This window comes from Diabrotica virgifera, chromosome 5, assembly GCF_917563875.1.
Source record: "Diabrotica virgifera virgifera chromosome 5, PGI_DIABVI_V3a".
NCBI classification, from domain to species: domain Eukaryota; kingdom Metazoa; phylum Arthropoda; class Insecta; order Coleoptera; family Chrysomelidae; genus Diabrotica; species Diabrotica virgifera.
In genome coordinates this window covers 161,168,588-161,312,766 of record NC_065447.1, presented here as the reverse complement: position 1 = coordinate 161,312,766, position 144,179 = coordinate 161,168,588, and the positions used below count along the sequence as shown (strand labels likewise).

At 33.1% G+C, this 144,179-nt stretch overlaps 1 protein-coding gene across 1 annotated transcript; it reads right to left on the bottom strand.

The window, feature by feature from the left end:
* Nucleotides 1–47,176: 47,176 nt before the first annotated feature.
* On the bottom strand, nt 47,177–113,380 carry LOC126885191 (uncharacterized). The gene is made up of 2 exons (XM_050651627.1): nt 113,187–113,380; nt 47,177–47,775 (listed from the first exon to the last, which is right to left on the bottom strand). Exon 2 carries the CDS (start codon nt 47,762–47,764, stop codon nt 47,276–47,278), a length of 489 nt encoding a protein of 162 aa, XP_050507584.1. The 5' UTR covers nt 47,765–47,775; nt 113,187–113,380; the 3' UTR covers nt 47,177–47,275.
* Nucleotides 113,381–144,179: the final 30,799 nt, after the last annotated feature.

The window sequence follows — 144,179 nt, the reverse complement described above, 5'->3', positions numbered from 1 at the left end:
CAGTGTTGAATTTAAATGTTTTTTACACCTATACAAACATTATACACATAGTAAAAACAACTGGATTGAAAAAGTTTTGAGACAAAAAACCAACTGTAGCTACAAAAAGATCCATCATTTGCAACACAAGATTCAAAAGTTAAACTAGTCTGCTTTTTGATGGGGATGGTGACTTCCGTAAATATCATTGGCTGTAGAACAGTTCCAAATACTGATATCTAGTAGTTTGTATATATCTGAAGACTATAATATGTACTGGGCCTGAAGATAAAGCATAAAATGTAAGCTTCGAAACCGGTTGCCCCATGATTGTAACAACTAATAAATAACATACAAACTATAAGATTGCGAGTATTGACTCATTTCCTTATCCAGTGGTAAAATATTTTTGCTTGATCTCCTTGTTGGAATCTTAGATTAATATATTTCATTATTTTCTCATAAAAATTGTCATGGCCAATTTCTTCTTTATATCCAGCAGTTGTTTAGGTGCTTTAGCATTAACTATTTTAAGCTCTTCCTACCTCAATCTAATTCGAGATTTGCCTGTCGTAGAAAACCCATATCTATGTTTTTAATTATATTTGTAGATTTTATGTACTTTTTTTATGCCAACGCAACGGTTAATTTTTGAATGTAAATTTTATAGAATGTACAGCAGAGTGCATTTATGGCAAAGCAACAAACGGTTTCCTTAATATTATTCAACGAGCTTTTAATGATGCAATTATGGCGGATACGAAACGAGTCGCGTAGCGACGGGTTTTGAATAGAATACGAGCTTTATAATGAAATTAAATGCAAGTTGTCTACATGATTCTTTCTATGATCATTCACAACAAAACATAATATTCAGTAGTAATTACACGAGAGCTCTAAAATTATCGATTTGTATCCCGAGTGACACTTGGAGACAGTTTTAATTTCACAACCCAAAGGGGAGTGAAATTGTGGCAAAGTGTCATGACGGCAAATCAAATCGATAATGTAAGAGCTCGAGAGTAATTTGGTAAGATTATTTCATGAATAAAACTGTCTTTTTAAACCATTTTAACTAAAATTTTATTGATATCTTCACCTGGATATTGGCTAAAGCTGTTTCTTGGTGTTCACTGTGACAAGTTGTAAAACATTAATTGTCATTAATGTTATTGAATGTTCATTTTTGAGTAGTAACGAAAGGCATCTGACGTAATGCTTGACGACGGAAAATTATCAAAAATTATCGGATATAATATCACAAGAGAGTGAGAATAAATTGACAATAATGCGACAGTTTTTCAAAAATTTGTTGTCTGGCAATAGACACGAGAGCCCGCAGGGCTCGAGTGGCTATTGCCCAATGACAATAAATTTGAGAAAAATGAAGCATTATTTTCTTATTTATTCTTACTGTCGTGTGATATTCGTGAGATTATTAATACTTACATATAAAATTAAAGTCTTTATATAAAAACAGTCAGTGGCATTGATCCCAATTAATGCGACACACATTTTTCCACTTGTCAAAGTAAAAAGCACAGTTTAGGAAATATTAAATGAAGATATTAATAAAATATTAGTTAATTTATTTATAAATACAGTTTTATTCATGAAATAATCTTACCGAAGTAAATCGAGCGCTTAAATTTGCTTATTTGTGTTCTTCTCGTGACAATTTGACATTAGATACAGAACTAAAAGTATATTATGGATATTTTCTTAAATTTGACAGGTGTCAAAACTAGGAAACTGGTTGCAATTAAACAGAAACAATCTACTTAAAAAAATTATCACTGTACTTTTCTACAGTAGAAAATTACCGATGAAATAATAATCTAAATGGACAGAATTAAACACGTGATCAAAAATCTTACTATATCAGTGTTTCCCAAACTTATCTAAAGCGCGACCCCTTTTTGTTAAAAAAATTGTTCACGACCCCCTACTCATCACCCAAACCAAAATAGCGACAAAAATAGCGTGCCTAATTTACAACTGATGGTTTCTCAAATTTTATTTTACTTTACTGTTTAAATTCAAACTAAATACATTTAAAAAATTCAACAATTATTTTAATAATTGCGATCTGTCCCACTAGTACACTAGTAGTACTTCTGCCAGACTAGCATTTACAATAAAAATAAATAATAAAAAGTCGACTGCACATTGTACACCGCGACATCTTTGTGTCTACATCGCAATACTTTTCCATGATATTCGCGAAGGCTCTACTCCTTACTTCGCTACTAGATGGCACTCTGGAACGTTCTCGTAGCCTCGTTTTGGCTTTATATAAGCGGCGATGTGCAGTGAGACCTCAGTTCGAAACAGCACGTTGTGGCGGATGCAGCGGTATTAAGTAATGAGTAAATATTTTGCGACTTACGTATTCCCGTTTACGTATTTACGTCTACGATAAATTACAAATTATGGATGTTTTTAAAAAGAAGTGCAGAACCATCTACGTCTGAAAGTGGCAGTAATAAAAATAAAAACAGACTTTACAGTGATGAATATCTTAAATATGGTTTTACCATTATTTCCAATAAACCACAATGTGTTATTTGTGGAGAAGTGTTCTCAAACGAAAGCATGAAGCCATCAAAGTTACTTCGACATTTAAATAGCAAACATCCAGATAAAAAAGACAAACCCGTAGAATTCTTTGAAAGAAAGCTGAACGTCCTTCACAAACAGCAAGATACTTTTCAATTGGCAACCACTACTAACGAAAAAGCATTATTAGCAAGTTATAAAGTTGCTTATCGCGTTGCCAAAACTAGTAATCCGCACACAATTGCTGAAAATCTGATTTTGCCAGTAGCTGTTGAAATGGTACATATAATGATTGGTGAAAAAGAGTCTGCAAAGTTAAAAACAATACCTCTGTCAAATAATACTATCCAAAGAAGAATTAGTGATATGGCAGAAGATATTCAAGCGCAAGTTGTGGAAAATCTTAATAAATGCACGTACTTCTCTCTTCTAATGGACGAATCCACGGATATATCTAACTGTGCCCAATTTATTACGTTTGTAAGATATGATACAAATAATGGCATTCAAGAAGATATTTTATTTTGTTCCCCATTGGAGACCAATACCACTGGAAAATGTTTATTCGACAGTTTTGTGAAACGCACAAGTAAATATGTTATTGACTGGGGAAAATGTATTGCTATATGCACAGATGGCGCTAAAGCTATGACAGGACATCAATCTGGTCTTGTCGTCAGATTACAAGAAATAATGCCTAATGCCACATGGAGACATTGTTTTTTACATCGAGAAGCTCTGGCGTCAAAAGCTTTACCTCCTCAAATGGACTGTGTTATGAAATCCATCATTAAAGTTGTAAATTCCATTAAAGGAAAAGCTTTACAGACCCGTATTTTTCGAAAAATCTGCGAAGACATGGGTGCTATATTTCAAAATCTTCTTTATCACACCGAAGTAAGGTGGCTTTCAAGGGGCAACGTCTTAAAAAGAGTGTTTGACTTAAGAGCAGAGCTTTTAATGTATTTGAAAGATGAGAAGTCCCCATATGAAAATCAATTTTCCGATCATATTTGGCTTTTGAAACTAGGTTTCCTTGCTGATATATTCGAACAATTAAATATTTTGAACAGTAATTTCAAGGTCGCGACATTAATATAATTACAGCCACAGATAAAATTAAGGGGTTTATAAGAAAAATCGATTTATGGTCAACTTCACTTGGCAAAAAGCAGCTCGATTCATTCCAGTGCGTTCAGGAAAATATAGAAAATGTATGTTACAGTGCTACAAATTTTAAACAAGTTTATGCAGGCATGCAAGTTACTTTGCTTAATTTAAAATAACAGCTCTGTGATTATTTCCCCGAAGAAATTCAAAACAGTTACGACAGTTGCAGATGGATACTGAATCCGTTTTTAGCCGATTCCTTTCAACATGCTGAAATACCAATAAACATGAAAGAACAACTTATTGAAATATCAAGTGATGGAATGTTGAAGCTCCAATTTTTTTCCCAGAACCCGGACGAATTTTGGACCAAAAAGATGCAGGAATACCCTCAGTTGGCGAATGAAGCTGTAAAATGTTTGGTTGCATTTGTAACATCATATTTATGTGAGTTAAGTTTCTCGTCTATGACTGCCATTAAAACAAAAGTGAGAAACCGTCTCGTACTTGAAAACGATATAATTGTGTGTGTCTCAAATACAAAGCCTAGATTTGAAAGACTAGTTTCAAAAAAACAGGCGCATGGGTCTCATTAACATTGTAATATTTGACTTTATTTTTTTCTTTTACTTTTAAGGACTTTTAATATTTAGTTTTATGTTTCGTCTGATAATTAATTGTTAATTTTTATTTACGGCTTTATTAAAATAAAAATACATGATTTAACAAAGTAGCGTTTTTGTCTTATTTTGGAAATTTCCAGGGGGTTGCGACCCACACTTTGGGAAACACTGTGCTATACGATTGAAAGTAAAAATCATTAAAAAATAATCAGAAGTACTTATTCAGTACAGTTTTAATTTCGCGACCAGAAGGGGAGTGAAATTATGTCAAAGTTTCACGAGGGCAACAAGTCGATAATAATTTTAGAGATCAAGTGCAAGATCGCTGAGATTATTTCATGAATAAAACTGTTTTTTAAATTATTTTAACTAATATTTTTTGATATCTTCACCTGAATATTTGCTAAACCTGTTTCTTGGTGTTCTCTGTGACAAGTTGTAAAACATTAATTGTCATTAATGTCACTGATTGCAAAGGCGGACCCAGGGAGGGGGCCATGGGGGCCATGGCCCCCTCCGAGCATTTAAAAAAGTATAAATTTAAATATTTGCAGTTCAAATGTTTTTAGTTTCATACACAAATATATGTGCAAAACAGGGGATAAATATGTTTTCTGGACTAGAATTGAACAAAAGCAGTAACGAGAATGACATAGGATGTTTTATAAATCAAAATGTTGATAGTTTTCTTCTTCTTCTTCATGTGCCGTGCTCGATTATCGAACGTTGGCTATCAAATTGGCTATAGTAATTTTGTTAACGGCAGCTCGGAAAAGGGATGCAGAGGATCTGTTATACCATTCTCTCAGGTTTTTAAGCCATGACGTTCTTCTTCGACCTGGCCCTCTTCTTCCGTCTACCTTGCCTTGTATTATTAAATGGAGTATATTATATCTCTCTGGGTGTCGCATAACATGGCCAAAATATTCAAGTTTTCGATTTTTACCTGTTCTGACGACTTCTGTGACTTTTCCCATCCGGTGCAAAACAACTTCGTTACGAACTCTATCCACCCAACTTATTCGTAGGATTCTTCGGTATACCCAAATTTCAAAGGCTTCCAATTTCTTGGGAAGAGTATCTGTTAAAGTCCAACCTTCGACACCGTACAAAAGAGTAGAGAACACATAACATCTCACTAATCTAATTTTAAGATTCAAAGTAATGTTGTTTCCACATAAAAGTTTCTTTATCTTAAAGAATGCAGCTCTGGGCTTCTCTATACGTATTCTAATTTCTTTGCTCATGTCCCATTTCTCATTTAGATTACAACCAAGGTAGGTGATACTGTTAGTTCTTTCTAATTGTTCACCATAAGCTGTTACTACTTCCGGTTGTATTGGCGTCTTACTGACAACCATCACCTTGGTCTTTGCGGTGTTTAGCTTGAGTCCATATTCATCATACGTTGTGGTAATCATATTAATCAGATGTTGAAGTTCTTCATAATTGCTCGCAATTAACACCGTGTCATCCGCATCTCTCAAATTATTAATATTGACGCCATTCATTTTGATACCACATTGAGCATTATCCACTGCTTTATTGAAAACAAACTCAGAATAGATGTTAAATATTAGTGGGGACAAAATGCAGCCCTGCCTTACTCCTCTTCGTATTTAAAGTTCTTCAGACGTGTAACAGCCAATCCTGATGTTTGCACGTTGATGCCAGTAAAGATTTTTGATAATGCGTAGGTCTTTATCATCAATAGTTTTACAAAGTTCCAATTGTTAGAACAACCTTGGCACTGTCAGCCATTAAAGTCGTATCAATTTCCATATTTTGTACGCACAAAGAATAAAAAAGTAATGAAGCGTTACTTGGGTCACCAGCACTTAGAACAAAGGAGTTGGTTGGTATTTTCTCACAGTCAAAAGGGATTGTTATGAGCCATTCCACGAACATACGCCTGTTTTGGATTACTTCGACAACGAATATTTTACTGTGCAACATAAGAAGTACGAAAGTAAATGGCGCTAATAATTATTCCAATAAACAACAATGTAATATGCAATTTCCTTTCGTTCTTCTCATTTTGCAGAGTAAAATATTCGTTGTCGAAGTAATCCAAAGCAGGCGTATGTTCGTGGAATAGGGTATTGCGTTTTATTTTTCTAATGAAAAATATGGAAACAATAAAGGGATGACAGCGCAAAGCCTTACCACGAAACCTTTAACATCTTTCGCCTAACTCATGGGCGCAAAAGCGGAGCCACACAAACCTATGAAAAAACATTATACCACAAGAAGTGCGTTCAGGTTGAGCTGGATTTTCTACAAAGTTATCGCAACCCACAAAAATCAGTCATTAACCAGATAGACTCTCAAAGGTCTAAGCAAAGACAAGAAAATAAAGAAAGACTACGACCAATACTAGAGTATAGTGTTCTTAGGTCGGCAAAATATTCCTCTAAGAGGCCACCATGATAATGGCCTTCTGCTTCTGGACGAAGATACTGGACCTAGCAATGAGAGGAATTGTTAAGGTTTAAAATCACATCAGGACAGGAGATAAGTAAGACTCAAAGTACTAGTACACTTTAGAAGACCGAAAATAATAATATTTTTCAAGAATTTTTTTCTCAGAACCTTTATTAAAAATTAACATAAAACTTTTTACTATATATATTAATATCTAACTTTTAGAGAGTACAAAAAATATATCTTTTTTCATTTATGCACGTACACTAATATTGTAGAGGGCGCAAAAGTCTGAGCCTCGAAAAATGATGGCGGACAGTTAATCTCAGGATTGGGATATCTGAAACAAAAAAATCGTATTGCACTTGAAAAAGAAAGGTTTCTTACGTGACAATTTACCACAATTTGACCAAAAAATAAAACATAGATATTTTTTATCCACGAAAAACTGAAGAAAAACCGGCGATTTTTTCACAAAAATTTTTCAAATTTCCGTAAAATCTTTTTTTGCGGAATTTTTCATTAACTGTGGTAAACTGTCACGTAAGAAACCTTCCTTTTTCAAATGCCGTGCGATTCTTTTGTTTCAGATATCCCAATCCCGAGACTAACTGTCCGCCATCGGAACTACTTTGTTCGAGGCCTCGATTTTGGCGCCCTCTACAATATTATTGTACGTGCATAAAAAAAACGATATATTTTTTGTATTCTCTAAGAGTTACATATTATTATGTAAAGCGTTTTTTGTTCATTTTTAATAAAGTTCTGAAAAAAAATCTTGAAGAAATGCTTATTTTTGGCCTTCTAAAGTGTACTACAACACCTATCCACAGCATCAACCTAAGCAACACACATTCGTAGTACCAGCAAAAATCAATTAATAATATGTTGTGGTGAAGAAATAATTGAACAAATAATGGATCAGGTTCAAAGTGCCAATTATTATTCTGTCATATTTGACGAAACGACCGATGTATAGCACGTGGAACAGCTTTCTCTAAATTTGAGATACATATACAATAACAAAATTCGTGAAGATTTTGTTCAAGTTCATTGACGTTTATGAGAACATAAAAATAGTTAGTGAAAATCAAGAAAGAGGGGAAGAACCAGGCCTGACAGGAGAAGCATTGGGAAAATAATTATTGCTTACTTGTTGAAAGAACTGCACTTGGATCCGAAGAAATGTGTAGGAATCGGTACTGACTTTAATAATATCTACCTTAATAACGATAGGTTTTGAATGTCTTTATGACACTCAAAAGTGTGTGAAAAGTGCCTTAAAACTGACTATTGTAACTCTTATTTTTAAAAATTACCCCCTGACCCTCCGGTACACCTTCCCAAAAAATTTTCATATCCCCCCCGAAAATCGGCCCTGGATCCGCCCTTGACTGATTGTTCATATTTGCGTAGTAACGAAGGGCATCTGACCTAATGCTTGACGACAGGATATTATCAAAAATTATAGCTGCAATTTTTATTTCTGTAGCTTTCTATTGGTCAGAATCTCCTATGAATGAAATAATCGCTGTAATTTTTATTTCTGTAGCTTTCTACGGGTCAGAATCGCTATGAATGAAATAATCAAATTTAGGGGAGTGCATATAGATTTTCACTTCGGAAAAAATTAAACAAGATAGATCTTTTTGTAATTTCATTAAGAACTGTTTAATAAACAACATATCAAAAAGTTCTACTCGAGAAGTGGGTGCTTCATTTTTTATTAAACAAATGAGCTGCGAAAATAGATGTTTTTATAAATAACTCCGAAAATATAAATTTTTGAAAAAAACTGATTTGGTCATTAAAAAACTCAGAAAATTTTACAAAAAAACCTTATATGTATAAATATTTTTCTAAAATTAAATCTGTAGCTTCTATAATTTTTTATTTACAACGCAAAAGTCACCCTTCTCACAAATATTGGCGCACTGTAAACTAGCGTACGGCGAAGCGCACGGTTGAGTTATTTTAATGTAATTCTTTAACTGATCGATCAAAGGAAATTTTACAAATTGAACAGGAAAAAAGAATAATTAAGCTATCTTAGAGTTTTAATAAAAAGAAACAAAATGTATGGGCATAAGTACGGTGTGGGCTGAAAATAATACTTAATGTGTAACTAATACAATTTTTTTTATAAAACTCTCAATTTTGCACAACTTACCTTTCAATCATATTACTAAACGATGTTTCGTTCAAAAAACAGCTCAAAAATTTAATTCAAATGATACGACGTCTCAAAAAATGTAATTTTTGAAAACTTCATAGTTTTACAGAATTAACAACACTTTAAGACGGTATTAATAAATTTTCAACAGATCTATTACAGTTTTAAAGGTGTTTTTTTGTAAAGCTCAGGATGGAGTATTTAAAATGCACTAAATTATTTTACTTTAGAAATGAAATAAAATATTTCTTTTTGAGAAAATTAAGAAAGATAACAAAAATGTAATACAAAAACCGTAAATTACCAGCTAAAAAAATGTTTATACAAAGTGATCAAAACTTTTTTCTGTAAAACTTATCTAAAATACATTTAACAATAAGCTTCAACAATAATAAATATTCAACAAAAAAATTTTTTTAGCTCTTATACAGTATGTATGCGTAATTTGGAACCTATTGATAACTTTTTTATTATCAGTCTTACGAAAAAAAGTTATTCTTTATAAAACACTCTGCATCGTATATAATCTAAGATGCAACCATTAAATATAACATTTTATTAATTTTATACGAGGTATGTCAAAAAATATGAATTTCACTCGAGAGTAAAGTACCTTTATATTTCACAATATCGAAAATTGTTATACAGGAAAGTTGTTTGTAATTTAAAAATATGTTTCAGTGTTCAACGACATCCTTCCAATTAAAATATTGTGAATAATAAAGGCACTTGACTCTTAAGAAAAATTCATATTTTTTACATACCTCGTATAAAACGGAAAAAGTTTGATATCTGATGAATATATTAGAGATTTTAGACCAGGTAGAGCATTTTATAAAGAATAAGTATTTTTCGTAAAATTGATAATAAAATAGTTACAATAATTGTAATAAAATGATGATGGGTACCTATCTGCAATTTGAGAAAAAATTTAAAAACTTGTTTTCGATTAGAATAATGTAATTGTATATTAAAACATAGTTTTTAATTTCAAACAACTTTTCATAATAGCATTTCTTGATATTTTGGAATAAAAAGGTACTTTACTCTTTAAAGAAATTAATATTTTTGACATAACTCGTATAAAATTGATAAAATTTGATATCTGGTGGTTGAGTTTTAGATTTTTGAATATCCAGAGTATTTTATGAAGAATAACTTTTTTTTCGTAAAATTGATAATAAAAAAAGTTTTCCATGTGGTTCCTAGCTACGCAAACATACATATACTATATGTATAAGAACTTCTGTATAAGAATTTTCAAATTGTAATGCCATATTCGGATTCAGCAAAACCAAAAACAAAATAGAAACATATTTGATCAAAGTAAAATGATGAGTTTAACGATATTTTTAAAATTATTTATACAAAACAATTGTTATAGTTTAAACAATTAATAAACAATTAGCGGCCAAATCTGCGAGTAGAATTTTTACTTTATCATGTATTGTTGTAGAATTGTTTTTTGGAAAAATTCAGAAAATAAAGTTATATCAAAGATCACGAGATCATAGATTTTCTTTACCCTGTATATAACAAAAAATTGTAAAGAGTCTAATTTAGTTAATAAACAGTGCTTTTTCGGGGAAGGTGAAATCGTTAATGTAGTTTTCGTTAATAGGTTTTTTGAAAAGGATTTACAGACTTTGAGTCGAAAATATTGGAAAGTGCATCAATAAGATTTTTGTAAATAATTCTTAGAAGATTTAAACGGTAAACAGATTTTATTGAGTTTAGAATGTAAGGCCTTTTGTTTAGTTCTGTGAAAAAACGATAGTAATTTGATGCCTCTTAAAATTTTAACAAAATGGAAAGTTGGATACAAATTAAGTTGGTTTCTTAGGAAAGGAAGGTATGAATGATTTGGGTAGAAAAAGATTGATGGAAGGGATGAGCACTGTGTGATTAATATCGGAAGTGGGCAGTCCAGTTTTTGAAAAGTGAGAAGTCAGTGTAAAGTGGTGAAATCGGCCTTTGCGAGCAGAATCAAGTTGAAACGAAATTGTTGACCGGTTGAGAAATAAAATTTTCCTGTGTCCGAGGAAGATTCCTTTGTTCTGTCTAGAACGGCTAGCTGATTGGTATCTATTTGCACAAGATATCGAGCAAGGAGAAACTGAGGAGAATTCAAACGAGTCCTGGGTTTGTTTGTTTTTGAAGCAGTTTGGACCAGAGGGACTTTGTCGCAACATCCCAAGAGTACGTGAAGAAGAATCAAGGACGACGCAATCTGGGAGAAGAAGGAGTGAAGGTACAGAAAGGTTAGTCAGATCATTTGTTGAAACTGAGAGAGTTTGTTTTTATCCACACCATATATGCTAATTTTTTTTTGTATTGAACAGTTCTATAACTCAGTTAGTCATTCCAACTTTAAGTAATCAATTCAAAAGAAAAAAAGTAAATGTTATTAAATTTAGTATGAATAAATGAATTTTATTTAAATAATTCTTTTCTGTTAAAACAAGGAGACATCAGACTTAAAACTTAATTAAAGTTAAATCTTATCTATACGGCATATTGGATAAATAAATAATAGATTACATTTATATGATATTGAATGTGTTTAATTTCCCTGTCTTATCCTGGAAGGAGTAAGCAACTAGAGATACTGGAAGCCACGAAGTTAAGGTATTGCATCGAATACAAAATTATCCCTGAGAATAAAGTTTATTTGAAAATTTAATTTGAATTTGGTTTTGTTTACATACACAGCAATTAAATTAATTGAGTGATTAATTAAATTAAGAATTTGCTAGTCAATCTAATAAAAGAGATAAAGTAGAGCATAACAGTATGTAAACTAACAAAAAAAGTTTTAGAAAACTATAAGCTTGTTTGAATTATTCCGAAACAATGCATGTTTTCGTTTTAATTGCACTCCCCTAATTAATTAGTTTTGTAACGCAAACAAATTAAGTAGTTATACGGTTAAATTGTTAATTTTTGATGCATTTATATTTTCAATATTACAATTATTTAAACGAATTTGAGGATAAATTTTTATCCGTGTCTTCTTCAGACATTTTCTTAAAAAGATTTAATTTTTAAATTAGTCAGTCTGTTTACATATTGAGAACTGTTTGGTTTCAACAAGGTGGAACCCTTCCCCACTGTTATCGACGTGTTATACATTTTTTTAATTTTCCGAATTTTCCAAATCGATGGATTGGATGTAGAGGATCCATATAGTGGCCTGCTCATTCTCCGAGTCAGATATTTAAGACTATCTCAAATCACAGGTTTACATTCGGCGATTAACGTGTTTGAAATGTTTAAAACAAAAGAATTATTGATGAATGTAAACTAATACGTCTTGAAAAAAAGAGTCTTGAAAAGAGTAACTCTAGAATTTAATACTAGGTTTGCCCATTCTCAGGTGGTCAACGGCGAGCATTTTGAACGTTTGAAGTAATATTTTTAAATTACTATTCTCAATGGTATTGGTAAATAAATGTACCCACGTTAATATAGACAAAATGACTTCACTTCCAGAATTCAAATTTTCTCTTTTTTTACGTTCTATATGATTAAAAAATAAGACTCACCGCAATCTTGTGCCGCTATAATCTTTATTTTCAAAGATGTATCAACGATATACACACACCCAAACTTATAAGGAATCACCATGTATTTCAAAGTAATATTTATTTCTTTTGAAAAAACTTGTTATAGTTGCGAAGAATAAAGGTTTTTATTGAAAATAAACAAATATATAAGACAATCGGATAGTACAGCTCGGTACGGTATAGGTTATTTGTTTGAGTTGCCAATTGAACGAAAATAAATAAACTAACTTTTGCGTCCAAAAACGAAAATATGCCTAATGTGGGGTTATAGAACTTACAACGAGAAAAGATTATTGGTCTTGTGGAGAAAGTAATGTTCTCAGAAGGACATAGCTGTAGAGCTAGGCGTAATACAGGGCGTTCTGTCCAAAACCAATGCTAGATAACAGGAACTAGGAAAGATCAAAAATAAAGCAAGGGAAAGTCGGCAAAAGTAATAACGGCTCTCCATGATCGTTTAAGTGTCCCATCAGCTGGAAGATGCCCAACCATTTCTCACCTGCAGCTCCAAAGGCAGCTTTTGGAAGCTACAGGTGTAACTGTTTCAGTTGAAACGATAAGAAGAAGAGTTCGTACCAAGAAGTATACAGCAGGAGACAGTTATGGGTTCCCGAGTTATCCAGGCAGCACAAGATTATTCGCCTAAATTGGTGTCTTCACCACCAAAACTGGAACATTGGGAATTTACAAAATGTGCTATTTTCAAAAAAAGTCAGGATTTGTGTAAAATCAGATGACCCATGAAATCGTGTACTTAGAGGTCGAGGAAGACAAGCAAGAACGAAAACTGTCAGATCTGTTCACAAATATACAAGGGGTAGTTTAATGTTCTGGAGAAGGATCCGTAAAAAAACTGCTTTAATTTTCATCCAATCAACTTTAACTACTCACAGGTATGTTAAAAACCTGTAGTCAGGCTCTGGAGAGGTGCAACAGGAGAAAATTTAATTTTATTGTATGATAATGGACCTCTACATACCATTAGAGTGACTACAGACATCATTGAAGCAGAAGGTATCCCTTGTTTGGAGTGGCCTGCTTGCTCACCCGAGCTTGAGCCTATAGAGTATTTGTGAGATATGCTTAAAAGAAAAATTAGCTGCTCTTAAAGGATGGAGCAACCTACCACAACAAAATGTTGATAATTTGATTAGGAGCGTGCCCACGCAAACTGAAGCTTGCATAAGGACTAGAGGTGATAACACTGACTACCACAAAATACAAGAAAAAATAAAACAATTTAAACATTATTCGTTTTACATTGAAATTTTTTAAATGCTATTGTCTTTAAAACAACTACTTTCAATTTGTTTGTTAAATAATTTATTGTTTTATTTAATTGTTATGTATTTGTTATTAAATTGCTTTAAAATAAATAGTGTTTGACTTCGTGTGTTTATTTTTTTTAAATTCGCACGAAATAGTAAGAAATATCAGATGTTTCCATATAAGTTTGGGTGTGTGTATTCTGTTTAATGGATATACGACAATGTTACGAATTCCGGAATACAATGTATCTTCGGCATGTAACAAAAAATTGTTACGAGACAATGTTACCATACTGAGTGTTGCATGTCTCTACCCACCTTTACCCAATGTGAATAAAGAGCAATATTGTAATAAGTTTAGACATATGTTCGCAACTACATATGTTTTTTCTACAGTGTAGGTGACTTGAGTAGTTGAAGCTTCTACCAATTTGTATTTAAGATTTATTTATTTTACAAAGTTGTAATTTATCTTTAAGTGTCCTTTTAAAACTTTGCCAATTGTCTAAAATCTAAAAAGAAACAGTTTATTATTTGAGTCATAAGAATTGAAAGGCAAGGAACGATTTCTCAGGAGACAATAAAACAAAATATGCAGTTATTGTCACGTTTGGTCGTAATTTATCTCCAGCTAAATTAATTTTTTTATACACACAATGCCACGAAATTACCTTTAATAATATTTATGACAGTAACGGCTTAAAAGTGCAAAAAATGTTGAACATTCCGAAGGATTTCTAATTGCCAATACTTTACAACTTACTCTTATCAAATACCTTATGATTAAGTCATCAATAAAATAGGCAGGCGTGAGTAAATCAAATATTTTGAACAAAAATTTTGTTTTCGTTTATAAATTCGCAGTCTGTTAGTTTGGTCGTGTGTCGCCGCTCCTGCAATACTTGGAGCAGATCTACCAATGGAGCTCAAATCTGAAAACGGCATTTCTATATCTCAAACCATCTTCGAGATAACCGACACCGACCTCAAAATCAACTTGCATCTCGGGACAGCAATTTAGGATTTTTTAGCCATTTTAGATAGCAAAATAATTATACAATGGAAACACTGCTACAAACTCATTAAACCTAATGTACGTAAAAATGCAAACGAAAATTTCATATTATTTCAAAACAGCGCTTGACTTCGACTGACATCGGATATAAACGCTTGTGACCAGGACCCTAAATTGCTGTTCCGAGATTCAAGTCTTTGTTTAATTTGACACATAAACCTCAAATGAATTGAAATGTTAAATAAATAAATTTTTTCTACAACCACTATTTAAAGTGCCATTTTCTGCACAGTTTTATGTTAACAAAGTTGGTATTTCCTCAAAATATAAGATTTATGACATTAGTGTGCAGAAAAGTGACGTTTCTGTGCCGGAAAGTGACGTTTCTGTACCGGAGAGTTCTTTCCTGCACCATTTCAGACATTACATTTCACAATAAAATCATAAATATTATAAAATTATAACATATTTAGATGAAATGGTTTTAATGTTGTTCTGAAGCTATTTTCTTGTGGCATTTTTATAATAAATTACTTTTTTTTATTAAGTAAACCGCGTCAACCATGAAAGGTTATTGGCGGGGAAGAGTTGTACATAAAATCAGATGTTTGCCTATAACAACTAATTACAATTGAGAACTTAAGCTTATTTTTATATTAGATTGTACAATTTAGTTAGTTTTAGAAACTTAGTCACTTTATCACATTTACTATAGTTCAGAGCACTTTTCAGATCACTTGGTAAATCACTTTGAAGTCGTTCCAGGTGATAGAGTGGGCAACTAACAATAATGTGTTCGATTGTCAGAGGAATATCACAAACATAGCACAGTTTTTGTTGTTCTTTCTTCATTAGGTACTCGTGGGTTAACCTGGTATGTCCTATTCTCAAGCGGTGTTGTATGACTTGATCTCGTCGTTTTTGTGGCATTATCCCTTTTGGTGACAAATTTGGGTTGATGCGTTGTAGTTTGTTGTCGTCAAGTTTTTTCCATCTTTCGAGCCATATTCTCATTGAAAATTATTTGATGGTGTTTTGAATGTCGGAATGCGGAATTTCTAGGAGCTCTTTATCTGGTCTATTCGTATAGCAGGCTTCTTTAGCTTCCCGATCAGCTTTTTCATTACCTATTATGTCTACATGAGATGGAATCCAAACAAATTCTACCCGTTTATTCTTACTGTAAAGTTCTTCTAGATCAATTTTAATTTGGCATAGTATTGGGTGGTTTGGGTAAACCCTTAATATTCCTTGTACTGCGCTTAAAGAATCTGTGAAAATGACTGCTTCCAATTTGGACTGGTTTGATATATGTTGTAGGGCTTTAGATATGGCATACAATTCGGCGGAATATATGGAGTACTCTTTAGGTAGCTGGAACTGATGTTTAATTGTTTCGTCAACGAAAGCTGCGCCTACCGTTTCCATTTTAGAAGTTTTTGACGCATCTGTATATATTTGGTAATACCTTTTGTACTTGTCTTTAATCTCTTGAAACCGTTGTAGAATTATATGTGATGAAGTATCAGATTTAGGATACAGTAGAAGATTTGTATTACATTTGGAGAATTTTATGGTCCAAGGAGGAGGGTAGTTTATTTCATTGGAAATAGCTTTCGGAAAATTGAAACCTGTGATTCTTTTACTAAATGATGCAGAAAGGAAAGGTTTTTGTTCAAAAATTAAATGAAAATTGTCAGAAAATGTGTAGGAGTAAGCAGGGTTATTAGAGTTTGCTCCAATTTTAGCTGCATATTGTAGGCTTAGTCTGTGTCTTCTAATTGAAAGAGGTGGTTCATCAGCTTCTACATATTCAGACTCTCTACTGGACTGGTCCTGTAGGCTCCAAGTGCAAGCCTTAATGCGGTATTTTGTATGATGTCCAATTGCTTTAATAAACTATCTTTAGCTGAACTGTAGACTATTGATCCATAATCTAGCTTGCTACGAATCTGTGTTTTATATATATTTAGTAATTGTGTGGTATCAGCTCCCCAATTATGATTGGCTAATACTTTGAGAATGTTCATATTTTGTATGCAAGATTTTTTAAGTTGTTGAATGTGGTTTTTGCAAGTGAGTTTTGTATCTAATATCATTCCCAAAAATCTATGTTCTTCTACATACTGCAAATTTTGATTATATAGTGTTAATTTTGGCCAACTTGTTTGTTTGTTTTGTTTGTAGAAAAACGAAGACCTGTTCTCTCTGACCACTTTTCTAAAGATTTGATGGACTCTTGCAGAATAGTTGCAGCTATCCGGCTATTTTTATTGCTTACATAAAGAACAAGGTCATCTGCATATAAACCAATTTGGACAGGAGTATTAATGTTATCAACAACTTCATTCATTGCAATCAAGAAAAGTGTTACACTAAGTGTTGATCCTTGGGGAGTTCCGTTATCTTGAGTATACGAACTTAAAAAATTTTTAGTAAGTTTAACACTAAAATTTCTATCATAAACAAAATTTTTGACATAAGCTAGAAGATTTCCGTCCACGCCCCATTGTTTTAATCTTTTTAGGACATCATACTTCCACACAGTAACGTACTATATCAAAGAAGACGGCCAGTACTTGACGATTACTTGCAAATGCCTCGTGTATGACCGATTCTAGTTTAATCAAGTTGTCCGTTGTACATCTGTTTTTCCTAAATCCGCTTTGTTGTTTGCATATTAAATTATTGGATTCCAGGAAGTATTGTAGACGTTTGTTAAGTATTTTTTCTATTAGTTTGCACAAGGTGGATGTTAAAGATATAGGTCGATACGAATTTGGATCCGTTTTTATTTTATTAGGTTTTAAAATAGGAATTACAGTTGCTGATTTCCAAGATTTTGGGAATTGTTTCGTATAGAATAAGAGATTATAGATATCCAGAAGGTATTGTTTAGTTTAGCATTTGCTGGAAGATTTTTAAGGAATGCATTAGATATTTCGTCAGGTCCTCGGCTAGAATTTTTACCGTCCTGAAGTGCTTCATTTAGTTCATTTATACTTAGTAATGAGTTCAGTGGATGACTGTTATTGGTAATGATTATTTCTTGTTCTGAGTTTCTTTTATGTTCAATAAATATAGGGTCATACATAGAGTCATTGCTGTATGTTTGAAACGAAACTGCTAAGGCATTTGTTATTTGTGCTTCATCAGTTATTTGATTTCCGTTCACATTAAGAGAGTTTATCTTGTAAGAATATGGAATACCTTTAATTCTGCGTATCTTGTTCCACACTTCAGATGTGGGGGTATCATCGGTAATTGAGGATACATATTGTTTCCATGACTCACGCTTGTTCTTTTTGATTATATATCTCGCCTTAGCTCTAGTTTTTTAAAATTAACCAAGTTCTCTTCTGTATGGTGTTTTTTTAATACGTTGAAGGCATGTTTACTAAGTTTCAGTGCATCTTGACATTCAGCATTCCACCATGTCCGTCTGTTTACGTTTTGGCCTCCTCGTTTTACCTATAGTTTCTTCTGCAGCTTTTATAATCATTGTAGTGAATTTTTCAACGAAGAAATCAATATCAGTTTCCAATGGTCCTAAGTGGGGTATAGAGTTTTCGATAAAATTTTGATAACTTTCCCAATCTGCATTATTGATTTTCCACTTTTCTGGAAAGGATATTTCAGTATTTTTGTCTGATGCGTAGTTTGTTATTAATATAGGCCAGTGATCGCTATCATAAGTATGATGTAGTACTTCCCAGTTTAAATTTGGAGCTAGCGAGCTTTCGCATACAGAGAGATCGATAGCGGAATGCTTACCAGTAATTGAGTTAAAGCGAGTTTTTTCACCTGAGTTAAGCAAGACAAAGTCGGTTAAGCTTAAAAATCTTTCTATAGTATCACCTCTTTTATCTGTAGATAGACATCCCCATGTTGTACTATGTGCCTTAAAGTCTCCTACTATTATTCTGGGTTTTGGAAGTTGTTCAATTAACATTTCAAGTTGTTTGGCAGTGATTTCGGTATCTGATGGAATATATACATTGCATATAGGATATTGTGTTGAAGATTTTATTTTAACTGCTACAACCTCTAATTCTGATTGTATAGGGATTTCCTTTGATTCCAAATGTGAATTAACATAAATGGATACGCCACCACTAGCTTTACCAGCGTTTGTTCTAATTTTATAGTAGGCCTCATATTGTTTTAATGAGTATTTTTTATTTGTTGTGAAATTTGTCTCTTGTAAGCAGATAACTTGTGGATGTGTTTCTTTAATTAAAAGCTGTAGCATTTCTATATGTGTGAATACGGATTGAATGTTCCACTGAATAATAGGTCATCTTCAGAGGTGTCATCCTGAATACTAAATTCTTGGTTTATTTTACTAAGTAGTTTTTTCTTGATTCTTGTAATTCTAGATTTAATAGCTCTTTCGTTCAACATGGGATATATTCCAGTTAGTATATGTACCAACCCGAGTATATCCTGTGTGTATTCTAGGGCCAGTTCTACTGGGGTGGAAGAACCGTGAACGTCTTCTAAGAATGCTAGTAATTGGGTGTAATTTAGTACATATGGTGGTGATGCATCCTCGATAAATTGTTGGACTGGTTGTAATAATGACTCAATATTAGTAGTTTCTGAAATGGATTTGTCTAATTTGGTAATTTTCTTCTTCTTTTTAATTTGCACTGGATTTGGTTTCGTGAATTCTGTTGGTATTGTTTCTGTAGGAGTGGAGCAAGTTGGGGATGACACTTCCGAGTGAGATCGTTTATTTTTATTATCGGTATCAGTGCTGACTTGAGCATCCATTTCTTCTTGAGATTCGTCATTTACATGTGTAATTTGATTTTGTTCGGGACTAGTAGATGGTATTTGTGGAAGAAAATTTTCCTCCGTTTGGGGGTTTTGAGTATTTTGTGGATAAGAGGGATTTGAGGTACAGTCCAAGGAAACGTGACCAGTCCGTGGTTTGGTGGCATTTGTAACAAGTTAGTTTATCGGAAAGAATAATTCGGTACGAAATATTTTCAAAATCAATTAGGACGGAGTCGGGTACAGTAAAATTGTCTGTAGGTGCAAAGTAAACTTGTCTTCGAAAACTAAGTACATGGCTGTATTGCGGGTCTTGTATTCCAGCTCTAAGGAACGAAATCGGAGACATTAATTTAAAACCAAGATTGATTAAAGACTGTTCGATTATGTTATGGGGTATAGATGGACATACTTGGGATAGAACTAATCTATTAGTGGGTGTAATTAGTTTACGTGCTTTAATTGTATGTTCTCCAATCTTAATTTCACCATGTTGACTTAGAAAATCATCTACGACTTGTATGATTGAAAGGTAGATGCATATTCTTCCGTTTGACATTTTGGATGAGAACAGTACATTTTTTGGATGGACTATAGTCAATGGTGTACTCTTCTGTTCTTATTCGGTCTACTGCCGGTAAAATTAGGGCCTGACTTTTTGTTGGGAATTTTGTTAATGGTTGTTGCTTAGTTATGGTAGAATAAGTAATTTTATGCTGATCGGGATTAATTGATGGACCCCTGTAGTCAGAAGTACCACCTGCTATTTTATCAAATTTGATCTTCTATCTTTTTTAAATTTAAATTGAACTTTCATTTCAATAATTTTAATTTGGGTAGGTCCGACTCTGTTTATTGAAAAGTAAATAGTCGATCTAGCAATTAGCAAGATAATGCCAACAGTTGAAACTAGTTTTTAAATAATTAATAAATACGAAATATAAATAATGTTATTCGTATGTATATAAAAACAATGCTTGTAATCAAACTACTGCAAATTTGGAAACTGTACTTATAGCTATTAACAAATCACTGTATACTGGCTTCTATATATTTCGGTTTATTATTTAAATTTACAATGTTTCTTCTCAAAACTATAAAAGTTGTGGGGCTCAAAGTATTTCGACTTTTCTACCTATAAATTACTTTTAATGAGAAATAAGCCACAATTTTACCAAAAAAATGATTTTATTAACGTTTCGAAGCCCAAATCGGGTTTCGTTGTCAAAATACAAAATACTAATGAAATAAACAAAAATGTAGTTGTTAAGTAAAAAAATTCTTCTAATAATTTATTTAATCTGACTCATTTATATTGGCAATTCAGACGTATACCTATTATACATTTTAAAGTAGAAGACTTTAAAATGATATCGCCAATATTTATGAGTTGCGTTCCTGGGATGATTTATGGTTTTATTTAAAATATTAGATTTGATAGTGCTCATGCCCGAGAAATATGCAAAATTCGCTACTTTAACACATTATTTTTGAACTTTACATTTGGTATTTTGCAAATGACTACCTCATTCTGAGTAACGTTATAGGTATAATATTCTGTTTACATCTGTGGTTAAAATGTAGAAAATGTGGTTGTAGAAAAGGTATAGTGTGTAGCACGCGCAGAAAGGTAATTTCTCACTCGTTTGAATTGCGGCACTCGCTTGCGCTCGTACCGCAACTTTTCAAACTCGTGAGAAATTAGTATCTGTCTTCACTTGTTGCACAATATACTATAATTTGTTAATGTTAAGGGGAAAGGCGCAAAATGTCGCCTGTCAAAATTTTCAATTTATTTTCATATCTAATATTTAGATGTATGTTTCTAAAACCATATTATAATTATTTTTTTTGCAAAAAAATTTTTTAATAAAAAATCCGCAAAAACGTAAAATCTATAGTTTTTTTTTAAATATCTGCAAAACAAAACATGCTAGGTACATACAACCTTGTACCAAAAGAAAGGTTGTAATATTTACTAAAAAAGGCAAAACTAATATACAGGGTGTCCCATTTAAGAAAAATGAGAAAATTTTGTATTAGCAAATAGTGATCACACTCTATATTTTATTGCTATTTGTCAAAAATGTTAATTTATTTAAAATAACAGTATACTAAAAAACGTTGACATGTCATTCAAATTTTTATTACCTTGAAAGCCTAATTCACAGCCCTTTGAATATTACCATTTTTCTTAATAAGTGTAAATATTTCGAAAATTGTTAACTTAAGGCCTATAATACCTTATATAAATTCTTAATATTTTTAAAATATATATTCAAAAATTATTTAATGTATAAGGTGTTCCATTAAAAAAAACACAACTTTGGTTCGTACCGTCGTTCTGACTCACCCTGTATCATCATCATCAGGGCTTATTCACTCCTGGCGGAGTGTTTGCCGCCCTTTTGGGCTCTCTGATTCATTTGTTGCGGATAATCAGTTCGCTGTTGTCTTTTATTATTATAGCAGCGTGTGTGACTTGGCTTTGTCTACAATTTCCTCCATTCTTTCCGGTCCTTACAACGCTCCTTCCAATTGTAGATTCTCAGCTTCTTTATGTCTCCTAAGACTTGATCTCTCCATCTTGTTTTGGGTCTTCCCTTTGGTCTCTTTGTTGTTGGTCTCCAGCCAGTTATTCACTTTAGCGTAGAGTCTGGGTTAGCTCTTTCTGTGTGTCCCAGCCACCTGAGCCTCTGCGCCTTCACGAACTTGATTATGTCTTCACCCTGTATAACTTCTTTAATTTCTTCATTAGTTAATCTTCTAAATTCCCCTACACTTATCCTCACCGGTCCCATTCTTCGTCGAATTATCTTTCGCTCTAAGATTTCTAATCTCATTTCATCTTTTTATGTTAGGCACATCGTCTCTGCACCATAGGTGATCACTGGCCTGATTACAGTCTTGTAAATTTTTAATTTGGTTGTCTTACTAATGTGTTTTCCTTTTAAGAATTTTTGGTAGTTCCAATAGGTTTTATTACCCAGTAGGATGCGTTCATTTATTTCATCCGTTCTATCATTTCTGCCATTCACCATTTCCTATCATTTCTCCCAAATATTTGAAACGGTGTACTCTTTCAAATGTATATGCTCCAATCTTAATTTCTTTCTCGATGTTCGTATTCTCTCTTGAGCACTTGAGGTATTTCGTTTTGCTTTTGTTTATTACTAGCCCTCTCTTCGTTGCTTCTTTATCTAGTATTAATATTATATTCTGCATGGTTTTTAAATCTCTAGTAACCAGTGCAATATCGTCTGCATACGCTATCAGTTGGGCTGAAGATTCGATAATTTTTCCCCTAATTTTGGCTGCTCTTACTGCACCCTCTATGGCAATGTTAAATAATGTTGTTGATAGGGAGTCTCTCTGTCTGACACCTACCTCCATTTGTACTTCATCTGACGGGCCTTCCCTTGTTAAGATTCGTGCTTTGGATTCCTTCATCGTCATTTTCGTGAGACTTACTAGTTTTTCTTGAATGACTAGTTGCTTCATATCATTAATTAGCTCCTCCCTTATTATACTGTCAAAGGCTTGCTTGTAGTCAATAAACAGTATATGTAGATCTATTCCATGCTCGTAACTTTTTTCGACGATTTGCGTTACAATGTGTATTGCATCTATTGTTGACTTACCTTCTCTGAATCCATGTTGGTATTCACCTATTTTTGTTCTCGTTTCTTTTTCTATTCTTTGTCTGATCAAATTAGTTAATATTTTGTACCTTGTATTTAATAGCGTGATTCCCCTGTAGTTAGTGCATTTCGTCTTGTCACCTTTTTTAGGGATTGGTGTTACCAGACCGCAATTCCAGTCGTTAGGCATGCGTTCTTCTTCCCATATTCGTTCTATCAGCTTGTGGATTGTGTGGGCTACTTCCTCTCCTCCTTTCTTGAAGAACTCATTTATGATGTCGTCTGGTCTTGCTGCTTTCCTTGTCTTTAATCTGTTTATGGTCGCCAATGCTTCGTTGTATGAGGGAGGCTCTGATTGTTCTTCATTACTATTTTCTGTTTGTTCTTCATTTTCTGCATTTTCAGCATCGCCTTTCTTTTTGAACAATTCTCTATAGTGTGTTCCCATTCCTTTTTTCCAATATTTGCCGGTATCTTTTTCTTATTCTGTGCTTTTATGTGTTTATATAGTCTTGCATTATCGTTACTATTAGCTTCGAGTTCCAGCAGTAAGTCTTCAATCCATTTTTTCTTTTTAGTTCTGCAACATTTGTCTGACTCTTTCTTTTTCTCTTTATAGTGTAGGAGATCTTCTTGTTTCCCTCTGGTTAACCACCTGTGTCTTGCTTGGTCCTTGCCTTTACTAGCTTACACGCATTCTTCATCGTACCAATTTTTTCTTTTATTGTCTTTTATTAGTCCTATCGTCTCCTCTGCTGCTGTTAAAATACTATCTTTTATGTCTTCTCATGTTTCATCTATGTCCGATGGTTTTAGGACTAGTAGTTTTTCTTCCAACTTAGTGCAGAATTTTTTGTTATTATCTGTGTTTAGTTTTGACCTATTCCACCCCTTTCTTTTCTTTCTGTCGTTTTTGTCTTTAAGTATCTTCAATTTCATGTGGCCTATCACCAAAATGTGATCCGAATCAGCATTGGCTCCCCTGTAGGACCTCACATTCTGTACAATTGTTCTCCATTTTTTTGTAATTAGGATGTGGTCTATTTGGTTTCCGTCTGTCGTTCCAGGTATTAGCCACGTTACTTTGTGCTCTTTTTTGTGCTTGAATTGGGTGCTAATAATAAAAGTATTGGTTGCTGCTGCTAGATTATATATTCTCCTGCCATTGTTGTTCGTATTTTGATGGATCATTTCTTTTCCTGCTATTTCTCTGTTCGTGTCTTCTTTCCCTATATTTTCGTTAAAGTCTCCTAACAGGATTAGTATGTCGTTCTTTGGTATTTCTTCGTACAATTCTTCAAGTTTCTCATATAATTAATTCTTTTCTTCTTGGGGAGCATTCTCTGTAGGTGCATATATTTTAACAAATGTTAAATTTGCTTGTTTATTTTTCATTCTTATATATAATATTCTTCCATCAACTGCTTTAAAGTTAATAATCTTGTCTCTTACGCTATTACTAACTAGAAAGGCGGTTCCATTGCGACCCTGTTTGCTTTCTCCTGCGTAGTACATTGTGTGGTTTCTTCTATCGATCATCCCTTCTCCTGCCCACCTTATTTCTTGTAGCGCTAGTATTCCCATCCTGTATTTTGTCATTTCTTTTGCCAACTCTTCCATTTTGCCTGGTCTTAGAAGTGTTTTGATGTTCCACGTTCCTATTCTTATTTTCCTGTTTTTGTCTTTTATTTTATTTTTTTTTGTTTTGTTTTTGCGTCTTTTTTTACAAAATATTTTCATGTCCGTATTCATTGCCAACTCCGTTATACTGTCGGCGTCTTTTGTTATATGTTCTGTTAGTTTTTTGACGTAATTTTTATCAATTTTCCGCGTGGATCTATATCATCAGATAGGGGGGATCTGTCCTTTATTGTCCTAGCGTTACTCTTCTTCTCTTCAGGTTTCTTCCAGTAATTTACATCCATGCCTTCTAGTTGCTCCAGTGAGAACAGTTCACCATTTATCCATAATTTGTTGTATTTTAGTCGGCTGTGTGCCCTCCCTGGCGTACCATTTTCATGTGCTGGAGAAGATGCTTCCTTTCTTGTAGTATTTTTTTCGGGAAGTCCTCATTAATATATATTTTAGTTCCTCTTAGGTTTTTAGCAGCCTTCAGAATTTCTATTCTCGTAGCTTCCTTTTTCATTTCTAATAAGATGGGTCTGGGTATATTTTGGAGATCACCTTGTCTACCTATTCTTCTCATCTCTACCAGTTCTTCATCTAAGTTTGTTTGTACGTCGATTTTTTCCATTATCCCCTTTATCTTATTTATCATCTCTTGTTCGCTTTCTGTTTGGTTTTCTTCGACCCCCTGTATTATTATGTTTTTTCTTCTGCCTTGTCTTTCCAGTAATTCGATTCTAACTTCTTGTTCCGTGATTTTAGTTCTCATTGCTTGGTTATCTGCTTTCAACTGCTCGTTTTCTTTATTTAATTTATCCAGGTCTACTTGCATTTTATCTATTTTGCTTTCGATTCTTACATTTCTTTCATCCATTCTCTCTATTTTTTCTAATATCTGCTCCATTGTACCGCGGTAAGGGGGTCAGCTCAATCGACTTGGCGGAGCGTCAACCCTTCTCAGCACTTTGGAGTTTTACTCAGATATAGATTTTCTTATTAATAATTCGGCTTTATTGCAGAAATTTTTCAATAGCCGGCAACGTCGCTTTTATCTCACCCTGTATAATCGAAAATATTATTAAATTATAGACGGAATTATATGCATTAATTTTGTTAAAAACATTTTTTTTTGTATATCCCATAATTTAGCCGTAATCAAAGAAAACCAGAGGTTTGGTGCACCATGTATATAACTCCTAGTTAACATATTAGCTCAGAGAAAGCAATAGAGCAACAATATTTATCCAAAAACCGACGACGACGTCACTATAGGTACCACGTTATGGTACCATTTCGTCATTCGATTAACGATTTTGTGTCCTGTTGTTTATTTCCACGTTCAGTGTCTAGATGTCCATATCAACTATTTCCATACCGCTACATAAATTAAACATGTGGTTTTAGGTTGATCACATGCCAGTTAAAAGTACCGCAGAATTAATTAAAAATAATAATCAATAAATAATAAGATTATGTACTTTATTCAATTTTAAAAATATTATTTTTAAATATACAAATATCATAGTATGAAGATTCGCACCAGTCTAGAGTATCGCATGCTACCGACTTCTGTACTACTTTTTTTAATTACCAGGTATATGTAACTCCTAGTTAACATATTAGCTCAGAGAAAGCAATAGAGCAATATTTATTCAGATACCGACATCACTATAGGTACCACGTTATGGTACCATTTCATCATACGATTAGCGGTTTTGTGCCCTGTTGTTTATTTCCGCGTTAGTTGGCGGAGTGTCACATGAAATAACGTTATTTAATAGCGATAACGATAGATAGAATGTATCTGCAAATAAAATACACTTTACGGAATGCGTAATTATCAGAGTCAAAGTACACGACACAGGCGTCGCACAACCAATTATATAAGGTAATCTTCACTACGAGAAGCTTCTTCTTTAGGTGCCGTGTCTGTATTTAGATGTTGGCTGTCATCATGTTTCATCATCATCATAATTCAGTCCTTTGCGTCCACTGCTGGACATAGGCCTCCCTCATTTTTGTCCATTGTGCTCCATTTTGAGCAATTTGCATCCAATTTCTTGACATTTTCTTGAGATCGTCAATCCAACGAGTAGGGGGTCTTCCTCTACTTCTTTTATCTAATCTCGGTCTCCACTCAAGTAATCTCTTCGTCCACCTCCCATCATTGATTTAGGAGACGTGTCCGACCCAGTTTCATTTCAGGGTGGCAATTCGGGAAATTACACCGGTAACTCCTGTTCTTCGTCTTAAGTCTTCATTTCTAACTCGGTCACGAAGCGATATACTCAGCTTTGACCTTTCCATTTTCGTCTGGGCTATTTGCAGCATTTTAGAAGTTGTAGCTGTCAATGTCAAAGTTTCGGCACAATAAGTCATCACAGGCAGCACACATTGGTCAAATGTTTTACATTTTAAAGAAATTGGTATATCGCTTTTAAAGAGGTCTTTGAGTTTTGCATAGGCTGCCCATGCTAGGTTTATTCTTCTTCGTAGTTCGCATATTTGGTTGTCTCTTATGATCTTTATTTCGTGTCCAATGTATTTTTCCACTAGCTCTACTTCGTTGTCTCCAACATTGATATTTCCGCTAGGTACTAGGTTTGTCATGAATTTTGTTTTGGAGATGTTTATTTTAAGACCTACACTGGCGCACACTAACTGAAGTTCATATAGCATTGTACATAATATGTATCTGCTTGAGGTTCTCAGAGAACAAGACTATGTCGTCTAAGAATTTCAAATCATAACTTCAAATGTCGTCATCATGATTACGATCTCCTAAAACCTTTGTCTATCGGCTGCTGCGCGAAATAATTCTTCTACTGTGGAGGCACACGATTGTCTAATATTACGCAGCCATGAAAGTTTCTTTCGACCACTCCATCTCTTTCCCTCCACTTATGTATCCACGTATTATAAGGCGAACCAGATGTTATTTGGGTCCTCGAATTATATGGTTGATGTATTCTGTTTTTCTCCTCTTTATAATGCTTATGAGCAGATGTTCTGAATTCATCATTTGAAGAACATTTTCATTGGAAGTGTGCGAAACTCACGATACCTTTAGGATTCGTCGATAGCACCACAATTCGAATGCTTCTAATTTGTTTGCCATTGTGGTTTTTAACGTCCAGGTCCCATAAACATACAAAAGAATAGACCACACATAATATTTCAGAACCTACTTGCGAATATTCATCGACAAGTTTATGTTGCATAAAACTGGTTTCCAGGTCATGAAAGCGTTACGTAATATTTTGATCCTGGTTATTATCGTTTCCTTAGAGTCAAAATTTACATTTAACGAGCTGTCATGACATTTGAAATGATTTAACCGTTCTATCTCCTCTCCATTAAGAGAAAGCAGACCTTGATCTATATTAATCTTTCTAACTGCCGTCCACTTTGTCTTTGAAATGTTGATTCTAGGTCATCTCCGATAACTTGCTTCATTGACAAGATTTAGTAGTGTCTGAAGATCTTGTAGATTTTGTGCAAGAATGCTGTATCGTCAGCGTATCTAATATAGTGTTGCCCAAAATCGGTCTTGGTCTTGCAGTCTTGGTCTTGTTCTTGCGTTTTCGCAAGACCAATACCAAGACCGCCTAATTTTAGCAAGACCAAGACCAATACTTTCCGTGCAAGACTTGAGCAAGAACAAGACTAAGTCTGCGAGACTCTTGCGTCTTGCAGTTAGAACTGAGGGTCGTTTTAGAGAGTATATAAGTTCGGCTATTGTCTTAGATACTCTATAAGAAACAAAAAAAAATTGTAACAACAATTTTGAAAATTGGACTTTACGAACAATACCATAAACATACATAGCGAATTAAAATAACTATTAAAAGAACACTCGACACATTTGACATTTGTACTCAGAGGTCATTTTTATAATGTAAAAATAAAATTTTTTAGTACTTTCTTTCTCAGCAGCCGACTTCTTTGCTCTGAAATTAATTGTCCTGGTTTTGAGAATAGTCGTCTTCCTAATCATATTCATATAACACAACATTCCTGCATTGCGACGCCTACTAGGTCTGGAACCCGCGTATGAAAAAAAGTTGATTAATAGCAAGCTGAAAATTTGTTAATAGCTTAAGGGTGTCTAGTCGGACAAACTTTGATATATAGAAACACTGAAACAGGGGAAGTTTTAATTGTGGAACAGGTTAAAAATTTGGAACGGTCAGACCACGAAAACGTCACATGCATTTTGTCCGACAGAACTTCCAACTGATTTGTTACCCTTTCATTAAACTCTCATGCAAAAATCAGGCTGCTATTTATCACCAAATGGGAATTATAATAAGTGGAACACGTAGAATACGTCAAATGACAGGACTTATGACAGGTGATAAATAGCAGTCTCATTTTTGCATGAGAGTTTAATGAAAGGGTAACAAATCAATTTGAAGTTCTGTCGGACAAAATACATGTGACGTTTTCGTGGTCTGACCGTTCCAAATTTTTAACCTATTCCACAATTAAAATTTCCCCTGTTCCAGTGTTCCCATATATCAAAGTTTGTCCGACTAGACACCCTTAAGCTATTAACAAATTTTCAGCTTGCTATTAATAAACTTTTTTTCGTACGCGGGATCCAGACCTATGTAGTAATATCGAATATCGTATCCAAACTTTTTAAAAATATGTCACCTTAGCACTTATTTAAATTTACATAAATAAATTTTTTCATTATTAGTTTTCCAGGAATCTTACCAGAAATCTTATCAGTATACATTATTATAGTATAACACTATTATGTATTGTTTCTGCTGCAGAGTCAGCAGAAAAAATACATAATAGTCTTACTATAATAATGTACACTGATGTGTCCTGTGTTATGAGGTCACTCGGCTAAACAAAATTTGTCGAAACAGCGCGTCTATTATTTGTAAGTATCATAACCAGACAAAAGTATAGAGATAATGCCGGATATCGTGCAAACATAATACCGAAATATTATTTTAACGATATACACTTCTCCAAGAAATTAACGCACCACCTTCAAAAACGTGTCATTTTTAATGTCTCAAATTTCCTAAACCTGTGGTCCAATTTAAGAGATTTTTTTAAATATTTTGTCTTATTCTTTATAAATATGGCAGTAATAATACCTAGATATTGTTGCTAGATAGGTCAATTTTATTATTGTCAGTGTATACCGGGTGTACCAATCAAACTGTGTTTTTTGTCACTCTGAGGAATATTGTAGCATTATGCTAACTTATTATTCTAGCATGCAATAACATACTGAAATTAAAGCACCAATATAGCCTCATGTTTTCTTAACATTATGTTTTTTTTATTCATTCACTTATATTGGATAATAAAAAAGTTAGGTAACTTTTTTAACTAGCCATGTTTTTCATCAATACAGAATGTTTTTAAATAAGTATGGCACATTTTAATGGGTAATTCTGCACAAAAAAGTAATGACAGTTTGCTTCATAAACGTTTACTTTATAAATGCTTTGTTTACCAAAGAGGGGGGTTGAAATTTTTCTTACAAACTGACGATTTATTTATTGCTCTAAAACCGGTTGAGATAAGCAAATGAAATTTTGTGGGTTTTAAGACGTAACTTTAGTTAGTTAGAACATAGGCAGGGATCACTTAGATCAGGGGTGGGCAAAAGGCGGCCCGCGGGCCGGATGCGGCCCTTTTGCTTACTTTATCCGGCCCGTTGAAAAATCCCGCAAACTTTTTTTAAGAGGATAGACGCAATGATTGTTAAATGCATTCATTTTTTTCGAAGCCTGAGAAAATTATACTGCCGAGGGCCGAAAGTCCCTGAAAACTTCTACAATGCTTATTTTAGTAAGTCGCAGGGGTAAAAAAAAAGAAAAAATTAGTGTGATTTTTAATTTTAAATATCTCATTCAAAAGAAACATTTTGTTTACTCTAAGGGACTTTTGGCTCTCGGTAATAATTTAATCTTTCATTCTGCGTTTAAATTTTTCAAAAATATTTATTATTTTTCTCAGTATTCGAAAAAAAGAATTCATTTAAAAAGCATTGGTCCGAAATTTTGCGCCTACGCTCTTAATATCTGTTATGCGATTTTGTTGAAATTAACAGTATTAGATTAGTGTTTGTAGGGTTCATATAAATAATTAATCTCTTTCTTCTGCTTTTCTTAAAAACGTCTATGTGTTTAACCCGGTTCAGGCGCGAATATTTTTCGGCCAGGGTATTTGTCGTCTACCAGGACCCTTTTCCTTCATTTTTACCCTTCATAATCAGCTGATTCAACAACATACAACATCGTACTTATCATTTATTAGTATGTGCCCTTTCTCCTTGCTGTCTCTCTCTCTTTAACGATGGTCAAAGTTCTCTGTTCCTTTTCCATTATGTGCAACACCATTTTGTTCGTAATATGATCGGTCGATGGTATTTTCAAAATTCTCCTAAAAAGCCACATGTCAAAAGCTTCCAGCTTTCTCACTAAGTCAGCATTGACAATCCAATAAAGAAGAATAGAGTGGACATAACGTTTTTATTATTATCCTGGGTTTTTGTAGGGTTTCCGCCTTCCGGTTCCCAGTTTCCAGCTTCGTCCGTCGTTGCATTCGCCATTCGCCTTCGTCCGACATTGTCTTCTGAATGTCACCTAGCCCGGATTGTTTCGGCTTTCCTCTCTTCCTTCTTTTTTTGGCGTTCATTTTAAAGTTTATTTTGGCCTGTCATCGTCCAATCTTTCTACATGACCATACTGGATCAGTTGACACCTTTAAATTATTACTATGATAGTTGACTTGACATAACATTTTACCATCCGATATCAGATTTGCAGATTGAATCTTTGATTGCTCAGAAATTTCCTTATCTTCAAAAAGGCTGCTCTTGAATTTATGAATGTCAATTTTTATCTGGATCCCTGTTATGGCTTAATATAATGGACCATTTTAAAAATTTCGAAATTTTACTGAGAACAAATTGTTCGCATGTACACACAAGTAAGACAATTTATTATTACTATTATTTATTATTAGCAGTCAAATGTATTTGTCGAAATACTTTAAAATGATACTTATAGTATTTATGTCAAAAAACTTTCTTGGACAGAGAAAAATCTCCACCAAAAACATTGTACGCAGCGTACATACTGGATATAATATGTCTCCGGCCCGGGAGACATTTTGAAAATTTCATTTTGGCCCGCGCTTAAAAGTATTTGCCCACCCCTGACTTAGATCGTGGGTTCAAACCCCACCCGGTGTCAGTTGTTTCGATATATATATTAATTTGGCTAGTCTTTACTATGGCTATGATATTCAAGCTTAAAATGTACCTTTCTGTTACGTTGTTCTAAGATATGCAATAGGCTATTGGGCAACTACGAGACTTGCAAGACTCCTGCTGCAAGACCAAGACCAAGACCAAGACCGGGAGCGCAATACCAAGAACAAGACCAAGACCAGGTGTACTGGCGCAAGACCAAGATCAAGACTGTTTAAGTCTCGTCTTGGTCTTGCATTTGGGCAACACTAATCTAATATTGTTGATTACCCAGATTACCTGATTACGAGAAGCTACCTTAATCAAAAGAGCAAATAAACATTTTAATTTATATTATTAACTTCATCCGATTCTGTCTTTGGTCCTGTTGAAAGTAAAGCCATACTTAAGAGGCAACAACAGAGCGCAGAAGAGGCGTTCCAAGATAGCCGCTTTAATTTTGAAAATTTTGTCGAGATATTTGGCACACATATTCGTATTATAGTAAAGAATGGCGGTACTGAGTACAATTTGAAAAATATGTTAGTTGTGGAAATTACTCTATAATTAAATAATATATTGAAAAAACAACTCTGTACCGCCATTACGAAGAACAAAAAGTACACTTTCTTCAAATAAACTTTTTTATCCCATGCCTAGATTTTGTGTCACATTGGAATTACTAAAAATCGATTATCTATAACAAGAAATCGAACTTAACTGACTTGGCAACATTTAGCGCGCCTATGAGTATATTATTGTTATCACAATGTTATGTCTCTCTTTTTGATAGTATGGTATCATTGTCACACTGCCGACGCATTGTTGCCGCACTTTTGAAAGTTCGCAAAACTTAAAAAAAATATTGATGACGCGCTGATGTAGCCTCTTATATAAGCAATAATATAAGCGCTGATAAGCAATATAAATCAGATCAGTCTATCTCAATGTCTCAGGTTGTGAGTACGTCTTGTCTTAATAAAAAATATGAACGATGAAGGTGTAGATTGGAAGCAAATAAAACAATAATTTACCTAATCATATTTATTTTTCATTAAAAATATAAAGAAAATGACGCATTATCAAATCAAGGATATACACTCACCGGCACAAAATTCCGCCACCCAAAATTTTTGATTAACTTTGACAGTTTCCAACTTTATTATATTTGTGCTCCGATTTTCAAGATTCTTGCACCAGTTTGTAGATACATGTATTGATATCGTTTGGTATTACTCCGGTCACAAAAAAAATTTGATTGCATGACATTATACAGGGGTGAATGGAAGCGTTGTATTTTCTCCTAACTTTAAAAAATTCTGTGGAAAAATTGAATATCTGATTTTGTTCCATAGTCCTGTCATATTATCCCAGAGGCATTACTAAAATTTTGTTTTTTGAATTATCCGAATATAACTTTTCTTGTAAGAGCTTACCATTTTTTGTAAATAAAAACACTGATTGACTCATAAAATAGAGGTTGGATTGAAAAAATTAGAATGGCCCGCATTCAGCCCAGATCTTAATCCTATTGAGCATTTATGGGCTGAATTAAAAAAAGTATTCGCCGTCATCCTAGGCCTCCAGAAAATTTGGTACAGTTATGGCCCTCGTAGAGGAAGATCGGGCTATTCCATGGCTATAATGCCAGTTTCCCCTAAAGACGTCTGTCTGCAAATGTTTCGTTTCCGAGATAAGGGGTGTAGAAATTTTTCCTACAAGCTGATTTATTTATTGCTCTAAAACCGGTTGAGAGTAGCTATTGTGCATTTTTTGACATACTCCGTTTTTTCTTACGACGCGCCATTTTTATGCAGAAATTAAGACGTCTTAACGCTTACAAAGTATTCGAAATAAGTTTCTATATGAATGAATAGAAACTTATTTCGAATACTTTATAAACATTAAGATGTTTTATTTTTTGCATGAGAACGGTGCGGAGATGTCAATTGATTTTTTTTTTGTTAGAAATTGAACAATGAATTAAAAAATTATTTTTTATTTAAAATATCTCAGCGGCGTAATATTTTTTTTCTTTAAAAAATTTCAAACTATTGTCTGTATGCGCGCCAATGATGAAATTTTTAATTGTATTTTAAAAAATGCACCAGAACTATCTCTTAAAACCCACCAAATTGTATTTTCATATCTCAACTTACAGACCTCTAAGCCTGCTGCCTATGCTTTTTAAAATATTTTAGTGACTACGGCAAAGTACAATAAATAGTAAACCCTCGATTAATAATTTAATACCAAATCATCAATTTGGCTTTAGAAGCAAACACACAACAACTCAGCAATTTAATCAGAGGCGGTTTAGAAAACAGGAACATTTGCACTGCAGCATTTCTAGTTTCTAGATATTCAACAAGCCTTTGATGACGTTTGGCATCAATGGTTGTTATATAAACTAAAAAGAAACATGCCGAGCTAGATTTACTTACTTCTAAAATCATACCTTTCCAATAGACACTTCGATGTAAAAATTAACAAAGATAACAGAAGGTACCAACTCATAAAAGCAGGAGTACTCTAAAGCAGTGTCTTGGGGCCATTTTTGTACTTATTATATACTGCTGATATACCAACTACGAACGTAACAACTATCGCCCCGTTTGTCTATGATACAGCAATAATTGCGCTTGAACAAGATCCAGTAGTGGCTTTAAACAAGTTACAAACACATTTAGATCAATTAAAAAACTGGCTCCAAAAATGGAAAATTAAAGTAAACCACGAAAAATCGGCTCACATTACATTTACGAACAGACATGTAAATTGTCCACATGTTACAATAAACCACCAAGTTATCCAATGCAGACCGAAGTTAAATATTTAGGTATTTATCTTGATCAGAAACTAACAAGGAAAGCGCACATTAAAGCTACAAAATAACAACAATTAAAAACCAGACAAATAAATTATTGGATTCTTGGTAGTAGATCACAAGTATACATAGGAAAGAAACTGGCAATATGTTAAATAATACTAAAGCCTATATGGACCTACGGGATTGTATTATGGGGATGTAGGAAACCATTAAACACCAAAATTGAGCAGACATACCAATCAAAAACTCTAGAAATCATTGCAAATGCACCCTGGTGTATTTGAAACCAAACATTACGTGAGGACTTCAAATTACCATTCATAAACGACATAATAGGCCTGAATGCGACCAAACATAGAAAAAGAAGCATTAATCAATATAACAACGAGCTAATTTCCGCGCTTACCAATCGTTCATTAGCAGTTCGAAGACTCAAGAGACAGGGTCAGAAGACTTGTGTGAGTGACACCTGTGTGAGTGAAGACAGTGGTGAATAAAGTGAACCGACACTGGCCTGCAGCATCTATAAAGACATTTTCATCAGTTTTACTTAAGGGGCTATCCTAGTGTAAACTAACGCAATTCATATACTTTTTTGGGAATTTCTAAAATAAAAAGTGCAGTACCAATTGTTTTGGAAATTTTGCAAGACCATTTATTATGAAAAGAAGTATACGTAAAACAATTTTCATAAAAAATATTTAAAATTAAACGATTTATGCGCCATCTACTGGCACCGTGAAAATAAAAACATAGCTCCACTGCTGCAGTGATTGGGACTACTAGAGATCCTGAAACATACATAAAATTTCAAAGTTAGAACCCCGATAAGTCGGCCCCCGATAACTCGGAAGTCCGGCTAACCCGGACCGATTTTCATCAGATAAACATTTTAATTTTCAGTACATATTTTGTATTTTGACAATGACACCCGTTCTGGGCGTCGAAATGTTAATAAAATTATTTTTTCAATTTAATTGTGGCTTATTTCCCATCAAAATAGTTAATTATCAGATAAACATTTCAAGAATAAAAATGTATGTATGTATGTAATATAAAAATTGAGAGATAATGTGTATTTGTGTAATTTGAACTATACGATAGTAAAAATGACTCATGGCACAAGCCGGCAGAAACAACAGGCACCTGTCTGTAGTATTCCTTTATTTTTTATTTCAAACTGTGTTAGAATTATTTAAGAAAGACTATTTAAAAAATTATTTTTTAATCAATGGTCTTAGTTTTCACTGTTCTTAATACATAATAACAAAACATCGTTCCGATTGTGACTGTATGAATACAGTATTGTATTGTTCGCTTCCGTTTGTAGCGGAATAAAAGTAGGGGAGCAAAGTATGCTAAATGTGCAGTCACTCGAGCGTGATGGAGACATATTGGGTTGTGAAGAGTAGGTCCTAAAACCAAAAAATGTTAAGTAAAGTTTTCCATTTTAGTGGGCGCTTGCCATTTTTTAATTTGATTTTCCATTTCCAACAATGGTTTTTTCCAACTATAACGCCATCTATCCATAATTCGAAAAAACGTTTTGAATAAAAGTTATTTATTTTTACTTAAGGAATTCAAATCTGCAATAAAAAAATGGGGCCCTCTATTTAAGATTTTAAAGTAACCCCACCTCCGTGAGGGGTCGTGTTTGGTATCATTCGATAGATTTTAAAAAAATATTAAGCACATATTTTTTAGTTTTTCGATCTGTCATTCATTTCGCGAAATATTCGCCTTTTGCTTGTGAAACTTTGGGACTCACCTATTTCCTTACGCCGGGCCCAAATCGTCAGATTTTTGAAATATACGCTCTCTTTCATGTACTTAACTTACCTTATCTTAATCTGGCAATTTCGAGTTTTTTTAAGGATATATTTCTTTTTCGGGCCCCCCTTAACGAACCTCCCTTTGTTAAGAGCCAATATATGGTAGAGGTACATCTGCAGGGTACCAGGTTTCTAACCATATGATAATCTGACGCGCTCGAGTAACTGCAAAAATCCCCGCTTGGGCTTCCCTACCATTATATTTCAACAATCACTATGAAATTTTATGTTTCAGGATCTCTATTAGTCACAATCACTGCAGCAGTGGAGCTATGTTTTTATTTTCACGGTGCCAGTTGATGGCGCATAAATCGTTTAATTTTTAAAAAATTTTATGAAAATTGTTTTACATAAATATACTTCTTTTTAATTAAACGCTCATGCAAGTTTTCGAAACAATAATTGGTACAGTACTTTTTATGTTAGAAATCCCCAAAAAAGTATATGAATTTCGTACTTTTACACTAGGATAGCCCCTTAATACTCCTTTGTACAGAGTAGATTGTAAATTTGTAAATTTCAAATAAAAAAATATCTCAATCTGATTTAGAGCAATAAATAGCAGATATAGAGCAAACTGCCATTATTTTTTCATAGAGAATTAGTCGTTAAAGTTTGTCACACTTTTTTAGAAACACACTGTATAATGGTTGTTTTTAAGGTAATAGATTAATTAAAATGATTTATTTTTAATTGACTTGATCCAGATAACTAGATTTATTAAAAAAATTAATAAAACATTGAAGATATAACACGGTGTACCTGTACCTCTAAGTTTCCACTTCAATCTGCGCCTCTGTTATTCTGTTATTCGCCTACTTGTTCAACAACTGACAGCTATTGCTACCTACTATATCTATATCTATCTGTTAGTGTTTTGTTATAGAAACCGTTGGATTGTTATCTGCATAAAGTGTATTCGATTTTACAGTTTGTCGAGAGTGTGATTAAACTGGGAAGCCGAACTGGATTCGTACACTGATAAATGTATTTTGAGTTAAAATAATAGACAGGAATCTTTAGGGATAAAAATATAAAATGTTTCAGAATAACTTCAGAAAGTTTATAAAAATTTACAGTTTCTGGTTTGGGTTTTAAAAAAATACATTATATCAATATCCTCTTTATTATTTTTCTTTCAAAAGTATTAATAAGGTTTATTGTCTCTTCTGTCATGATCCATGTTTCTACGCCATGTGTTGCTACTGGTTGTATGACGGTTTTATATATTTTATTTTACTACTTCAATGTTAGCGTCGTCTTTTGTCGAATTCTGCAAGTTTCGTTGTTTCCTTGCTTGTATTAGGGCTTTAGTTTCATCTACGTTTACGGCTAGTCCTATTTCCTTCGCATTTTCTTCATGCTCCACATAAAGTTCTGTGCCGTCTCTTGAGGTTCTTTCCATCAAATTTACATCATCTGCGTATCTTACAATCTGCTTAGACTTATTAAGCAATAATTTTTTTGGGTTTACAGACATTTTTCTTATAACATATTCCATACATCTATTAAATAGGGTCAGTGCCAGCTCATCTCCCTTTTTTAGCCCTTCAGTTCTTCAATATTTATATCAATGATCTATTCAGACTGAATATCACATGTAAGATAATAAGTTTTGCAGATGACACAGCTATTTTCTATGATGCAAATACATGGAATAATTTAAAACAAAAAGCTGAAACAGATTTTGCTACAATTCAGAAATGGTTTCAGGTTAATAAACTTACCTTAAATATAGAAAAAACAAAATATATACCATTTACATCATATGTTAATAACCTCCCAAATCTTGGCTCATTAAAAATTGATGCAAAAAATGAAATTCCACATACATACGGGATTAAATATCTAGGTATAATAATTGATAAACATTTACGATGGAACACCCAAGCAAATAATATAGTAAATAAATTAAGAGCACTCTTATCGGATTTAAATTTTTAAAACAATTTTTAGGAGTAACTCATTTGCGAATTCTTTATTATGCACTTATACAATCTCAACTTACATATGGCCTTTTAGGATGGGGTAGAATACGCAATAATTACTTACATTCTATAAATATTATTCAGAAATAGCTAATTAGAATTATATACGGGAAAAATTTAAGATATTCTAGTGAGCTGTTATATAACGAAAGTAAATTTTTAAATGTACGTACATTATTCTGTTATAAAGCCGTTATACTTATATATGAAGAAAAGATAATATTAAATTTTAACAGTCATGCCCACCAAACTAGGTATATAAAACATAATACAAGTCTACCAAAATGTAATAAATCCATCCTCCAAAGATATGTTGGTTACATAGGGCCCAAATTGTACAATTGGCTACCGGATAATTTAAAAAAATTTAAAAATTATAAAAAACATAGGTATAAATATGAAATTAAACAATGGATTGGGAACAAATCAACAAAATTCTGCGAAGAACTTATTAATGGACAATTGTAATAAATAAACTTAAATAAGAAATAAAAAAAAGTATCGAAAATAAAAATTGTATCTAAATAGATTTTTATTATCAACTGCAACATTTCTTGAATTATTGATGGCCACATTTATATCACAAATTATATTAAAATTAGTATATTTTTATTTTTTCTTGATTAATGTTTTTAGTATTTTTATAAATTTCCATATAACTGTATACATTTATACATTTGTTAAATATTTTTTGTGTTTGTTTATATTTGTAGATTAGTATATTATATTTTTAAGTCTCACGCACAAGGGGTGCTACTTTTGTATGTATATTAGTAATATATATATACAAGGTAGCTCAACTTCAGTGAGTTATTTATGTTTATTTAGGTAGTACTCATTATGCTTTTTATTTTTTTGTAAATCTTTATTGTTATTCCTAAATAAACATTATTATTATTAGTTATCTGGAAGTGATCTGGCAATTGATTTTGAACTCATAGTTGCACTCCTGTGTGGGTCATTGTGGCTTGAACTAAATATACCAATTTCTATGGTATACCAAATTCTCGCATAATTAAACGTAATTTATCTCTATTTATGTTATATCATAAATTTGTCTAAAATCTACAAATATTTGTGGACTAGAGCTTAGTAGGTTTGAGCTAATATTTGTTTTCCGTTGAATAGCTGGCCAATGGTAGACCGTCCTGGTCTAAAGCCTGGTATTCTCCTTTGTTTTGCTTGCGAAAGATATCTTCCATTATATTTACAGTATCATTTTTGTCTTAAAATATACATACATACGACATATAAAACAGTATACCTAGTTATTAATAATTAATTCTTACCTCAGATAGTTTCTAGCATTAATCAAATTGAACAAACCCATGATGATTTTAGAGTCTTCGCTTTCTCAAAACTTCTCAGCAACAAGCACGTTTTATCGATATTTGCGAATCTGTTCTGCATTTAGTCCATTGAAATGTTACATTTTTAGGCCATACCTTCCATTTGTTAGAGGAGTCAATTTTATTTTTTTAATGTGTAGGGGGATTAGTAGAAGCTTAAGTTTAAGTTTTTGGGGTCGCCACCCTTGTCCCCCGGCCGCCATCTTGGAAAAGGGGTGCAAAGGGGTTTCGCGCTATATCTCGTAATCTACCAACCCTACGGAAAAACTAATAAACATCAAATGTAGCAACTTAAATTTCCTACAATTTTGTTACTATTTCTTTTTATCGTCAAGTGACCAACAAAATAGATATAAACAAAAATAAGTAAAAATTTTTTAACAAGTTTTCTTTTGGAGGTTACAACTTTTTTTCAGTTCAATTTACAATAAAATAACATAATAGCAGTTTTGTGTAGGGTTTTTCAGCGAACAATTTTCACTACAAAGGTGTTTTATTCTATTTATTTACCTACGTTCTACAGCGTTCCAAACTTGACCAGATTCTCGAATGCTCATATGTATACAATAAAAACAAAACATTAGGCTTACTTTTCTATTTTAATATTTTTTTATTCATACAATTTATTATGATTTTAACATTCCTATGCTAAATTAGTATATTCCCAAGAATATATGTATATAGAAAACGCCCAAGAAGTTGTTCGAGGACAAATTCGCCGGTCCAGGAGAAGAATGATGCAACCGCAAAATGCAAAATTCTTCAGAAGAGCAAGAAAGCGATTTTTAAATATTTAAAATAGGGATAACTAACCTATTTGGCCACGTGCAGTCGTATTAAAAATTGTGAAATGTATTTCGAGTTTTATAAATAATACTATTGAGAGTATTGTGGGCAAAATTTATATTTTTGTGATTAGATTAGCATTTTGTGTTTTTTGCGTGAAGTGATCATGAGTGGTGGTTATTTTATTTGTAAAAAACTTCTAGGGAAAATTATTTGTCAGTGGGAAAGTCGAGCCATCTTTACTCACTGTTGTCGGCGAACGTTTTTCGTCTCTTTATATGGCGGAAATAAAGACGATTCTCTGGAAACACTGAGATACAAACGATTCGCTAACACAGTGACAAAAAATGCATTAAATCTCTTCTCATTTCCTCCAACACAAGATGCAGCCCGTTTCCACAGATTCAGTTATGGCTCGGTAAACATTGTGATCCAGAAAATTGGGTCTGGAAAAAGCATTGCAAATTTTGAATACCAATCCAGACTTCCAAGCCTCCAGTACGCCCGAGCTTATGAAATTCATCTTTAGCAGATGCAATGGAAACTGGAAGTGCATGTGGTTGCCGAAAAGCAGACCTCAAATGTTCAGCAGTGTGTCTCTATTGTGTGGTGCAAGTTGCAGCAACATCGTGGACATATCAACATTAATTATTGAAGAAAATGAATTGGTAGATGAATTACCGACAATGACGCCAAATCTAACTCTTATTATACCACAAAAATTTACCTCGGATACTGATTCAGATCTTGTCTCGCAGCCTGGACCATCGAAAAAAAAAATGAAAAAAATGATAACTAGAACAGATCTTTTTTAACATAATAAATAATATTATTTTGTCTAGAAAGCCTATTGGGGATACCACACAAAGAACGCGCCTACAGACTCTACCTCATAGGTGGCCGGGAAAAGGGTCAAAAATAGCTGAATAATAGCATAGGAATGTTATAATCATAATAAATAAATATATAGATAGAAAAGTAACTCCAAGGTTTTGTTTTTATTGTATTCCTATGAGAATTCGAGAATCTGGTCAAGTTTGGAGCGCTGCAAAACCTAGATAAATAAATAAAATTAAAGAACTTTATTTATAGTGAAAATGGTTCGTTGAACAATCGTCTATAAAATCGCTATAATGATATTTTATTGTAAAATGAACGGAAAAAAGTTATAACCTCCAAAAGGAAACTTCTTACAAAATTTTCTCTTATTTTTGTTTATAACTTTTTTGTTGGTCACTTGACTATAAAAGGTGATAGAAATAAAATTGTAGAAAATTTAATTTACTACATTTTATGTCTAATAAAATTTTCTGTATGGTTGCTAGTTTAGGAGATACAGCGCGAAAGCCTTTGCACCCTTTTTTTCCAAGATGGCGGCCGGGGCACAAGGGCGGCGACCCCAAAAACTTGAACTTAAGCTTCTACTGAAGCCCCCTATATATTAAAAAAATAAAATTGACTCGTCTAAGAAATGGAACCCTAAATGTAACATTTCAATGGACTAATTACAAAATAGAACATGTATGCTCCTTATAAAATGTGTTTTTTTTTCTGATAACAAGTTAGGAATTTCAGCACTTGCACCAATGTTTTCCAACAGGTTTATTTTTTATGATTTTCTTTTAAGCGTACCAATTTTTTATTCAGTAAATAAGTAACTACTTCATTTTATTTTAATTAACATGAATTATAACGAGACTTATAATTTAATTAACAGTTTTTTCTCTTACGTATGTCAGCTATAAATCACCCTTCTTTCAAACCAGACAAAAGTGTTAAGATAAATTCGTACATAATTGCACCTTAAAGTTCCAAATCTTAAAATATTTCGTTACGGAATGGTGCTTGCAATTTCATGTTAATTTAATTCTCAAAAGAGTTGTGACCGCTGCTGAATGCGCATCCTATTTGCCACTACGAGCCAAAGAAAAAAATCAAAATTACACAGAGATGGATTTGCGAAATCACGAGTTTGTAAATATTTAAATAAATTTGTATATGTATTTATTTTTAATTCTATCACTTTTAATCTAATTTTGATTCTTGCATGTCTTTTCGCTATATATTTCCTTTTTTGGAACTGATCAATACATATGTACTTCATAATATGATTTCGAGCCGAGCCTGTACTTAAACCAGCAAACTTTCTGTGCTTCGCTGTTATCTTTATAATCCGTAAAGATATCGATAAAACATATAGGTCTGGATCCCGCGTATGAAAAAAAAAGTTGATTAATAGCAAGCTGAAAATTTGTTAATAGCTTAAGGGTGTCTAGTCGGATAAACTTTGATATATGGGAACACTGGAACAGGGGCAGTTTTAATTGTGGAACAGGTTAAAAATTTGGAACGGTCAGACCACGAAAATGGCACATTTATTTTGTCCGACAGAATAGACTTAAACTCTCCGAACAGAGATTAAACTCTCATGCAAAAATCAGAGTGCTATTTATCACCTGTCATAATTCCTGTCATTTGACATATTCTACATGTTCCACTCATTAAAAAGCCCATTTGGTGATAAATAGCAGTCTGATTTTTGCATGAGAGTTTAATCTCTGTTCGGAGAGTTTAAGTCTGTTCTGTCGGACAAAATAAATGTGCCGTTTTCGTGGTCTGACCGTTCCAAATTTTTAACCTGTTCCACAATTAAAACTGCCCCTGTTCCAGTGTTCCCATATATCAAAGTTTGTTCGACTAGACACCCTTAAACTATTAACAAATTTTCAGCTTGCTATTAATCAACTTTTTTTTTGATACGCGGGATCCAGACCGAATAGTAAATAATTATTACTGTAATTATAAACTTAGACAATCTGACGTACATATTAAAATATTTATTTACATTTTGTGGTGCAAATAATAACTAGTGCACTTCGAATAATAACTTCGAATAAACCAGCGAAATCTAGTCCTCCCACCAGTGGCGTGAGCACATCTAAATGGATTTGTGGTTAAAAACTAATTGCTGCAATGTAAGCACGTTGCCTGAATGAAACAATATGGAGAAATAAAAATATCGGAAAAGAAAGTACATAATAAAATATAATATACCTAAGATATAATGCTATACGCGGTAGAAACATGACCTGACACAGAGAGAACAAAATAATGTTAGAAATAGCAGAGATAGAACTCTTCGAAAAATCAAGGGTAAGACACTATGGGACAGAGCTAGAAGTATACATATACGATGGAGATGCGAGGTGAAGAACATTGATAACTATGTAAGAAACAGGAGAGTAGAATGACATGATCATATAAGCCGAAAGACAACAAATAAAGTAGTACGGACGTCGAGAGACGGTTCTCCAATAGGCTGATCAGTGGGAAGACCACGCAAACGAAGGAATCACAACTTACTAGAGGCGCATTGAGTTGCCATAGCAACCAAGCTAAGCGATGGCATATATTCTGCTGACTCGTTGAAACGGCCGTTTCCATAGCAACCAAACTAAGAGACGTCATATATATTCTGCTGCTGACTCCTCGCCCGTCGCGTTTGCTTTACTTGTGTGTTCTTCGTTGGAAAGCTGCTTGTCTATTCTCAATCTTCTTCTTAAAGTGCCCTCTTCTCAAAAGAGGTTGGCTACTACAATTGCAGACTCTTCTCTGTCTTCAACTTTTCTTATTAGCTGTTCAAAATTTAGCCCCATTCATTGTCGAACGTTTTTTAGCCACGATAGTCTTTTCCTTCCTAGTCCGCTCTTTATCTCGATCTTTCCTTTAACTATAAGTTGAGCATATTGGTACTTATTATTTATCACTAGGGAGCGGATTTATATGCGATCAATTTTGATGAAATATGCGCATATATATGCGGTAAAAAATTACGAAATATGCACAAGATATGCAAAAAAATTCAAAAAATGCGCATTTCGAGAAACCACAAATTTTCTGTTCTGTTCTATTCTAGGGGGTTCTTTTATAGGGGGGGTGGCAATCTTATTTATTATCTTTCAAATAAAATCATTTTTTTATATATGCAATTTATTCACAGTTTTTACAAAAACTGCTACCAATAGTTACCTATTTAAAATAAAACAACAATATCACTATAAATTATCTTCGATTATAATTCACTACAATGTATTTTTCCAAATTCTTTACAAGGAAACATATTCTTTGATCAGATAAAATATTTTTATAACTTGAAAAACTCCTTTCAACATCAATAGAAGTAATTGGGACGTATTTAAAATAACTTGTTAATTTCCGTTAGAAAATCGTAAAACTATGATTAAAGGTGTAAATTCTCTTAACAATAGAGGATTTAAAAAATTACCAGAATTATAGGTACCTACTAAATATAATAAAAGTAAATAAAATTCGGATTTCCGGGTAAAACATTCTTCATCACTACAACCTACAATCATTTTATAACGGCGTATTATAAGCACTAGTAAGTACTTTGTGTAAAGATCGGGTATTTTCTAAGAAAAAATGAAAGGCAGTGAATGAGCCGTCTCTCTTCAAGTTATTTTTTGAATTAATATATATGAAGGGCTTAATGTGAAACAATGACAAGCCTCAAAAAGGTAAAAGTGAGATATTTGACTTTGAATGTTAAAAATAATATTAAAAAATCCAGTAACAACTTTTATTGTTTTAGTTTAGATATCTCGATGCATCATGCCCTATGAGATCATAGTTGACAACAATATTAATAAAATTACTTGAAACTCGAGAAAAAACAGCATTTATTAAAAAAATGTGGCATGTTACATTATTCCACTAATAATAAATACCCAAATTTTAGATATATGTAGATTCAGAATTTTCTATTATTGACTGAGTTCGTGGTGGTTTCAACCCTATACGTGTTAAACAGTGTTTATTTCTTTGTCTCCATCAACTTGTTGGAATTTTTGACGGGTGTGTTTGGTTTTGTCCTTTTTATTGACGAACCTTGCTCATTATCCTACAACCAAATGCAATAATATAACAAGCCACGTCATAAGCCACTACATTAATCTTGAATGGTAATAATTTGACAAGCCACATTTAGGAAAAAATTATATATCGCTGTATTTTCATTACTTGAGTCACTTCTAGATTGTACATAGTCAGGGTTACGGTCACTGTCATCGAATGTCAAGTCAACTTTTCTATTTTTCTTGCTAGAATCATCAGAACTCAATAATCATCCGAATTGCTTCCGCCCATGTTCGCCATTTTGATGTGGCTTGTCATTATGTCGAGTAGATACTAGAGACAAACTAGACCTATGCAATAGTGTGACCATAGATTTATCGGGCCATCTATTAACGAAGGACTGAGATAATTTGTTAGTGGCTTGTTATACTATTACTTTAACCAAGAATAACACTAACTTGTTTTGAAATCAGGTGTGGCTTGTCATTGTTTCACATTAAGCCCTTCATATATACATACGACAGCCTGTGCGGGAAAATATTTTGTGTTGAATTAAAAAATTTAAAATTTTTTTTGGACTTAAATGTTTTTAAATGGGCACAAAATATGCATGTTTCTTTAAAAATATGCAAAACTTAGTAAAGTTCTCAAATATGCGAAATATGCATGCAATATGCATTTAGCATAAAATCCGCTCCCTATTTATCACTATGTGTGGCCGAGGTATAATGTTTTTCTAACTCTCACTGTGTTGAAAAGTTCTCTTTCCTTGGCCGCATCCACATTTTAATAGCCTCTAATTTATTTACGGTTGATGTTTTAAGTCTCACCTGCACATATAAGAGTCGATCAGACGTACTATTTTAATAAACGTAGTCGAATATCGAGTTGATTCCAGAATTACAAAGCAGTTTTCTGATTTTTTCGAAAGATTTTCTGGCTTGTCCTACTCTCATTTTACTGCTAGATCAGGATTTAAACTGCTGTCGATCCAACCTCCCAGGTACTTAAATCTATTGACCTGTTCTAAAATGTGCCCATTTATTTTGCAAGTACGTTTTGGAATTTTCGGATTTACATCACTTTGGTCTTTTAATGTTTTACACCAAATTGCTCACAGGTCAAGTTGATCTTGACCTGTTGTTGTAGACCCAAGTCAGAATCCGCAATCAACACCGTATCATTGGAGTATCTGATGCTGTTGATAGTTACGCCGTTCACCTTGACTCAATCCTTGGAATCCCACAGTGCCTCTTTAAATAGAAACTCGGAGTAAAGTTTAAACAGCAGCGGCGACAGAACATATCCATGTATAACTCCCCTTCTAATTTCTACACTCTGCGGATGTGGAACCTTCTCAATAGATGCTTTTAAAATTGTAGATAAGTAGAAATTAAACTAAGGTACCCTAAAAAGGGTTCACTAAAAATAAAACTAGGTATAAAGGAAAACATTTAACATACTACTTGGCAAATATTCATAGGCAAAGTAAATATTTTAATTGGTGTCTCAAAATTTAAACAAATCGGTAATAATTATATATTTGTAAAGTATTGAATGACAATCATATTAGGATGAAAATAAAGACCATTTGTTTTCATTGTATTGTAATCTAGAGATTTAATCAATAATCATAAATTTCTTCGGTTGTGTTATCCCATATATCCGACATGGTATCCCATATATCAGTTGTGGTATCCTGTACATCAGGTGTGGTATCCTGTCTAACTAGTGTGGTGGTCTGTATAATGGGTGTGGTATCCCGTACAACAGGTGTGGTAGTCAGTATAACAGGTGTCGTATTCCGTACAATAGGTGTGGTATCAAGTATAACAGGTGTGATATAACGGTGTTTCCCGATGTAACGGGTAACCGGTGTAACGGGTTTAATTTCTGCTTCATACAGAGCATGTACACCGCAATCAAGTCCATTCCTAGCGTTCCAGCACAAACCGGTGTACTCGTTATATCTCATTTCTGTGCAGCTTTCCGTGTTTCCTATATTGTCTGGTTGGTAGGGTATCCAGTTATAGTATTCGATCGGGCGCCCAGTACTCGTCGATACCCATCTATTGTTCAGTTGGGTTCCTGAAGTCCAAAACCAATATTCCATGAAATCACCATCTGAAATTGAAAAAAAAAAATAATACAAATACAGGCAGTTCGGGCAGTGAATAATTCATGTAGCTCATGGTAGTCAATCACATTTTCAACGCTATCCAAGTTTATTTACCAACTACCTCAAATCAAGAACAAATTCGAAGAATTGTAGGAAATAGGGAGTCTTAATAATCTACAAATCAACCTGTTCGTAATATACAGTATGGTGCAAATGTCTGGAATAAATTCGATATTTCGTAAACCGGCGACTTTACGGAAAAATCCCGAAAGAGGTCGATTTTTATTTTTAAATTACGATATTTTGGCATATATTTCATACGAGTGACGTCATCCTTATGGACGTGATGACGTAATCGCTGATTTTTTAAATGAGATTAGGGGTCGTGTGATAGCTCATTTGAAAGGGTATTCAATTCTGTATTCAGTAATATAAATATTAACATAATTGTTTATACACAGTGTCCAAATTTTTTTAAATTAAATTAATAGGCAATAAAAGAAGAATGTATGTAATTTATTTAATTTAAAGTACATTTTACTATTGTCAGAAGACAGAAAAAAATGTTTATTGATAAAGAAACATTCTTTTTCGTTTAAATTCAATGTTCAAACCAGCTCCCGCCAACCAGCTGCTTCTTGGAAGTTTGAACATAATTTAAGTGAAAAGCAATGCTTATTTGTCAAATAAACATTTTTTTTCTGTTTCCTGACAGCAGTAAAATGTATTTTGAATTAAATAAATTACATACATTCTTCTTTTTTTGTCTTTTTTTTTGGACACTGTAGATAAACAATTATATTAATATTTAAATTACTGAATACAGAATTGAATACACTTTCAAATGAGTTATCACACGACCTCTAGTCTCATTTAAAAAAATCATCGATTACGTTATCACGTCCATATGAGTGACGTCACTCGTATGAAATATATGCAAAAATATCGTAATTTAAATATAAAAATTGACCTGTTCTGAGATTTTTCCTTAAAGTCGCGGGTTTACGAAATATCGAATTTATTCCAGACATTTGCACCATACTGTACAGTGACTATAATGCAAAAGTCTGCAACACCATACATATTGATTGCTTAAAGTTGATGGTTTGGCATAGTTTAACCTTCCGATGACCAACCTTTTTTTGTTACACGGATGACCAAGGGGGGGAAAATTCAGCCAGTCACAACATGAGTATTAGTGTCATGTGTAGTGCGTATGTTGAGTAAGTGTCTGGTTACTTTCCAAAGTCGACGTCATTAGCGTAAAACTACTTGGAATTACACATAATAGACGGTATTTTACTAAACATCAACTTCAGAATATATTTTTTATTCGTAAAATATATGGAATTTTTTTTATTTCAAAATATGAGGATATCTAGAATGATATTAACGTCAAATAAAAAAAATAATGAGTTAAAAATTGAAAATACTTTTGAATTTATTAAAGAAAAACTTACGCAGGGGTCACAATTTCCCCCGCTTGGTCATCCGAAGGTTAAAGGAATGAAAGGGGAGACCGCTTGATTGAGTGTCCTATTGCCAAATAGACTCTATCGTTAACACTAGATTTAATCACCATTCACCATATTTGCAGACTCTTCTTCAAATTTTCAGAAATCAGGGCTACTTTAAATTTAATAATCAAATATACACAAACAAAAGCGAAGGAAATATAGGCGAGCGGCACACCCCTAATTTGAGGCTTAGAAACCAAAAAAGCGACCATGATAGGTGAATGGCAAATTTTGGTCATTCTTTATGTTCTCGAGGTCGCTGAATCCGAATATGAAGTGTACTTTTATCTATAATTGTTGGAACATGTTCAAAAATTAAATTTTAAGCAATAATACGAAAAATCAATTATGATGATTTGTCAACTTTGACTCACTGTATCTTTGGTCGCTGTAAATATTTCCTTGTGAAAATTTTACTGTGTCATCTTTGAAGTAATTAGATAACAATGAAATTTGTCGGAAAGATTTAAAACATTTAAAAGAAGAGTTGTTAATTTTTAAACATTTTGTAGTCCGATTTCATCAGAATTTTAACCAACACTATTAAAACATAGGTCATATAGAAGTTTTCTGGAAATAAGATCAATGTCGTGAACTGGAAGAATCGGTTTACAGATGTTTCCTGTGCTCCTATTGATGTTCTACTCATAATATTAATATCATCGACATAAGCGGCCAGTTGAACCGGTCGGTTGGTCAATACGTTTCCTCATCCAGTTTGCATTTGCCTAACCGCATACTCCAGTGCCAATTTAAGCAAAGTTGGGGCCAGCCCATCTCCCTGCTTTAGTCCCTGCAAAATTTTGAAAGTCTGTGCGGTGGTTTTGTATTCGTACATATGCCTGAGTTTCATCCATTGTGGCTTTAATTAGCGTGTGTGGTATTGCCAATTCAGCCAATATATTGTAGAGTTTGTTCCTTTTGACTGAGTCGTATCGTATGATTAAGAAAAATCCCCGAAGAGGTTACCTAGATTGACAGAAATTCCCATGTCAAAAAATAACTTCGAGGTAGAATTGAATATCATTATACAAATAGCAGTAAACAATGGGTACAACGAACAAACAATTAACAAAATTTTAAACCAAAAACTGCATAATAAAGCCCTGCAATTAGTCTTCCCGCTACTACAACATACAAGCATACTTCATATACAGGGTGGTGAAATGGAAAACGGGCCATAGGAAACTCAATGTAAAATTCTAAACTGTTGAATTCCTGCTTCCCTAATTATTCTACATCAAAAGACATGAGAAACTATATGTAGAGGATTGAAATCTTTATTGAAAACAATTGTTAAAATTGTTCTACTAATTAAACACATTCCAAAATTTTGTAAAATATAATAAATGTTATCCTATGTTTCCTATGGCCCGTTTTCCAATTCAACACCCGGTATACAGACAATATATAAACAAAAATAGTCAAATACATAAAAAATAAAGGAATAACACTAGCATTCAGAACTAAGAACAACTTTAATATAATTTATATCTCATTGGTTCTTTGGATACATTTGTACATATCGTTTTATATGTTAATGTTGTGAGCTAATATTGTTTTGCTGTCTTGTTAAATGTGTATAATGTCGTCAGTAGATCATTTTAGCTACTGGCTAATAATTCAACATCGTCCGCTAAGACTTATGTGATGTGAATACATATATCTTTTTCCCACTTTGAAGCCAGTCACTCTCTATTACTTTTCCCAATATTAAGTTAAAAAAAGTGAACTTCAGCTGCCTCTGTCATTCACGTGTTTATTGGTAATCCCTGACCATCTTATTTTATTTTATTTAAGCAGTTAGAATTAAGTTCTTCTATGTATAATTCTCCTCTTGGTAGATACATTTTTTTTTATTCAAGACTGTTTGCTGCGTCGGTTAGTCCTATCTAATCAAATGCTTTGGTTTGGCTTACGAAATAAATAAACTTGGAGCTACTCTATTCTATGCTTTCTCAACTATCTGGCAAAATTATGAAGATAACGTCTGGTGTAGATCTTCCGAAACTCTTGTTGCTGATCGCTTCTAGTGATTATTTAATACATAGTTGAAATTTAATAGTTCGGCTATTATTTTCGAAAGAATTTTCTATATTGTTTCCAATAGTGATACTCTTATATACTTAGAAGCATAGGTTACTAATTCGTTGTGTTTATAGACGAGAAATAAACAAAGTATATAGAGGTACAATTATCTTACACAACACAACTCTTAAGCTGCTAACAAGAATATTTGTTATAAAGATTCATGAAAAATACATAATACATCAAGAGCATCAGGGGTTTCCACAACATATATCAACTCTACATTGTAGCAAACCCGTGTTTTGTGAATCTGACTAAAGCATTTGGCACTGTTAGGTTAGTAGATGTGTTACAATTACTACAATTACTACCAGAAAAAGACCAGTTAAACAGAAGGATAAACGTAATAAAAGACACTAACACTAACAACAAAACTAAATTAAACTATCATTGGAAGTAGTAGATACCTATCAACTCAAGATAAAATTTAATTTTTTTTCTGAGGAAATATTGTAGTTTAGTTACCTTATCATATTCACAAACATAGATCAACAAGAATAGATTTAAAATTCTTACCAAGCATTTTAAACATATTTTAAACTCCGTTTCTGTTCCTCTCGAACAAATATCCAAAACTTGTTTAACTTTCCTTATGATGTGTGTAACTATGTGTCCCAAGCGTTATTAAATTACTAAGGAAGTCTGTTTCGTATTCAGACTAATTTCTCAAGTTTATGATACAGTAATAGTAGATACATAAGCTGTGGAGACAGAGATAATTTCGTTAGAAGGTAACTACTCCCCCACAATCGTTATTTATTGCCCGAGACTTGGGAAATTTCTTGCCTTTATGTTGCCATTTTTCCGCCATACTACGAGTTTTCGAATAAAGCTGGTGGATCTCAAGTTGGGGACTCAAATTCATTATGTTGTATGTCTTAAGAGAAAATTGCCACATCGTATAATTTTCCAGAATGTTTTTGCCTCCGCGCAAAACTTTGGAATAGATTTTAAATTTTAAACATAAGATAATTAGAACAACAAAAAACAAAGTTTATAATTGGTATATTAATATGCTTTTAATACCATGTTTTCTTTAAGTTTTATTTGATAATAAATAAATCACATTTTACATTATTTTGACGGTTTGATTTCCAATCTGGTATCTCCCCAAATTTTTTTATCCATTTTAAACAGAGTTCTAGGCTACCTAGACACCTGAAATTTTTAGAATAGCTCAGAACTTGCTAACAATGCAATATTTAACTTTTTATATATTCGATTGACCCTTCGGTTGCCATTACAAAGTCTATAGGGTCGCCTGTGTATGCTCTGCGTGGGCAGTCCTGAACAATGTGACTGATCGTCTGTCTTGCAGCGCCGCAGTCACAAGAAGGCGAGGGGAGTTTACCCCATCTGTGGAGGGAGTCGGCGCATCTTCCACAGTTTGTTCGAATTCGATTAAGGGCTGCCCAAATCTTACGGGGACGTTCAAATTCGCCAGGTTTCCCTATGATGTCCGGTAGACTATGGTAATGCGGATCTGTCCTACTTTCCCAATCTTCTCTCCATCGGGTATTTAAGTCAAAGTTGGATTGCTGCAGCGCTTGAGCAGATTGTAGAGGGGGTAACCTGGATCGGAGACGGTTTCCAAGAATATCGGGGATGTCGTTGTGGACTAGAAGCTGGCGACTGTCCATTATTTTGTTATATTCTTTAACCAATGCATGTTCGCGGCGTAGGTTGGGTGGTGCTATATTACTAAGGGTAGGTAGCCACATTGTAGGGGTGGGCTTAATTGTGCCTGTTATCATACGCATAGTACGGTTTAGTTGGGTGTCGACCAGGTGGGTATGCCTGCTATTTAGCCACACTGGAGCACAGTATTCTGCCACCGGATATATCAGGCCAAGAGCAGAGGATCTTAATGTTGATGCTGTGGACCCCCATGTAGTGCCGCAGAGTTTCTGTATTATATTGTTGCGTGTTTTCAATTTTGCTGCTGTTTTCGTCAGCTGTTCTCTGAATGTGAGCGTTCTGTCTAGAGTAACCCCAAGGTATTTCGGGTATTTATTGTGTTTTAACAGCTTGTTATTAAAATACACTCGTAATTCTCTGTTTGCCAACTTGTTGTTTAGATGAAAAGCTGATACTTCAGTTTTTGTAGTACTTGGCTGTAGTCTCCATTTCTTAAGGTATTCGCTGAGGATGGATAAGTCATTCGTGAGAGTGATTTCTGTAGTTTCTAAAGATTGGTGGCTTGTTGCAAGGGTCCAGTCGTCAGCATATCCAAACTTCCGAGATTCGGTTTCAGGCATGTCAGCAATATAGAGGCTGAAAAGTAAAGGGGCAAGGACAGAACCCTGTGGAAGACCATTGTTAAGTTTCATCTGTCTACTCGTCTCCTTTCCCATTATAACCTGGAAGGCTCTGTTGGTCAGCATGTTGTCAATGAGGTTAATTATCTTTCTGCAGGGGATAATGCGGGCCAGTTTATATATTAATCCCTGTCTCCAAACAGTATCATATGCTGCTGTTAGATTTATAAATACTGTTGCTGTCTTTTGTTTCTTTTGAAAACTAGCTTCTATAAAAGTTGTTAATGACAGCACTTGGTCCGTACAGCTTCGATGAGGGCGGAAGCCAGCTTGTTCAATGGGGACAGTTTCTAGTATCCTGTGACTAATTCTGTTGAGGAGAAGCTTTTCTAATAGTTTATATACCATGCTGAGTAGAGCTATGGGGCGGTAGTTTTCTGGCTTATCGTTTGATTTGCCCGGTTTCGGAATTGCAATTATCTTTGTTCGCTTAAGTGAGAAAGGAATGTTACCTGACTGAAGTATATCATTAAAGAACATTGCAAACCACTGTTTCGTGTATGCACCACTGTGTATCAAGAACTCTGGATGAATACCATCAAAGCCAGGTGCTTTACCTGATTTCATTTCTTTCAGCGCATGTGTGATTTCAGAAATAAATATTCTTGCTGAATATTCGGAGTTCGTTCTGTTCATTTGTTTTAATGCCCTTAAGTCTCTTTTCACGTTGGTAGTATGTGTTCGATCTCGTGGAGCTCTGGATAGAGATACTATATGGGAGGCAACCTTATTAGGAGACATTTTAGACTCTCTGGATTCCAGCTGGTTAGCTCCTCCAATTTTCCGCAACAAGGACCATGCCTGCCGGCTTGATTTTTTGAAGTCAAGGTTTTCGACAGTCTTTATCCATTTTTGGCGTCTAGCTGTATCGATGTTGTGTAAAAGCTCATCGGCTATTTCTCGGTCACCACTTTCGAGAAACTTCGTGTATAAGTCTTCACATGTTTCAGTCCATCCAGGCACATATTCTTTGCGATACCCCCTAGGGATGGTTTTCTTGGCAGTGCTTATTACTGCGCCCACAAACCTCTCATAATGTTTGCTGGTTGGAGGGACCCAGCTCAAGGTCCGGTCTAGTTGTTCAGAGAACTTCTTCCAGTTTGCTTTTCTAAGATTCCAACTGGGTCGAGGATATGATCTAATTATTGGAATTGATATTCCGATGGTGATAAGCACCGGACGATGTTGAGTATGTGGGAAGTCTGCAAGGACACTTCTCGCAGTTGTTAGTGGTCTGTCAATTTAACTGCTATTATATGGATACACCTTCTTCTTCTTCTTCTTCTTCTTCTTCTTCTTCTTCTTCTTCGTGCGACTAGGATTACTCCTGTTTGTCTGTCTCTTATTCTGTTTCAGTTGTTGTTGACTGTACATTGTCTTTCCAGCTTTTCGGCGGAATTCTAACGGGTCGTCTACTATACGGCTTGTTGTTTTTACAGATGTTCGCTAATCTATCTGGTTCCATTCGGTTTACATGTTCGTTTCAAGTTTGTCATTATGGATAAATCGGTTTTTTTAATATCAAACTATTTTAAAATTGTGACTAGTGCAATGACATTTAGATTCCATTTTAAAGTACGTCAACAAATCGATAATTACAAATTGATGGTGGCTCAGTGGTAGACCGTTAGACTGCAGTTCGAGAGGTCCCGAGTTCGAAACCCGGCTGTTGCGTATCTTTTTTTAATTTTTTAAATAAATAATTAAAAATATATTTACTTAAAGTTCATATTTTATAGGTTAATTATTACATATATAATTATTATATATACCATTTTAAATATTTTCTTTGGTTTATGAGATTAAATCCGCTAGAGAAAATATGCCTCTAAAATAGTCGATTATAAAAATTTTTATGACAGGAATTGAAACAACAAAAAAGGTTATAATTCTATATTGGGTCCTATAGATAATGAAAACGTTTTATTATAAAATGTTCTTTTTTATAAAAGTGTTTTTATTTACTTTTAAAAACCAATTTGATAGTTGATTTACTTGGCCTCGAGCTGGTGGGCCAATAGCGATATTTTCGCTCGAGAGATGTTGTTGTACCCTATTAAGGGTACAATAGGTTATGGTTAGGTTTATGATAGGATCGATATCAAATCCTGATCATTCTGTACTTATGTAGTTAACTATAGATTATAATATGTCTCTTACATTTTATTAACTCTTTATTGTTGATATATTTTTATCGCTGACTTCTTCTGTTTATTGGTAACCAAACCCTGCTACATCCTCTTAAGGAGTTTGATACACATATTTCTTCATTTAAGAAGATGAGTGCTGCTTCTTTGATTTTCATCTTTTTGCTGTCTGATTCTCATTCATGACTATTGATGCATCTGTACTTCGTGCTCAGTTTTTAATTTATGATTCGTGCTCATTTATCTTCTTCTCCGCGGTGCCTACCGTTGTGGTCTTCACCAGTATCCTTGGGTAGGGTCCGTGAGCCGCGTTAATGGATATGTATGATTCCATGCCCTAAGGTTTTCTTCATTCTTCTTCTTTAGCCCATTTCTATCCAACTTTGGACATAAGCCTTCCCCAAATCTTTCCATTTCATGAATTTCTTTCCATGAATTACATTTTTTTTTAATTTTTCAAACCTTATAGTAACCAAAAATCCGAAAATTAACAAGTCGAAAATCACGAAAACCTTATTCTTCTATATTTCTGAAAGTGTAGTCACTGAATGTTTTCACCCACGATTTCTTTGAACCTTCATCGATTTTCATGAAAATTGTTGATTGGTTAGAGAATACCTCAAAAAACAAAAGTGATATGGCACCAAGTTGCGCTTTCTGCATTTTAGGGGTGAAATCCACCTTTTTTTTTTTAATGATAAAAATGCAGATTTCAGCATTCTGGCTCAAGCAATCTCGTTTAATTAAGTAAAATAAATATTTTTTTACATTTATGTGCATGATTTATAATTTTTATTAATTTTTCAAACTTTATAGCAACCAAAAATCAGAAAATTAGCAAATCGACAATCACGAAAAAATTATTTTTTTATATTTCCAAAAAGGCAGTCACTGAAGGTTTTCACCCCTGATTTCGTTGAACCTCCATCAATTTTCATGAAAATTGGTAAGTAGTTAGAGGATACCTCAAGAAACAAAAATGATGTGGTACCAACTTGCGCTTTTATCCTGGGGGTGGATGTTACCCCTTCTCATGGGTGAACACTATTTTATTAAAAATAACCCCATAATTAGAAAGAGGAGTAAATTCTAAGCAAACTTTCTTTTATCAAGTTTATAAATTTTTTATTTAAATAATATTTCATAATTTAATAAAATATTATTGGTACAGTAAAACCTGCCAATAACGGCCACTAAAAATAGAAAAAAATTGGCCGTTATAGAAATGTGGCCGCTAATGCTAGGTTTCCTTTTCCACAAATACATAAAATATAATTGAAAATTTATTTATTTTAGTAATTAAAGCAAATCTAATTAAATATAATTCTACAAACAAACGGAACATACTAAAACTAAATTCAATTTACTACAATATAAAACAATCTCTATACGAAAAAACAACTACAAGAAAAACAGAATTTTTGTTTGTTTTAAATTTTTTTAGATAAACGAAACATACTAAAACTAATTTAATATAGGTAATACATAATATAAAACAACATACTATAGCTACTACGAAAAATACGCTTATCACTAAAGTATCGTCGTGCTTTCATGCTATATTTCACAAAACCAACTTGGTACGGCCTTTAATTAGATATCGCAAATCACTTTGGCTGATTTTGTCTGCATATATATTCTGTTTGAAGAATCCCTTTTTTTGTGAGACTGGATACAGGACATTTCTCAAGTATGAATTCACATTCATGGTATATCGTTGCTATACAGGGATAATAATCTGTGCAATGTTATGGTACAGGCTACGTTAAATATGAAGTAAATGTGGAAGATATACACTGGTTATTCATTTCAATTTAATTTGATTGTTTTTTTAATCGTTTACAACATTTAAAATAATTAGAGACATAAAGTTAGGGATTTCAAAAATAAATTCAGTTCTCACTTGCAGGGTGGGAAATAATAAAGTGCCATACAATAGCATTTCATTATAATACTCATTACAGGCATTACAGGCTGCTCCGTTTGAGAAAACTCATACTCTCAAACTTTGAGAAAACACTCATTCAGTTTCGACCAACCCTGTATTAGCTAAAATTAAACGTTTTGCTAGATTAATAATTTTGAACAATAATAGACTATATTAAAAATCACTTAAACATAAATTGATTTTCTGATGTCAAATCACTACAATTATACAGGGGGTGAATATTGCTATGAAATTTGAAAAAAAAAACGTAATTATCTTTTAAACTACTTCGTATAACATCACAAAACTTGATATTTTAAGATATAAAACATAGAGGAGAATCCAAAAATGTAAAAATATACAGGGTGTTCCATTAAACAAAAGATAATTTTGTTTCACCCTGTCAATATGGGTGGCCCTGTATATTTGGAAATGTATTTAAATTCTGATACAGTCGAACCCGCTTATTGGAATAGCCTTCGTGCCAAGCAAAAGTATTCCTATAACGGGGTTATTCTAATAACCGAACATTGGTGCCTGGTAGAAACGTTTCGGGACCTAAAATTTCTATTCCTTAAAGCGGGATATTCCTTTAACAGGTATTCCAATAAGCGGGTTCGACTGTATTATCTATGCCCCAATCTCACCTAAATAAACTTTTTTCGTATCTCCTACGACAAACGACTAATAGTTCAGAGAAATAAGGAAAAAAAATATCGTGTTGGTGACACATCCCCCTCCAGGCTGAAACCAAATTTTTCGAGTAATATGGTTATCTATAATGATAACCTATATGTTTCCTGCAGCCGATTTTGATGATATACATAGTTATAAACAAATGAAAATAAAAAAACGGTAAATTTTCGCTTTTTTCGTCTATTACTAAAAAATTGGGCCCTTTAGACAAATTTGGGAGTAATAAACTCATAAACCGTATAAAAAACTTCAATATGGCGTTCGCTGAATATGTCTATCCTTATTGGTTACTTAGAAAATTGCCAAATAAATCATAAATTTTGAGTTTTTATAAATATTCATAACTTATGTAAAAATTAACTTAGAACCTTCTTATTACACGGAAAGCTGAGACTTATGGTGCTTAAATTATATCCTAAATTTCAAAGCAATTGGTCAAATAGTATAAAAGTTATTTAATTTGTTTATTCAAAATTAATTTTTTTTGCAACACTGTAAGTCAGAAAATGATGAAGTTACAGTAATATTTTGGATAGTTTATAAAAGAAGAAAATTTACAGTATTAATTTAATTTAAAAAAATGACAAAAAATAATTATAAATATTGCAAAATAATTTTGCAAAAACATGTGAATTAAAAAAATGGGGGGGCTAACTTTGTCCCTAAATCTCCTAGAACAGTTGTTTTTCTTTCTAAATGTGTATAAAAATTCAGTCTTTCTAAATATGAAAAAATAATTTTTCTACGGGTAACGGTTAAAAAGTTATTCTAATTGTTTATAAGTAAGCAAAAAATCGACATGTTTTTGCAAAATAATTTTACACTGTTTAAAATTATTTTTTGTCATTTATTTTTAATTAAGGTAATAGTATAAATGTTCTTCTTTCATAAACTGTCCGAAGTATTATTGTAACCTCATAATTTTCTGACTTATAGTGTTGCAAAAAAAATTAATTTGGGAAAAACAAATTAAATAACTTTTAAACTATTTGACCAATTGCTTTGAAATTTAAAATATAATTTAAGTATAAGAAGTCTCGGCATTCCGTGTAATAAGAAGATTCTAAGTTAATTTTTACCTAAGTTATGAATATTTATAAAAACTCAATATTTATGATTTATTTTGCAATTTTCTAAGCAACCAATAAGGATGGACATATTCAGCGAATGCCATATTGAAGTTTTTTATACGATTTATGAGTTTCTTACTCTCAAATTTGTTTAAAGTGCTTAACTTTTTGGTAATAGACGAAAAAAGCGATAATTTACCGTTTTTCGATCTTCATTTGTTTATAACTATGTATATCATCAAAATCGGCTGCAGGAAACATATAGGTTAATAATATAGATGTCCATACTACTCAAAAAATTTGGTTTCGGCCTGGAGGGGGAAGTGTCACGAGAAAAACCTTATTTCTCTGGACTATAATTGGACTTCCCACAACCTGTATACATACAAAATCTCCGCTATAAAAATTTTTCAAAGAAAATGTTATTGGTTTTTTAAAAATTACTCAGTTAATTTTTGAAATATGAGATTTATCCAAAAACCATTATAGAGCTAAGTAAAAGGTCTATAACACTGTATTAAACATAATTTTCTAAATCCTTTATTTTTTTTTAAATACAAGGTGAAAAGGCCCCGGTTACATGGTTCTCGCAGTAAAATTTAGGTTTTAAATGTTTCTATCTCGGTTATTTTTTGTCGTAAAAAAATATTAAAAAAATAAAAAGCTTAAATAAAGTTAAAACTAAGTTTGTTCTGTACCATTTTTAAGTATATCCAGTATTTTTGGAGTTATTATCAAAAGAAAATGAAATTCACGAAAATTTGAAAAATTCTATTTTTTTAATCGTATTTTTTTTCAAAAATATGCATTCTAAACCGGTCAAAATTGTTGAAGTTATTACTCATGTTAAAATAAATAAAGTTCTAAATGGGTTACTATAAATTTTAATTTTTGTGGAAATGTATGTTTCATTTTTCATTCTTCCCTAAAAAATCTGAAAGTGTCCTCTTATTTTCATCATAACTTGCTTAATTTTGATGCTATCGACTTCTTATACAGGGTGTCCCGAAAAGATTGGTCATAAATTATACCACACATTCCGGGGTCAAAAATAGTTCGATTGAACCTAACTTACCTTAGTACAAATGTGCTTATAAAAAAAGTTACAGCCCTTTGAAGTTACAAAATGAAAATCGATTTTTTTCAATATATCGAAAACTATTAAAGATTTTTTATTGAAAATGGACATGTATCATTCATATAGCAGGAAAATCTTAAAACAAAATTATAGTGAAGTTTGTCCACCCCATAAAAATTTTATGGGGGTTTTGTTCCCTTAAACCCCCCCAAACTTTTGTGTACGTTACAATTAATTCATTATTGTAGTACCATTAGTTAAACACAACGTTTTAAAACTTTTTTCCTCTTAGTATTTTTTCGATAAGCCAGTTTTTATCGAGATGCGGCTTTTTTTAAATATATTTACATAAAATTTTTATGGGGGTTTTGTTCCTTTAAACCCCCCAAATGTTTTTGTACGTTCCAATTAAACTATTATTGTGGTACCATTAGTTAAACACAGTGTTTTTAAAACTTTTTTGCCTCTTAGTCTTTTTTTGACAAGTCACCTTTTATCGAGATGTGGCTTCTTTTTCAAAATATACCTAAAAATGTAAATTATAAATAAATTTTCAGATTATTAACAGGTCTCTATAATCGTACTTAACCATATACAAACATGTGATGGATTCCAAAAATATTCAAAATATGTCGATAAACACTGGCTTATCGAAAAAGTACTAAGAGGCAAAAAAGTTTTAAAAACATTGTGTTTAACTAATGGTGCCACAATGATAACTTAATTGTAACGTACACAAAAGTTTGGGGGGTTTAAAAGAACAAAACCCCCATAAAATTTTTATGGGGTGCACAAATTTCACTTTAATTTTTTTTTAAGATATTGCTGCCATAAAAATGCCACATGTCCATTTTGAATAAAAAATCTCTAAGAGTCTTCGATATATGAAAAAAAATCGATTTTCATTTTGTAACTTCAAAAGGCTGTAACTTTTTTTGTGTGCACTATTGTATATAGGTAAGTGAGGTTCAATCAACCTATTTTTGACCCCAGAATCTGTGGTATAATTTATGACCAATCTTTTTGGGACACCCTGTATAGCTTTGCTTTTTGATAGTTACCTTTAAGTACTTTATTAAAATGTTTAGTATCTATATTTAACAAAGTGCATCGTTTTCCTGTTATTTAAACTTGAATACTAAGATTTGAGTACTCGCGGAAAAAATATACATTCAATTGCATATAACTCACTTTGTATATTATGTAATAAAGGATTTTTCGAATAAGGAGCTTATTTAGTTTTATATTGTCTTCGATTTTGGTAATAACAACTTTTTTAAAGAAACTTATGGTTTTTGAGTTATTTATGAAAAACTGCTTTAAAACATGGATTTTTTTCAGGAAAAATCAAAACTTTTGATCTTTAATAACTCATCAACAACTATTGATTTATTGGAATAACTTTATATAACAAATTTTACCTATAATTTGTCCCTCTATCGATTAGTGGTATTATTTTTAATAAAATAATTTCCACCCCCGAGAAGGGGTGGCATCCCCCCCCAGGGTAAAAGCGCAAGTTGGCACCATGTCACCTTTGATTCTTGAGGTATCCTCTACATACTTACCAATTTTCATGAAAATCGATGGAGGTTCAACGAAATCGGAGGTGAAAACCTTCATTGACTCCACTAACATCCTGAAATCGTAATTGGTTGTATTTTTTCATGGTGAACTTGGTTGATTCTTCTGCCATTAAAATATTTTCCAGTACTTCTGGTCGATGAGGTTAAAATGGAGAACAACGATATTATACACATACCTCCACCATCATCAGATACATCAAAAGAGGCAGAACTTGAAAAAAATATTTGACCGACCATGTACAGCTTTTACTGGAAAATGAGGGCATCTAATATGCACCATAAATCGTTAATTAGAGGTATAGAAATAAATATGACCATTTTATTCTATAGAATTACAGTAAAAATACTTTAAACGTATGTTTCTCAAAATCACATTTTTCAAAACTGTGAAAAGTTTTTCTCAAAATTTACACCAATCTCAGTAGACCAAATTTTTATGAATACATTACGTATACGACTACTAAATAAACATCTAAAAGTTAAAAAATACACACCACCTTTTTAGTACAGGGTTCAGTTCACCTCCAAAAGAGGCGTATTTTCGAACTTTTTATAAAATCAAGTATCAATTCCATAAAAATATAAAAACATTAACTTTTTAATTTTTTATTCATTAGTTTTAAGTCTCACGTAAATGTATATGCCATTAAAATAAAAAAAAGTTTCACGTATGGAATCTCATTGGAATGAAAAAACAATTAATACAGGAAGACAGAAAAGACAATTAAAATGCATATTATGGAAGACGACCTTTGTAGTAATGAAAAACAACTAAAAGTGCCAAAAAAATTTTTTTTGTATACATTAAAAGCAATGCAAAAGGAGGGAGAGGTCCAGTACCAGATGGAGTACACTCTGAATTTCTTAAACTTCTTGATAATGTATATTTAAGAATACTATGTAAAATCTTCAATAGTATCTATGCATTTTTTACGCTACCAAAGAAAGAGGGAGCGAAAAAGTGCGGAGAATATAGGCTAATAAATCTAATGAATCATGCATTAAAACTTTTTCTTAAAATGATACATATCAGAATATACAAGCTATGCGAAGAAAGAATACAAGGCACACAGTTTGGATTCATGAATGGCGTAGGTAGAAGAAATGCACTGTTTAGTCTACAGGTATTAGTCCAAAGATGCTGCTTTGTGAACTATCAAAATGCATTTGATACAGCTGAACACCGAAAAATGATGGATGTTCTAACAAAAGTCCAAATGGATGATAAAACCGGCGTATAATACAAAATTTATACTGGAACCAATCAGCCACAATAAGAACAAATCTTGGAGATGAACCGACGGAAGCGATCCAGATTCTGCTAGGCGTTAGACAAGGATGTATACTTTCAGCTATATTATTTAACCTATATTCATAGGAAATATTTAGTGAAGCCTTAAAAAATTACGAACATAGAATACTCCTAAATGGAGAACGCCTAAATAACATTCATTATGCAGACGACACCGCAGACTGTTTTTTGCAGACAGTTTGAACAGTTTACAGCAACTAATAAACAAAGTAAATGAAGTAAGTGAAATATTCGGACTACAAGTAAACATACCAAAAACTAAATTTATGGTCATCAGCAAAAATAAAATTGGAGATGTCCAACTGCGACGTCCAAGAGACGACTTATCAAGAATATACCAGTGGACCGAGTAAAGTGGACCGAGTAAAACAGTATACCTATCTTGGAACAATAGTAAATGATCAAGGGGATCACTCACAAGAAGTAAAATGTAGAATAGAGAAGGCTGGGAGTGCATTAATCAACATGGCCAAACTCTTTAAAAGCCACAATCTTAATTGGAGATAAAAGTAAGGCTGCTACGATGTTATATCTTCTCAATATTATACTACCGAGTTGAATTCTGGACACTCACTGAAGCAATGGAGAAAAAACTTAAAGCCTTCGAGATGTGGCCATACAGGCCAATCCTAACGATATCATGGACGTACAAGATAACTAACGAGACCATACTACGAAGAATGGGAAAAGAAAGAGAGGTGATGCACACGATTAAAAGGAGTTAGAATATCTCGGACACATAACGAGAAACGGCACTAAATACAGATTACTGAAGGTAATCCTTCAAGGTAAAGTATTGGGAAAGCGAGGAATTGGGAGAAGAATACCATGGTTAAAGAACCTGAGAAAATGGTTCTCCACAACAACTAATCTATTTAAAGCATCAGTTAATCAAATAATTATAACCAGAATGATCGCCAATATTCGAAGCGAATAGGCACCACAAGAAGAAGAAAATCAGTGTTTAAAAATCATCACAATCATCAACCCGTACTCGTCCACTACTGGACATAGGTCTCCCTCAGCTCTTTCCATCTTACTCTGTTTTGTGTGGCTTGCATCCAGTTGCCGACAATACGCTTCAGATCGTCAGCTCATCTGATTGGTGGTCGTCCTCTGCTCCGTAGTGCTTCTTCTCGTGGTCTCCACTCGACAATACGTTTTGTCCATCGGTATAAATGTCCATAATCATAAATATAATAATATTTTTGTAAAAAATATTTAAAAATTGTTTTTTTTTCCAATTTAGAAAGTGAAAGTCGCCTTAAGTGATTCTACATCTAATCACGATTCAACATAAAATTGTGTGCGAAAATTGTGATGAGAACAATGTAAAATTTCTTGTAAAATTCCAAAAAGGTCGTCTCAAAGTAGGCTGGACCAAAAATTAAAATTTCAACTGTTTTCGTGCGAAATTTTCCTTTGGTGTTGTATAAAATTCAGCAAAGTTGGCGAGCAGTCATCGCAGAAAAAACAAAGAGCAAGACGCAAAAGAGCAGGCATCACTACGTGAACATATTTCCTGAAGAAAAGGAAAGATATATCGGTTGATGGCGGTGGAACGCTAGCGTGGTGCGGCGGCGGTGCTCAAAGCTGTGAACGTGCGTCCTACTCAAACTCAAAGCGACAAAGTTTTCGCTACAGAAAAGCTTTCGGGAATTGTTACGGGACAAAATACAAAAATCTTTATATTAATTTTTATATGTTTAGAGAAATTTTATAAGAGCAAATCCTTGTGGGATGAAAATCGAAAAGAGAAAGGAGAGCTCGATGTCAGAACAGCAAAAGAGAAAATTGCCTAACAAATTAGGCACTTAAAGAACCCTGCTGAATTCAAAATAAGTTTTTAAAGGCAAACTCCGAATATACAGGGTGTTTCATTAATAATTGTCCATATAGCAACTGCAGAAACCTTTGCACAAAATACGAAGATTTAGCCTAAAACACTTAAATAAAATGTGGTTCCTTACTTAGTTACAGGATGTTTTATCTAAAAATTTAAAAACTATTTTTGCTCAGCATTTTAAAACTATACGACGTATTCTTTTCATACTTGGCATAAAGTGCGACTGCTACACACCCTACTAAATTATAGAATAGAATAGAAATATGCTTTATTGTCATGAAAAACTGTACAATTTTATCGACAAAGCTTATAAAAAGTCAAGAAAATAAAACAATAACACTCCAATTTACTAAAACTACATAAATCGTCAATATATTTACAATAATAATAATAATAATGAAGTTAAACAGAAATAATCAATTGCAAAATTTAAATAAATTGCAAATGCATAGTCTTCCTAGTAATTAATAAGTTTAGAAGTTAAGCTGCTGCATATGGCACCCAAATATAGACAAAAAATAATAATAAAATACTACTTGTGCAAAGGGTAATGTAATTTCTTAGTTATAGATTAAGAAAATCTTCTACTGAATAATATGGTCTTTCAGATAGGTAGATTTTGTCAGTTTACGGAATTTGGGGAAAGATGCTGCAGATTTAAGTTGTAGAGGGAGATGGTTGTAAAGTTTTTTTGCGGAATATAATATAGATTTCTTTACTAACTCAGAGGACGGGGTCGGCAAATAGACGTCAAACGTAGAATTTCTCGTGAAGTAGTCAAGATTAGGTCTTCGTGGAAAGACATGTAGATGTTTACGAATTAAGCAAACAGTTTCTAAAATATACAAAGATGGAAGGGTTAAAATTCCGTGATCTTTGAAGTAACTTCTGCAATGAGTTGTTCTTCTGAGGCCAAACAGATATCTTATTGCTCTTTTTTGTAATTTGAAAATAACATCGAATTGGGCAGTTGCACCAGAACCCCAAAAAGGAAGACCATAACGAAGATGTGACTCGAACAAAGAAAAATATGTTATTTTGGAAGATGCTAAATTGAGTTCATTCGAAACAGATCTTATAGCATAGCAAGCTGAGGATAGTTTCTTCCTTAACAAATCGATATGGTGAGACCATTTAAGGTTGCTGTCTAAAAAAAACCAAGAAATTTTACAGATTCAACGGTACTGATCTGGCTGTTATTAAGAGGTAAGGGTTGAAGAGCTCCTTTATAAGACAATGCTCCTGTTTTATCTACGTTAAACGAGAGTAGATTAGAGTCAGACCAGGTTTTTATTGTAAGTAGATCAGAAGTAGATCAGAAACAAACGTTTCTAGTTACTATCAGAGGCGTACAACAGGGGATAGTGAATGGTTGACCCTTCTCAAATTCTACGCCACTGGAGAAATTACTATAGTAGTGCTATTTTTAGATTCTCCACTACTTTCTACTTAAATAATATACTCTTCATTGGTAACCATAAAGTCATTACTGTCATGCAATTCTACGCCACTGGAGAAATTACTATAGTAGTGCTATTTTTAGATTCTCCACTACTTTCTACTTAAATAATATACTCTTCATTGGTAACCATAAAGTCATTACTGTCATTAGTTTTCGAGATATTTGAAGTTAAATATGAAACGGCACAGTGATTTTGGTTAACTTATGATATGATTCATATTTATGTTTAAATTTAAAAATTATTTGTACCCAGTACCTTAAAACTATGTGGCGTATACTTATCATACTTGGCAGAAAGTGTAGCTACTGTACACCCTACTAAATTAAGATAAATTAACGTTTCTAGCTAATACCAGAGGCGTACGACTGGGGATAGTGGCTGGTTGCCCTTCCCAAATTCTACGCCACTGACGAAATTGCTATTTTAGTGTAATTTTTTGATTTTCCAATACTTTTTATTTAAATAATATACTCTTCATTCGTAACGATAAAATGATTAGTTTTTAAGATATTTGAAATTAAAAATGAAGCGACACAATACATTAAACAATACAACCGTGCCGTTTCATTTTTAACTTCAGAGATCTCGAAAACTAATAACTTTATCGTTACGAATGAAGAGTATATTATTTTCATAGAAAGTACTGGAGATTCCAAAAATTGAACTAAAATAGCAATTCCGCCAGTGGCGTAGAATTTGGAAAGGGCCAAACGTTCACTTTCCCCCTTCTTACGCCTCTGGTAATAGACAGAAACATTTGTTTACCATAATGTAGTAGTTTGTACAGTATTTATACTTCCTACCAAGTATGAAAAGGATATGTCGAGCAGTTTTAAAATGCTGAGCAAAAATAGTTTTTAAATTTTTAGGTAAAACACCCTGTAACTCAGTAAGGAACCACATTTTATTTAAGTGTTTTAGGTTAAATCCTCGTATTTTGTGCTAAAGTTTCTCCAGTTACTATATGGACAATTATTAATGAAACACCCTGTATAAAACAGTAATTAGACCCACAGTATCATACGCTTGCGAGGCATGGGCATTAAATAAGAAGGAAGAAGATACTTTAAAAAGATGGGAAAGGAACATATGGAAGACACGTACTCGGAGGGAGGAAGACATAAGAAGGGTGGGAGAGAAGAAACAACAACGAATTAAGGCCATGGGTACATAATTCGCAAATATTTTACGGATATCCCTACTTTTTCTCTCTTTACACGGCAAATTACGTGTAGTAAAATTCACACTGGTATGGATATGTAAACATTACTAGAATGTCATTCTACTTGAAAATGTCATCATTAACTTAAAGAGATGGCTTTTGAATGTTCTTGGATAACTGTTATTTGTATAATTGCAAATTATTAATTCAGTTAATAAATGTGATAATTTTTTTACTCACAATCGGTTAGTAATTTATGGATTTCTAACCTTTGAAGTAATCAGGAAGCGACTTATTACTTACTTTACTTTCCCAGCTAGCCGGGAAAGTACTTTCCCGGCTAGCATCTGACACTTTTCTACCTGCAAATGTCAATGTCATTTTTGATTAAAAGATGGTTTAGAAAAAATAGAATCCACTCAACATTTATTTAATTAAGAAACAACCACAACAATAACAAAAAGAAAACTATTTGGAATTATAAATATTAATAGTTACATTGGAATTATGATTACTATTAACGGTTAAAGTAAGACCGTGTTACTTAGCAACGATCTCACAGGTTACTTAAAATAATTCATCTTATCACATAATGAAAATGGATACAGATATTTGAAACGAAATTATTGTTGGTAGATTGTGAGTATTAGAAATCCATAAACTACTAACCGATTGTGAGTAAAATAGTATACAAACCTCGCGGGAACTCATTTTAGCCTCGCGTTTGTAGTTTACCTCGGTGCTTCGCCTACCTTGCCGCTCGGCTGAAATAGAGTACTTTCCCGCTAGGTATGTAATATACTATTACTAACTATGTACTCAGTGATTGTAATAATTTATATGTACAACAAAAACTAATACACAATAGAAAAAAGAGGAAAAGTGTTAAAAGTGATTTTTTAATAATATAATATTGTTACTATGGAACGCTTACCATTTTGAACATCTTTAACAACAAAATACTTGGATCACAGAATACTGATGTATTCTCTGCTTGGATCCTCCACAAATTATACACAATACATAACTTTTTATTGTTCACGTCTTAAATCAATTATTTATCAAATACACTATACAGGGTGTCCCGAAAAGATTGGTCATAAATTATACCACAGATTCTGGGGTCAAAACTAGGTTGATTGAACCTCACTTACCTATATACAATAGTGCACACAAAAAAAGTTACAGCCCTTTGAAGTTACAAAATGAAAATCGATTTTTTTCATATATCGAAAACTCTTAGAGATTTTTTATTGAAAATGGACATGAGGCACTCTTATGGTAGCAACATCTTAAAAAAAAATTAAAGTTAAATTTGTGCACCCCATAAAAATTTTATGGGGGTTTTGTTCCCTTTAGCCCCCCCAAACTTTTGAGTACGTTCCAATTAAATTATTATTGTGGCACCATTAGTTAAACACAATATTTTTAAAACTTTTTTGCCTCTCAGTACTTTTTCGATAAGCCAGTGTTTATCGAGATATTTTGAATATTTTTCGAATCCACCACATATTTGTATGTATATGGTTAAGTACGATTGTAGCGACCTGTTAATAATCTGAAAATTTATTTATAATTTACATTTTTAGGTATATTTTGAAATAGAAGCCACATCTCTATAAAAGGTGACTTATCAAAAAAAGACTAAGAGGCAAAAAAGTTTTAAAAATACTGTATTTAACTAATGGTACCACAATAATAGTTTATTTAGAACGTACACAAATATTTGGGGCTTTAAAGGAACAAAACTCCCTTAAAATTTTTATGTAAACATATTAAAAAAGTAGCCGCATCTCGATAAAAACTGGCTTATCGACAAAATACTAAGAGGCAAAAAAGTTTTAAAAACGTTGTGTTTAGCTAATGGTATGAATTAATTGGAACGTACACCAAAGTTTGGGGGGTTTAATTGAACAAAACCCCTTAAAATTTTTATGGCGTGGAAAAATTTCACTATAATTTTGTTTTAAGATGTTCCTGCCATAATAATGATACTTGTTCATTTTCAACAAAAAATCTCTAATAGTTTTCGATATATTGAAAAAAATCGATTTTCATTTTGTAACTTCAAAGGGCTGTAACTTTTTTTATGAGCACATTTGTACCAAGGTAAGTTAGGCTCAATCGAACTATTTTTGACCCCAGAATGTGTGGTATAATTTAAGACCAATCTTTTCGGGACACTCTGTATATCAATATTATTTAATCAACAACTCAAAATATTCCCGATGACATGTCAAATATTTAAAATTGTCACTGATTGTCACTGTTTGACTGACAATATGCTGACAATATTCTATATTCGAGAAGTTGTAAGTGCGTTGTAAGAAAAATATAGATTTCGAAAATATTACCACGGACATTGTGTTCATTTTTTTCGAATCCTGAAAAAACCAATAAATATTTTTGAAAAATTTAAACGCAGAATGAAAGACTAAATTATTACCGAGGCCAAAAAGTCCCTTAGAATAAATAAAAAGTTTATTTTAAATGAGATATTTGCAATTAAAAATCACACTAAATTTTCTCTTAGTTTTTCACCCCTGTAACTTATTAAAATAAACATTATAGAAGTTCTCAGGGACTTTCGGCCTTCGCTATCATCTGCGTTTAAATTTTTCAAAAATATTTATTAGTTTTCTCAGGATTCGAAAAAATGGATCCCCATTTGAATAGAATTGCAGCCGAAAATACGTACCCATCCCCTTAATGGTTTCGTACAAAGAGCCTACCATCACTAGGTTTGTCAAGCCGCAAAGGATGAGATGGTTGGGACATACAGAAAAAATGGCAGCGAATAGAATTAATAGAACTAGTTTTGACCAGAAAACTAATTGGTTCCAAAAGAAGAAGCAAAAAAGAGGTACCTAAACCCAGAACGAGGGGAATTAGTAAAGTGGAGGAAGACCTTATACACGTGAATATACGGGACTGAAAAGGAAAAGCACTAAACACAAACGAGTGGAGGTATATTTTTCATCAGGTTCTTTAGAGTAGTTAAGAATTTTGAATAAACTTAAGTTCGAGTTGTGTTTAAAATAATTATAATTAGTTACTGTTACGATTGTGGTTTATTAAATTGCCCTTCGTATTAACGGCCTGTTGTCATCATTCTCTTATCCCTATGCTGGGGCGGCTTCTTTAATTGCATTTCTCCACACAATTCTATCTTGGGTCATATCAATATTAATCCCCTTTACCAACATGTCCTGCCTAATCGTCTCCCCCCGGTCTTGTTTGGCCTTCCTCTCCTACTCCTTCCAGGAATCTGCTCTTCAGCAATTCTTCGTATTGGGGATTAACGTCTCGATGTTGAACATGACCAAACCATCTCATCCTATGCTCTCTGATTTTGGCATCAATTGGTGCCGCACCTAGACTTCCCCTAACATACTCATTTTTAATTTTATCCTTTTTTGTCAATCCACTCATCCATCTAGGCGTTTTCATTTCCGCCACATGCATTCGTTGTTTCCTTTCTTTTTCCTCGTTGTTCCTCGGAGATCGAGAGGTCCCGGGTTCAAATCCCGGAGTCCCGGGTTCAAATCCCGGACGATTCTATTAATTTTTTTTTATTTTAATTTTTGGTATCGTTTTAATAAAATTTTTTTAAAAGTAGGTATATTTATTTCTTTGAAATTATATAATAGAAGTATAACTTCTTACGTGCGTACAAAGTACACACACATTCTTTTTTTAATCTCGAGTTGGTTTAGAATGGAAACGTTTATCCTATGAGCTGTCCAAGGTATGAGCAGCATTCTTCTCCAGCACCACATCTCAAAGACATCAATTTTTTGGCGCTCGCGTGCGCGAAGATTCCAAGTGTCTGCTCCGTATAAAACTATTGAGAATACAAGGGCATTTACCAGTTTCATCTTGATATTTTAAGAGATCTTATTGATCTGCCCTGCATAAAGCCAAATTAATTATCGGATATTTCGGTTTCTTCACGTATCCGTCTATCAGTTATATTACTCCCTCCCATTTTATTAACAGCCTGTTGTGCATGTACATAAATAAAAATAAATCATTCAGATGACGAAGGTTACAAAAAATAACAAGTGAATAGTTATTACCGGTTATAACAATATTTCGCCGTGAAAGAAGGCGAAATAACAAACAAAACAATTAAACAAGTATTTATAGGAAAGAATATCAAGAGGAAGATCGAAACTGAAATACATAGAACCAATAGAAAAAATTAAATAGAAAAAAATAAAAAAATATAAATAAAAAATATAAATAAAAAATAAAAAAATTTGCGAAAATACATGAAACAGATCAGAATGGAGAAAAAAAAATGATGATGAACATATAGCTTACGAAATTTACTTCAAAGTAGTAAAATAGCATTTTTAGTCTAGGCGCCAGAGGGGTCACCGTGTCCTTTTCAATTCTGATGGACAAACTACAAATACAAATTTCGAGGTGGATTTCGATCTGAGTGGTCAAAAATTTGTTATAAACAATATAATTGTTTATAAATTTTTTATAAGTCTCTGGCTCATAAAATAAAAGAGATAAAAAAGAATGTTTCAAATAAAATTTGTTCGTTAATAAAAAACGAAGAAAAAAACGTTTACTAAACTTAAATCCAACAATTATAACTCAAGATATTGTAAAAGTAGTGCACAATGCAAATTGCAATTTGCAAAATAAGTATTTTTCGAAGCTTTATTGATCGTAACTCGGCTTCTACACAGTAAAAAAGCCTCAGAGGGTCTCATTTTAAATCTTCATTAATAGGCTTCCAAACAAAGGTTGTTAAATTATTTTATCTTCATTTGTTTTAAAGTTATACCCATTTGAAGTTATAATTTTCTTAAGAAAATTGTACATTAATTTGTTTATAAGGGTTTCAAGTAAATTTAAGCTGTAAACATTTATACTTTAATTAACAATAATAATAGAAGAACTCAAAAGGAATAATTTGAGCTTAAGAAAATGTTCGCAAGTTTATTTTTGGTCAAGATATCGATATTTTAATGGCTCACTATGAGGCGCAACATCGGCTCACAGTCAAGTATTTGTCGACGCTTTATCGGTAACTTGGCTTCTACGCATGCAAATGAGCCAATATGTGATATCCATATAAAAATGGATCGAGTTATTTTGCAGCATCATCATTGCATATAAAACGAGCATTTATGTTGTGGCGGCATACACACAATTGACGTGCCTTGATGATGCTGCAAAAGAACTAGATCCACTTTATATGGATCCTATCCACTATCCACTGGATATCTATTTGATATAGATTATATCTATATCATATAGATATAGATAATTAGACTCTGAAGCCCCAGAAAGTTTTAGTTTTGCTGCCTACAAAAACAGACTTAGTACCACCATGTAACTGTAAACATTGCTCTAAGAACTTATGCAGATGTAAAAAAGCTGAGATTCCCTGTATATCTCGATTCAAATGCATGAAACAAAAAGTTTGTAAAAATAGTATTAATAAAAATGTCAACTCACTTTTTAGTTCTATTTCTGAAATATTAGTTTTAATGTTTTTTTTCTCATTTAGTACAAAAAATAGAAGAAAAAGTAAATAGAATGAAAGGTGATACGAGGTACAGTATGATGATTTAATTATAAGAATTATATGATAAAATTTTATTAAGATCTTCAAAAATGAAAAATGAAGATATGTAATATACATAGGACATAGAAGAACGTATATATACATAGAAATTATAATTTGCATCGAGAAGTTAGCGCGTGAACCTTTACGCGGTGAGCCGATCTTGCGCCTCAAAGCGCACTATTAAAATATCAATATCTTGACTCAAAAGGAACATTTTGAGGTTAGGAAAGTGTCTATTAATTAAGTGCTTAGTTTATGAAGTAAGGTTTAAAACGAGACCTTGAAAAGCTCATTTGCATAAGTAGAAGCCGAGTTACGATCGATAAAGCGTCGAAAAATGCTTGACAGTGAGCCAATCTTGCGCCCCATAGCACGCCATTAAAATATCGATATATTGGCCAAAAATAAACTTACAAACATTTTCGAAGCTCGAAATGTTCCTTTTGAGTTTTTCTATCATTATTGTTAATTAAAGTATAAATGTTTATAGCTTAAATTTACTTGAAATCCTTATAAACAAATTAATGTACAATTTTTTAAGAAAATTATTACTTCAAATGAATATAACTTTAAAACAAATGAAGATCAACTAATGTAACAAACTCTGTTTGGAAGCCTATTAATGAAGATTTAAAATGAGACCCTCTAAGGCCCATTTGCATGCGTAGAAGCCGAGTTACGATCGATAAAGCTTCGAAAAATACTTATTTTGCAATTTGAAATTTGCATTGTGCACTAATTTTACAATATCTTGAGTTCTAATTGTTGGATTTATGTTTAGTAAACGTTTTTTTCTTCGTTTTTTATTAACGAATAAATTTTATTTGAAAACATTCTTTTTTATCTCTTTTAGTTTATGAGCCAGAGCCTTATAAACAATTTATAAACAATTAAATTGTTTATAACAATTTTTTTACCACTCGGATCGAAATCCACCCTCGAAATTCGTAATCAGCAGCCAAAAATCCATAATAAACCGTTGAGTTTGTCCATCAGATTTAAAAAGGACACGGTGACCTCTATTTGGCACCTAGACTATTTGGTTTATGCTCAAATACAATGGTATATGGTCAAACCGTTATTTGTAGTTATATTGTCGTAGTGTCACTCAACCACTCAATGGACAGACCAATGGCATAAAGCCAGTTGCCAGACATTTTTTGAGTCTATTAGAGCAGCTCAGGATAAAAGGCCATGGAAAGAGATTTTGCCCAGCATAAAAGCCATGATGAGTTGCTCATGTGGTAAGAAATTACGATATTCAGTGATGAGGAAATATCTACAGAATGGGTCGTAGTGTATTCTGGACAATATTAAAAATTTATATTATTATAATTATTAAGGTACCAAGTATAAGGATAATAACGCTTGAGGTCAATGGTGTGTATTATTGACGGAATATATACCTTGACCGAAATCGTTATTATCCATAACACCCGTGGTGCCTTTAACGTTTAATGTCCGACTAAATATTCTTTATATGCAAAAAATTTGACAAAGTTTTCAAATAAGGACATTTACATCAATAGTCGTAATATATTGGTGGTAACCATAGTTTTACTTATGTTGTTATTTGTCAACTTTTACTTATGTTGTTATTTGTCAACTTGACAGTATTTAACTAGTTATTTAAATTTAATAATTAATAAAAAATAGCGCCCTAGGGAAATATATCATATTTAACTAACTTCGAAATCATGTCATTATTTATCAAATAATATACCAGTCGGACATTAAGGAATTTATGATTGCAAATGTATAATTATATTTTACATAATTTTCTTTTAACGCATATATCTAAGATGATTAGATTTATAAGAGGGATTATAAATACCTAATAATTAATAAATAATAACTAATTAGAATATAATTACTAATCTAATAACTGAATTAGAATTATCTATTAATAATGTATTTATTTACCTTTGTCATAAACTGTGGTATAACTAAATCAACAAATAAGCCTGTCAATAAAACCAAAAATAGGATATTAGGTACCTCCGAATTCTATCCTACTGCATGAATTTTAATGAAATTTTGGGAATAGTCCCTACTTATCTCCTAATTTAAAGTCTACTCTTTGCCGATGTGAACTTATTATTTTGATAGGAGTGAAAACTACCCCTTATTGCCAAAATTGAATAAATCTAGTTGTATAATGTAAATCAAAGTACGTTTTAGGTTTTAGTAGCTTTTAATGAAGTTAAATAAAGGTATTCTTATATTGTGAGACATTATTGTTGGTTGGCGAAATAATTTAACTCTTAGCTCAAAAACACCACTCTGCAGCACCACTCTGTGGATCAACAAAGTCGCTTAAACTGGCGATTTTGTAACCCCAATGATTTTGTAATGGACGCCACAGTGGCGAGGATCGGCAACAGTAGCCGGCCACTTTACCAAAAATCTGTTCCAAAATTAGTATATGTTCCAAAATTGAAATAAAAGTTGTTTGGTTTTTTTTACAATGACTCTGTTCATTTTAAAGATATCGTATCCATTCAAAAACCATATTATAGGACTGTAGGATCACATATATTTAAAATCTTTAATTTTTAAAGGGTAAGGGGTTAGTTAAGTGGTGCAATAAATGTGATACTCGCGCTATGAACCTAACTTAAAGTAGTGATTGTCTCTGACAATTTTTATGCTATAGTAATGAAAAATATAGCAGTAGGGGAACAAGGGGCTTGTTGTAACACGGCTTTTTCATAGGTTATTTGACCGTTTTTAACTAATTTAGCTGACTCAATCTTATTCTCTTATCGCCCTGCAAATGACACCGTCTAGCCAGCCATCCTCCAATATTTGCAAATAGTAGTTTTGTGCACGTGCTTCATTTGGATGAGGTAATTTAAAATTTGACTCTCATAAAATTTTGGTTATCGCTATTGTTTTAAACGGAAATGAATCTTTCGGTGTTCATTTCTTTTCTAAATTTAGTTATACGATTGTTGCTTAACGATTTTACGATTAGCAAGATATTTTTACAGTTATTTTAATAAATATACAAAAGTGTGCTACGGGGTATGTTGTAAAAAACGTTGGGGCTTGTTGTAACATGTTACAAATTGCGCTGAATCTTACTAAATTTATGACCTACAATATAAAAACGTATTATTTAGTTTAGTAATAGTTCAGAACGAGACAACATAAAAGAAAATCAGAAAGGGAAACTCAAAACCAGGAAGTGAAGTCTACGAGTTAGGTTCGGCGGAAATTTTAGATAATAAATGTAGCATAAAGCAAGTAAGTAAAACAGCAAGGACGGTGTCATGTATCTTTATAACGATATAGAAAAAAAGAAAAACATTAAGAGTCTACAAGTGGGTTCTACTAAACCAGAGATAGTTTTTACAGCCGAAGGAGAAAGTAAAATGGGTTCGTATATTCTGAAGTGCACCGAAGTATATTTTGGACTAAATCCCATGAAGATGCGAAAACTGCCTTACCAATATGCTGTGAAACTCAGTGCTAAGCAACTTCCTTCTTCTTGGTATCAAAATTATACAGCTGGTCCAGATTGGGTCCAAAATTTTGTGCGTAGAAATCTACATTTATATTTACGAACACCAGAAACCACCTTATTAAGTCGAGCAAACTCTTTCAACAGGACCAACGTGGGTATTTTCTTCGAAATATTCCAAAAAATTTGAATTTTGATAATGTTACAACCTGCCCCAATAGATGTTACAACTAGCCACAAGCGCGGGGTAAGTTGTAAATGCACTTTTTTTAGGTAAAATGCTAGTTGATTAAAAAATAACAGTCTTCTTAACTTTTCTTCAGTTCAATTTTATTCAGAAAGAGTTAAACTAGCGTTTAGTGTTTAATTAGTGTTAATTGGGAAAATAGCTGTCAAGATATATTTGATTTTATGAAAATTGTTACAACTAGCCCGCTGCTCCCTACATATTACAGTATTATACAATACAGTATATAATACAGTAATATAAAATAATTGTTGTTTAAATACCGTCAATTTTGTACTGTATCAATTTTCTTTGTACCCCTTATCATTTTCGAGTTACATGGAGAAAAACGCAGATTTTTAAGAAAAAAACTTTTAGTAGGATGGAATTCGGAGCCAAATACCCTCATTGACTTCACTAAAGTTAAAAAATTATACCTATTATGGTTATTAAGGCACTAAGGGTACTATAAGGATAATAACGCTTTCGGTCAACGTATATTATCCATAATACCCGTGGTGTCTTCAATGTTTAATGTCCGACTAAATATTCTTTATATGCAAAAAATTTGTATGAATCTTGAATTAATTAGTTTTCAAATACGTACATACATTTACCAGCAATAGTCGTAACGTAATTGTGGTAACCATAGGTTTACTTAGGTTGATATTTGTCAACTTGACAGTATTTAACTAGTTATTTAAATTTAATACCGTAGGGTGTTATTTTGAAAAATAATTCCCTAGGGAAATATATTTAACTGACTTTGAAATCATGTCGTTATTTATTTGTCAAATAATATACCAGTCGGACATTAACAATAATAATAGTCTCTTGTTTTATTCCGCTAAAGCGGCTTTGGGATTATAGCAAGATAGTCTGCGGTATTTAGGACCTACGGTATACAAGGAAGGTAACAGGGCCAGTGCTACGCTTCAACCGCCTTTTATTACCACTAGTTTTACCCAAGGTACTCATTTTTATTCAGGCTGAGTCGAAGGGGGTCTATAAACATTTTTAGAAACTTTGGCCTACCGGCGTGGAAGTCAGACATGCTACCGCCTAAGCTATCCGGGCCCTATTAATTATACCTATTCTAGTAATAGTACGTTCTTTAACGGTAAAAAATTGCAAAACCTCTAAATTTTAAAGAACCGCTGGGATTGACATGAAATTTGGCACACATATAGCTAACAAGTCAGAGAAAAAAAAAGGTGATATTTTGCCGATGTGTGCTTTTGCCCTGGGGGTGGGTTTCTCCCCTTCTCGAGGGTGAAAAATATACGTACAAAGTCAGGTCCGGAAATGGATAAATTGACTAATTTTAAGTAACTTTTTTTCTATAGAGTTTTTTCATTAAGTCAATACTTTTCGAGTTATTTGCGAGTGAATATGTTCAGTTTTCAACAAAATAACCACGCTTTTAGACGGTTTTTCGCACATAACTCAAAAAGTAAGTATTTTGTCGAAAAAAGACATTCTTAGAAAAAATATAGACTGCAAAAAATCGAAAAAAACAAACGGTGTATATATTAGGTCTCTATAGCTAGTAGAAGCAGAGTTATAGATAATGAAAAATTATGTTCATATTCGTCAAATTCCAAATGGAATACTTTAACGCGAAATAAAAAAAATAAAGCACTTTTTGGGGAAAACGTATTACAACTTATTTAAACTGTTTAAAAAGCTTTATTTTTGTTTTATAAATTTCTAGCATCAAAAGTAAACAAGTTATGGTCAAAATAAAGTTAGTCCCTGTTTTTGGTAAACAAATCGGGAAAATTACCTCTTAATTAGTATCCCAAATGAACTTAATCGTTAGCACTTCACAAGTTTGTTTACTGGTGTATGTATTGTTTATATGATCTGTTAGTTTCAACTGTTCAAAGTCCTTATTTTTGAAAGGGCTGTAGTTGAAAGGGCTCTAGTTAAAAGGGCTTGGACTAGTCACTGATTTTAAGTTAATTTCATTTTACATTAATTTTCTATTTTTTATTGCAAAAGGGTTAAAAAATAATAACCAGCTTTAATAATTATTTTAAATATAATTCTAAAGAAAAAAGATAACTCTAATCTCCTTCATTTAAGCGAGAAAATGATATGTCTCAGAAAAGTTAGTCTCTCAGAAATGAAGTCTCTGTGAAACATTTTTTTCCATTTCCAAGTCAAGAAATATGATATGATCTGCAGAATAAATTATATTTGTAACGAAGCGAAGCTTCTAGCAAGAAAGCAAATCATTTAGATTGAGGGTGTTGTTAGTAGACATTTCAGCTATGTTACGGGTCCTCCACCGTATCGCGTTCAGCAGAGTAATCAAACTGATGAAATGTTTACGTATTCATTTTTCTCATTTACATTGTGTTGATTTATTATCTTTTTTAGAAATTTGCATAACGTTTATGCCGTGTTAAAGTAAGTTCTGGCAGTTAGTGAGAAATTACACACCTAGCTATGGAATTGTTGAATGGTTGCTGTTTTTTTGGATTATTGTATTTTTGCTAAAAGAGCTTGACCAAGGCCCTATTCACTTCTTATCTTGGAATATGTATATTATACTGTACACAGATTGCAATAATTATCGTACAGTAGCATTGATATCCCACGCGAGCGAAAGACTTCTAACCATCATCAATGAAAGACTAAAATCAATTCTCTTACCACAAATTACCAAAGAACAATGCCGATTGGTCTCAGGTATAAGGAACAATAGAACACATTCTTAATATTCGTCAAATTATCGAGAAATCTAGAGTTAAACATGAAAACATATTTGTGGTTTGTTGACTACTATAAGGCGCAGTAAGGCGTAAAATGTTAACGTAAAATGAGATAAAATGTGGCATACACTTAGAGAAATGTGTACTGTGTACGCCACAACATACATATACAGCTGGTTCCAAAAAAAACTGATACGACTCTTAAAGCGTATTTTGTAGAAAATTGAGCAGTGTACTTTCTTCTTCTTCTTCTTTTTGTTTTTGGTCTCGCTGCAAGGCAATTACCAGCACGATTTATAGGGGATCTTGATATAGTCTGAAGCCATGTCAAAATCGCTGACTATGTTCTTGTAAAAAGCTTTTGATGAGGTGTCATATAATGAATATGAGTTTAATTATATTTAATTTATTAATTTATTATATTTTGAAGGATAAATACTTATTAGTTTCATGCTGTCACTGTCACTGCCAAATCTTAAAATTTGTCAGAAAACTTCAACCTCAAAATACTGTATTTACATATATTTATATCATATATATTTACATATATTTATATTTACATATATTTATATCATATATTTATTTAAAACACTGTATGTACATAATACCGCTAATATAAGAGTTAATAATGTGGTATCGAAAAACTTCAAATTAATGCCTGGAGTTCGACAGAGATGTACAAATATCCCCCATTCAATTCCATAGGTATGGTATATGGAGTTAACACATTATTCGTCAAGTTTTTGACGAATGGCAAGCAAGGTAGATCAAGTATAGGAGGAAGACAAATCAAAAACCTACCTTATGCTGATGACATTGTTATATTGGTGTCTTCACCAGAAGAACTAGAACAAATTATGAATAGATTAGGCACTGTGAGTACGGAATATGGTTTGAAAAAATATACAGAAAACCAAAGTAATGATCATCGATAGAGGCAGTAGCAACCAATCAGAGATAAGGCACATGGCAGGTTACGAAGTGGTCAGACGATTCAATTACTTAGGCTCCGTTATTACTAACAGTGGAGGATGCCAAGACGAGATCCGTCGACTTATCACAATGGCCAGATCGTCAACCAGCAAACTCAAGAAAATATGGAAGAACACTGACATTACAAAAAACAAAAAAATTACGCCGTGTTCAAGCATTGATATTCACTATCGTCACCTACGCTTCAGAAAAACTTTTGATTAGACGATAAAAAAGCCGATTCGAAGCATATAGTGGCATTTGAAATGTGAGTCTACTGTAGAATGTTGCGCATACCACGGACCCCACATCACACAAATAATTAAATTTTAGCAGAGCTTAACATAAAAACTAGATTCACTACAACTATCAACCAAAATATACTGAGACATTTTGGACATATAACTAGAAGAAGAGAAGGCATGGAACGAATGATAGTTGAAGGCAACCTAACGGGTAAATATCCAGAGTCCAGAGGAAAATCTCCAGTACGATGGTCCTAAGAAAAAAAGGACATGCCTGGTTACTCATTATCCGAAGCAAAACAACACGTACGGGAGAGAGATAATTGAACAGAAATAGTCAAATAAATTACGTGATGTATTACCACTGACAGTATGTAACAATGATATTACACATCGACATATGTATCAATTATATTTTTCAAGGATTTTGATATCTGCAAAATTCATTCTGTAATTTTGAGTGTAGATATAGGTGGTTAGCTGATGAGCACCTATCGTGATAAGGCGTACAATCACTTTTATGAGTAGTAAGGCGGTCCTTCAGACGTCTATAAGTTTGACCGATATATTTACTATTACAGGTATTAAAGGGAATGCTGTACACTACATCTGAGATTTGGTCTTGATGGGTTCGATCTTTGAGTTTTGAAAAAATATAATTAACTGTTAACAGTATTTTATTGAATATTTTAATGTTCCCGTATGATTTGAAAATTCTTGTCAGCTTCGGTATCAACTCCTGTATGAAAGGCAACACACAATACTTCGGAACAGTTTATGTTATGAATAACCTTTTAGACATTATCACCCCACTTTGCTGGGTCACATAAAATACAAATTTATTAAAATAATTATTGCTAGACGACAAACAGTTTTAATATTCACTACTCAGTTGGCTTTTCTGTCTAGTAGTGACATTGCTGTAATTGATTGTTTTGAACAACATTGTTGTTTGCAATAACCATTACGATGAAAATAAATAATTTTGCAGTAAATGTAGTCGTACAAATACTCTCAATATTAAATAGTACGATGTAATCAATACTCTCCTCGGGATAGGTCCTCTTCCAAATCACAATCCTGTTTCTGGTCCTAATTTGTCCAAGCCAATATTGTTTTCATAATTTTACCACATTAACAACATATGAAATCTTTTAATTATTGGCATCTGTCTGTCCATTTATAAACACAACTCCTCTTTTATTAAAAAAGATAGAATGACAAAATGAGGAGTGGAATGGCAGTTTATAACCCAAAGATGATACTACTCGTAAAGGAAAGGTTTTGACCTCGAACTTCCGATTCCAGAGCTGCTACCGAAAGTACTGCTTTAAAGTCGCAGAAATAGTACAGAAGACATATGTATTATTCGATGCGCCTTAGCAAGGTCTTTATAACACTTTCGGTTAAAATCTTATAACCAGAAGTGACACATTCTTCTTCTTATTATTGTGCCATCCTTCGACGGTTGATGAGCCAAATGGCAACTTTAGCTTTGGAAACTGCTGCACGAAAGATTTCTGCGGATGAGCGGTGAAACCATCTCCTCAAATCGTTTAGCCATAAGTTCTGGCATCTTCCTATTGATTTTTGTCCAGTACTTTACCTGCCAGTGTGATTTGAATTAATTCATATCTTTCACCTCTCAACACATGACCCAAGTATTGTATTATCTTTTCTGTGATTATTATTAGTAATTCTTTTTTTAAACATGTGTGAAGTACCCCATCGTTAGTAACTTTTAGTGGCACTTTTAGTGCCACAGCTAGTGACATTATAGTCGCAGAAATACTACATGTGATATATCAAATATCAATAGACGCGTATTGAAAAGTCGAGCTCGAATATTTTGTTCTGGTTTTGATGTAATTTCTCGTTAAAAAGATATGAACGGAAGTTTGACAAAAATGACATAAAATTAGTGAAATCGTATATCAATCGACGCAAATTTATAAGAAGAGTTCAAATATCAATTAACGGTTCTACTTCCAGTCACGTTGTGAGAAAACTTAGGAACTACGAAGTGTAATTGCTTGTTTTCTTGGTCCTTACCTTTTTCTATTTCAAAAAAAATTACTGGATCCTTTGTAAAAGGTACGTTTAAAAGACCCTTATAAGTAGGGTTACCATACGTCCGGATTTCGTCCGGACAGCCCGGATTTAAAAGACATGTCCGGATTGGGGTCCGGATATGAGAAATGACCGGATTTTTTTCTTTACTATAAAAAATGGAAAATACTAGGCCCAACGGTGGGAAATTTCATTCTGCGCAGCACCTTAGGTCTAAAGTATGTTAAAACATAGGTGTATATGTATTTCAAACTCGCAGAGATTTTCGATGTTAGTTGCATATTGTAGCGGAACAGCTGTATGGTTCAAGTGGAAATCGGTGGGACTGTGCATTTTATCAATGCAATAAGATATGTCTCAGACACTCCAGAAGCCGCTAACGATAAAATGTTTTAATCATCGCATTAATCATTGTAAATGAGTCGAGGGATATTAGTACAGTAAAAATAATAAGAGGAGAACTGGACGATAATTATTATAAAGAATAAATTTTAAAGTTTTTTCTATTTTAATGACAAAAAAAGGAAGCTCATTACCAGAAACCAATTCAAAATTATTTTGCACATCATATGTTGAAACATTATTTGGTTGAAAAGTCTCATTTTTGTTGGCACAAAAATATATTAATTTGTCTGGACTAAATTACAGTTCTGTTTATCTTGTTACTATTAACATTCACACAGAGTTGCCAAACTGAATTTTGTTATTTTGGGAGTAAATTTTTTCCACGGATCTCCGAGGGTACAATACTTTTAATTGTGCCATATGCATTTCGCATATATGTACAATGTAGAGGTAGCAACACAGTCAAATTCACATTTTACATTTTCTACGACCCCTTGGACTACCCCTGTCCGGATTTGGCCTTAATAAATTATGGTAACCCTACTTATAAGGGTTACATTACAATAAAACGTTTTCGGATTAAACAATCCATCATCAGTGTTAAAAACCAATAGCATGCATTCGTAAGCGACCAAAATATTTTGGGTAAAAACCCTTTAAATGTTACAAATTATTAAATGGTACTACATATTGTTGATAATAATATTGGACGTTGCAAATATTCCTGGATATTACTCAGGGCAACATAGGAATCTAACCCACGTGGATGTAATGTGAAAGGGATGAACCTTACATATTGAGAGTTGAATGTCAACTGGGTTGACATTCAAATGAGTTGACATTTAACTGAGTTGACATTCAACTGAGTTGACATTCAACTGAGTTAACATTCAACTGAGTTGACATTCAACTCTCAATATGTGACGTTCATCCCTTTTACATTACATCCACGTGGGTTAGAGTCCTGTGTTATATGAGGTTCATCCCTTTCACATTACTTCCACGTGGGTTAAAATCCTGTGTTGCCCTGGGTAATATCCAGGAATATTTGCAACGTCCAATATTATTATCAACAATATGTAGTATCATTTAATAATTTGTAACATTTAAAGGGTTTTTACCCAAAACATTTTGGAGGGTCACGCATACATGCTATTGGTTTTTAACACTGATGATAAATTTTTTAATCCAAAAACGTTTTGTTAATATGATGTAACCCTTATTAGGGTCTTTTAAATATAGGTACCTTTTACAAAGGATCCGGTAATTTTTGTGTGATTTATGGTATACAGCCAGCTACAGGAATTTTATTTTCCTCGTAGACTTATTTCTATTTCCTCTGTTTTTAAATTAAGATTTAATTAGGAATTCTTTAATGATTACCGACCGATTAGTTTTTTAGCATAAACATATAGTATATACATATATAGTATAAACATATAGTATATACATAGTATATACACCCATATAAATTACTAACAAAGGTTATAACAAAGAGATTAACAAATAAATTAGACTTATACCAAGCAGCCGATCGGGCTAGATTTCGCAAAGAAAATACAATAATTGACCAACTTCAATCAATACGCACACTTATAGAAAAATAAATGGAATATATTATTCCTCTCTAGTTGACATTTTTTTCATTCATTAGATAATGCCAGGATAGACTCCCGATATAAGAAGTTTCTCGAAAAGATTTACAGGAAAAAGTTAAAATTACAAAAAGCTTAGAAACAGTTATTTATACTTGCTTTGAAGGATAGTTGCATTGAAAGACGCTACTTAACTCACCTGCGATTTGCAGATGATATTGTACTAATTTTCAAGAGATTACAATGGGAAGAGTATGACTAACTAGTTTTGATGGGAAATAAGCCACAATTTTACTAAAAAAATGATTTTATTAACGTTTCGACGTCCAAATCGGATGCCGTTGTCAAAATACAAAAAATATTAATGAATTAAACAAAAATATTGTTGCTTAGTAAAAAATTCTTCTTATAATTTATTTAATCTGACTCATTTATATCGGCAATTCAGACATATATTATGCATTTTAAAGTAAAAGACTTTAAAATTATATTGCCAATATTTATGAGTTGCGTTCGTGGGACGACTTTACTGAAAGATAGTTCATTCGATTACATGAAATCAACCCTAACTCAAGAATATCCGTCACAAAAAATTATAAATTATAACATGTGATCTGTCTTTAAAAAGACAACCACATGCAACGGTGACAGTAAATTTCTCGCGTTAGAGATTCCATAGTAAATCACGAGAAAAAATTATATTCAATAACATTCCATAGTAAATCAACACTAGTTAATTACAAAAATGCCACAAGAAAATAGCTTCGGGAAAAATATGGAATCATCATTAACGGCTAATACTTAAATCACCTAAGATACGCTGACAATATCGTCTTTATAGCTACAGACAATGAACAACTACAAATAAAGATGCAACAACTAGACCAAGAGGCCAGTAAAGTTGGATTAAATATGAATTACAATAAAACAAAAGTGACAACAAATCAAGAAGATGAGTTAAGAATCGTAGTTAAACAAAACCAAATAGAATAAGTGAATGAATACATACAGTGTGTCAATTTTAAAACTTACAATGACTATATCTCATGAAAAAAATCTGAAAACGAAAAATGCTTGAAACCGTTTCTAGGATAGTAAGGGGGAACTAAAATTACATGAAAGAGAACTCACCCCCATCAACCCCCTAGGCCCCACCCACCACAACCAAAAAAGTTTAAATTGCAAACCCCTACTTGTGATACATCATTGAAAAGGCTATAAAAATGCTATCCAATGGTATAAAGAATAATTATACAGGACGAAGCAATAATTGTGAAACTTTGGAATAAATGAAAAATTTAATGAGGTATTGTTTTGTTGAACTACAAATTTGATAAAAATGTCAATTAAGTAAATGTTCAAAGTGGGTTCCCTTGTTTTGTAAACAATAATACAGTCTATTTTCAAATTCTGCACGAAATTTGACAAATGTTTTTCTAGTAATAGGGCGACATGCTTGAGTAATTATTTCTCGCAATTTTCCAAGTGACGCAAGTTAAGTTTTATAAACAACTGACTTAAGGCCAAAATTGCAAATTAAGTTTTATTTAACAAAAAAAAGTACGAGCGGACACTTACCATTTAAAATAATAGTCCGGGAGATAGCATTACAAATACAAAAGTCATAGAAAGCCAGCTGATATTAACACCCTATATAATTATTATTTATACCATTGGATAGTACTTTTTATAGTAGGGTAGTATATTATTTTTTTCTATGGCGTTACCCTAAATCAGTTGTTTATAAAACTCAACTTGCTTCACTTGGGGAACTGCGAGAAATAATTACTCAAGCATGTCGCCCTATTACTAGAACATTTGCTAAATTTCGTGCAGAATTTGAAAATAGGCTGTATTATTGTTTACCAAACAACGTAATTCACATTAAATATTTACTTAATTGACATTTTTAATAAATTTGTAATTCAACAAAACCTTATTAAATTTTTCATTTAAGCCAAGGTTTCACAATTATTGCTTCACCCTGTATAATTATTACTTATACCATTGAGTAGCATTTTTTATAGCCTTTTCAATGATGTATCACAAGTAGGGGTTTGCAATTAAACTTTTTTGGTTGTGATGGGTGGGGCCTAGGGGGTTGATGGGGGTGAGTTCCCTTTCATGTCATTTTAGTTCCCCCTTACTATCCTAGAAACAGTTTCAAGCATTTTTCGATATCAGCTTTTGTTCGTGAGATATAGCCATTGTAAGTTTTAAAATTGACACACTGTACAATTAAATAGAGACAACCAAACGGCAGAAATAAAGAGACGACCAAAGTTAGTGTGGGCATCATTTGGTAAGCTCAGCGTCATATTGAAGAATAAAAATACCCTCAATATCTAAAAACGAAACTCTACGACCAATGTATTCTTCCGGTTATTACATATGGATTAACTAGTTTTGATGGGAAGTAAGCCAAAATTTTAATTAATATTTTTTGTATTTTGACAACGACACCCAATTTGGGCGTCGAAACGTTAATAAAATCATTTTTTTAGTAAAATGGTGGCTTATTTCCCATCCAAACTAGTTAATTGCAAAAATGCCACAAGAAAATAGCCTCAGAACTTACATATGGATGTCAAGCATGGGCATTCACAAAAACGAATATGAACAGAATTGCGAAAACACAAAGAGCAATGGAAGACACATGATCAACATAAGACTGTCAGATATAAAAAGGAATTCCTGGGTAAGAAATATCACAAAAGTTAAGGATGCTACTCGTCAAGCAGCTAAACTAAAATGGAAATTCGCCGGTCATACTATTAGACAAAAAGACGAAAGATGGAATAAAATTATTGCAGAGTGGAGTCCATGGACATACAAACGAAAGAGAGGGAGACCACAGATGAGATGGGTAAATGACATAAAATACCAAGCTGGCTCAAAATGGATGCACATGGCTCAGGATAGAGAAACAAGGAAGAGCGAAGGGGAGGTCTATGTCCAATATTGGCTGTTGGAAGGCTTATAGATAGAGATAGATAGATTATACTAATTAGTACTTGCGCACAGGAGTTAAATTTTAACAGACTTAAAACAAGCATTGGAGAAGCTAGGACAAAAATTAGGGTAATGTTAACTGAAGAAGTAGATTTCACTCTTGACAATAGGAAGATTGAAAAACAAGACTTGACATAAAATAAAACAAGATAAAGAAAATCGAACTGCAGAAATAATCAGAAGATTAAGAATGAATTATATAGCACTAGATAAACTAAGCTTTATTATAAAAGATCTAAAAGTCCCAGTTAACTTAAAACAAAAGGTGTTTGACACATGTATCCTTCCTGTCATGATTTATGGAATAGAAACAATGACACTTACTAACCAGTTTCTCAATAGACTTAGAACAACACAAAGAGCTATTAAGAGACTTATCATAAATAAAGCTTAAGAGATAATATGAGTATCGAAGATCTAAGAAGAAGAACCAAAGTAAAAGATGTTATCGAAGTTATCGCAAAATCTAAATGGGAAGGGGCAGGACATGACAATGTAGCAAGAAGCGAAGAGAAGTGGGATGAAAGTGGAAAAGATGGATCGACATTAAAGAAAAGGCAAGAAGAAACTTACACAATATAGCTCAAGACAGGTTAATATGGAAAACACAAGGTGAGGACTATGTCCAGAACTGGACCAGAAGAGGCTGCTAAATAAGAAGAGGTATTTTTTTGTTCATTATTCTTTGGACATTGCCATACTATTTTAATTATTTGGATGTAGTGTCAGTTATTATTGTAATAATAAAATAAAGACTACAGTAATAACATTGATGAGATTGGTGACAAAAATTATGATTTTTCAACATACGGAGACCATGGCATAATATGCAACGAAACTTGATTCATTCTATAAATTTTCATGTACCGTGTTTGTATACATTCATCGGTCTTTAATAAATAATAAAGTGATGTATTTCATTTTTAACGACACAGCGTGTCGTCTAAGCTCTTTTACTTAATTTCCACAACACCGTTTTCAATTACCAAAATAATTTCTGACTCCTGACTCATTTCATTTAGTATTTCATTGGCACTCTTTCGTCTGAAATGATGAGCTAGAAGTCATTAAACATTAAACAAATTACAGTATATTCGGATATTTACAAGACGTAACGAATTGATTTTATATTCTAAATTGAAATATTTTCCGCTTTGAGTTGAATGACTCCTAAGTCTTCGTAACTATCATCATAGACACATTATACCGGTAATAAACTAAGGCTACGGCTCCACGGGCTGGAAATTGACGCTAGCAGTAGCCGCAAAACGAACTTAAGGTTCCGCAGAACGGAATAGGAATAGCCGAACTGTACCGACTACAGGACTTGTGCGTAGTCGGTTCAGTTCGGCTATTCCTATTCCGTTCCGTGGAACCTTAAGTTCGTTTTGCGGCTACTGCTAGCATCAATTTCCAGCCCGTGGAGCCGTAGCCTAAGAAATGCAATTAGCGAGGTAGGCGAGGATACAAACAACTAAAATCGCCAAAACCTCTAACTTTTGGAAGACGGATCGTTATGAAACCTTTTGCATTTGATTCGGGCGAACTTCAGGAAAATTCTTGAACACATGGCATGAGGGACAAATTAAAATTGCATTAAAATAAAAATGTGTGTACCATTTTTATATATTCGGCTGCAATACGAAGGAAAAACAATCTTACTTTTTAATTAGAATAAGGAGTGCAGCCAGTCCCTTTAACTGCAATTTTCTGCTCTTATTGGAGCGTCATCAGAAGGAACGTAGGCACTGTTCTCCTTAATCCAATCAAATCGCATCGAAATGTTTTCCCAAATATTGCAGCCAAAATGATGGTAATGGGTGGCTAGCGCCATCTGGCCGTAAAAATACGAAGCAAGTTTTCAATCCTAATAGCAAATAATTAATATTGAAAATATCAAAAATTACTAAAAGATTTTTAAATTGAAAACTTACTGGTACATCCCCATGTATACGCCTCCAAGACTTCTACAATTTGCAAGTCATATGGATGCTGCAGTAAAGACGATAGGGAAGGAATTCTAAACTTTGCAATTCAAATCCCCCGTGTGCAGCTGGCTAGGAACTGAAAGATGCACCATAGTTACTCTACTGAGTAATAAGAAAATAAAATAAAAATGTGTGTACCATTTTTATATATTCGGCTGCAATACGAAGGAAAAACAATCTTACTTTTTAATTAGAATAAGGAGTGCAGCCAGTCCCTTTAACTGCAATTTTCTGCTCTTATTGGAGCGTCATCAGAAGGAACGTAGGCACTGTTCTCCTTAATCCAATCAAATCGCATCGAAATGTTTTCCCAAATATTGCAGCCAAAATGATGGTAATGGGTGGCTAGCGCCATCTGGCCGTAAAAATACGAAGCAAGTTTTCAATCCTAATAGCAAATAATTAATATTGAAAATATCAAAAATTACTAAAAGATTTTTAAATTGAAAACTTACTGGTACATCCCCATGTATACGCCTCCAAGACTTCTACAATTTGCAAGTCATATGGATGCTGCAGTAAAGACGATAGGGAAGGAATTCTAAACTTTGCAATTCAAATCCCCCGTCTGCAGCTGGCTAGGAACTGAAAGATGCACCATAGTTACTCTACTGAGTAATAAGAAAATAAAATAAAAATGTGTGTACCATTTTTATATATTCGGCTGCAATACGAAGGAAAAACAATCTTACTTTTTAATTAGAATAAGGAGTGCAGCCAGTCACTTTAACTGCAATTTTCTGCTCTTATTGGAGCGTCATCAGAAGGAACGTAGGCACTGTTCTCCTTAATCCAATCAAATCGCATCGAAATGTTTTCCCAAATATTGCAGCCAAAATGATGGTAATGGGTGGCTAGCGCCATCTGGCCGTAAAAATACGAAGCAAGTTTTCAATCCTAATAGCAAATAATTAATATTGAAAATATCAAAAATTACTAAAAGATTTTTAAATTGAAAACTTACTGGTACATCCCCATGTATACGCCTCCAAGACTTCTACAATTTGCAAGTCATATGGATGCTGCAGTAAAGACGATAGGGAAGGAATTCTAAACTTTGCAATTCAAATCCCCCGTCTGCAGCTGGCTAGGAACAGAAAGATGCACCATAGTTACTCTACTGAGTAATAAGAAAATAAAATAAAAATGTGTGTACCATTTTTATATATTCGGCTGCAATACGAAGGAAAAACAATCTTACTTTTTAATTAGAATAAGGAGTGCAGCCAGTCCCTTTAACTGCAATTTTCTGCTCTTATTGGAGCGTCATCAGAAGGAACGTAGGCACTGTTCTCCTTAATCCAATCAAATCGCATCGAAATGTTTTCCCAAATATTGCAGCCAAAATGATGGTAATGGGTGGCTAGCGCCATCTGGCCGTAAAAATACGAAGCAAGTTTTCAATCCTAATAGCAAATAATTAATATTGAAAATATCAAAAATTACTAAAAGATTTTTAAATTGAAAACTTACTGGTACATCCCCATGTATACGCCTCCAAGACTTCTACAATTTGCAAGTCATATGGATGCTGCAGTAAAGACGATAGGGAAGGAATTCTAAACTTTGCAATTCAAATCCCCCGTCTGCAGCTGGCTAGGAACTGAAAGATGCACCATAGTTACTCTACTGAGTAATAAGAAAATAAAATAAAAATGTGTGTACCATTTTTATATATTCGGCTGCAATACGAAGGAAAAACAATCTTACTTTTTAATTAGAATAAGGAGTGCAGCCAGTCCCTTTAACTGCAATTTTCTGCTCTTATTGGAGCGTCATCAGAAGGAACGTAGGCACTGTTCTCCTTAATCCAATCAAATCGCATCGAAATGTTTTCCCAAATATTGCAGCCAAAATGATGGTAATGGGTGGCTAGCGCCATCTGGCCGTAAAAATACGAAGCAAGTTTTCAATCCTAATAGCAAATAATTAATATTGAAAATATCAAAAATTACTAAAAGATTTTTAAATTGAAAACTTACTGGTACATCCCCATGTATACGCCTCCAAGACTTCTACAATTTGCAAGTCATATGGATGCTGCAGTAAAGACGATAGGGAAGGAATTCTAAACTTTGCAATTCAAATCCCCCGTCTGCAGCTGGCTAGGAACTGAAAGATGCACCATAGTTACTCTACTGAGTAATAAGAAAATAAAATAAAAATGTGTGTACCATTTTTATATATTCGGCTGCAATACGAAGGAAAAACAATCTTACTTTTTAATTAGAATAAGGAGTGCAGCCAGTCACTTTAACTGCAATTTTCTGCTCTTATTGGAGCGTCATCAGAAGGAACGTAGGCACTGTTCTCCTTAATCCAATCAAATCGCATCGAAATGTTTTCCCAAATATTGCAGCCAAAATGATGGTAATGGGTGGCTAGCGCCATCTGGCCGTAAAAATACGAAGCAAGTTTTCAATCCTAATAGCAAATAATTAATATTGAAAATATCAAAAATTACTAAAAGATTTTTAAATTGAAAACTTACTGGTACATCCCCATGTATACGCCTCCAAGACTTCTACAATTTGCAAGTCATATGGATGCTGCAGTAAAGACGATAGGGAAGGAATTCTAAACTTTGCAATTCAAATCCCCCGTCTGCAGCTGGCTAGGAACTGAAAGATGCACCATAGTTACTCTACTGAGTAATAAGAAAATAAAATAAAAATGTGTGTACCATTTTTATATATTCGGCTGCACTACGAAGGAAAAACAATCTTACTTTTTAATTAGAATAAGGAGTGCAGCCAGTCCCTTTAACTGCAATTTTCTGCTCTTATTGGAGCGTCATCAGAAGGAACGTAGGCACTGTTCTCCTTAATCCAATCAAATCGCATCGAAATGTTTTCCCAAATATTGCAGCCAAAATGATGGTAATGGGTGGCTAGCGCCATCTGGCCGTAAAAATACGAAGCAAGTTTTCAATCCTAATAGCAAATAATTAATATTGAAAATATCAAAAATTACTAAAAGATTTTTAAATTGAAAACTTACTGGTACATCCCCATGTATACGCCTCCAAGACTTCTACAATTTGCAAGTCATATGGATGCTGCAGTAAAGACGATAGGGAAGGAATTCTAAACTTTGCAATTCAAATCCCCTGTCTGCAGCTGGCTAGGAACTGAAAGATGCACCATAGTTACTCTACTGAGTAATAAGAAAATAAAATAAAAATGTGTGTACCATTTTTATATATTCGGCTGCAATACGAAGGAAAAACAATCTTACTTTTTAATTAGAATAAGGAGTGCAGCCAGTCACTTTAACTGCAATTTTCTGCTCTTATTGGAGCGTCATCAGAAGGAACGTAGGCACTGTTCTCCTTAATCCAATCAAATCGCATCGAAATGTTTTCCCAAATATTGCAGCCAAAATGATGGTAATGGGTGGCTAGCGCCATCTGGCCGTAAAAATACGAAGCAAGTTTTCAATCCTAATAGCAAATAATTAATATTGAAAATATCAAAAATTACTAAAAGATTTTTAAATTGAAAACTTACTGGTACATCCCCATGTATACGCCTCCAAGACTTCTACAATTTGCAAGTCATATGGATGCTGCAGTAAAGACGATAGGGAAGGAATTCTAAACTTTGCAATTCAAATCCCCCGTCTGCAGCTGGCTAGGAACTGAAAGATGCACCATAGTTACTCTACTGAGTAATAAGAAAATAAAATAAAAATGTGTGTACCATTTTTATATATTCGGCTGCAATACGAAGGAAAAACAATCTTACTTTTTAATTAGAATAAGGAGTGCAGCCAGTCCCTTTAACTGCAATTTTCTGCTCTTATTGGAGCGTCATCAGAAGGAACGTAGGCACTGTTCTCCTTAATCCAATCAAATCGCATCGAAATGTTTTCCCAAATATTGCAGCCAAAATGATGGTAATGGGTGGCTAGCGCCATCTGGCCGTAAAAATACGAAGCAAGTTTTCAATCCTAATAGCAAATAATTAATATTGAAAATATCAAAAATTACTAAAAGATTTTTAAATTGAAAACTTACTGGTACATCCCCATGTATACGCCTCCAAGACTTCTACAATTTGCAAGTCATATGGATGCTGCAGTAAAGACGATAGGGAAGGAATTCTAAACTTTGCAATTCAAATCCCCCGTCTGCAGCTGGCTAGGAACTGAAAGATGCACCATAGTTACTCTACTGAGTAATAAGAAAATAAAATAAAAATGTGTGTACCATTTTTATATATTCGGCTGCAATACGAAGGAAAAACAATCTTACTTTTTAATTAGAATAAGGAGTGTAGCCAGTCCCTTTAACTGCAATTTTCTGCTCTTATTGGAGCGTCATCAGAAGGAACGTAGGCACTGTTCTCCTTAATCCAATCAAATCGCATCGAAATGTTTTCCCAAATATTGCAGCCAAAATGATGGTAATGGGTGGCTAGCGCCATCTGGCCGTAAAAATACGAAGCAAGTTTTCAATCCTAATAGCAAATAATTAATATTGAAAATATCAAAAATTACTAAAAGATTTTTAAATTGAAAACTTACTGGTACATCCCCATGTATACGCCTCCAAGACTTCTACAATTGGCAAGTCATATGGATGCTGCAGTAAAGACGATAGGGAAGGAATTCTAAACTTTGCAATTCAAATCCCCCGTCTGCAGCTGGCTAGGAACTGAAAGATGCACCATAGTTACTCTACTGAGTAATAAGAAAATAAAATAAAAATGTGTGTACCATTTTTATATATTCGGCTTCAATACGAAGGAAAAACAATCTTACTTTTTAATTAGAATAAGGAGTGCAGCCAGTCCCTTTAACTGCAATTTTCTGCTCTTATTGGAGCGTCATCAGAAGGAACGTAGGCACTGTTCTCCTTAATCCAATCAAATCGCATCGAAATGTTTTCCCAAATATTGCAGCCAAAATGATGGTAATGGGTGGCTAGCGCCATCTGGCCGTAAAAATACGAAGCAAGTTTTCAATCCTAATAGCAAATAATTAATATTGAAAATATCAAAAATTACTAAAAGATTTTTAAATTGAAAACTTACTGGTACATCCCCATGTATACCCTTCCAAGACTTCTACAATTTGCAAGTCATATGGATGCTGCAGTAAAGACGATAGGGAAGGAATTCTAAACTTTGCAATTCAAATCCCCCGTCTGCAGCTGGCTAGGAACTGAAAGATGCACCATAGTTACTCTACTGAGTAATAAGAAAATAAAATAAAAATGTGTGTACCATTTTTATATATTCGGCTGCAATACGAAGGAAAAACAATCTTACTTTTTAATTAGAATAAGGAGTGTAGCCAGTCCCTTTAACTGCAATTTTCTGCTCTTATTGGAGCGTCATCAGAAGGAACGTAGGCACTGTTCTCCTTAATCCAATCAAATCGCATCGAAATGTTTTCCCAAATATTGCAGCCAAAATGATGGTAATGGGTGGCTAGCGCCATCTGGCCGTAAAAATACGAAGCAAGTTTTCAATCCTAATAGCAAATAATTAATATTGAAAATATCAAAAATTACTAAAAGATTTTTAAATTGAAAACTTACTGGTACATCCCCATGTATACGCCTCCAAGACTTCTACAATTGGCAAGTCATATGGATGCTGCAGTAAAGACGATAGGGAAGGAATTCTAAACTTTGCAATTCAAATCCCCCGTCTGCAGCTGGCTAGGAACTGAAAGATGCACCATAGTTACTCTACTGAGTAATAAGAAAATAAAATAAAAATGTGTGTACCATTTTTATATATTCGGCTGCAATACGAAGGAAAAACAATCTTACTTTTTAATTAGAATAAGGAGTGCAGCCAGTCCCTTTAACTCCAATTTTCTGCTCTTATTGGAGCATCATCAGAAGGAACGTAGGCACTGTTCTCCTTAATCCAATCAAATCGCATCGAAATGTTTTCCCAAATATTGCAGCCAAAATGATGGTAATGGGTGGCTAGCGCCATCTGGCCGTAAAAATACGAAGCAAGTTTTCAATCCTAATAGCAAATAATTAATATTGAAAATATCAAAAATTACTAAAAGATTTTTAAATTGAAAACTTACTGGTACATCCCCATGTATACGCCTCCAAGACTTCTACAATTTGCAAGTCATATGGATGCTGCAGTAAAGACGATAGGGAAGGAATTCTAAACTTTGCAATTCAAATCCCCCGTCTGCAGCTGGCTAGGAACTGAAAGATGCACCATAGTTACTCTACTGAGTAATAAGAAAATAAAATAAAAATGTGTGTACCATTTTTATATATTCGGCTGCAATACGAAGGAAAAACAATCTTACTTTTTAATTAGAATAAGGAGTGCAGCCAGTCCCTTTAACTGCAATTTTCTGCTCTTATTGGAGCGTCATCAGAAGGAACGTAGGCACTGTTCTCCTTAATCCAATCAAATCGCATCGAAATGTTTTCCCAAATATTGCAGCCAAAATGATGGTAATGGGTGGCTAGCGCCATCTGGCCGTAAAAATACGAAGCAAGTTTTCAATCCTAATAGCAAATAATTAATATTGAAAATATCAAAAATTACTAAAAGATTTTTAAATTGAAAACTTACTGGTATTGGCAATATTTGGGAAAACATTTCGATGCGATTTGATTGGATTAAGGAGAACAGTGCCTACGTTCCTTCTGATGACGCTCCAATAAGAGCAGAAAATTGCAGTTAAAGGGACTGGCTGCACTCCTTATTCTAATTAAAAAGTAAGATTGTTTTTCCTTCGTATTGCAGCCGAATATATAAAAATGGTACACACATTTTTATTTTATTTTCTTATTACTCAGTAGAGTAACTATGGTGCATCTTTCAGTTCCTAGCCAGCTGCAGACGGGGGATTTGAATTGCAAAGTTTAGAATTCCTTCCCTATCGTCTTTACTGCAGCATCCATATGACTTGCAAATTGTAGAAGTCTTGGAGGCGTATACATGGGGATGTACCAGTAAGTTTTCAATTTAAAAATCTTTTAGTAATTTTTGATATTTTCAATATTAATTATTTGCTATTAGGATTGAAAACTTGCTTCGTATTTTTACGGCCAGATGGCGCTAGCCACCCATTACCATCATTTTGGCTGCAATATTTGGGAAAACATTTCGATGCGATTTGATTGGATTAAGGAGAACTGTGCCTACGTTCCTTCTGATGACGCTCCAATAAGAGCAGAAAATTGCAGTTAAAGGGACTGGCTGCACTCCTTATTCTAATTAAAAAGTAAGATTGTTTTTCCTTCGTATTGCAGCCGAATATATAAAAATGGTACACACATTTTTATTTTATTTTCTTATTACTCAGTAGAGTAACTATGGTGCATCTTTCAGTTCCTAGCCAGCTGCAGACGGGGGATTTGAATTGCAAAGTTTAGAATTCCTTCCCTATCGTCTTTACTGCAGCATCCATATGACTTGCAAATTGTAGAAGTCTTGGAGGCGTATACATGGGGATGTACCAGTAAGTTTTCAATTTAAAAATCTTTTAGTAATTTTTGATATTTTCAATATTAATTATTTGCTATTAGGATTGAAAACTTGCTTCGTATTTTTACGGCCAGATGGCGCTAGCCACCCATTACCATCATTTTGGCTGCAATATTTGGGAAAACATTTCGATGCGATTTGATTGGATTAAGGAGAACAGTGCCTACGTTCCTTCTGATGACGCTCCAATAAGAGCAGAAAATTGCAGTTAAAGGGACTGGCTGCACTCCTTATTCTAATTAAAAAGTAAGATTGTTTTTCCTTCGTATTGCAGCCGAATATATAAAAATGGTACACACATTTTTATTTTATTTTCTTATTACTCAGTAGAGTAACTATGGTGCATCTTTCAGTTCCTAGCCAGCTGCAGACGGGGGATTTGAATTGCAAAGTTTAGAATTCCTTCCCTATCGTCTTTACTGCAGCATCCATATGACTTGCAAATTGTAGAAGTCTTGGAGGCGTATACATGGGGATGTACCAGTAAGTTTTCAATTTAAAAATCTTTTAGTAATTTTTGATATTTTCAATATTAATTATTTGCTATTAGGATTGAAAACTTGCTTCGTATTTTTAAAATTGCATTGTTGTAGGCGGAAAATGCAATTTTCAAAGTGCATCTCCATGTGTTCAAAAAATAAAAATCCACAACTCGGAAACTAATCATGGAAATGAGTTTAATTTTCATAGCCGAGAGGTTTTTGAGGTAGCTGAATACGAATATCGGGACGGCGACCCAAGTAGCACAATAAAAACATTTTAGTTTTATTTAAGGTTTATAAAGGTTTTATTGTGGTAAGTAAGGAAATAATGGTTTTAAAGTTACCTTGTAGATATACTGCCAGAACTTTAAAACTGTTAAGCATTTGTCATTAGTTTTAAAGTATCTAATAAGAGTATCAAATAAGACTAATTAATCTTAATAGATAATTTGTCTTATTGTAGTTTTAAAATGGTTTATTCTTGGTTCACTTTAAAACCAATCAGTTTTGTGAAGAACTTCCGGACTATTTGGTTTTATTAGATTGTAGTTTGTGACCTTTTAGTTTTATTGCAGTTTTAAACATTCTCCTAATATGACTAATAAAACCTATTACATATTAAAACTACTTGATCTCAAGACTATTAGGTCAGTAAATCATATGCATTAAAACTATTTTTTTAGTTTTCTTTAAAGTTGCTTTCTTAAAACTATATATGCTATATTAAAACCAAACGCTCTTAACTGAATCCGTTTGGTTATCGTAAAGACTAAACTATGCTTCTTGTTAGAAACAATAAAATTAAATTCATCCCCTCTTCTTTCATGTCCAAAATGGGCGGCCCTTTGTTTTAGAGCGAAACAGAGGTGTAGTGTATTGTAAAAAGTAGAAGTACAGTTAGTATGGAAGAAATAAGTCGCAAGTACTTAAAATATAAACGAACTGGTCATTAGGGCTTATTTTTTAAAGAATACAACACACACAACACTACGACGCCGACACCTCGATTTTAAGGTTAGATTCACATTAAAACCGAGTGGCATTATTGACACCACAACACTACGACGCCGACACCTCGATTTTAAGGTTAGATTCACATTAAAACCGAGTGGCATTATTGACACTAACATTAAAACTAAACGGTTTTAATTCCAAGGCAACCTTGCTTTTACGTAGGATATATGCTCCTGGAAAGGTATAAAATAAAACCATTTGATCTTAACAATTCTCTGTCGATAGACTAAATAGTTTTAGTTGGTTTTCGGCCATATTGCTTTCTGGAGATGCTGAAAGTCATGATAGATTACAATATAAGGCTTACATAAAAATTATAAATAAACGACTTAAAGACATAAATTCGATTTATTTTAACATTAAAACATTAAAATTGAAGATAAAATTATTTTTCTTTCAAATTCATATTTTTCGAATTTAAATTGTTTTATTATTATTATTTTTTAATCGCCAAAAGTCAGAAATTTTAGGGCGCGTGAGTATTTAGACCTTTTTTTGTTAACATTATCAATAAAGTTGGTTGCGCAAGTGTTTTTCTACCTTGACAGTCCGAAATAACCAAGTACTTTTTATTATTTTATGGTTACAAATAAGTATCTACCTATCATAACACATGTAAAAATTTGTTGGTCTATATGGAGTGTATGGGTTTAAAGAATCGTTTAATATGGTAAATTGTCTTTAAAAGTCTCCATTTAAGAAACCTTTTTTAGTTTGCTATAAAACTGCCTGCACTTAAAGTGTCTTTTTAGCATGGTTTTAAAAGCACCTTCACAGCAGCTTTAAAACCAGTTGCTTTAGAAAACAAAGTTTTAAAAAGGTTTTTATTTTTGGTTTTATTGACCTTTCAGTGTGGGCCCTTTTATGCTGAAAGCGGTTTTATTGCAACCTTAAGGTTTACTTAAAAACCAATTGGATTTAATTTTAGTTTTATTCTACAGTTTTAAAGCATCCTTAAAAGACTTAATAAACCCGTTCGGTGCTACTTGGGTGTAAGATGTACCTGGTGCCCGGTATTCCGGAATTCACGTTGTCTACTAGAGTTTTATGGAAATTCATTATGAAAATCATTGAAACTTGTTATCCCGAGCTTTTTGAGGTCGCTGAACACGAATATCGGGTCGAAGAAGCTGTATGAGGTACCTTGTGACCGGCATCTACGTCATCTCCGGGAGTTTTTATTTGTTTAAAAATATTTTAGCATTATTATAAATTTAAAATTGATTTGCATAATAAAAATAACTTACTGTTACTGTTACTCACTATTTAATGTGTTTACGAATCTTCATAAAACTCAAGGAGATGACGTAAATACCGGGCACCAAGTACCTAGTACGGCATCGTCGATGCAATATTCATGTCCAGGAACCTCCAGCAACCAAAAACTTCGAGATAATAAATTTCAACGATTTTCATAATGAATTTCCATAAAACTCCAGGATACGACGTAGATACCGGGCACCACGTACTTCATGCAGCTTCGCCGACCCGATACTCGTGTTTTGCGACCTCAAAAACCGTGGGATAATAAATTTGAACTATATTCATAACGAGTTCTCATAAAACTTCAGAAAATGACGTAGATACCGGGCACTAGGTACATCTTACAGCTTCTCCGACCAGATATTCGTGTTCAGCGGCCTCAGAAACCCCGGGATAACAAGTTTAAACGATTTTCATAACGAATGTTTATACAACTCCAGGATGTGACGTAGATACCGGATCTCAGGTAAATACCTCGTACAGAACTTTCGATGCAATATTTGTGTCAGATCAGAAACCTCAAAATCACCGATATAATAAATTTCCATAAAACTCCAGGAGACGACGTAGCTACCGTGCACCAGCTTCGTCGACACGATATTCCTGTTCAACGAACTCAAAAACACCCGAGTATGAAAATTGAACTTATTTCCATGATTATTTTCCGAGTTGTGAATTTTTATTTTTTAAACACTTTGAAATGCACTTTGGAAAATGCATTATCTGCCTACAACAATGCAATTTTCATTTGTCTCTCATGCCAATAGTTCAACTTTTTCCCGAAGCTCCCCGAATCGAATGCAAAAGGTTTCATAACGATCCGTCTTACTTCAAAAAAAGTTAGAGGTGTAATGCTTTATTTCCTCGCCAAAGGAATAATTTGAAAAAGGTAGATAAAAATTGAATAGACAATTTAGAAAATTTGTGAATGCACAATAATTCTTATAATATTTGCACGAATCTGCCTCATAAAGGTACATGTGAAGATACGTTTTGCACTTAATAAATGGTAATTAACATAACTAAAAAGTTAAAAATATTTCCTAAAAAATATTTTTACACTCTTTTTAATGGCCGTATTAACTATTTGAAAAAATAATACATACAGGATGAAATAATTGAAAAAAAAAACAACATATTTTTACATAAAAACCAGGAAAACACAACTTCTGGTAAACCGATTCTTCCAGTTCAAGACCTCGATTTTATACATAAAAAAAACCTATATACCAAATTTGGTTGAAATCTGAAGTCTCGTTAAAAAGTTATCGTGCTATTAGTCACATATGTATAGTCGCCATTTTGAATCCCGTCATTTTTGTAAAAGGCAAAATCTGAGATGGCCTCCTAACTAATTTTGAACCTTTATATGTGTATTATAATATGTGGTCCAAATTATATGCTTCTATCATTAAATGCACAATTCTTATAATATTTGCACGAATCTGCCGCACTATCTATACCAGGGGTGGGCAAACTTTTTTTAGTAAGGGCCACAAAATGTTTTTGGTCTATTACCGAGTGCCGCAATATTTTTTGTTACCTTAACATGTTCGAATTTTTAACTCTTTACTAATTTTGTTTAAAGTGGGGAGAGGATATGGTTTGAAATCAACAAATCAACATTTCAAGCATATTTTTGTGAATTTTGTTTGAAACTATGGTAGAATTATTTTATTTTTAAATTAAATAAACATATTCGGTACAAATCAAAGAATATTCAAAAAAATTTCAAAACCAAATATTGAAAAGTGAGATAACGGTGGCAAATTTTTACAGACACCTCCAAAAAAAGGATTTTGCAGTAGACATCAACAAAAAATTCAAAAATATTTTATTAGCTTATGAGTTTATCGACGCACGACGGAACGCTGTCAAGTTTTTTTTAGTTTTAATGATTTTTTGGGTTTTTAATGTCACTCATAAGTCAAAATAAGAAATTTTTTTCTAAAAAAAGGGGTGCAAAACAAACTTCTTTATTATTGTTAAAGAAAAAATGTCTCGACAGCATTACCTCACGAAATGTCTAAAAAAATCTATAAAAAATTTCAGGTGGATCTATCAAGTAGCTTTTGAGTTGCAATGTCAACCGCCTTTGAAAAAAGCAGTTTTCAGAGAAACGCGTTTAAAGTTTTGACAACTTTTATTTTCAATTTTTTTTTGTCTGTCAAATCGTAAAGTGATGAACACCTAAATATGTTTTTGAATCGTTCTGTACGTTTTTATTTTTATAACGATTTCCGAAGTGGAAATCGAAACGTCAAATAAATTTAATTTCAAACTTAAATTGTGGTTTATTTTCTGGTTGAATGTAGACTGGTACCAAATAAATTTGAACTGAAAAATAATTTCTTAGAAGTGGCAATGAAAAATATATCTTCAAAATCTTTAAAATAATTTTAAAATTCCGTCAGCAAATTACAAAGTTTTTCTTTATAAATTTTAAACTTATTTTATGGTACATTATTTAATGATTTTAATGAGGGAAATAATTGAACGAATTCTTGCTTTTTTGTATGATCAATGAATAGTTTGAGTTTCATAATTACGTATTTTTTATGGGAAATAAGCCACAATTTTACTAAAAAATGAATTTATTAACGTTTCGAAGCCCAAATCGGGTTTCGTTGTCAAAATACAAAATACTATTAAAATAAAACAAACATGTTGTTGCTAAGTAAAAAAATTTTTTTAATAATTTATTTAATCTGACTCATTTATATTGGCAATTCAGACGTATATTATACATTTTAAAGTACAAGACTTTAAAATGATATCGCCAATATTTATGAGTTGCGTTCCTGGGACGACTTTACTAAAAGATAGTTCATTCGATTACATGAAATCAATCCCAACTCAAGAATATCCGTCGCAAAAAATCATAGCATGTGATCTGTCTTTTAAAAGACAACCAAATGCAACGATGACAGTAAAATTCTCGCGTTAGAGATTCCATAGTAAATCACGAGGGCAAACCAGGAAAAAACCTCGTGATACTATCCCGACATCGTAAGTATTTGGTCTTACATTTAATCTACCTTCAAAAAACTAATACCAAATTCTGACTTTAATATGTTTAAATTATAAATAATATTAATATTACATAGATATACAATAAGTAATACTAAAATATAAAATTTGTACTAACTCGATATGTTATTGACTTACTAATCGTGGTATTTTCTTTCTATTGACTTCCTCTTTCAGTATGGGTAACCACATCCTACTGCATTCTACCGAGGAATTTGCGACACAATTGGTTTCATTTAGCATAATTAGAGCCGCTTCTTTGATTTTTCTCTTTTTACTATCTGATTCTTTCAGGACTATACTTGAATCTCTCCACTGAACTCTATGTTCATTATCCCATGCGTGTTGACATATCTGAGATTTATCAAATTCTCTGTTTTTAATAGAAGACTGATGTTCACTTATTCTAACGTTTAATGGTATTGATGTTTCACCTAAATAAAATTGTTCGCATTCACAAGGTATTCTATAAATGCAATTCTTTGTTCTTTCTTGTTCATTGTTAGGTTTAGTTTTAGATAGAATAGATCTCAATGTGTTTGTTGTTTTTTTTTTAATTTAAATTTAAAATTTTAAAATCAATTTGAAACGTTAATAAATTCATTTTTTAGTAAAATTGTGGCTTATTTCCCATAAAAAATACGTAATTATAAAAATGCCACAAGGAAATAGCTTCAGAACAACAGTTTGAGTTTCATTTTAAAAGTTTCATTTTGCGTTCAAAACTTATAAATTTAGCAAAGTCGCAGTTTTTTATTTCTAAAAATACAGCAATTTCCTCCCCTAATTCACAGCATATTTTAAGAACCTTTTCTAAACTTAACCATCGAATATGATTGTGGTATAAGACATCAGTATCTTCTGTTTCTATAACTTTTCCAGAAATGCTATAAATGAACGATGATTTATTCCTCTTGAACGAATAAAACCAAAAATATTAGTTAGAATTGAAATGACGATGTCTACTTGTAAAACATTTTTGCACAATACCTGCTGATGGATTATGCAGTGACAAAATAATAAATCATGTTCTGGGGATTGTTCATGAACGTAATCTTTAAGTTTACAATATTTGCTCCTCTTTTTGGTGCTCCATCAGGTGTTACACTTACTAGGTGGTTACGAGTTAGTTTAAAATTTCCAAACAGTTGCTAACTACTTCAAGAATATCGTTTCCATTTGTTGAAATTTCATGGATTTCATTGATAGAGCCGACAAAACTGTGCCGGAAATCCAAATAATTGCCCGCGCTATTTTGAAAATTTGCGCAAAAATCACCCGCTGCGAAAGTGTTAGTAGCTGTATTATCTATATTTAATTATTAATATAAGCAATAATTAAAATAAATCTTTCAATGAAAATGATTCACTTTTTTCGCGGGCCGCAAAAAAATGTCTAAAGGGCCGCATGCGGCCTACGCGCCGCACTTTGGCCACACCTGATCTATACTATTACGGTCCACAAATTAACTGTAGTGGTGCATAATTTGTAAGCGAAATTTTTGATTATTATTGAGTAAATGTCTATACCGTTTCAGTCATATTGTAAAACTAATCAAGTATTTAGCTAAGTGGATATATTATTATATCATAAAATTTAGATATATTTTGAAAATTAAAATGAATAATATATATTTGGAAATGATTAAAAATTAAAAACAAATGAATAACTACTAATGTACGAGTATATACAGTATGTCCCTGTAAGTTGGAACCAAAGGGAAATCTTTTTTATTACCTATTGATTTTACGAAAAAAAGTTATTCTTCATAAAAAGTTCTGCGTGGTCTAAAACCTAAGATGCAATTATCTGATATCAAGTTTTATCAATAGGATACAAGGAATGTCAAAAAATATGAATTGTCCTTCACATTACATTTCGAACATAATTTGTACTAATGGTAGTGGCATTTTCTGGCCGCTGATCACAGTTTAAAGAAGAAGAATAAGAAAAAAGAAGATATTAGGCTTCTTGACACGTGACGTGCGCACATCACTGTTTTTTTCTGTGCGCGGCTGATCACACGCGTGTTCGAAATAATTTTATGAAAATTGTTAAAAAGCGTTTAAAATGCCAAAAAGGTCATCAAAGAGTGATTGTTTATCCCGAAAGCGGCGGAAATATGAAGAGTTGCAACAGAAATTGGTAAAGTTGAGAGAGGAAATGGATGAAAAGGACTCAGGTATTTATATGATATGTTTTTTGATTTTCTTATGGTAGTTAAATTAAATTTAGCGTGAATAAATAGAGCTATATTTATTAATTATTTACAAAGTGACAATTTTAATCAAATTGGAGTCTTTTATTTTGTTGTTACCAATATATTTTTCTGTTGCCATAGTACCTGTTTTTTCGCCATCTTCCTGTTCGAATATAAAACAGGCACTATGTTGCCGGACTTCACTGGTTCTCCTATTAATGTTTATTTCGTAGAAAATAGGTTAGCATAAATGACATGCAAAAACGTCACATTTTGCAAAGAAAAATTATATTGTTTGTCTCAATAAGGTTGCCTTAAGGTAGCCCAAAGTAATACAGACTAAATAATTAAGGATATAAAAATAAATCAGAGGGTACTTTTAAGTTGCCCAGAAAATCTTTATGATTATTTGACCTGCTTCTATTATTTCTCAGAGGCACTTTATAGCGGCCCAGAAGTATAGAATGGAATATATTTTTATTTAACTAATTTTACACATTTTACTTCGAATTGACATCACAAGAATAGCAAGTTACTTACACAAAATTTGTGTTTGGCTTGTCTTCAAACAATAATACTAGGGGAGCGGGTATTTTTTAATAGCCCAGAAAATCGTTATGATTTATTTGAGATGCTCCTATTTCTCAGAGGTATTTTATAATAGCCCAGAAACTTAAAATAGAATACATAATATTTATTTAAATATTTTTTTGTACATTTTACCTTGATTTCACTTTTCAAGCGTAGCAAGTTTACTTACACTAAATTTTTGTTTGGTTTTGTCAAAATATTAAAAATATAATATTACAGAAACCATTGTGGAGGTGAATAGCCCGTCAGTTTCACTAAATAATACAGAAAATGAGATCCAATGCAATTTGAGCATAATTGAAGATTTTGCAACAACCAGCTACCAGCAACCTGCTACAACCAGCAGTACTTATTGAGGAGTCGCAACAGCAGACAGAAGATTTTTTCATTGGAGGGGTACCTACACAAAAAGAATCTATTTCTCTAAATATAATTAACTTTGGGGAAGACCCATTAAAAACTAACCTTAATGCTTCTGAAATGTTGCCAGATGTAGCAAAAAGGCTAAACTATTCTCTTTCCAAAGGCTTAGACAAAAGTATTGTGGGTAAACTTACAGAAAAATTCTTAACTGTTACAAACAGCGAAAGACTTTGCCCACCTCAGTTGAATTCTTAGATTTTATCTACCATAAAAGATAAAAATAAAATTAGGGAAGATAAATACTTGCAAACTATGCAAACAATTTTATCTGCAAGTATTATGTCCCTTTATAAAGAGGTCGAATTAGTATTAAACGAAAAAAGGAATATCGAAACAATTGCCAATTCCATAAACTTCAATATAGAAGTGTTTTATAAGATGTCCTTGCACAGAAGATTTTTTGCTCAGTTCTTCATTAAATTTAAAATTTAAAAAATTATTAGACGAGCAACCTATAGATAAATATTTATTTGGGGAGAATTTGATTGAAATATTGAAAGAAAGCAAAGATACAAGATCAGCACCTTTTCAAGTCAGCTCTATAATGAAGCCCCAAAAAGCCACTTTTTATCCGAAGACCGCGCCACCACGCCAAGCTGTTTTTTCCACTCAACATCCAACAAGAGTTCTTCCAGAATCTAACAACTTCAATCAGCAGAGTTTAAACTTCAATCCAGCCTCGAATAGACCAAGATTTCGACAAAGCCAGTACCCAAATCATCCTCAACCAACATCGAGATACAAACAGTCGAGCAGACAACAGCACCAAAACCCAACCAGAACAACCAGCAGGTCATACTAAAGGGAAATAAAAAATCAGCAGGAAATGTGGCTAATTATTTTAAAAACCGGAAAAAGATTACCTCAGACAACAAAGTTTTAAGTTGGGTCCAAGGTTTTAATATTTTATTTAAAACAACACCGTCCCAAGAGAGAGCACCAAAAGGTTTTCATAGACCCAAATGAGTCGTATGATTTAGCTATAAAGCAATTACTTCATAAGGGAGCTATTTCTCCTCCTTCACATACAAGAGAGCAATTCCTGTCTTCATATTATCTAGTGCCCAAAAAGAACGGAAGTCATAGATTTGTTTTAAATTTAAAACAGTTAAATTGCTTTATAGAAGCCCCACATTTTAAGTTGGAAGACTATAAGTCAGTTCTCAAGCTCATTTTCAAGGGTTGTGTTATGGCAAAAGTAGATTTACAATATGCCTATTTTGCTATTCCTTTTCATGAAAATTAAAAAAAAAATATTTAAAATTTGAGTACAAAAATATTCTATATCATTTCAACAGCTTAACATTTGGTTTGAATATCTCGCCTTTTATATTTACGAAAACCTTAAAACCAGCCTTAAACAATCTAAAAACAAGAGGCTTTACTTCTGTCATTTTTTTAGATGACACTTTACTGATTTCAAAATCATATTTAGAATTTAAAGAAAATATTGTTGAAACTTGTTCTACGTTTTCCCGCCTGGGATTTACTATAAATAAAAAAAAAGTATACTTTCACCCACACAAATTATAACTTTTCTTGGTTTTACGTTTGATTCTAATAAAATGATATATTTTGCACCTGCTGACAAAAAAGAAAAAATAATTAATAGTATTCAGACCATCAAAAATAAAAGTACATATATGATAAGATCATTTGCAGCTTTAATCGGTCAGTTGGTAGCAGTTTGTCCTTCAGTTAAATATGGAAAATTATACTTAAAAAATTTAGAAAAAAAAGTGGCTTGCTCTTTCTAAAACTAATAGTTTTAACAAAAAAAAAAAATGACCATACCTAAATACTTGTAAAACGATTTCAATTGGTGGTTACATAACATACCAATTAGTCGGAATGGGACGTTTCGATGCCGCCGGTTCATCGCCGGCCGTTTCGATGCCGCCGGTTCATCGCCAGTCCATTTCATCGGCGTCATATCTCGCGTTTCCTAGAATTTCTAATTAATACTAAAAATAACTAATAATTGTAACTGTCGAAAATTCGGAAATATATCAGATAGCCACTAATTGACTGGCGATGAATCGGCCGACATCCGCATCGAACTGGCGGCATCGAAACGGCGGCGATGAAACGTCCTAGACCCCAATTAGTGAACAAAATATAAAAGAATCTAATTATGTATGTACTTGAAATATTTTGTGATGCATCTCTTTTAGCATGGGGAGCATGCTGTATTGATAATAAAACTCATGGTTTTTTGAGTTATGAACAGCGAGAACTACATATAAATGTACCTGAGTTATTGGCAGCATATAATGACTTGAAATACTTTTCTAAGGAATATAGGAATTGTAATATTTTGCTAAGAATAGGTAACACAACAGCTGTATCTTGTATTAACAAGATGGGGAGTGTGCAATACTCTAATCTTAACATCATTTGCAGAGAAATTTGGCAATACTGTGAAAATAGAAATTTAAAAATATTTGCATCTTATATCAGTACAAAAGAAAATATTATTGCTGATTCAGAGTCAAGATCTTTTAAAATAGGAACAGAGTACTCTTTAAGTGATAATTGTGTTAATATAATTTTTAAGCAGCTTCATATTCCAGAAATCGATTTGTTTGCCACATATCCTAACAAAAAATGTGCAAGTTATGTATCTTGGAAACCTGACCCCGAATCGGAGAAAGTTGATGCCTTCACTCTAAATTGGCATGGATTAAAATTTTATGCTTTTCCACTCCACCTTTTGCTATTATTCCAAGAGTTTTAGAAAAAATCTTATGTGACAAAGCAGTAGGAATTGTGGCAGTAGCAGAATGGCCAAATCAGCCTTGGTAACCAACTTTTAATAAACTGATATCAGGCAAAAAGATAATTTTCCGACCTGATAAAAATTTAATGTTGAACCCTTTTAGGCTTCCATATCCGGGACACCAACATCTTACCCTGACTATCGCATGTTTGTCAGGCAATATTTTTTAAGAAAAGGTATTCCTGAGCATTCCATCGCAATTATGATTGCATCTATTACAGCAAAAACACTAAATTTATATGATACAATTTTCAAGAGATGGTGGAGGTATAGTATAGAAGAAATATGGACCCTTTTGCTTATGAATTATCAAATATTATTAATTTTATTAAATATATCATAGATCAGGATTATACATATAGCTCTATAAACATTCAATAGATATACCAGAAAATCATAAAAACATGTTTAAAAAATTTTACAAAGGTATATATAATCTCAAACCTTCATTGCCCAAATATCAATTTACTTGGGACCTTCAACCAGTATTATTTTATTTAGAAACATTATTTCCTCTCACAAGTCTTTCCTTGAAAGAACTTATTTACAAACTTGTAATGTTGATTGCTCTGACTACAGCTCACAGGTTGCAAACCCTATCCCTAATAAAAATTCAAAATATTTTCATGGATCAAGATAAAATTGCGATTTTGATACCAGATAGGATAAAGACTTCTTCGAAAAATAAAAATCAACCTATTTTAAGATTTCTCTATTTTAAAGAAAAACCACAGTTGTGTGTAGCATCGACTTTATGTCACTATTTAGAGATTTCTAAAAACATTCGTCCTCAATCAGAGGACAAGTTGTTTACAACAATAAAAAAACCATATAAAGCAGCATCTACGCAGACTTTGAGTAGATGGCTAAAAGATGTTTTAAAATTATGTAACATAGACACCAATATTTTTAAAGGGTATAGTGTTAGACAAGCATCTACGTCAGCAGGAGCTAGGGCTAGATTAAATATAGAAACTATTAGAGAGACGGCGGGATGGACAGAAAATTCTCAAGTATTTAATATTTTTTATAATAAAACTCTAGCAAAAGATTACGGACTATTTGCAAAAACTATATTGTCTGTCTAGTCCATGTATGCTTCTGCGTTTGTTTATTGTTTGTTATACGTTTGTAATTATATGTTTATATTATTATTATATAAGAACATTAATTTTCTTATTATTTACAAACATTACTCTTAATTGTTCTAATATAATCTCTCTTTTTTTTGTAAAGTTCCTAAAAAAAAATGTAAAGTATCGATTTTTGGATTGCAATGTAGTTTTGTTTAATTATCGCACAATATTGCTTAATCTTTCAACAGCCTACCATTAGTACAAATGTTCGAAATGTAACGTGAAGGACAATTAATTGATTGGTTGACTTACCTGTTAAGGAAGGACAATCATAATTGTCCTATCTTACATTTCGAACATTTGTACGCTCCCTCCCTTTGATTCTTTCGAACCCACCCGTTTTTGTGCGATCAAAATAATAAAAAAACAGTGATGTGCGCACGTCACGTGTCAAGAAGCCTAATATCTTCTTTTTTCTTATTCTTCTTCTTTAAACTGTGATCAGCGGCCAGAAAATGCCACTACCATTAGTACAAATGTTCGAAATGTAAGATAGGACAATTATGATTGTCCTTCCTTAACAGGTAAGTCAACCAATCAATTAATTTATCTCAAGAGTAAAATACCTTTATATATTTCACAAGATTGAAAATTGTTATTACGAAAATTTGTTTGGACTTAAAAATAATGTTACATGTTTTTTAATTCTAAACAACTTTTTATAATAAAATTTTTCAATATTGTGCAAAATAAAGGCACTTTATTGAGCGAAATTCATTTTTTGACATAACCCGTATAAAATTGATAAAATGTGAAATATTATAATTGGCACTTATTTTGTAGAACAGGCAAAACTTATTATAGAGAATAACTTTTTTTGTTAAAATTAATAATTTCGGAGTTGTCACACTTAAATTAAAATGATGTTTTGTATCTTCAATTTTTTTTTAATTAGAAGAATGCTATTGCGCATTAGAACCTAATTATTAATTCCAAACAACTTTCGATAATAACAATTTTTTAAAATCACATTTTTTTACATACCTCGTATAGGTACTATTAATAAAATTTGATATCTGATGATTGTATCTTAGTCTTTATACAGGGTGTCCCGAAAAGATTGGTCATAAATTATACCACACATTCTGGAGTCAAAAATAGTTCGATTGAACCTAACTTACCTTAGTACAAATGTGCTCATAAAAAAACTTACAGCCCTTTGAAGTTACAAAATGAAAATCGATTGTTTTCAATATATCGAAAACTATTAGAGATTTTGTATTGAAAATGGACATGTTTCATTCTTATGGCAGGACAATCTTAAAACAAAATTATAGTGAAATTTGTCCACCCCATAAAAAAATTATGGGGATTTTGTTCCCTTAAACCCCCCAAACTTTTGTGTACGCTCCAATTAATTCATTATTGTGGTACCATTAGTTAAACACAAAGTTTTTAAAACTTTTTACCTCCCAGTATTTTTTCGATAAGCCAGTTTTTATCGAGATGCGGCTTCTTTTCCAATATATTTACGTAAACATTTTATGGGGGTTTTCTTCCTTTAAACCCCCCAAATGTTTGTGTACCTTCCAATTAAGCTATTATTGTGGTACCATTAGTTAAACACAGTGTTTTTAGGACTTTTGCCTCTTAGTCTTTTTTTAAGTCACCTTTTATCGAGATGTAGCTTCTTTTTCAAAATATACCTAAAAATGTAAATTATAAATAAATTTTTAGATTATTAACAGGCCTCTATAACCGTACTTAACCATATACATACAGATATGTGGTGGATTCGACAAATATTCAAAATATCTCGATAAAGACTGACTTATCGAAAAAGTACTAAGAGGCATAAAAAGTTTTAGAAACATTGTGTTTAACTAATGGTGCCACAATAATAATTCAATTGGAACGTACACAAAAGTTTGGGGGGGGGGGGGGTTTAAGGGAACAAAACCCCATAAAATTTTTATGGGGTGCACAAATTTCACTTTAATTTTTTTTTAATATGTTGCTGCCATAAAAATGCCACATGTCCATTTTCAATAAAAAATCTCTGATAGTTTTCGATATATGAAAAAAAAATCGATTTTCATTTTGTAACTTCAAAGGGCTGGCTGTAACTTTTTTTGTGTGCACTATTGTATATAGGTAAGTGAGGTTCAATCAATCTATTTTTGACCCCAGAATCTGTGGTATAATTTATGACCAATCTTTTCGGGACACCCTGTATAAACGTATAAATCTTTATGTATACGTCCATGACTGAAACAGTATTATAGACATTTACTCAATAATAATCATAAATTTCGCCTACAAATCCTACCCCAATACAGTTCATTTGTGGACCGTAATAGTATAGAATATGTAACTAATATTCTGCATACAAAACCTACTCGAATTCAGTCGCCCCCATGACTGAATTAGTATAGCTTTTGTAAATTCGCCACACGGACCGATTTTCATCAGACAAAACAAACATTTTTTCACTTTAACTGGGTTTTTTACCAACAAATAAATAATACTGTATACAACTGTACGTAATTTAGATGAACTGTGCATAAGTATTTCATGTTTTTGCAATTATAATGTGTATTTGTTTATTATTTATATGTATTTTATTAATATTTACCACACTCTCCGGCTATCCCGGATTTTTGGATAGCCCAGATCGCACGCGGTCCAGATTAATCCCACTTATCGACTTTCCACTGTATATTATAAAAGTTAGCATACACATCTATAAATCACAAAATCATCGTTTTTAACGCGACAATTCATAATACGTTTCAAGTACATCTAAATATGGTCAGTTATGCAATGTCACGCCTAAATTACTTCCTTTTATTGTTTTTTAGTTGAAACGTAAATAATGAAATTTCTGTTAATCAGTAAGTAAACAAAATTGGTGATTTTTGTTCGAAACAAACAAAATTACAGGTTTCATAATATCCATCTAGTGACCTCGATTATATTCAACTGGTAACAAATATTTAATATTTTTATCACGCATGCAATTCTTTTTTGAGTGTATGTTTTACCGCACAGACGGGTTCTTATGATTATGAGTATTGGGTCCGCGTAAATGACCTACAATGTACAAAAATAAAGTTTTATATAAAATACTCTAGGCGGGGTGTGCCTTTATTTCGCAAAGTATTTTAATTTGCAAGAATTAGGCAAGACTTTGGCTAAACAAATTGGTAAAGTTAGTTCAAGCCACCATGACTCAAAATCAATTGACAGATCCCTTCCAGATAACTAAAGGGCTAAAACAGAGAGATGAACTGGGGCCGGACAAATAATCCCCGGACAAATAATACCGGACAAAAAATCCCCACAAATTATCCCTGGACAAAAAATCCCCGGACAAATAATCCCACAAATTTTTTTGGACAAAATATCCCCACAAAAAATCCCGGACAAAAAATGCCCAAGAAATAATTGCTGCCGAATAGTTCTCTAAAGCCGGGTCCAGATACGTGTAACGTGTAATGTAAGATTACGTGTAATTTAGCATCAACAGTGTGGACGTCACACGAACGTCCATACGAATCGTTTAACGAATCTTGGTTTCCACTCAGTTGCTACGAAAGCCAAATAGGGATGTCGTGACAGCAGGTAGGTACCTACTGCTGTTATTTGTATATATTTACTAACTGAAGACCGGAAATAACGTTCGGTGCGTCAATGGTGGAAAACTGATTTGTATCAGAAAAGATCTAGTTTACTTGAGGAACTAAAATCTCAGCAAATGAGTGGCCAATATTAAAACTTTACCCGGATGCCGCTTACTGATTTTGAATATTTATTAACATAGGTAGATTGCATCTAAAATATTAAGACAAGATACTGTTATGAAATCTGCTATTTCACAACAAGATAGACTGACACTAACATTAAGATTTTTGACAACAAGATATTCATATCCTTCTTCTTCTGGTTCCTATCCGTTTCGGATGAAAGAAATCATATTGGCAATCATAACCTTGCTCGCTGCGGTTCGAAACCATGTTCCCAAATTCCTCAGCCATGATATTCTCCTTCTACCGGGTCCTCGCTTACCTTTGACTTTACTTTGCAATAAGGACTGCAGCAGGGAGTAACGATGCTGATTTCTCATAACGTGTCCCAGACACTGTAATCTATAAAGCCACATCTCAAATGCTTTAAGTTTTTTAATAGTGGTGTCTGTAAGCGTCCATGCCTCCGCTCCGTACAATAATACAGCGAAAACGTAACATCTCAAATGTCTCATTTTTGTATTTATTGATATGTTGTGGCTTTTGAAGATGGAGCTCATTTCGTTAAACACCGTTCTTGCCTTTCCTATGCGGCACTTTATTTCCTGTACATTTGTACATTGCTCCACTGCTCATTTATAATAGTTCTCAGGTAGCAATACTGTTTTATAGCCTTCGTGCCCATCAAAAATAATACTACAACTGGGATATTCTAATAACCTATCATTGGTGGATAGTAGAAATAAATGTACTAAATATAATTATAATAATGATAATAGTACATACGATGTACATACTATATACATATGTACATATTACATACATATATATTTATATGGTTTTAGGCCTTTGGCCTTTTTATGTCAATGATACAGCAATGTAACCTATTTTATTAAAAAACCAAATTACGTTTTCTGTGCACGCATCTATTAATAAACATGAAATACATACGATATGTAGATATGAAGCATTTTATGTAGGTACATCTTTTCCTATTAAAATACATACAGCAGAATTAGTTATTTACTCTCGAAAAAAATTTTTATAATACCGGGGTTTTGTTGGTATAAGCAGGTAGATTCGTCAAGCGATTGCTCGCCACACGTCCAAACGGTACAACTTTCACGAATGCCGTCCAAACGAGTACTACGAGCGCCTTTGTGTTCACGAAAAAACCGACTGGCGCCGGGTCCCGGCGAGCTCCATCGCGAATGGTACATGTAATGCTCGCAGTGCCGTCCAAACGCAGAATTCGCGTTTCATTACACGATACGTTACGCATTACATTACAGGTGTCTGGACTCGGCTTAACAGTTTTCCTGAAATTTTAACAAAGTTCGAATTTCAATTCCATGCTGAAAACTTCAAATTTTACATGACAAGAGAGTGAGTTTTTTCAGAAATCGTGGAACATATGCGGAATGAGCTAAGGCCCCGTTTTCATGACAGGCGCTTAGCGCGCGTTCCGTTCACATGCTAACGCGCGTTTTATGTCATTAAGACGCGTGTTGGCATGTGAACGGTCCCAAGTAAAATGTATGTAGTTGTAATCACGCGTTAAGCGCCTGTCATGAAAACGGGGTCTTAGCTTATCCCCCATATTTTCCACAATTTTTAAAAAAACTCCCACTTTTTTGTCACGCATAATTTAAAGTTTTCAGCACGGAATTGGAATTGGAAATTTGTTAAAATTTCAGGAAAACTTTTAGAGAACTATTCGACAGCAAATATTTCTTGGGGATTTTTTGTCCGGGATTTTTTGTGGGGATATTTTGTCCAAAAAAATTTGTGGGGATCATTTGTCCGGGATTTTTGGTGGGGATTTTTTGTCCGGGGATTATTTGTCCAGGGATTTTTTGTCCGGGGATTTTTTGTCCAGGGATTATTTGTCCGGGGATTATTTGTCCTAAGTCCTAGCTTCGATGAGCTGGCTCTGTTTAATATACACTCAACAAAAGTTATATGCAATCACTATGTATTTGATACCTGCAGCTTTTGGAAGCTAAAGTTGTAATGGCTATGAATAACTAGACCAACTGCCTGTAGATAAAAATGCCCAACATATGTGTTATTATCGAGGCCAGCGCTGTAATAAACTCCGCCTCCTGTAATAAACTTCTTCCTGTTTATTCACCGATATTGAATAAGGTAGAAAATTTACAATTTACGATGGCGCTCATTGGTCATGTCGACAATCGACACCTAATATACTACGTAAGAAGCATCAAAACATTTCAATATTATTGTTGTCTGATATAACGAGATCCGCTTATAACGAGATAATTAGTCCGTCATTTCAGTTCTCGTTATAGAGGGAGTCTACTGTAATACCACGTCTAAATTGTCAACATAATTTAGACTATTAACAAATTATATCAAAATCCATAAGGAAAATTTAGAAATCCTGTAGCTGGCTGTATACAGGGTGTAACGAAAATACAGGTCATAAATTAAATCACATATTCTTAGACCAAAAATAGTTCGAATGAACCTAATTTACCTTAGTACAAATGTGCACATAAAAAAAGTTACAGCCCTTTGAAGTTACAAAACGAAAATCGATTTTTTTGAATATATCGAAAACTATTAGAGATTTTTTATTGAAAATGGACATGTGGCATTCTTATAGCAGGATCATCTTAAAAAAAGAATTATAGTGAAATTTGTGCACCCCATAAAAATTTTATGGGATTTTGTTCCCTTAAACCCCCCAAACTTTTGTGTACGTTCCAATTAAATTATTATTGTGGTACCCTTAGTTAAACTGAATATTTCTTAAACTTTTTTGCCTCCTAGTATTTTTTCGATAAGGTAGTTTTTATCGAGTTGCGGCTTCTTTTTTAATATGTTTACATAAAAATTGTATGGGGGTTTTGTTCCTTTAAACCCCCCAAATGTTTGTGTATGTTCCAATTAAACTTTTACTGTGGTACCATTAGTTAAACACAGTATTTTTAAAACTTTTTTGCCTCTTTATATTTTTTCGAGAAGGCACGTTTTATCGAGATATTACTTCTTTTTTAATACGGTTCAAAATATACCTAAAAATGTAAATCATAAATAAATTTTCATATTATTATGGTAGGGGAGCGAAGTATGCTAAATGTGCAGTCACTCGAGCGCTTTGGGGACCTATTGGGTTGTGATTATTAGGTCCTAAAACCAAAAAAAGTTAAGTAAAATTTTCCATTTTAGCGGGCGCTTGCCATTTTTTAATTTAATTTTCCATTTCCATTAATCGTTTTTTCCGAATATAGCGCCATCTATCCATAATTCGAAAAAATGTTTCGAATAAAAGTTGCTTATTTTTATGCAGAGAATTCAAATCTGCAATAAAAAATGGGGGCTCCCATTTAAGATTTTAAAGTAACCCCCCACCCTACCTCCGTGGGGGGTCGCGTTTGGTACTATTCGATATATTTTTCAAAAATATTAAATAATTGTATTCAGCAGTTTTTCAATCTGATGTTTATTTTGCTAAATATCGCGGGATTTGTATTTAAAATTTAAAATTTACCCCCCACCCCTCTCTGCGAGGGGTCGTGTTTGGTATCTATCGATAAATTTTTGATAAATATTGAACGTGTAGTTTTTAGTTTTTCGATCTGACGTTCATTTCGCGAAATATTCGCCTTTTTCTTGTGAAATTTTGTGACTCACCAATTCCCTTACGCCCCGCTCAAATCGTCAGATTTTTTAAATATACACTGTTTTGCATGTACTTAACTTACCTTATCTTAATCTGACAATTTCGAGTATTTTTAAGGAGAGATTTTTTTTTTCGGGCCCCCCTAAACGAACTCCCCTGTGTTAAGAGCCAATATATGGCAGAGGTACATCTGCAGGGTACCACGTTTCTCCCCATATGATAATCTGACGCGCTCGAGTAACTGCAAAAATCCCCGCTTGGGCTCCCCTACCATTACCAAGTCTCCATAATCGTACTTAGCCATATACAAATATGTGGTGGATTTGACAAATATTCAAAATATCTCGATAAAAACTGACTTTTCGAAAAAGTACTAAGAGGCAAAAAAGTTTTTAAAATATTGTGTTTAACTAACGGTACTACAATTATAATTAAATTGGAACGTACACAAAAGTTTGGGGGGGTTTAAAGGAACAAAACCCCCATAAAATTTTTATGGGGTGCCCAAATTTCACTATAATTTTTTCTTAGGATACTACTACCATAAGAATGCCACAGGTCTATTTTCAATAAAAGATCTCTAATAGTTTTCGATATATTGGAAAAAATCGATTTTCATTTTGTAACTTCAAAGGGCTGTAACTTTTTTTATGTGCAGATTTGTACTAAGGTAAATTAGGTTCAATCGAACTATTTTTGGTCCCAGAATATGTGATTAAATTTATGACCTGTATTTTTGTTACACCCTGTATTATCCATCACAAAAAATATTTTAACCCTTAAGTACTAACACCCCGTCTCTCAGACGGCTTCACTTGTTGAAAGTGGAATATTTCCCTACCTGGAAAATTTTGAAGGTCACCCGTTTATGACTTTTCAAGTTGGGTTGTTATTTAGTAGTATTGAATTCGGCAATTTCCGGGAAGTTGTTATTCCAAAGATATTTAGACTCAAAGTGTGATTTCCATCTAATAGACGGGGTGTTAGTGTTTGTGCACAGTTCGTCATTAAACATAATGTGCCCAGTTGGTCAAAAAAAGATCAAATAAGGAAAAAAAGGCTATGAGGAAACTATTTTGAAATGAATTGATAAGGTAGAACACGGCAAAGTCGAATTTGAATCAATTTATAATGAAAATGTTGATACTGACTACCATTGGTACACTGTACAAATTTGAGTGCCTGTCAGTTTTTTTTTGTTTTAATATTTTTTTAAAAAAAATTTATTTTCGTGTTTCTTACTCTTTTCTTAACGAGATTGTAAATTTTTATCAAGATTCTTCAATTTGTTTCATTTTTATCGCACTTTTTTTCAGGAGTAAAAATTCACACAAACAATCCTTCCATTCTTGATATAATGTTTTTTATTTTGATAACTACAGAAAAACTAGATTAATTACTGTGCTTTTTAGATAATCAATACTTCCAGTAAGTCATCGAAATATTTCTTTGCATTAAAATATTTAACAAAAACAAGATTACCCCTAAAAATATTAAACCCGTCTGTCAGGCGGTTAGTTAGTGTTTCCGTCATTGATTTAAGCTGTTAGTACTTACGGGTTAATTGGAAAAGTCTTTATAAAAAGTATAAAATGATATCAAGTTACGATAAGAATAATTTTGTATCCAAACGAAATAGATTGTTGATTCCTTTTTAGATTAATCCAAAGATATTTTCATATAGGATCTTAATACAATTTACTATTTATATATTTTGTTTTTTGTTTTGTAATAAAATTAGTAAATTGAATAGATTCTTTATTAAAAAAACTATTTTGGATGTAGAACTCATACCTTAATTTAAAGAGTTTACTTTATAATACTGTTTATTTACAATCATATACTTACTAAAAAATAACTAATGCCCGGTTGCACCAACAGATCTTAAGCTTAAGTCGAGAACACCATAAGAATTAATATAATATAATTATAATATATTACAATAAGAATACCATAATATAATAATAAATATAATTGATAATAAGGTAAGAATCTAAAAGTATGGTGCAACGTACGTGATACTCAAGGAGGCCCTATCTATAAGTAGAGCTTAGCTAAGCTTGAGCTTAAGATATGTTTGTGCAACCAGGCATAAGACACGTCAGTTCAGTACATTCTTCGTTAACTTAAGCCTGCCTGAGTGAACAGATATCAAAAGGCCCACCAGAATATATTTTGAAATCGCAGTAATTATGCACACGGTTCTGGAAACAGTCAGAAAATATGATAGACGGGGAGCTAGAGCCGAAAAATCATCGTCATAACTAATATGGAGTTTTTCCTGTGAAATGTGTCCTGTGAAATCTATTTTATTAAAAGTAACCCCACAAATCGATAGAGGGACAAATTTTAAGTAAAATTTGTTATATCATGTTATTAAAATAAATCAATACTTTTTGAGTTATTAAAGATCAAAGATTTGTCTATTTAAGAGCATATGCGTGAAGTTACGGATGATAAAAAGAACATTTATTAATTAATTGTATGTTACTAAAATATTATTTTTATATTATTTCGATATTAATTTGATTTTTTTTTCATTATATACTGAATATGCCAAGAAACTAGGGGTGTTCAATAATGGGTACATTTGACATATTCGAATACACTTTTGCTAAATTTATAATATCGAAATAATATAAAAATAATATTTTAGTAACATACAATTAATTAATATGTTCTTTTTATCATCCGTAGCTTCACGCATGTGCTCTTAAACAGACAAATCTTTGATCTTTAATAGCTCAAAAAGTATTGATTTATTTTAATAACATGATTTAACAAATTTTACTTATAATTTGTCCCTTTAACTATTTGTGGGGTTATTTTTAATAAAATCGTTTTCGCCCCCAAGAAGGGGTGGTATCCACCCCCAGGGTAAAAGTGCAAGTTGGCACCAAATCATTTTTATTTCCTGAGGTATGTTCTAACTAGTCACCAATTTTCATGCAAATCGATAGAGGTTTAACAAAATAGGAGGTGAAAACCTTTAAAGACTACACTAACTTTCCCCTTTCATCCCTTATTGCTACTTCCTGTATCCACTGAGATGTCAGCCTGAAAGGGGTCATAATTATCAATATACAATAGACACATTTCACACGCCAAACTCCATATTACTTATGACGATAATTTTTCCGCTCTAGCTCTTAGACTATGAGTATTCCCTTTCATTATTGACCTACCTTACACTTACGGCTATCGGTTGACTAGCCGCTCCTTTTGTTATTAAATTGAATTATAAGTCAAGGTCTACTCAAAACAACTTAAATTTTGTATTTTGTCGAGATAAGTAGTTCTTGGGTAGAAAAAACTATTTTGAGTTAATAAAAAGTTAATTACAGTAATTAAGTCGACAGAGGGGGAGAGTCGTCATTGTTGACGGAAAAGTATCAAAAAATTTACGATCGACACGAGGCGAGCTGGTTGTTTTCAAACAGATGCAATAAAAATTTGTACTGACGTCAAATTAACGTGTCGTAAATCTCATAACTGATCAAATTATTTTAATTGGCAACCATGAAATAGTTATATGTCGAAAATTAGTTAGCACCTACTTTGTTAAAAATTTGTCGACATGTGCTAAGGTGTTCTGAGTCCGTGAATATTATAGATGGTATCTATAGATATATATCTATATTTACAAAATATAAACTAAATTATAGAAATTAATAAGGCCAACTATGCCTAGTAAGATATATCTCGACCTCCTTAGAAAACTGTCAAACGCGTGAACATAAATATGTATTATATTATAGCAGATAGCAGATAAATAGTAAAATGCACATAATAGCGAATATATCGAATGAAAACAGAACCATAAACCAATGTTGGTATGGTACTACAGTGGAACCCCGATAAGTCGGCCTCCGATAACCAGGAAGTCCGGCTAACCCGGACCGATTTTCATCAAACAAAACAAACATTTTTTCAGTAGACTGAGTTTTTTACCAAGAAATGAATAATACTGTATACAACTGTACGTAATATAGATGTACTGTTCATATGTTTTTGCAATAATTATAATGAAATTTATCTGTAAGTATTAGTGATGTAACGAATATTCGTATTCGCATTCGCATTCGCGAATATTCGCATGTTTTTCGATATTCGCATTCGCATCCGCATTCGCGAAATTTGTGCGAATGTTTTGCGAATATGAAAACCAGAAAAAAAAAATAATTTTAAGATAATATTAGGTTAATAAAATCAAAATCTATTTACTTCTCATCTTTTTTTATTAAGAAAAGGTAACTTAACCTCAAACATGCAGCTACTCTCAAATGGAAATATGCAGGACACAACAGCAGACAAAGAGACGAAAGATGGAATGAAGCGATAACTCAATGGAGACCTTGGGACTACAAAAGAGAGAGGGACACACCACAGACGAGATGGTCGGATGACCTAAAAAGATACGCAGGTACCAGATCGACAGCATTAGCACTGAACCGAGAAGAGTGGAAAAATAAGGGGGAGGCCTACGTTCAACTTTGGACAAATGAAGGGCAATAAATGGATAGAACTTAACCTTGTATCCTAATCACATTATCAGCCTTGACTTTTTTTTATTATTTGGTATTATGTAATAAAGCTTAAGATTCAGATTAATTTACACTAAATATCAATTAACTTTTCATTATAAATTTAGGAAACATTACAAAAATAGAAACAAATTTAAAAAAATTGAACATTCGCATTCGCATCCGCATTCGCGAATGTCGGAAGCAGATATTCGCATTCGCATTCGTATTCGCGAATGTTCAAAAAATGACATTCGTTACATCACTAGTAAGTATACCTTATTTCATTAATTTTTACCATATTCTCCGGCTAACCCGGATTTTCGATAGCCCGGATTGGTCGTTGTCCCGATTAATCCGACGTTTTAGAGGACGTTTTTAGAGAGTTTTGAAAAACATCTACACCTACAATATTAACAAAAAATAAGTGGATGACACAAGAAATTCTAGATTCGACAGAAATACAAAAACAGAAATATTTTTCAAAAAAGAACATGACTGTTTCAACCTCCAAAAGAAACTTTTTTTTATTTAGCTAATGCCTCGACAACTAATGGCCATTAGCATGGAAGGTACGGTGAATTTTTGCATTTAGGTACCTAGTGTCATGTGTAGTGTGTGTGTTGAGTAAGTGTCTTGTTACTTTGCAAAGTCGACGTCATTGTCTCTGCAAGGAGACGCTAATTGAATCCGAACGTCTGCGGTCCCTCCGGTGAGTACCGATCCCACAAGGACAGAAACTATCTTCACTTATTAATTTATACCAAAAGAAACTTAAATATACCTATGGATGTAGAAAACAGAAAAATGCACACGTACTTAGAAACGCAGACGGAAAAATTTGTGATTACGAACAACAGTGCAAGGAATAGGAGAGACAGGTACATATTTACATCAGTGACCATTTTGACGATGTTTCTCGAGAAAATGCTCCACATATATTACCTGTGGCGACCAGTTAGACAGAGGTCCCAGTATACTGAAATCGGAAGTCAGAAAAGAAATACAGCAATCCAAAAACAATAAAGCACCTGGGCTAGATCAAATTGCTGCTGAGCTATTTAAACTTTTGGACGAGGATAACATTAGCTACTTAACCACTTTCTTTAATAGAATTTACAACGAAAAAAAAATACCAGATGATTGGTTGAAGTCACTGTTTATAACATTAGAAAGGAATAGCAGGAAGTCCTCCAAATGCAGCGATTTTAGACTAATCAATTTGATGATTCTTAAAATACTTTTAAGAATTATACAAAACCCAGGATTCCTTCTGTGCGTAAATAGAATGGGTAATAATCAATTTGGATTTAGAGATGGTCTAGGAACTAGAGAGGCATTACTTTTATTTTGTTGCGCGTTCTCTTACAAAAAGTTGTGAGTTCCGAAAAAATGTTTATGTTTGTTTCATCGACTTCGAGAAGGCATTCGACCGAGTACAACACGATATACTTTTCGTTTGCATGCGGGCAGCAGGACTTGATCACTACGATATAAGACTGCTAAAATACTTATATTACAATCAAGTAGCCTCTACCCAACTTGGAGATGGGATACGGACGTTTCGCCTACGCCGTTTCGCCCCCGACCGTTTCGCCCCCGCCGTTTCGCCCCCAGCCGTTTCGCCCCCAGCCGTTTCGCCCCCGAACCGTTTCGCCCCGGGGATTTTACATAACATTTTTAACTAGTTGCATTGAGTTATAAATACAATGTTAGTAATACATTTACCTATTGATCATTTTTTGTTCTTAGCTTAGGTTAGGTTAGGTTAGGTTAGGTCCGTAAATTGTAAGTAAGGCAAAATTAGGTTTCTGAGAACATAATCCTTTATGTAATAAAATATGTAAAATTATTTCCGGGAACAGTTATGTATTAATCCTGTCTATCTACTATAAATTTGTGTAACAAAAAACTTCTAAGAAAAAGAAACAAAAAATGAGTAATAGGTAAATGTATTACTAACATTTTATTTATAACTCAATGCAACTAGTTAAAAATGTTAGGTAAAATCCCGGGGGCGAAACGGTTCGGATGCGAAACGGTTCGGGGGCGAAACGGCTGGGGACGAAACGGCGGGGGCGAAACGGTCGGGGGCGAAACGGCGGGGGCGAAACGGCGGGGGCGAAACGCCCGTAAACCCTTGGAGATAGTCGTATTGAAAAACTATCGATCAAACGTGGAGTACGACTGGTAGGGTTGTGATTTGTCACCCAGTCTTTTTAATCTGTACTGTGAAAAAATCTTCATGAAGTCTTTGGATCACAGACAAGAGGAAGTAAGACTAGGCGGAGAAGTAATCAACAATATCAGATACGCTGACGATACAGCCATTCTTGCAGAAAATTTACAAGATCTCGAGACAAATATCGGCAATAAAAAAACTGTAACAAAAGATTGTAAATACGGGTGGTTCCATTTAAAAATACGAATATTATCCGTATATCTCAGAAATCGTACATTTCTATGATTATCTAATGTAGACGGTCCCTTGCGAAAACCACTTTGAAATGGGGTAAGACAAGTGCCGGCGCTAGAGTATAAGGTGCCCGCCTGCAAAACTAGCACTGGCGCCCCACACCCCCCACACACAGATACTCGTACAACCCCAGCCTCAGGGACATTATGTGTGTTCTAATGGAACAGTGAAGTGAGACCCATATGTCCGAAGATCAAACCGGTTACACTGTGTAACCTGGAGTGGTACCTATCTGACCGCCCATAACCTGGAGTGGTATCTATCTGACCCCCAAGCTATACCACCACCCCTCCCCATTGCAATACATAACGAATGAGGAGGCTTTGTACTGAACGTTACCTTGGATAGAATAGAATAGAAATATGCTTTATTGTCACTGAAAATTATACAAATTTTATGGACAAAGCTTAATTAAAGTCAGAAAAAATAAATAAATAATATCTAACAATAACAATAACAAATACAATTTTCTGAAATTTGATAAATCGTCAATAAAAAAAAATACATAAATACAAAATATAAGTTAATAAAGTAAAGAAAAAAAAAACAAAATCGATATACCTATTGCAACAATTTATAGAAATTGCAAAGTGAACATACAACAAAGTAAACTATTTATAGATATAGGAACTAATATGTCTATGTCCTGGGTAATGGGACATCCTGTGTATATACTTTATGTGGTTATACCACCTGATTTTAGGGGTAGCTAGAAGAGCTTTTCTCCCCATTAATGGCTTGATTTTGGACTTGTGTTCTAAAAATGTGTGTTCCGGGCAACGAGGCACCAACTAAAGTCGGTGTACTGCTATCCGCAAATGTCCAAAAATAAAGTTCGATTACAGTTTTATTGGGCCCATCATCTGACAAAACAACTTCACTTTAACTTTTTTAAGAAATTGGCTAAGAGAACTAAGATTTTTTTTGTCGTTTCTTCTTTTACGGCTTTTCTTTTTCGATTTGTACCCTAGATATTTTTTGAATCCACTGTTCAGGGGCGCCATTTGAAATTTTGATTGGGGGGCAAGCATTATATATACAATACATTATACAGTACTATAGTAATAAAATTGATATATTTTTTGTAAATTTGAGTCATTTTCAGGGTCAGGGGAGGCAAATGCCCCCTTCCCCTGACCGTGTCAAATGACGCCCTACCACTGTTATTTTTAACTAAATAAAAATAATAACTTTAAAACCTTAAGATTATGCTTCTGCAGTAATGTAAACCCATAATTTAATAATAGTACTGAGTACTTAACAAAAATAATTTTTTATTAATTGAATACAGCACTATTAGATTCTTTAACTGCAGAGTACAACTGACAAACTATTCTGTATTATAATCACATGAAATAATACCAAATCTAAAGAAATCTAAACTAGATTATTTTTTGTAAAATGCTTATTTTAAGTAGGTTCTGTTTTTATATGGGATTAATACTTAACTTGTACCTACCTATTAATAGGTTCATAAAGGATCCCCCAAACCGACGCGAAAGTTTTGCGACGCGAATTTTCCGTAGCGGAACATTCGCAGGCGGAGCGGTAGCGGACAAGGGTTCCCCATATTGACGCGAAAGCCGATGCGAGTATTCGCCATACAAATGTGAAGAAATTATATTTTTAAATCGACCAACAGGTTTAGGATATACAAGACATCAAAAATGACCAAATTTTTAAGTGGGCGTAATCTCTATGCAAGCAAATTAATAATAATATTATAATATATAATGAAAACTTATCATTTTCTCCTAATTCTGACCCGATACTATTCCAGACTTTATCCTTTTTTCTTATATTTTTATAATCTTGGTTCGTTAAATCATATATTATAGGATATTGTTTAACAATTTCAATGAGTTTTTCTGTAACAACCATTTTAAAACACGCGAAACTACAACGGTAGCGGAAAAAACCGTGCACGCAGCGTTTCATGAAAGGAACGCTGTTCTGCCGCGACCGTTGCGGATTCCGCGCAAAGTGTTCTGAACACCTTCATAATCCGCCGTGAATATCGGTTCGCCGCGATTCCGCGTAGGTTGCGGTTGCGAAAGTTTCGCGTTGGTTTGGGGGATCCTTAATACTTAAACTTAAATTAGATAGGCGGCAAGAAAATAGTATCACAATCTTGTTTATTTTACTAGAAATCATTCATTTCCTCTACTAACTGCTGATACAAAACTAACAACTTGCAAGGAATTTGAAGAAAATAAACAAAGCATTCTCATGAGCAAAGTTGTTTGGTTGAAATATGATATCTTTGACCAATAAATTATTATATTATTACCTAATAGTAAGAATTCTATGCGGCATTGCATATTTTTGTATATTTTACATGTGTGATAAGCAAAAATAAACAAACACAGATTAGGGTATTATGACGAATTTAAGCCACATTTAAAAAATGAATTTTTCCATTTACGTATTTTGCATCACACAAGCAGAAAAAGCTCATTCTGGCGCCCCCAAACAGGGGCGCCCGCCTGCAGTGCATCCCTTGCAGGCCCGTTATCGCCGGCCCTGGGTAAGGAGTTCTTTTGTTTCTAAATACCATGTTAGACGGAGATTTAAAATTTTTCCCAGTATTTTGCACATGCTGCATGTGGTAGAAATAGGAGACGGTACGATGAGGGTATATCTTTCTGCTTATTCGGTTTAATAATGGGAATAGTTATTGCCTGAGACCAGAGTTTTGGAAATTTATGTTTTAAAAAATAGGTATTCAATAAATCTAACAATATTATTTTTGTCCTGAAAGATAGGTGTTTTATGAATATTGGTGGAATATCATCTTGTCCTGCGGATTAGTCCAAGTAATGAAGCTTAAAATAAGACTAAACCTCGCAATTTTTACAGAATCGATCGATGGGCTTGAAAATTTGAGAATAAGTAGTGGATAGTACAAGGATCAAAATCTATATAAAGCCGAAAGGCGCTTTTGCCATGGGGGTGGTTGCCACCCTACCTCGGGGGTAGAAATATTTTATTATATGTTGACCACAAAAGTTGACAAAACATTTATTCTAAGCAAAAAACGTTCTATACATTTTTTTGATAAAATTAATAGTTTTCGATTTATTCGCTATCGAAAGTGTTAGTTTTATATCAATAAAATCAATGTTTTTAATAAGTTTTCTGCTATTAATTCAAAAAGGTTTTGTTTTATCAAAAAAACCTTACTTAATTTGAAAAAAATATACAAAACCGTTTTTTTTTTTTAATTTTTTTTAAGACCAATATAGCTAAATATCTCTTCTTCGTCAAATGCTAAATATTGTAGTTTTAAAGTCAAAAGACGGGAAGACTATGCATTTTTCGGGGATAACTTGTTCAAACTAATTTAAAGTATGTATTTAAAAATATCTATCTCCAGAAATAAAAAAGTCTCTAGCTTTAACATTAAGTGACTTATAATGAAAAGAATGTCAGTCCCAATTTTTTCAGCAAAAAAGTGATCGGAAACAGCCCCCTAATCACCACCCTAATTATTAGTGATTGACCTTTGTTGGGCTCTTTATGTAATAGTATGTATTACTAATAGGTTCTAGAAGTTTGACCGGCTTAGAATGATTAATTAAAAAAAAATGGAGTTAAAACTAATAACGAATTTTTGTAGTTTGGAAAAAAATGACTTTTTCTTCAGAATAGAAAGATTAGCATCAGAGATATGAAAAATGTTTAAATATGAAATTGTAGCTTATTTAATTCTCAAGAACTTACTTTGCAAAAAATTTTTCTATGGCAAAAATTGAGTAAGCTATTGACAATTAAAACTTGTTATAGCATGCAAAAACCACCTATAAACCCTTTCAAAGTCACCTCTTTTTGAGACTGAGGATTTTAAAAAGATTTAATATTAATAGGCTTATAGATCTTGTAAAAAGCTACCAAATTATTTTTTACCAAACTTTCTAAGTTAAAAAATAAAAAAGTTACGGTTAAAAACTCAATATATTTAAAAAAAAAAAGGAGAAATCTAATTGTAAACATAATAACGTAAGTTATCGGTGATTTTAGTGATTGGCCTTATTCATACTTCTCTATTTATGTATTATTAATAATCGATTCTGAGTCCAGAAAGCCACTGCGCATCCGCTAGGAAAAATGTTCTAATTCGGATTTTTTGCACAATCTTACTCAAAAAGGAATCCTTTTAACAAATTTGCATGTTGCCAGGACCAAAAGGTGGTCAAAAATTTTTTAAACGTTTTTTTTTTGTTTTTTGAAGTTATACTTCTTTACCGGCGATATGAGGGTGAATTTTTATATGTTAAAACCTATGATCCCGGCGCATGCGCATTATAACTTTTTTTCTGATTGGATGTTCAAATGGCATGTCAAAAATTATTCAATATGGCGGCTGTGGTACAGCTGTAGTTTGATTATTTATGGTTGTTGCGTTTTAAAATTTGTGTGAAAGGAAACAACAACAAAAATTTAGTTAATAGTTATACTGCCTTTTTAAATAGTTTTTATATACCTATATTTTTGGACTTTTGGACTATTTTGGACAAGGAAAACTCATTCTAATTTGGTAAGTAGTTTTTATTATAATCATATTGTAATTATACATTTGGATTAGGTTGAAATACAGTAGAGCGTCGATTATCCGAACTAATTGGGGGACATAGGTGTTCGGAAAACCGATTTGTTCGGATAATCGAACTACAATATATTGATACATATTTATAGTCATACATATTTATCCACAAGTGAATAAAAGCCATATTTATATACCTACCTAATCACCACCCTAATTATTAGTGATTGACCTTTGTTGGGCTCTTTATGTAATAGTATGTATTACTAATAGGTTCTAGAAGTTTGACCGGCTTAGAATGATTAATTAAAAAAAAATGGAGTTAAAACTAATAACGAATTTTTGTAGTTTGGAAAAAAATGACTTTTTCTTCAGAATAGAAAGATTAGCATCAGAGATATGAAAAATGTTTAAATATGAAATTGTAGCTTATTTAATTCTCAAGAACTTACTTTGCAAAAAATTTTTCTATGGCAAAAATTGAGTAAGCTATTGACAATTAAAACTTGTTATAGCATGCAAAAACCACCTATAAACCCTTTCAAAGTCACCTCTTTTTGAGACTGAGGATTTTAAAAAGATTTAATATTAATAGGCTTATAGATCTTGTAAAAAGCTACCAAATTATTTTTTACCAAACTTTCTAAGTTAAAAAATAAAAAAGTTACGGTTAAAAACTCAATATATTTAAAAAAAAAAAGGAGAAATCTAATTGTAAACATAATAACGTAAGTTATCGGTGATTTTAGTGATTGGCCTTATTCATACTTCTCTATTTATGTATTATTAATAATCGATTCTGAGTCCAGAAAGCCACTGCGCATCCGCTAGGAAAAATGTTCTAATTCGGATTTTTTGCACAATCTTACTCAAAAAGGAATCCTTTTAACAAATTTGCATGTTGCCAGGACCAAAAGGTGGTCAAAAATTTTTTAAACGTTTTTTTTTTGTTTTTTGAAGTTATACTTCTTTACCGGCGATATGAGGGTGAATTTTTATATGTTAAAACCTATGATCCCGGCGCATGCGCATTATAACTTTTTTTCTGATTGGATGTTCAAATGGCATGTCAAAAATTATTCAATATGGCGGCTGTGGTACAGCTGTAGTTTGATTATTTATGGTTGTTGCGTTTTAAAATTTGTGTGAAAGGAAACAACAACAAAAATTTAGTTAATAGTTATACTGCCTTTTTAAATAGTTTTTATATACCTATATTTTTGGACTTTTGGACTATTTTGGACAAGGAAAACTCATTCTAATTTGGTAAGTAGTTTTTATTATAATCATATTGTAATTATACATTTGGATTAGGTTGAAATACAGTAGAGCGTCGATTATCCGAACTAATTGGGGGACATAGGTGTTCGGAAAACCGATTTGTTCGGATAATCGAACTACAATATATTGATACATATTTATAGTCATACATATTTATCCACAAGTGAATAAAAGCCATATTTATATACCTACATATTTATTTATATCTTGATAATGACAACTAGCAACTAAACAAAAAAGTGCAGTCTTTGCAACAACATAATTATTTTTGGATACAATATTGAAGAAAATTGAAGATAATTTAAGCGTCAATTCGCTTCATTTATTATTTCGCTACATTTATTTTCTGAAGAATGGGGATTTTAGAGAGAAATCCCAAATTAGGTCCGATTTTTATTTTTAAATTATGATTTTTTTGGCGTAGATTTATTTATCTAGTAGGTATGTAATGCTTTGATTTACATACTTAATTTGATTACCAACAAAAGTTCTACCAATCTTCATCTAATATATTGTTTTCTTACTGTTTTGTTATATTTTAATATTTTCTTCCACAAAATTTAAACTACATAATTTAATTATATTCAAAACAACTGTCAAACAGTAAAACGTTTAGTTACCCTATTTTTCCACATGACAAATAATGTGGAATTGGACGAGTGAGTCTAGGCTTCGATTACGAATCAAAGCGCCCCGAAAGTCACGGGTTCGATTCCCGATGCAAGTTTTTATTTTTTTATTTTTTTATGCATTTTATGATTGTAAGTATATTTGTTATATAATTTTTTTTTCAGAAAATGCGTATTTAAAATTTTTGCTAACAATTATTATCGTTCAGAAATCATTTTTTCTTTGTGGCATTTTTCAATGTGTTTGTGTGCGTTTTATTCTTTTATTTTTTTTTAATTTTTGGTATTGCCTTAAAAATCACATAATATGTAATAGAAGTATAACTTCTTACGTGCGTACAAAGTACACACACATTCTTTTTTTTTCCTAAAATTATTTTTTTTGCATGGAAAAAGTTTTTTTTAGGTTTTTTGGATCATTCCAAACAGAAAAGGTTTTTAGTGACTTTTCTCTAAAAAAGATAGTTTTTGACATATAAGCGATTAAAAATTGAAAAATTGCGAAATCGGCCATTTTTAACACTCAAAAACTATGTGAAAAACTGAAAATTTTAATGTTGCCAAGGTAGGTAGATATTCTTTAAAGATCGATTGATGAAATCCCGAAGAGTTTTTTGCAATACAGTATTCAAAACTCCTTTGTTTTTTAATTGCTAATCAAGCGTGCGCGACACTATTTTTCACCGACAGTATGGTGCAAATGAAAGGAATAAATTCGTTATTTCGTAAACCGGCGGCTTTGAGGAAAAATCTCGAAACAGGTCGATTTTTATTTTTAAGTTATGATATTATGGCATATATGGTATACTAGTGACGTCATCCGTCTGGGCGTGATGACGTAATCGATGATTTTTTAAATGAGAATAGGGGTCGTGTGGTAGCTCGTTTGAAAGGTTATTCAATTCTATATTCAGTAATATAAACATTTACATAATTATTGATACAGGGTGTCCTTCTACTTCTTTTTTTGTCAAATAATTTAATTTAATAAAAATTTTTTGGACACCCTGTATAAATAATTATGTAAATGTTTACATTACTGGATAGATAATTGAAGAACCTTTCAAATGAGCTAGCACACGACCCCTATTCTCATTTAAAAAAATCATCGATTACGTCATTACGTCCAGATGGATGGCGTCACTAGTATACCATATATGCCACAATATCATAACTTAAAAATAAAAATCGACCTGTTTCGAGATTTTTCCTTAAAGTCGCCAGTTTACGAGAAAACGAATTTATTCCTTTCATTTGCACCATACTGTATACACATTCAACGGTGGAAAATAATGTCGCGCACGCTTGATTAGCAATTAAAAATCAAAGGAGTTTTGAATACTGTATTGCAAAAAACTCTTCGGAATTTCATCAATCGATGTTTAAAGAATATCTACCTACCTTGGCAACATTCAAATTTTCAGTTTTTCACATAGTTTTTGAGGGTTAAAAATGGAGGGTTTCGCAATTTTTCAATTTTTGATCGCTTATATGTCAAAAACTATCATTTTTAGAGAAAAGTCACTAAAATCCTTTTCTGTTTGGAATGATCCAGAAGACCTAAAAAAACTTTTTTCCATAAAAAAAAAAATAATTTTAGGAAAAAAAAACGTTTAAAAAATTTTTGACCACCTTTTGGTCCTGGCAACATGCAAATTTGTTAAAAGGAGTCCTTTTTGAGTAAGATTGTGCAAAAAATTCGAATCAGAATATTTTTCCTAGCGGATGCGCAGTGGCTTTCTGGACTATCTAGAAGTTTGGCTGGCTTAGAGTGATTAGTTTTTAAAAAACTGGAGTTTGAAGCGAATAACGAATTTTTGTAATTTGGTAAAATCCATTTTGTTCAGAATAGAAAGATTAGCATCAGAGATCCGAAAAAACTGTTGAAATATGAAATTGTAGGTTATATAATTCCCAAGAACATGGTTTGAAAAAATTTTTTCTACGGCAAAAATTGAGTGAATCGTAAATGAGTATATCGAAAAACATTGATTTTTTCGATATAATATGTACAACTAATATTTTCGATAGCGAATAAATCGAAAGCTAATAATTTTATCGAAAAAATGTATAGAACATTTTTTGCTTAACGTTTATTACGTTTTATCAGCTTTTGCGGTCAAAATATAATACAAAATTTCCACCCCCGAGATGAGTGGCAACCACCCCCATGGTAAAAGCGGCTTTCGGCATCATATAGATTTTGATCCTTGGACTATCCACTACTTATTCTCAAATTTTCAAGCAAATCGATCCATTCTGTAAAAATTGCGAGTTGAAAAGCTTCGGTTCCTGGACTAAGACGCTTTAATGCCGTTTCCGATTTTAAATGAAGGAAGAAATAATTGACAAAAACGGAAAGAAGATTCATCTGGCTTGACTAAATCACCACATTCGTAGCATAAATTTTACAATGTGTTATAATATAATTTTTCTTCCTTTTTAATTTCACCCGGAAAAAGTGTGCTCGCAAGCGGCAACGTCGGTCGTCTCGCATACTTTCCGTGATTTATTTTTACTAGTTGAGACACGTGTTTTCTGGTGGAGACAATGCTGTAAAATTACGACTACGGAAAAAATTAGATCGCATGTAGATTGTGAACTTAATATTATGTTTACATCGCGGAAGCATCAAACTGCTTTATAATTATGAAGTGGAAGCGTTTAACGGCTTGTTGGTACCGTGTATCAAATTGATCATAAAATCGACATACTGTATGTGTGGGTAACCTTGTTCAATATGTCAACGCTACAGGTTTTTTATGTTATTTTAGTTAATATATTTATTAGTTTTATTGTAGTATAGTACGACAAACTTATACATACTTTGTGACGTGTCAAAATGACGGATTTTGCAATTTATACAATTTTCGTAAAACTAAAAAACACTCAGTATGTATATAAGTTTAGTTTTTGAAAAAAATTATCCCACCTATCTGGGAGTAATTTGCCGTTGGGTAACATGCCGTTTCAGTACATATTATCATAAAATATCGTACGGTCATAGTTTATCCTGATAAAACCACCCTATAATCTTAAGAGGCTACAGTAGCGATCAACAGGTAGCAACAAACGCGGTCCAAAATTACGGCTGTAATTTTGAATATTTTGTCGAGATATTTGGCACACTTATTCGTAATATAATAAAGAATGGCGGTACAGAGCTCAATTTGAGAAATATGTTAGTAGATATGTGGAAATTACTCTGCAATTAAATACAATATTAAAAAAACGAGCTTGTACCGCCATTAAGATGAACCAAAAAATACACTTTCTTCAAATAAACTTTTTTATCCCATGCCTAGATTTTGTGTCATTTTGGACCTACTAAAATTTTTTATTTCTAACAAGAAATCGAACATATTTTACCTAATAACTAATTAGTCAACATAGAGAAACTGTCACTGTCATTTTGACAAACCTGCGTCAGATTTTCTCTTATCAGTTATCTTTATCGATACAGTGGAACCTCGATAACTCGGATTAATCGGGACTGCGGCCGATCCGGGTTATCGAAAATCCGGGTTAGCCGGAGAGCATGGTAAAAATTAATAAAATACGGTATACTTATAGATAAAGTCCGTTATAATTGAAATAACATGAAATATATATGCACAGTACACATCTAACTTACCTACAGTTGTATAGAGTATAGTATAGACAATATAGAGTATTGTTAATTTCTAGGTAGAAAAACTCAGTCAGTTTCGGTTGTGTCAATTTAGTCTGCCATCGGATCGATGTTGTTATTTAAGAACAGTGGCTCTATCATTGTTTAAAAGACCATTGTTTAAAATTTTTTTTTAAATAGTCTTTTTTTAAACAATGCTAAGACAGTTGGAAATAAATAAAGGAATAACAGGTGTCTGTTGTTTCGGATAGCCCGAGGTAATGAGCGTCGCTCTGCCGCCGCCGTGTGCCATGAGTCATTTTTACTATCGTATAGTTCAAATTACAAAAACACCCATTATCTCTCAAATATTATATTATGATCGAAGCGAAGATTGGTGGGATATGCGCATTTTATCAATGAAATTCGATATTTTTAAGATATTCCAGAAGCGGCTACAGATACAGTGGAACCCCGATAAGTCGGCCTCCGATAACCCGGAAGTTCGGCTAACCCGGACCGATTTTCATCAGACAAAACAAACATTTTTTCACTTTGACTAAGTTTTTTACCAAGAAATAAACAATACTGTATACAACTGTACGTAATTTAGATGTATTGTTAGTGTGACCAACTAGCCCGAAAAATCCGGGACATGGCCCGAATTACGAAGTCATGTCCCGGCGTCCCGGACAAGGCTTCCGGGTCATCCGAGTTTTCAACGTTTTGGTAAAATTCTGTTTTGAAATTTTGAATACGTTATTCTTTAAAGAATTCACATCAAACTGAATTGGTAGGACGAAAAAAAAAATCGACAATCTTTACAGCAGGGGTGGGCCGCATCCGACCGTTTTGCTTACTTTATCTGGCCCGTTGAAAAACCAAAAATCCAGCATGCATTTTTTTAATCTTTCGTGCGATTTTGATGAAATCCACGTATTAGTATTCTTTGTCCAAGTGGTTTAAAATGATACTTATATTATTTTTGTCAAAAAAATTTCTTGGACAGGGAAAAAACTCCCCCAAAATCATTCAGCTGTACACAGACGTACGCTGTAGGTAGGGTATAGTTAGGGTATAGTCCTCCGGCCCGGGAGACATTTTGAAAATTTCATTTTGGCCCGCGCTTAAAAGTATTTGCCCACCCCTGCTCTAGAGTGTAATACTAATACCATATCCAAAACGCATGCCTTTTATATCGGGGTATTATAGTTCTACGAAAACTAAACGGTGGACTTTTTTTCGTTTCTGTATTTTAATTGTCTTCTGAAAAAAAAATGGCCCGATTTTCATTGAAATGTCCCGGATTTTAGATATTTTTTTCAGCCTTGTCCCGGATTCGACTCAATTGGAGTTGGTCACACTATGTATTGTGCATATGTATTTTATGTTTTTGCAATTATAATGTGTCTTTGTTTATGATTTATATGTATTTTATTAATTTTTACCATATTCTCCGGCTCACCCGGATTTTCGATAACCCGGATCAGCGGCGGTCCCGATTAATCCGACTTATCGAGGTTCCACTGTAAAATGTTATAATATATTACATACATTTTTATTGTTGAAATGTTTGTCTCATGAAAATCGGTCCGTTTTAGCCGGACTTCCGGGTTATCGGGGGCCGACTTATCGGGGTTCCACTGTATCTGTTCAGTGCAGTAGTGTATTATTTTAAGAATTCGTTATTGTTGTTTCATAGGAAAGTAGTGTTTATTTATAGTTAATTTATTATTTATGTTTGTGTAATAGAACGAAGTTGTTGGCCTATTTGAAAAAATAGATTATTGTTAATTGTGAGTTTTAGTTATATGTTAAAAATATTTCGCATTCTAATTCGAGTATATAAAGTTAGAGTGCTTTTGACGCTCTATGAACTAAATAAAATAAGACGGATCTTGTTTCGCTTTACAACGAAATGATTATTTATTATTATTATTTCGTGCAAATACCTATGTTAACAAAAAATTTTTACCCATTTTGGTTTATTTTCATAAGTATTTATTTACTAATAACAAAATTGTTATCTATTACTTCCATTTAGCGCACCTATGAGTATAATTGTCAAAATATTGATCTTAGATAATGTCAAAGATTACCACTGTTGCCAAAGTTTCGCAGACCTTACGAAAAAAGGTATGATACTATCTCCCGATTATATTGATGACGCGCTACTGTATGCTATTAATATTTTCAGTAAATTTAGCCCAGGCAATTTTTTTGGTGTATAAAGAAGCATACTTTCCTGATTCTGTTTTATTACTCTCGTCTACATTTGGCCAGTAACGAACTTCCTGATGAGTATTACACTATAACAAACACTTCAGTCTTACCTTCATAGCTACACCACCTTCAGGCTCCCTGCTGCACTGGCAGTTTTTCTACCTTCACTTAGACCACATACTCGATGTATACTCACTCACATATGTACCTTTTCTTGTCTACCGAGCGTCTCAAACATAACACAAGAAAAACATTTTTCTTTTCTTCCACCCGTATAAGTTCAAAAAAGAAGTTTCAGAAAAATTTTGCCCAACTGTGTAAGTACCAAAGAAAAATATAAAACAATAAAAACAATTAGCGGAATCCGTTAATGTGTTCACAAAAAATAATCAACTTTGAAAATGAGAAAAATTTTAGGTGATGCATAACTTTTGAAACTATGTATTAGTATGGTATAGTTAGAGCCAAACCCAGACATCCAAAGTGAAAGTTATCCTCCAACACCAAATTGTTCTATATGGTCCACATAATGTTCAGAAAAAAGTCACACCATTTTGAGCGTCGGGTTTGGGGGGAGAGGGGGGAGAAATCTGCAAATTCGTAGTTTTTTACGTTTTTCGTCAATATTTCTAAAACTAAGCGGTTTAGCATGAACGACCTTCTACACAAAATTGTTCTACATTAAATTTGAAATAAAAAAGGCCCTATGCATAACCCTTCTAAAATGAACGGTTCCTAAGTTACGGAGGTAGTATAGTATAATTGGTCCAAAAAAGGCCTAACCCAGACATCCAATGTAAAAGTTTTCCTTCAACACCAAATTGTTCTATATGGTCCACATATTGTTCAGTAAAAAGTTACACCATTTTCCATTTTGAGCGTCCGGTTTGGGGGGGGGAGATGGGGGAGAAGTCGGTAAATTAGTATTTTTTTTAGGTTTTTCGTCAATATTTCTAAAACTATGCTTCAGCGTAAGGAGTGTTCTATAGAAAATATTCTACATAAAATTTAAAACAAAAAAGGTTCTATACATAATTGTTATAAAATCAACGGTTCCAGAGTTACGGAGGGTGAAAAGTGGAGGTTTTCGATACTTTTTATATTTACCGATTTCTCTCCCCTCTCCCCCCAAACCCGACGCTCAAAATGGTGTGACTTTTTTCTGAACATTATGTGGACCATATAGAACAATTTGGTGTTGGAGGATAACTTTCACTTTGGATGTCTGGGTTTTTGGTATAGTTATATCATAAATATTGGCCAAAAAATATAAAAAGTATCGAAAACTTCGACTTTTCACCCTCTGTAACTCTGGAACCGTTGACTTTATAACTATAACAATTATGTATAAACATATTTTGTTTTAAATTTCATGTAGAACATTCTTGTATATAACATTGTTTACGCTAAAGCATAGTTTTAGAAATATTGACGAAAAACCTAAGAAAACTACTAATTTACCGGCTTCTCTCCCATCTCCCTCCCAAGTCGGACGCTCAAAATGGTGTAACTTTTTACTGAACAATATGTGGACCATATAGAACATTTTGGTGTTGGAGGAAAACTTTTACTTTGGATGTTTTGGTTAGGCCTTTTTTTGGACCAGTTATACTATACTACCTCCGTAACTTTGGAACCATTCATTTTAGAAAGATTATGCATAGGGCCTTTTTTATTTCAAATTTAATGTAGAACAATTTTGTATAGAAGGTTGGTCATGATAAACCGCATAGTTTTAGAAATATTGGCGAAAAACTTAAAAAAACTACGAATTTACCGATTTCTCCCCCCTCTCCCCCCAAACCTGACGCTCAAAATGGTGTGACTTTTTCCTGGACATTGTGTGGACCATATAGAACAATTTGGTGTTGAAGGATAACTTTCACTTTGGATGTCTGGGTTATGCCATCTTTTGGATCAACTATACTATACTAGTAGGTGTATTAATATTAATTAATAGTTTTGGGCAGACTTTATTATTCAAACATGTTTAATTTTTAATAGATTAACCAAACAGTAAATTTATTTGTGCTTTTTTGGTGTCTAAATTTTTTATTTAATTGTCTGTTTTTCGATTTTCTTTACAGTTAATCCATTGCAAAGAGAATAAGTTAGTAAGACAAGTCTCATGTTTTCTGATGATAATATAAGTTTATTGATATGCAATTGTTCTATTTCATTATTTTTTTATCTAAGAATACTTTTTGTTAAATATATTTTGATAAATTTAATTTTTCATCTTATATTTTATTGATATTTGAATTTTTCAGTTTGTCTTGTAAATATCCCATTTCTATTTATTTTTTGGATTCAAACGTTTAAAAACAATGGCTCCCTTTTCTTGCAGAGTTGTTCCATTTCCTCTTTCTTTTTGATATTTCGTATATATTATTATATTTGTTATTTCTTGTAATTCTTACCTCTATGAAAGACTCCATCCATAATCTACTATAAATGAGCAACAAACAGTGGCTTCGAGTCGATAGTGTATCAGTTTTCCAAGTTTACTTACAAAACATAGGATAAGAAGGTTATGAATAAACCAGGTTTTAAGGGAAAAATACTACACAAAATTCTGTTTAAATGTTAGTCAAACTTTTGAGAGAGTTTATTACCGAGATTTATTCTAAAATGTGTAAAAAGTATCTACTAATGACTTAACTCAATCTACTAAAGTCCTTAAGTCCTGCATCAGAAATGAAAACCCTTAGAAAAATTGATGGTAAGATACTATGGGACAAAGCTAAATCTAAAGATATGCAATGAGGATGCAAAATGGAGAACATCGAGGACTGGATAATAAATACATGTAAATGTACTAGAATGGAAAAATTATATAAGTAGAATGACAAGAAAGAGAGTAGAAAAGATGGTGAGAGGCGGTTCCCCAATGGGAAGACGATCAGTACTTACTGGAGGCACACTGCAAAAAAGACGAAGTCATAATATCTATATAAAAGAGAATAAAAAAAAGCAGAAGAAATTAAAGTATAAACATGAGCATAAATAAAAACAAATTCATTCTACTACCCCGACATATACGTATTTGGCCTAATATTAATTTTCTTTCAATCCAGATCCTACACAGATCTTCAAAACTATATGTTGGCGAAAAAGGAAGCGAAAGTAGCAGTAGCAAAAGCCAAAGCAGAAGCGTATTCAAACCTATACGATCAACTTGATACAAGGGAAGGCGAAACGAAGATATATAAAATAGCCAGAGAGCAAAGAAAGCAAAATATTTTAATCAGATTAGATGTATCTGAGATGAAAATAATAAAATACTAGTTCACGAAAAGGATGTCAACAAGAGATGGAGAAAGTACTTTAACAGCTTATTAAATGAAGAATTTGACAGACAGCCTGTAGAGTCAACGGAGAAAGTAGCAGCAATGGTCACCAAAATGACAAACGAGAAAGTGGCTCAAGTGCTTTAAAAAATAAAGAAAGGAAAAGCGGTAGGACCAGATGATATTCCTGGGGAAGTATGGAGAGCATTGGGAGAGACAGGAACAAGGTGGCTAGCAGGTTTATTTAGTAGAATTATGGAAGTTGGACAAATGCCAGATGAATGGAGAAACAGTATACTAGTATCTGTCAACAAAAACAAGGGAGATGTACAACAATGTACAAATTACAGGGCTATAAAACTGCTTAGCCACACCATGAAGAGACCGAAATATCCGAGAATCAATTTGGCTTTATGCAGGGCAGATCAACAACAGATGCAATTTTCATGATAAGGCAGTTGATGGAAAAATACAGGAGTAAAAAAACAAACGCTCATATGATATTCATTGATCTTGAGAAAGCAGATGATAGAGTTCCTCGAGAGATTCTGTGGTGGGCACTTAATAAGAAAGGAGTCCCTGGTGCATATGTATAGGTTGTAAGGGATATGTATGAGGGAGTAACGACTAGTGTTAGGACAGGTGTGGGAGAGACTGATCAGTTTCATATGAAAGTAGGATTGCACCAAGGCTCAGTGCTTAGTACGTATTTATTCTCATTACGTCCGTATTATCATCTACCTACAGGGAAACATTTCATGGTGCTTATTGTGTGCTGATGATGTCGTGTTAGTAGGAAATAGTGAAAGAGACTTAGAAAAAAACTGGAACAGTAGAGACAAGCTCTGGAGGAAAAAAGTTTAAAACTTAGTAGGACAAAGACAGAGTATTTGCAATGTTCATTTAAAGATGGAGTTACTACAAATAAAATAATATCTTTGGCTGGTGAACTGATTGTAAAAAGCAACAGTTTTAAGTACCTGGGATCGGTATTACAGAGTAATGGAGAAATAGATGCATGCAGTAGAATTAGGGCTGGATGGATGAAGTGGAAGGAATCGAGTGGTGTGCTGTGTGACAGGAAAATTCCAATGAAGTTGAAGGGAAAATTCTATAAAACAGCCATAAGACCGGCTATGATGTACGGAACTGAATGTTGGTCAGTGAAAAAGAAAGAGGAACAACGTATGCATGAGGCGGAAAAGAGAATGCTAGATGGATGAGTGGAGTGGCAAAAAAGGATAAAATTAAAAATGAGTATATTAGGGGAAGTCTAGGTGTGGCACCAATTGATGCCAAAATGAGAGAGCATAGGTTGAGATGGTTTGGTCATGTTCAACGTCGAGACGCTAATCACCCAATATGAAGAATTGATGAAGTAGAGATTCCTGGAAGGAGTAGAAGAGGATGACCACAGAAGACGTGGGGGGGAGACGATTAGGCAGGACATGTTCGTAAAGGGAATTAATATTGATCTGACCCAAGACAGAATTGTATGGAGAAATGCAATTAGGAAAGCCGACCCCGCATAGGGATAAAGGCAAAGAGAATGATGATGATTAATTTTCTTTCAATATCGACATCACTTTTATTTCACCCCACACAAAAATTACTTGGTTCTCGTAGAAATCATGTACATATTATGGAAAAGTATAACTAACTAATGCCAAAACAATGAATAAATATATAACAAAACATCTTCTTCTTCGGCTTTTTGCCATTATGAGTTCGCTGTTTTCGTCACCCACAGCTCTATATTCTTCCAGCCACCTTATCTGAGGTCTCTTTCTATCATAGCGTTCCCGATGTATGTTTTCCATCTCACAGCAGGTCTCCCTCTCCGTCTTCTTCACGGCGGGTCCCAGCCTTGTATTCTCTTCGGCCATCCGTGCTCTTTCATTCTTTGTACATGCCCATACCACTTTAGGCTCTGTTTTCAACTTTTTTGTTATTGAGCATTCTACTTCCATTCTTACTTATTAAAAGGATACATGTATTGACTATCTAAAAAGGCTCTATGCAGAGGAAGAACAAATGATACTAGAACCGGAAACACCAGAAATTACCACAAATGAGGATGTTAATATAAGTGCAGAGGAAGTACGAAAAACACTCGAAAATCTGAAGAACAGAAAAGCTGCAGGTAAGGATGGAATACGAAACGAATTACTGAAATATTGTGGAGCGGCAATGACAGAACAATTAACAACATTAATTAACAAAATCATAAAACACAATAAAATACCGGAAGAATGGAGGACAAGCGAACTAATTCTACTATTCAAAAAAGGAGATAAAAAGCAGCCAGAAAACTACAGAAGTATCAACTTGTTAAATACTACCTTAAACTTACAACTAAAATCTTACAAGACGTAATGAATCAGAGGATAAGTTTAGCAGATGAACAACAAGGTTTTCGTACTCAAAGATCGTGTACAGATGCGATATTCTTCATAAAGCAAATTACTGAGAAATCACTAGGGTATAATGGACCACCATTTCTATGTCTGATTCAAAGTATATGTACGACTCAAAGATCCATTTTCTGTATAATAGAGAAGTCCCACTAGATATCATAAAAACTATTGAGAAGATCTACCAAAACAACAAAATGGAAGTCAGAATAGATAAACAACTTACAGAACCTATAGATATAGGCAGCGGAATAAGACAGGGAGACTCATTGAGTCCTATGCTTTTCAGTTAAATCATGGATGAAATCATCAAAAACGTCAACAAAGGAAGAGGATATAGAATGGGAAACAAAGAAGTAAAAATACTCTGCTACGCAGACGACGAAATATTGATAGCCCAAGATGAAGATAGTCTGCAAAGATTAGTCCACAGATTTAACATAAGAGCAAAAGAATTCAATATGACAATTTTATCTCAGAAAACAAAAACAATAGTAATCAGTAAAGAACCAATCAGATGCAAAATAGAAATTGATGGTAACAGTATTGAACAAGTAATGGATGTAAAATACCTTGGAATTACATTGTCAAGTTACGGAGACCTAGACAAAGAAGTGAGAAATCAAGTACAAAAAGCAATTAGATTGGCAGGATGCCTTAATAACACTATATGGCGAAACCGACATATTAACAAAGAGATGAAGTCAAGAATTTATAAAGCCAGTGTAAGACCAATAATGACATATGCATCAGAAACAAGACCCTATACAGCCACAAAACAAAGACCACTGTAAACGGCAGAGATGAGAGTACTGAGAATAATTACAGGAAATACACTGCGAGATCGAAAGAGGAGCGAAGATATTAGAAGACAATATAATAGGTCTGGATCCCGCGTATGAAAAAGAAGTTGATTAATAGCAAGCTGAAAATTTGTTAATAGCTTAAGGGTGTCTAGTCGGATAAACTTTGATATATGGGAACACTGGAACAGGGGCAGTTTTAATTGTGGAACAGGTTAAAAATTTGGAACGGTCAGACCCCGAAAACGGCACATTTATTTTGTCCGACAGAGCAGACTTAAACTCTCCGAACAGAGATTAAACTCTCATGCAAAAGTCAGACTGCTATTTATCACCAAATGGGCGTTTTAATGAGTGGAACATGTAGAATATGTCAAATGACAGTAATTATGACAGGTGGTAAATAGCAGTCTGATTTTTGCATGAGAGTTTAATCTCTGT

Coding starts and splice junctions, on each gene's coding strand:
- LOC126885191 (XM_050651627.1), bottom strand. CDS start 47,764: ATGGAATATTGGTTTTGGACTTCAGGAACCCAACTGAACAATAGATGG.